The following is a 144179-nucleotide window of genomic DNA, read 5'->3' on the forward strand; positions in this document are numbered from 1 at the left end:
CAGGCAACCTCTGCCCCTTCCCTTGTCTCGTTTCTGCGTTACAGACACCCATAGCTGTTGTTCCAAGCCATGAGCAAACAGTGTGGGCCTCTGTTATAGCAAACTGTGCAGAAGGCTAGAGTTTTTCCTTAGGTCCGTGGAATACTCTTTTCCTATATCTGAATACACCCCAAGAGGGAATCCATTCTGTTGTACCTTATTTCCTTGCTACATTTGCCTACTCTTCGTTCTCTTTACTTTCAGCTGTGTGTGTACTTATCTGTCCACCTTACATCGGCACAACCACCCAAACCCTTCCTGGGTGTCCTGTGCCACTCTTAACAGAGTGCCATCCTTGACACGATCTCTGCCTGAATGCCACTAAGACAGAGATTGTCCTCATTGGGCTCCTGCTCCCACTTTCTCACTGGCCTGCCTCCCTTGGCCCTGCACCCTCACCTACCAATGAGGCAAAACATATTGGGGTCATCTTCAATTCCACTCTCTCCTTCTCTTCTCACATCTCAGAAATCTCCAAAAAGTCCAACTACCAACTGCAACTCCTCGTAGTTATTCTACCTTTCTCAATCTCCCCCAGAAGCTCATCACCTCGAGAGCCCTGGTTCTCTCTAGGCTGGACTATTGCAACAGCCTCTTTCTCAATCTTCCTACTTCTACTCTCCGTCCACTACAACTCATCCAGAACAGAACCGCAAGACACATCCCTGGCCTCAAACCCTAGGATGGCATCTATCTGGCGCTGAAATCCCTCCACTGGGTCCCCGTGGCTGCAAGGATCAAGTTCAAGACAATCTGCATAATCCAGAAGGCTTTCTGGGGCCAGGCCCGCATTATCTACAACTCTCTCTTCCTAAATACTCTCCCTCTAGAGTCCTCAGTTCGTCTTCCTCCAACTCTCTACGGGTGAGCCGCTTTCTCAAACAGAGATTTGAGGGTAGAGCTTTATCCTCTGCAGGTGCTTCCCTCTGTAACAGCCTCCCTGCTTCTCTCTGTCTTGAACCAGAGCACCTTAAATTCCGGAAACTCCTCAAGACCTTCCTTTTCTCTTCCTTCTTCTCTCTCCCTCCCTCTCCCCTGCTAATGTCCTTTCTTTTCTCCCCACCCTCCTTCTCCTCCCTAACTCTGTTCAGTTTTTTCTGACTGGTTCACCTCCAGAGCATACAGGTCCCAGGGTCTCCCGCCAGTCTTTTGCAATTTCCTCAGGGCCGCTGCACTTTATTCTACATTACTGCACTTTCAGCTACGCTCTTTAAGCAGGGCAACCTCTCCGCACTTAACCTAGATGTACTAAGACCATTTAGTTTGTCTGTCCCCCCCACGTTTTCTGTCCCCCCTCCCGAGCTTGGTCTGAACTGTACCACTTCATGCACTTGCACTAGTGGAAATGTAGTCAGACCTAGTATGCTAGTTTTTCTGTTTAGATCATTCGGAATCTTTGATGCCTAAGAATGATTACTGTATTCCCTTGTTACCTTCCTGCCTTGAAGCACTTTGAAGTACTTGACCTGTTTATAAGCGCTATATAAATAAACAATCAATCAATCAATAGGCCTGCACCTTGACAGCTTGATGTTTGAGAGATTTATCTTGCATTTGCTGACCATACCGGGAAAATCTGTCATGATCTGGCATAAGATTAATATACCGTGGCATTTGTGGCTGCACTTGGCATATGATGGCAACACCTTGACATGCAAGGCTTTACCTTGCATATAAAGATTAAAATATGCATATGAGGCCTGTAATGGTAGTACTTGGACATGTGAAGTTGTGTCTTACATATGGAGACTATAACGTGCATATGAGGCATTAACTGGCATACGGTGTCAGTACTTGTGCATTTGAGCTGCATTTGGCATACATTAGAAGAACATGGGCATGCCAGGATGCACATTACATACTGTGACTACAACAAGTATATGAGAGATTGACTGCCATAAGATCACAGTATTGTGGCATTTGAGACTAAACTTGCAATACAATTGCAGCAACTGAACATGTGAGGCAGTACCTTCCATATGATGTTTAAACCTTGTATCCGAGTCTTCAATGAGCATATGGTGGCATTAATTAGCCATATGAGGCTGTATTGGCATATTATGACATTGGGTGTGCCACTGGTATATCAAGGGAGCATCCTTGTTATAACTGCTGAACCCATATGCATGCATTAGTAATCGCCGAACCCCAAACCCTCACCCATAATGATAGGCTCACAAATTGTTTCAAGTGTTGGCAATAAAAAGGCCGTAGGATTTTATTGTACAGATATGGGTTATGACAATAACAATATCACATATCATGATGGTATCATACTTTTGGGCACCGGGTCCTGAGGTTACCCCCTCGGACCCGTGCCGCCTTCTTTTGTCCCACGACTTGTTGTGGGCACCGTACAGTGCCTTGTACTTCTTTTTGTTCTTCTCCCCTTTTGTAGGGTGGGTGGGTTCTGTGGTAAAGAAGCAAGAAGATTTGGAAGACACTGAGTAAACAGTGAACCTCCTGTTTGCTTGGGTCCCCGTTCAGGGTCCACAAACAGATTGTGTTTACTCTGAGCATGCTGCTCTCATTTATAGGACCCAGGGAGGCTCTAGGTCTTTGTTGTGTATTTGATGGGGGCCACTGTTGTCGCAGCCCCCGGCCGGATAGCCGACTATCTGACCCCCTGGTGGGGGCAGATCTTTGAACCTGGGCCCTGCCTGATCGTTGTTTCCTTGTGGCGCTTTAGCACCTTGCTGTTTGGAGGAAGGGTGCGATGACTGTTCGCACCTCACCCTTCCGTGGCTTTTGTGCTGCCGAGACTGTGTGTCTCCGTAGCTGGGAGAAAGGAGAGGAGCAGGCGCGGGGGGTTGGGGCTGCCCCTCTCCCAGCTGCCGATGGTAACAGCACTTACCCTGCCTCGCTTGTGGGATGCCCATGCAGCATTGCCCAATATATGGTTGACAACTAAAATATCTCTTTTGTTTAATTTAGTAGTTTTTTAAACTTTAATGATTTACAGTTGTGTTTTGTTCATCAGTGATGACACTTCCCGTGAAGGCCAGAGGCAGCAAAGATCATTTGGCATGAATTTCTGCAATATCATTCAGGTCAAAGCACTTGTCATGCCGCTATACGTGACATCGTTGGGTGACTGCTGCCCCTTTCTATACTCTTAGAAATAATGATAAGTTGACATCCCTGGTGTTAGTAAAAAGTATTAGTACTGAAATTAAATTTAATACAACAAGGTAGCAAATTGTCATGAAGCTACATAAAAAACCTTCTTCTTTTCTCCATTCTCTTTAAGTGCCATGAATATAGTCACCACGCTTACACTTCGCAACGCTGGTTCCTGTATTAGAAGTAGACTCCAGATTCTTGCACTGTTTTAGTTTACTAAAAATCTTTATTTGTTAGTGGACTCTCATAGAAAGACATTGATAATGTTTTAGCACAGTTATGTCTAAACCCATCCATCCTGAGAGGCTAACAGTACATATTGTTCACTTGGGCACTGACTTGATTAAAGGGCAAGAGAGGGAGTGTTTCAGATTGGCAGGCTTATACATTTTTACCATTGAAGTGTATCTTTAAAAATGTCACTCTGTGCATGCATTTAAATGTATTGTGTTGAAAGGAGGAATGCTACCATATAATGTGATTATGTATTTTATATTTCTATACTTAATTGTTTTGTAATAAGCCAACATTTCGCATTGTAGTCGGTCTATTGTGTGTGTGTGATTCTGTTCATTATTTGTTTTAATTAATGTATTATTCTGGTTACAAAATAAATCTTTTTGTAAGATTGCATCATTTCGTTAATAACTCTTCGTTAAGGCTTTTACTTTTGTAAAAAGTCAATTATATTACATTCATCACGAAACTCTAATTCAATTCATCATAAAACTCTCAATTTGAATTAGCATATTATTAGTATGAATAATGGTTATTACAATATCAATGTTAGGTTCAGTATAGCGTGACCCGTACCAATTTGCTAATTTAATTATATGAAACTGTGTGTTGTAACTCAGAATGTATGAATGATCTGCATCAGATGTAGCCAAACATAATGTACTCTGAAGTTCAAAACCAGATTTACTCCGGAGTAAATATTGGCCCAAGTCTGATCATTCTGCAAGTTATCTGTGTTAAAATAGTCAATGTAACATTGATAATGTTTCAGCACAGTTATGCCTCTTCTTAAACATTACACCCATCCATCATGAGAGGCTAATAGTTCACATTGTTAACTTCGGCACTGACTTGATTAAAGGGCAAGAGAGGGAGTGATTTAAATTCCCAGAGTAGCTGGTTTATGAACTTGTACCATTGAAGTGTATCATTAAAAGTGTCACACTGTGCATGCATTCAAATGAATAGTGTTGAAAGGAGGAATGCTACCATATAATGTGATTACACATTTTTATATTTCTGTATTTAATTGTTTTGTAATATGCCAACATTTCACATTCTAGTCAGCCGCTAGTGTGTGTGATTCTGTACATTGTAGATCAGGTAGGCGACCTCCAGTTCGGGAAGAAGTCTCCACTGTGGTGGCTTCGTTGCTTCCTGTTTGAAATGTATGCTCCCCTTTTGAGAGGGGCAGGGGGATTCCGGATGATATCAGGGTGAATTGAACAGGTGCTTCTTCAGAGATCTCTTGAAAGTCGGAAGGCCGGGTGAATCCTCAGGGGTGGATCGAAGGCATCCTGAGGTGGCCACCCGGCACTTTGATGATTTTGCCCTAATGATTCTTGCAGCTGCAACTGGATAGAAAAACGCGTTTAGCACTGTGCGACCAACTGTGGACAGACATAATAGGAAACCAACTTCCAAAGGCATTCCAGTCCTTTTTCCAGTTAATGATTTGTAGACAGTGAATAGTATCTAGAGTTCCATTCTTTGCCCCACTAGAACGGAAAACAATTGTTTATCCTCCATTGCACAGAAAGTTAGCAAACATGACATTGTGCTATATTTCTCATCACTCTATTGACGAATGTAATATTATAATTGGGCTTCATTGTTCACCGTCCAGATTCATAACAGTTGTTATATTTCCAACGCAGGTGGCTGATTTCAAATCACTTACAATTATATTTGAAAGAGGCAAGAAGTTATGTATCGTACCCTCATATATATGTTAACTGAAATCTTCTCCCAGATCACCATGCCACATTAACTTGGATATTAAATGGATGCAATAGTCCTGAGATCTCGTGTTCTGGCAACACATGGACCATTTTGCACAGTATGACTAAGGCAATAGATTATGATTACTCTTTTTGAGCCTCAAGACTACAACCTGTGGCAATAAACAGAAAGCCGCCAGAGTAACACAAATGGAATCACTGACACCTGATGAGTATCCACATCTGATTGAATGATGAAACACTTGGCTGGGTCGTTTTCAATTACCAAGATCGTAAAACAAGTGCGTACAAAACATGCATGAAAGTGCAAAAGTTTTTTGTGATGAGTTTATTTTCTGTGTTTTATAGGGTAGACTGGGAGCACAGATCGGAATGACCAATTCTGCCACTCCCATGTGCCCTCCCATACAAACCTGAGTGTTTTTCCGCCAGTATTTCTTTTTGAACCTGGTGGAAAAACATTTGATTCCTATTGAAATTGACAGCTTTCAACACCGCCTCAAAGCTTGCAAAATCTATAAGGATCCACGCAAATGAGCACCGCCATGCACAATCCATGCACAAATATGCTAGTTTACAAATAGTCTGTAAAAAAGGGTGTGAAGTGACACGTAAATCAGAGTCCAACCAGATTGACCTGTTAATTGTGCACCCTAATCCGAAACAATTCAAAAGTGCTCAGAGGAGACAGCATCCAAGGAAAGGTAACAAACAGGAAGCAAACTCTTCTGTGCGATTACTGGGTTACTGGAAAATTAGCCCCTGGTGCTGGGAAAGTGGTCACTAGAAAATTAGTTTTGAACCCTCTTTCTCCTAGTTTTAATGAGAGCTAATTAGTTCCAGATTGGTACCTGACAGTTCCTCATGCAGATCACCTATCAAAACCAACGGCTTTCCGGGATAGTAACACTCGTACCATATAGAATAGCCTTCAGCACCCTATGCATAGACATTTGAGTATAACAACAAACCTGTCACTGGAAAGATATGAATAACCTTCTGAATATCTTTAATTAAGTACAGAAAATCTCTTCCACTTTCTAAAACCAAGTCTATAGCTCCTGCCAGTGATTCCTTAGAAATGTGTCACTTTAACCTAATATTTCAAACAATCCAACTGAGTGAAAAATAGTGTTCTGCTAACCAGCCACAAACTTTCCTGTTCTTTTCAAAGCACCATGGAAGTTCTGTTAATCAGCATTTGATTTGCTACGGCTGCCAATTGTCTGGTCTTGTAGTGTTGTTGGCCATTTCAGAGATTGCACCAAGAGCCTGGGTTCATGGAAAGAAGGGTGCATGTTAACAGTTTCTCAGGTCCGGGCACAGACAGCCTTGTGCCCCCACCCCTGAAACCCATGCCCCACGCTCCCCCCATGAAAGACATGTCTCCCCACCCCACCCCCGAAACCCATGCCCCCTTCCAATCTGCAGAATGATGGAATCACATACCTAACATCAAATTCAACAGAAACTCGCCTTTAAATTGATTATCTAGTGGTTAATAGAATATAAACATTACACATCTCTGGGACCTGTTTCCCCAAGAGAATGCTATATTGAAGAAATGTTCACTTTGTTTTCGAATAATATATTAATTTTGAAAAAAAATAAAGGAACATTATTTTTTTATGCAAGTATTTATTTAATAAAATGATAACCTAACAGTTGAACCGGACAATATTTTCTGTATGAATGTTGTCCAAAACACATGCTAATAGAAAAGCATTAAATCACTAGGCAGCAGAGAAAACAAAAAGGCATGGAACACACATCAACATTCACTTAGCATTGCATTTCATGGCCACAAAGCAGACAAACATTCAAGTTATCGCAGAAAGAATGAAATGAGAAGCACCCAGTGAGTATATGCTTTCTACTGCCCAAGGCTGACATGCCTGAAACACTGCCAAGATAAAACTATATATTTCCTTCTAAATTATGTCAGAACATTCTATCTCTTCAACCATTCCAGACTCAACACTTAACATTGACAAAAAATGTAATCTGGCTTCAGTCATAAAGGTAAAACAGGGACAGTTCATTTGTGGTAACGCTGGCCGAGGGAAGACTATGCTCTTAAGACTGATATGAAGGTGAACAAGTAGTGACCCAAACACAGGATCACAGTCAAAAATAAAGGGAATGTCGAATCAAGGTTCTATCAAAATATATACTTTAATTAAACACACCACCTGCAATATAAACAATAGACAATACTGTACATACAAACCACCCCAAAAGAAGAACAGAGAAGATGTAAGAGGAAACTAGCAATCTGAGCATGGTTCCGGGGTTGGAAGGTGAATTACTAGCCACAAAAAGGATATGTTAATGTTGAAAACAGGTGCGACCATGACCTAACTAGTCTCTATGGCCCAAGTGGGCTGAAGGGGCAGCTCTGGGTCAACAGTACCTAGATTCAGTTCTTAGTGGGTGCAAAGTAGGGGTGAATGCGGTCACTCTGTGCAGCAGAAGGGGTGCTCTCTATGGCGCAGGTCAGGGCAGTCCCAGGATTGCTTAGTAGTTGAGCCAGGACAAGTCAGGCTTTAGCCGCTGTTAGGGGTCGATGAGTGACCCTCCTGCTGTTCACGTCGGCGGGTAATGGTTGTCAAAGTGGTGATTTTGGGGGCATTGATGTGCAGGTCGATGAGGCAGCCATTTAAGGGTTTGCTGGGCTGAACCATGGTTCTTACCCCTGGTCGGAGTCGGATTGTGACTCACCAATGATTCGGATCAGGTCACAGCATTGAGCAGTCAATTCTGGGCTAGCAGGTGATGAGCTTAGCTAGGGCACGAGGCAGCATCTAGCAGGTTTGAAGTGCAAGCAATGGTTCGACTTGGTGGAGGAGTGTAAAAGCCAGCACTGGCACCTTCTCTCTCATTCTTGGTGTGATAAACAGGGAGCGGACTGTTCAGTAGAACAGAGAGCATCGGCTGGCCTGGCCCTACTTCTGCTGTGAAGCCTGCTTGGGGGACTTCAGGACAGGATGGTTCCATTCACAGTCTGCTCTCCCAGTTTAAGGAGTTTCTGGTGCAGAGTGGTAGGTCCTGGTCCACAGCAAAATTCACTCCCGAAGTGCCCTGGGAGTGGGTAAGGAGCAGACCTTCCTTCCATCTTGGATGGCTCCTTCTTTATCTCAGATTGAGGACTTTAGAAAGCAAAACTTTCCCAATGGAAGACCAGTGAGTTCTTCTCAGGTGAATTCTCGTGTCTTGAGATGATCTTAGAGAATCTAAAGAAAGAGTTGGATACCCCTTCTTTGAAAGGCAAAAGTCCCTAGGTGATTGGACTAAAGCTAGACTGATTTAGGCGTTCAATCCCTATTCTTGAAGTGCTTCGTTCCAGAGGAAGTGGAGGGGACAGGAAAGAGAAAGAGAGAGACAGAAAGAAACAAGACGATGGAAGTCTTCTTCCCTTGACCAGGGCATCCTGCCTTCAATAAACACACTAAGCACAAAGGCCCTTAGAGATGCAGCACCCTGGTGTTAGGCTACACCTTTTGAATGGGTGTGCTCCTTTGATGCCCAGGCCAAGGACATCTGCCTCTGGCAGAGGATATTACTTGCCCTCACAAAGAGATCAAAGAATAGACCCGGTACTCCAGGTTTCTATCCTGCCATTTGGCAGTCTCCACCCGGGCTGGCCAGAATACACATCACCTTACACAGTAGAGCAGACTTACAGGATCTGACACATGTGCGATATTAATTTGGCAGCCATGATCATAAATTGTACCAGGCAACATGCCTAAACTCAGGCATACCTTTATGTAACATTTACGCTGCACTAGCATAGGTTATTCATGATCATCATAGTTTTGGTACAGGGGGGGCATATCCCAAATGCTGCTCCTGTCCAGCAGAAACTTGTCTGTCGCTGTGCTGTCGAGTGGGCATCTTGTGACCACTGAATCTGCTGTACGTCACGGTCAGCGCACGTCCTGCGGATCAGGCTACTGAAAAGGGGAATCTGCATTGGCAGATTACCTTTTTGGAGATGGAATTACCCACATAAGTGTATGTATTAATACAAATCACAAAAGCCAGGGCTTTACACACTTGCCAGATAGCAATTCTTCAGACTGTGTGCATTCTAAAATGTGACATAGATCATGCTCAAGAATTGATTTAAAAAACAGGGCATTGATCAAAGATGACCCATAATATGAAAAATAACTCTCAAAGAAAGCGCACATTTAAGTAAAGTGAAGAAGAGATGAAGGGGGCAATTATAAGGGGGTTTTGAGAAACGCTCAGATAACTTCCCATTGTGCAATTCTGCATAAACCAGTAGATGGGTGACACTGAGAAATGTAGCAGCTATTCTTTACCTTGGAATGATGTTCTTGCTATAAGAAATACTGGTTTGAGGAAAGACACTCACCACCACTAACTAGACCAGCACCCTAATTACGCTATTTTAGTTGACGTAACTAGTTCTTTTTATTACAGATATGTTCTTTAGTAGCAGAGCAAGTGCTCTTAGCATCAGCATGTATATACACAAATATGAACCCCAGCATACAAACCCATATCTCTGCAACAAGTGCATAACTCACTGAGCTATCTTCTTCACCATGGTGGAACTCAAATTTATCAATATTAATTTCAGGTTTGATTATTGAACTTCATTAATATGTTCCCCAAAGAAAGATGGATCTGCTAATGGTTGTGCTGTAGTGAATTCACAAACTGGGCATTTAGAAGTTCAGTTAATCTGATCTGAACCTGGTTGCAATACCTCATCAGCACACTATGCATTGTCATGATGTGTTTAATTCTTTAAAAAACGTGTAACAACTTCTTTGCCGGGTAGCCAGGAGGGGGCCTCTTGCAGACAAATTGATCACACCCGTCATGCCTGTTATCCCTCTCCTTTTGTTGTCAGTCATCACTTTAGCTAAGCACTGTTTGAGATTAACAAGTTGACAATGACTCGTGTGTGGATGCCTGCCCTGCACCAACATCCGTGCTGCACAGCACACACTGGCAGAGAAGTAAGCATGTCAGTTTTTCTTTTTCAAAATGATTGCCAACATTGAACAGCAGGGACTAAGGCAAGATTGCAACCTATGTCTGCTTATTCTAATGTGTACAGTTCCTCCTACACCAGTTTGACACACACATTAAACAAATACATAATGCAACAGCTACATGAAAAATGCAACTGAGAGCATGTCACTCGCATAATGTAAGTTTGCAGATATGACCCGATAAAAACAAAAGTCCCACTACTACAATGGGAGACCACTGCCTTACCTGTGAGTAACTCTAAAGGTCGTGACAATGCACGCCTTTTTCTTGGCCTATGAGTGGCTTCTTTCTGCTCTGCCCCTTGGTAGAAACTCGTTAGTAGGATGGCAGGAAAGGTGCAACCACAGACTGGAACTACGAGTCACAACTGACGCCATCCATGGCAACAGAGAATGCGTCTACTTCTGTGTGGAATTTCAAATGGCGCCTAATAAGCAGGCTCTGAAAATCAGGTGATCATGGTGGGAATCGGTCAACACACTACCCAAAATAAAATGAAATACCCACCACACCCATCTAGAATAGGACATACCCTACTTCAGAAAACAAACTGCATACCTAGAAGCACACCTAGAAGCGAAGAGCCTCCATGTGTCTCCCTTGGAAGACCCAATGCAATTTGTTGGAATCGAACATGACATGAAGAAACCTACATGCCACCATCTACACCACCTTTCACATGTGTGATCCCACATCTCGTGCCAACACAAAAGCAGCACCATGACATAACAGGAGGCAACAATCAAATGAAGATGGTATACTGCAAAAACAGGATAACCGAATTGCTACAAAATCATACTCAATTATCACTGGCAACACGAGTGCTACATAAAAGGATGACTCTCACACATATGTTGTGAGAAAGACCCATTCAAAGACATAACAAGTTATATACAGACCCAGCGCGATAATTCCCCACATTAACATACCGCATTTATAACCGTGTAGCAAACACAAGTGGCTTAATATTAAACCTATTCCACGAAGATAAAAAAGCGCAACTCAAAAACAAACCTTCCAAAACATGGTAACAGCTATGGAATGAAATTCGCCTTGACAAGTCACATATCACAAAACACTTACAGCAGCAGAACAACACCAATTTACGCTCATGCACTGCTGGGCGTCTGACATGTGAGGGCCTGAAAATGTCAGCTGACACCGGCACATCCAAGTAAGAGGTAATTTGGAGGCCTGCTGCATGACAATGGGCTGGACTGCGAGTTGTGTTTGTTTCATTGGCTGTCACAGCGCAGCACATTCAGTCATGCGCTGCTACAGCCAATCAGTTTCAAATAATTATTTGAGCACCTCGGCTCCTGATTGTGTATTCTGAAGAGTCTGTTCTACATGCAGAGTAATACCTAATCCCCCGCACTATCGTGAGTGGGGGTTTAGATTCTATTAAAGACAAGGAGGTGAGTATTATGCCAACAATCTTTACTACTGACATAAATAGCAGCAAGAAATTGTTTTTGTTTAAACAGTAACTTTTTCATTAATAAAAGAGAAAAACACAAAGTTCATAAGAACACAGTGAAAGAACCCAGTCCAAGATGGGGGCTAGGAAGCAGCCCATCAACCAATCAGGATGAGCCCACACCCATAAATGTCCTTTACTCTAACAGCAACTCCTCTTCTGAAGCTGCAATGACGCCTTAAACAGCAAAACATAAAAGGTCCAAGTCCAACAAAAGAAAAATCCAGGCAACATCCAGGCGTAGGCTCCAAGGACCTTCCGCTGATGAAATCTCCCAAGGTGATCAACCCGAAGCTGAAAAAAGGAGACAGATGTTAGCACTGGGTGGGTGGGCGGGATAATACTCGCCTCCTTGTCTTTAATAGAATCTAAACCTCCACTCACGATAGTGCGGGGGATTAGGTATTCTATGGCATGACAAGGAGGTTCATATTATGCAAGTTTAAAGCCCTTGCATCACATTGAAAACCACATGATCAATCTGTTTATGATAAAAAACGTCTTAAAAGTAGATTCCCTGGACCAGTCAGTTGCTTTAAGGATCTGCTCCAGCCCTCACCCAAGGAGAGCGGCCTTAGACGCCATGGCACCCCTAACCAAGTGAGCTCCAAATTAAGAGATGTCAATACCAGACTCTTTCATCACCCATTTAACCCACCTAGCCAGGGTAGCTGATGACACTGCTTTATAAGGTTCACGGTATGAAATAAGCAGCTGAGAGGTGCCTGGGGGACGAAAATCCACAGTTCTAGCTTCAAAACATTTCAAACAATGAACCACACACAATTTATTATTTTCAGGAAATGCCGGATATGAAACAGAAGAAATCATACATTTAGTTCTCTTAGTTACAAAAAAGGTCACTCCCTGCGGAGAGAAGATCTTATTGTCCACATCAAGAGCTCTAATATCAGATACTCTCTTAATGGAGACAAGGCATAAGAGCATTGTTAACTTTGAAAAAAGTTGTTGAAGGGATCATTCTTGATTATGAGGCCACTCTATAAACAAATTCAGAACCTTATTAGCATCCCACAAAAGTGAATACCTGGGTTTAGGGGGAACCTTAACCCTAATTGATTTAAGATCCTTCCTGACCAGGAAATGTTTACCCACTGGTTCTCCTTTAACCAGAACGTGGCCAGCCGATATCGCCGACCTAAACCCATTAATTGTTCGATAGGCTTTATCTCACTTAAACAATTCCACCAACAAGTTTACTATGTCTACTGGAGGAGCAAAAATGGGATTGAGGTGTCTAAACAAACACCAGCTAACCCAGCGGTTCCATGCTGATGAATACCCTGTCCTGGTGGAGGCTGCCCAGGAATCTTTGATGACACTAATAGAGTCCTGCGAAAGGCCTCTGAAGCACCAGGAAAGGCTGAAATCCTCCAAACCATAAGGGAAAGATGTTCTTGAAGGACCAGGCTGTGAGGGCGACCCGACGGGTCCGTCAAGAGCTGGGGATGAGATGGCAAAAGGCGAGGAAAGTCCACCGCCAATTCTAGGAGAGCGGGAAACCAAACCTGAGAAGGCCAGAACGGAGTCACTATTATCAAGGAAGTGCGCTGCATGCGTAGCTGTACCAGAGCCCTGGCTATCATGGCAAAAGGAGGGAAACCATAGGGAAGAGGGCCTGCCCAGTCTTGGAGGAACGCATCGGTCGCCAGAGCCCGAGGGTCCGGTCTCCAACTGTAAAACTAAGGAACTTGACAATTTAGACGGGAGGCAAAAAGGTCCATGTGAATGGGACCCCAAAGAGACTGAATCAATGCGAATATACTCCTGTCCAGCTGTCCACTTCAGGACAGTCGCTGCTGTCCTGAAGGTAACGGGAATTCCAGTCTGCCACAGAATTGTTTATCCCCGGAAGATACTCTGCCTGAAGCAGAATGTTTCTGTCTAGGCAAAAAAGCCAGAACTCCGTTGTCAAGTCCGCTTGTGCCTTCGAGCGGGTCCCCCCCAGGTGGTTGATTTATCGAACCGCTGACACATTGTCCATCTGAAGGAGGACACAGCAATTCCCCTGATCCTTGACAAGGCTCTTGACGGCAAAGGAACCTGCAAGCAATTCTAGGCAGTTTATGTGAAGCAGACTCTCTTGTTTCGACCATTTCCCCCCAGTGGAAATCTGACCTATCCTGGCCCCCCAACCGGCTCTGCTGGCGTCTGACTTTAGAACCACATCCGGAGAGGGCCCAAAAATTGCTCTGCCATTCCAGGCATTCATATGTTTGAGCAACCAAATTAGCTCCAATCGGGCTTCCGGATCCAGCTTCACCTTTTGAGCATAAGACAGGCTCTTGCGCAGATGTCTTCCCTTGAGACGTTGAAGAGCCCTGTAATGCAGAAGTGCTGGTAAAATAGCCTGAATAGCGGCGGACAACATCCCCACTACCCTTGCTAACTGTCGAACGGACACCATCCCCAGCCTGAGGATGAGGCACTTTTCTTTCCGAATCCGCAAGAGTTTGGGAGAAGAAGGATGCATTGTTTTGAATCGATATCGAAGCCCAGAAATTGGATACATTGAGTAGGACAAAAAATTGACTTTTTGGCATTAAGAACAAACCCTGGATCCTGCAACAGGGAGATTGTCGGATCCAATTGACCTTGCAGAATCCGGAGATCCTGGTCTAAGAGAAGAATGTCGTCCAGATAAATTATACTCCTGATCCCCTTCGACCTGAGGAAAGCCATCACTGGTTTCATTAGCTTGGTGAACCACCACGGGGCTGATGACAGGCCGAACGGGAGAGAGGCGAATTGCCAAAGGCGACCCCCCCAATGGAACTGAAGGAACTCCTGGTGAGGGTGAAACACAGGGACTACCAGATAAGCATCTTTGAGATCTAATTTGACCATCCAATCCCCAGGAAGCAGTGTATCCCTCAGAAGATGAATGCCCTCCATTTTGAAATGATGGTAAACCACAAATGAGTTGAGGGCTCTGAGCTTTATCACGGGGCGGAACCCTTTCTCGGGCTTCGGGACCAGAAAGATTGTGCTGAGGAATTGAGAAGCCCAGAATGTGGCCGGGACTACCGCACCCTTGAAAACAAGATCTTGGATCTCTGCATCCACCAGCTTATGCTTCTCTTGACTGAACACAAGAGGTGGAGGAGGAAAGAGCTGACAATCCCCGAACTGTCTGTAACACCCAAGGATCTGATGTGAGACTTTCCCTATGATGAAGAAATCACACCAACCTGCCCCCCAAACCTTTGTGGGAAGAAACCTTTACGAGACGAGACAATACCTGGAGCGGATCTCGCTCTACTTGAACCTCTGCCACTCCGACCTCTCCACTGATTTCCTCTCTGGGGATAGAAGGTCGTCTGCGCTCCTCGATCAGTGGAAGATTGATGGGCCTCTCTAGAGGCATGTTGCTGAGGCCTGGCAGAGCCCCTGAAAGAGGAACGGCCAGAGGAGCGCTGCACCCAGCCCCTGAGTGCTTCAACATCAATTTGAGACTCATGCATAGCCGCCTCCTCTGCCAATTCAAATATTTGGGACAAGGGCCCCAACATGTCCAAAAGCTTGGCCTGACAAATCTTAAGTGCTCCATCCACACCCTTCTTAGGATCTTTACCCCTCTGGGACAAAAAGGCCACCATGGACTGATTAATAATGGGAGTCACAGCCACCTTGTCCGGGATAGCAGGACGGGGGCATTCTGAATGAAGCTTACTCCTATCCTCATTAGGGAGAGCCCTCCTAACCCAATGGTGAAGGAAAGAGGATACTGCCTCAGAGGGATGCCATTCCGCTGACCTAGGGTGCTGAATGAGGGAAGGGTAAAATAACGGGACCCCACTGTCATCTAACAGTTGCTCTCCAACAGATATCCTCCGAGGACTCATGGGAGGATAAAGGGGTAGAACCCAGTCCAAGATGGGGCTAGGAAGCAGCCCATCAACCAATCAGGATGAACCCACACCCATAAATGTCCTTTACTCTAACAACAACTCCTCTTCTGAAGCTTCAATGACGCCTTAAACAGCAAAACATAAAAGGTCCAAGTCCAACAAAAGAACAATCCAGGCAACATCCAGGCATAGACTCCAAAGACCTTCCGCTGATGAAATCTCCCAAGATCATCAACCCGAAGCTGAAAAAAGGAGACAGATGTTAGCACTGGGTGGGTGGGCGTTCTAATACTCGCCTCCTTGTCTTTAATAGAATCTAAACCCCCACTCACGATAATGCGGGGGATTAGGTATTCTATGGCACAACAAGGAGGCTCATATTATGCAAGTTTAAAGCCCTTGCATCACATTGAAAACCACATGATCAATCCGTTTCCGTGGTCCAGTGAGCCGAATCTGGCAGCGCACAGCTGCGTCCACGTGCTTTCACGAGGAAGTGGAGCAGAGGCCGGCACTTCTGCTCTACGCAGCTCCAGGCACCGTCTCCACTTCAGTCGTGATCAGCGCATCGGCTGCAGCAAGCTTACCGTGCTAGGCATTTCTAATTCAAAGCTGCTATTTTTAGCTCGCCGTCAGGATGACATTCAGCAAGAGAACAGCACCCCACCTGCTGGTGCCTCTCGGTCTACTCATCAGTGTTTCTTCACTGCGCAGTTGATCAGCTGCACTTGAACGGGCCCAGGTCCGAAGCAAACCTGAGGAGCATAAAGTGGGCAGACTGCCTCTATTTAGTTGCATAACATTGTGCTGAACCTCAGTTAATGGGAAGAGATGTGGAGTTCTCAAAAGAGACCTCTTGACACAGCGATTCCCTCAGACCAGAGTCTTCTAACAGGATAAGACACCCTGCCAGGAATCGCGCCTTGAAGCACTTGTGCATAGGCGCGTTATAAATGCCATATCAAATGCATATCAATTGGCGCAGAGAGCAGTGCTTGCTGGGTGGGGACCTTGTTGCAGAAATTAGATTTAATTAATGACGGGATCTCTTTTTCACAAGGCCATAAGCCACTGCAGCCACACAAAGATAGGGGCCATTCTAAAAGGGAAGAAAGTGTCAGCAGGCATGACACCGGCAACGCCAAAAAAGCAGGGTCGGACTGGGACAAGAAATAGGCCCGGACACCCAAAGAAAAGTGGCCCACCCCTCGCCTCAGAAAAGTGGCCCACCCCTCACTTCAAAAAGTGGCCCACCCCTCACCTCAAAAAAGTGGCCCTCAAACCATCATCCATGAATCGCGTCAATTCACGACTTAACAGAAAATGCTACTTATGGAGGGTTCATGTGTCTGTTGCATGTTGTTATGTTTTGTGTAAACGCTTGAGAAAGTGATAACATTCCTTTTGTTCTTTTAAAAAAAAAACATCATCATCACATAGTAAAATACTTATTTTGCAGAACCAGACTCAAAGCATGTCTACTCGTTGACACCAGTAATGAAAATAAAGTTGCATTTAATAAGCAGTACAGCCAAATGATGACACAATAACAACACAACTCATAAAATAACATAACTTTGCATACAGTTCTGTGACAGGGTCCACAGCTCCTGGAAATCCTGCTTCCAGCTTCATGAAAATCCTGGAAATCACTCAATCAAGAGTTCCTGCAACAATGCACTTTTATGTGCAACCAGGTCGATTATGTCCGGATTTTGCAATTGGACAAGCACATTACGCTCCACAGACATGAGCATAAAGGCTTCGAGGTTGTCCTGGCAGAGGTGGTTTCTTAGGCTGGTTTTAATATTCTTCAATTTTGAAAAACTTCTTTCACATGCTACCTGTGTGCAAGATAAGGTCAAGATGAACTTGTATGCCAAATACTATTGCCGGTAAGCACTACTAAAAAGTTCATACCTTTTTAGAATTGCATAGCAACATATTGCACAGTTACGGCATGTATTACATTTCTGTACTAAAGGTAGCTCTCCAAAATCTTCTAGTGCTGGATTTTCACTATGTAGGGCTTCAAAAGCATACTCTTCTGGTAGTGTCCTCCTCAGTTTAGTCCACTTGCTTGCAAAGTCTGAGAGTTCTTCCCTTAACCCCTGTAGCGTTATGGAGTCATCCAGGCTTTCAAGCAAGGAGCAAATATTTGTAAGAGCATTGTCAGGTAGACTTTCATTGACATTTTTGGGATCCAGGCATGCTATATCTGTTGCAAGAGATGAGTGGGTTTTAAAACGACTAGTTAGGCTTTGAAGAACGCTGTCCATAATGGAATTATGTACAGTAACTCTAAACCGGTCTTTAGCCAAGGTGATTGGCTCATCCCTTGCATTAATTCCAGGCATCCTCTTTTTGTGGGACACTCTCCCCTCTGGAAGTGCAGTTTCCACTCCTTTATCACAGCCTCTCTCTTCCAAGCCCACGTTGGCCCATTCTGCAAATTGTTCAGCTGCAGAATACACAGAATCAAAATTTCTTGACTGTGCAGCAAGCATTTTTGTGGTGTCCGAGACCATTCTTTGTGCCTGTAGGATGTCCATTCCACTTGTCTGGAGGTACTTAGATAATGGGGTTGTCGAATTAAATACTCTGAGATATAACTGGGCTGTGAGCACTGTTTGGAATTTGCACAGAGCCTGATACTCTATCATTCCTTATATCATCATACTCGCTATCATTCCTGCTGTACAAGATTACATCAAAGTGACTGGTTTACTATGCAGACAGACCTTCATAAATACCTTGTGTGAGGAAACCTATTTAGAGGACACAGAGGCGGTGTGCTTTGATTCAGCGCACAGTGGTGCTACACAAGTAACCCGCTCGCTTGGAGCAGTTTCGGGCACGCACCCCACTGCTCGGTGAGACATTGGACCCCACAGATGCGGGGACCAAGGTGCAGTGTGAAGTCCATGGCCTGCATTGCTCGGCCCTTGAAACTCTTCTAATTGGGCTCAGAACTAGCACATTGCTGCTGGTAGCATACGTGTTTGTTTATCACTCACATTGCATAATGCGTGTGCAATGACGCATCTGCTTAATAAGAAACCTTTTTTTGGACATAAGCTCACAGTTGTGGAACTAATATTTTCCTTGTTGAAGGGCATGGCAATGTGTTAAAAATGTGCTCGCCATGACATTTTATAAGCTTGTGCGTGAAATTTGAAAATGCATAAAAAGCAAAGACAGTCAGCTCTATTCCGCGTTACAAGCCTCATTTCGATCCTAATAGCTGTTGGCAAACACTAGTCTGACTAACATCTACACCCCTGTGGAACCGGGCTGACACTGACAAAGGTAAAATGCAAAAGCAGCATGGCCCAGTCTTCATGTTACAAGAACATGGGGCTGATAAACAGCCTTTTACAATGGCACAATCCAACATGCTTTGTAAACCAGGCCCCATAGAGAATGATTGCACCAGTGCAAGTGAAATAAGAAGTATGGCTAATAAATAAATAAATAAATTGTCAAAATTGCCCCAGTGCAAGAAACATATCCTTCCAATGCATTTCTGCACCAAGGCAATGTTTGCCATAGTCCCAGCACTGGTGCAGAATTGTCTTTTGCACATGGGTCATTTTTTGTCCAAGTGCAAGCGCTATACCATTGCACGATTCTGTAAAATGGCCCTATACGGAACAGAACTTGGGTGCCCCATTATACCAGTACAAAGAAAAACATCATACCTTGCACAGGCCCAGGCAACATTAATTATTCCACACAAAGACATTTAAAAGCGCAAGTTGTAAAATCAAGTCTGGCCACAACTTGTTACTTGTGCAAGAAAGTAAGTGGCCTCGTGAAAGAAGGTGAGGCGTTAACGTGCTGCACCCAAGCTCATCCGTTTCAGTGCACAGTCATTCATTCACAGATAGGAAACACTTCTAAGATGCACGTGCGTGTAGCTTAGTGGTCAAGGATGGCTGCCCTCAACAACACAAACAGAACACACTGCTCTCTAAAGCCCCCCTTTGCCCACCAGCAGCCCAACTAACGTTTCTACCAAATGACGTTTTTAGTGATATATATTTTGGGTCAACTTAAGTAAAGGCGGGAGGGCCTAAAATAACATGTGACTACGTGGGGATATGGCAAAAACAAACGCAGAACAAGAAAGACAAATAACAAATTACAAAACTTTTCACAAAAAATGTAAAGTAGCCAGCCATAATAAATAAGTGATCAGGCTGCAATAGATGGAGTCGTAACTTGCTGGGGGAGCCACAAATGCAGTGAAACTTGCGACTCAACAAACAGGAACACATTTGAAGGCAAGACGCGATTTGTCGAGGCTAGCAAGAGTGTATGGCCAGATTATAGAACACACACAACAGCACACACGGCTTGTCACAGCTTAGCAAATCTGTTAAACCCAGAAAACAAATTCCACGCCGTGTCTGGTTCTTTTCGTACAAATGCTGCACATCAATGGCCTTTAAGAACACCAGCTTAAAGTAAATTGCTGCTGTTTGAAAGAGCTGGAGCAGAGTGCCGCTGGTGTGCCCCGTCCATGGAAATCAATGCTTGTGTCAGAGAAAGCAATTAACAGTTGTGTATACAGAACGTGGATGTCTACATAACATTAACATATCCAGTGCTACGTTTACATTAGATGCCAACATCTGGACCGCAATGAAACGCAAAGTCTCTTGCAGTGGCTGTTTTAAGTGTGTTCATAATGAGACAGAAAGAGCAAAAGAGGGGACTAGTTAGGGGTGATGGGTGAGGCAACTTGGGCATTGGAAATGAGAGAGGGTGAATTGTTAAGTTTGATGGAGTGTCGGGAATGAGAGTTTAGGAAGATGGGGGCGAGCAAGACGATTGGGCAGTCAGAGTAAGTAAAGTGTGTAGGTTTGGGGGAGAGGACTGGAAAGGAGGGAGAAGCCGAACTCGACGAGGATGAGGTGGGGAAGGATGTATAGGGAAGGGAATTAAGGCAGGCATACAAGTGAAGGAGTAAGGCGTGAAATGAAAGACCTTGGAGACGAAATGATGGAGAGTAGAAAAAGAAGGAGGGGCAGAGTGTGGCATGCGGAAGAGGAATAGGCAGGAGAGCAAGTTGGAGGGCAGGAGTCAAGAAAAGGAAATGAGGAAAAAGGCGCAGAGGCGCATATGAGTGAGGGGGAGGGGGCGTGGGAAGGGCAGCATGAAAGGAGGGGAAGCTGCATTAATATAGCTTTAGAAATAAAATGGACCACTCTACAGACAGAAATGAACAGAGGCCAGGAAGCATGGCAAGGAATAGGGGGTGTCAGACAGAAACAGGTAGGGATCAGAAATGTGGTGGGGCGGTAGGGGTTAGAAACAGTTGGGGAGGGTGGGTTAGAAACATGTGTGGATTAGAAACAGGTGGTGGTCAGAAAAAGGGGAGGGCTTTAAAAACAAGGTCCGAGGAAGGAGCAGGTGGGGGAGAGGATGGTGGGCCAGACAAGAGGGGGCAAACTGTTGGAAGAGGGAGAAGGAACTAATCAGGGATGTGGCGGACGCAGGGTGATGGGGAAGAGGCGCCGATAGAAACGGGCAGATAAGGAACAGAGAGTAACGGGGTGAGAACAGGCGGGAGGAGGCAGACATTGTCTGGAGGAGGCAACTCTGGGGAGCAAGGTGTTAGTGGGGCCAATAGTGGATTGAGATGTGCTGGGGGAGGCGGTGGGAGGGGATGGGATGATGGTAAAGTGTCGAGAGTATGGAGTACTAGCAAGAGGGACTGAGGTGAAAGGGGATGGTATGGAAAATGGGGGAAATCGGGAGGGGTTGGTCAGAGAGAGAGTTGGGGCACCGTGTGTGGCAGGTGGGGCGGTGTGGTATATTCGAGGAGAGGCGGGGGCAGGTACAGGTAGGTCTCAGCTGGTGGGGTGTGTTGGGAACCTAGAGTGGAGCGTGAGAGGCAGAACAAAGTGTGGCAGAGTGGGGGGAAGTTAGGAGTAGAGATGGGATGCGATTGATGTGAGAGAGTAGGGAAGGTGAGGGGTGGGAGAGCGTCAGGTCCATGGGAGCCTAGGCAGGGTGGGGGAGTTTGAAGTACAGGGAGGGCAATGTCTCGTTGGAGTGAATTGGGAGTTCAGGCTGGGTGGGGTCATGGTCGGGGGAGTGGGGAGTAGGCGAGGGTTGGTGTACTATAGGGTGGTGGGGCGGGAAATTGGAAGAGAGGTGACAGTGCACATGGGGTGAAGTGATGGGCGAGTGATAAGGAGCTCAGGACATGCCGAAAGGTGAGTGCTGGGGTGGTGTATAGAGAGTAGACAGTACATTTTGTATGAGGCCTAGTCGTCATTTAGCAGAAAAAGTGCTAAATGTTTGCCTTAAAGCATAGGCCCTGTGTGGATCAATCAATCTTTCTTACCTCCCGGTCGAGAGAGTAATCGACTCTTCTGTATTTAAGTGAAGCCGCAGCGCCGGTCAACAACTGCTGCCTGCCTGTTGTTGTTGCTGCTGCTGGGCTCAGACTGGCTCACTCACTTCGGTCGACGGTCACTGTCTTCTCGGGCTGGAGCCCGGGTCTCTGGCTGCTGCCGCCTGCCTGCCGGGCTGGTGCTGCGGTGCGTGTGTGTCCTCCTCGTCGTCATCACGTCAAGTTGGCACTGGGCACTGGCTGCCTCGTCGTGGGGTCGGGTGGCCAAAAAATAATGCCCAGGGTGAGGAGGGGAGGCCCACTATATTCTCAGACTCAGAGAGAGAGAGTCACGTGTCCTGTCCACCCACTTAATTGTGGGGACACGGAGTCTGTATCGGCCCCCAGTCCCAGGCACAAGTTGTTTTCAACTTTGCAGGGCAACACGTTGTTGTTAGTTCCTGCAAAGTTGAAAGGAACTTGTTGTGTGAACTTACTTCAGCCCCGCCCCCAGCCCAGCCAGCCCTGCAGGCGAGCAGCCCAGCCAGCTCTGCTGCTGCAGAGACAGTAGCACTAGGCCGCCGCCTGGGCCCTGTGCGGTGTTCGTAATTGTATTAACTTGACTTGACTAGGACTTCATCAATCATCACAGGAGCACGCACGACCACCGGGCCACCACCCGCTGAGACGCCGCCCACCTGGTGGCGGCGGCCGGTCCTGATGCATGCAATTTGCAATTGCAAATCATCAAAGCAAGGTAACAACCTGTTATTACCTTGCTTTGATGAATAATTATGCTTCCAGCAGCGCACCAGGCAGCTCCACCAGTTTGCTCCATGCTCCAGCCCCTGGGAACATGGCTTGAATCCCCCCCCCCAGAGAGAGTCTCAGTTTCCTTTCTAATGCTGGCCTGGCCCCGAGCCTCAGGCGAGCTGCTCGGGCCGCGCTCAGGTGGCCGCCCACTGCACACACACTGTTATCTATCTTCAAAATTGATGAGAGTGAGACTGACATCAACAATTTAACAAACAAAAAAATAATGATGGCTCAGCAAACACTCTGTGTGTCGCAGACTCGCGCTGTATATGTTTTACCAAAATTACGAAACATTTTACCAGCAAAAAAAAATGGCCCTGGGGTGGCCTCATGAAAACTGGCCCCCCAGGTCCTCAAAGGTCATCGGCCACTGGCCGATGGGCCGATGCGGCCAGTCCAACCCTGCAAAAGAGCCAAAACCCTCCCTCCCCCGTATACTCTTCCCAAGCACAAGAGCAGGCATGCCTGCTCCAAGAGTTGGCGGTCTCGGTCCATAAGCTGGCATGGCGTGGGGACGTACCCTCCAGCCCAGAGGACAACCAACAGGGCAACAACGATGATAGCGAGACGCATGGCTACACTGGCAACAGACAAATGTTTTTACTGTTAGCTCTTTGACTTTGTCACACCCTAAAGGGGATCCCAGCAAGAAACACTGGAAAAGAGACAAAAGCCGAGAGCAAGCATTAGAGGACGGATTTGATACAGATCTATTAGTGCACCTGAGGTCCTCCAAATGGCAGCCACCTATCAAAGTGGCGGCCTACTTGGCTAAACAACTGAGAACCCTGCCCAGCAAGGAGGCACAAAATAAGTTTAAAGCAGAGTGCGCCAGAACGCTTCTCCTGGACAAAGTGGCGGACAACCTAGACATAGATTCCAGAATGTTGACCTTTATGGCCAAGTGCTCAAGGGACATCAGGAAGGGTATCAACAGGTCCTGGTGCACCTGGCAGGACAAGCCCTTTCATGTCGTGGGTCCGCTTGCAAAGATTTTGGAGTTTTAGTTATTTATGTGTTTGTTATAAAGACATGGATCCAGAGGCAACTGCCATGGATGCTATTCTACAAAACTGGGGGGGCCGGTATGCGGTACGCCTTTCCCCCCTTTGCAATGATCTCCAGGACATTGGCTTGTGCAAGGCGTCAGAGAGCCAGGTTAGTTCTAGTGGCCCCAGCTTGGAAGAGCCAGGCTTGTTTTCCCAACCTGCTGGATATGTCCTCAGAGATTCTGGTCTTCCTACCAGACCGGGCAGATATCCTACAAGACACGGCGGGTCTCCTGCACCCCCTGGTCATCCAAGGGACGCTAGAGCTGATAGCGTGGGGGATTTTAGGAGTGCTTGAAGAAATCCAGGCCTTTTTGGAGATGCTGACAGACTTATCTAGGAGTCATGGGCACCTAACACTGCCAGATCCTACAGAGCAGCCTGGGCTGAGTGGTCCAACTGGTGCATGGAAAGGGACGTGCATCCCACTTCTGCAGATGTGATTAACATTGTGAACGTCTTAGCGGCACTCAATGCGCAGGGTAAAGCATATAGGACAGTGAACTCCTACAGATCGACCATTTCTGCTGGCCGCGCACCTTTGATAGGTGCTTCGATGGATGAGCATGTTTTAGTAGTGAGATTTCTCACAGTAGTGAAGGCTATTCGTCCGCAGAAGCCAAGGTATTACCGTCTTTGGGACTTGGACATGGTCCTGTAGTTGTTTCTGAGCTGGCCAGACATCCCCAATCTATCTAGGAAAGCTCTCCCAGCAAAGCTGGTGATGCGTTTTTTGCCTTCTAGCATGCAAGAGAGTGTCCAACGTAGGAGCGTTAGAGTTGGACAGCAGGTCCTTTTCTCCAGAGCGAACGACCTTCCATGTTATGAGGAGGTAGAAAACACACATCAATGCAGTGTGATTTTTGCCTTTCCAGACCAATCAAACCTCTGCCCAGTTAGATGGACTATGAGCCCCTGGATTTGGATGGAAGGTCTCACTTTTTTTAGAACTTCCACACTGGTCTCCTTTTTTTCAATGCACCATAGATATGCAGCATCAGGCAAACATTCAGGGACCCAGTGATGTGGAGAGTTACGGGTGCTTGGTGAGGATTGAATTCATCCCTGTTGTGTACAGGACATACTGATTGCTCTCAAATTTCGTTCGAGCCGCACTCAAGCATGCCACAAGAGCAGCTGATGTCTGACGTCACATGTCATCCAATAAAAGAGTATAGGCCACTGCACTTGAGTATGATTCTTCTGGCTGGCAAGCATACAAGCAGTCACTGTTACTGTACTCCCATTGGCCTTCCAATCCACTATTCATCTGATATGACCATATAGGAACTGGCAAGAAGTGAATCCCACCCCCCATGGGATAATCCCTCCACCGCCTGTCCAGAGGGCATTTACGTGCATGTAAGGAGTACTTTGATAGCATGCGCCCTAGTGCCACTAATGGGCACAAGACACTTGTTGTCCTGCAGCCTATCCATACATGCCAACCCTCCCAATTTCGGCTGGAGACTCCCAATTTTAAATGAGAATTATTGCTATTTTTCACGCTCACAATTCCAGCCCCAATGCATTTCTATGGAACATTTATTTCTCCCGATTTCTCTGAAGAAATGTCTGCTCATTCCCACAGAGCAGTCGGTATCTCTTCCCCGTTTTCGATCCCCTCCTGTCTCCCTTGCATGCAGGGTTCCTCAAGGATCGGCACTTTCCCCGATCCTGTTTAGTGTCTATATCAGACTCCTTCTCCTTCTACTTCAAAGCCATGGTTTCCGTTATTACTCCTATGCGGACGACACCCAGATCTTAGTCCAGTTGGACCTGAGTCTGAGACTGCTGCGAGACTGAGGAAATGCTTGGAGGAATTGGGTAGTTGGATGTAATATAACTGGCTAAAGCTCAATGCTAGTAAAACAGAGGTCTTGGTTGTTGGGACTACTTCTCCCCAGCTGTATTGAACTGCTGACTCTGGCCTCCTTCACTTGGCCACATTCCTACGCCCGCGCTGTCGGTTAAAAACCTGGGGGTTAAACTCTCTGCCTCTTTTGCCATGGAAGAGCAGGTGACGGCAGTCTGTAAAACTGGCTACTTTAAAGTCCGGGTTTTACGGAAGGTTCTGCCTTTCAACCCCACAGCCTTTCAAGCCCCGTTGGTGGCTGCACTAGTATTAAGAGGCCTGGACTATTATAACTCGCTCTATCTGGGGCAGCCTCTTTACCTTATTAAGCAGCTACAACTTCTCCAAAATGCTGCGGCAAGATCCATTCTTCGCCCTTCTTTTGGTACTCACATGTCCCCCCTTCGGAGGCAATTACATTGGCTCCCCGTTGAGGCCCGTGTTATGTTCTAATCTATGTATATGGTTCATCAGGCCTTCTACGGCATTGGAGCAGCGTATTTGCAAGCCAAATGTGTGCATCATTCCCCCATTCGGCCTCTATGTTCTCAATCAGCCCTCCTCATAGCTATTATACGGTTCAGGTTGGACAGGTCAGGTGGGTGTACTTTCTCTATTGTGGCCGCTATAGCCTGGAACCAACTTATTCTCAAGCTGCAGAGTACTGTTGATCATATCGGATTCCGGCGTAAACTAAAAACGTTACTATTTTAAAAACTCAGCTTTCTGTTTCTCTCCATCTTCTGCCTCCAGCGCCATGATGCCATTGGCGAACGTGCACTTAACAAGTTCTTATAAGATAACATAACATGTCGGTCATGCTGCGATCAGTGCGTGATGCCTCGCCTTCCTCCACTCGCCACCCATTGGAGAAGCAGTCAATAAACCCTCTGAACACATACACCCAAGCCAGTGTCTCTAAATGTGATTCATAAATCGCCTGAGTAAAATGCTAGCTTCATTCCTGGTTGTAAAGACATGACCTGCCAACAGCAGCCTTCTGCTTCTCTACCCTCTTTCCCCCTGGCAGATGACGCCACATCATAAGGGCCTAAATGCACTAGATAGCTGAATCACCTGAGTAATTACTTTCGGGCCGTGAAGCAAACTGATCAGGGTGTAAAGTGATCCATATTCCTTCAACTCATTGGCGATGATATCAGGGTCGACCAGTTGCATAACACAAAATTTGGGGCCCTCCCTGCGAACCATGCTGATGATGTCCCCCCAACCCGGCAAGAAATCATGGGTCGCGCCACACTCTGGGCCGGCCTAGATCACGACGCTTGCGCAATACACACAAACGTGCTGCTGCAGGGGTAAGCCACACACTGCACTAGGAGAAAAATACAAATATGTGTTTTAATGCATTATACAGCACACTTTCTGAGTAAAAATGGTTAAAAGGCCAGCGCGCTTGCAATTGTTTTGTAGGGTAACACCAATCCAAAATTCCAATGCATGCAAGTCACCAACAGTGCACAGGAACATTAATGCTTTAAATAATATAATGCTTTGCTATTAAAAATGCCATGCAACTAATCAAAACTTGTCCAACTGGCTGCACAATGTAGACCAGTCTAGACACTTATTAAAATATTACAGTAAAGCATGCCAGGCCACATTTAGAAATACCTAGAGTGGTTTCACCAAAATGCAAGTCGAAGCAATAACACTTATCATGGCTATTTTATCACATATGGCGAGAAAAATATACAATGCTGCAGTAAGAAATGGCTAGACTGGCAGCACCCAAATGCCAGTCTAGCCAGGTAATTACACTTAGCAGAACTGCTTTTACAGAGATGCCCAGTTAAGAAAAAGCCAAGCCAAACTAAGAAATGACTAGACTGGCTGCACCAAAATGCCTCTCTAGCCACTAATACCACATATCACGCCTACTTAGCCTGGACATGGATGACCATTACGATTTATCGCACAATCCCTGTCCTACCCTGCCCCCCCACACATCCCCTCTCCCTCCCACCCCAGCCCCATTCCCCAAAATCAGCTTCTCTGCCCAGAATTACCTCCACGTCCCTTTAACTTGTCCCAGTGCTTAGGTATGAGGCTCCTTGCCTCATAGGTAAATACTGGAATGAGGAAGAGTGGGACTATGAGTAATGAAGATTGCAGGTAAGTAAGACAGGCATTACCCCCATGTCCCTCTACCTCATCCCAGCACTTGTGTATGAGTCAAAGTGCCTCATACATAAGTACTGGGAAGAAGAAGAATAGGGCTATGAGTAATGAATATTACCAATAAGTAACCATGGGATTAAACACAAGTAGTGGTGCAACACAATTGAGCTGACTGGGCTTCAGTCCTCCCCTCAACCCCCATTGAAATGTTGGGCTATGTTGACTCGACCTGGTTGACCTAGAGAGCCGTTGCCGGAAAGAACTGGGCACAGATTTTAAATGGCACCTGGGTTTTGCTGTTAACAAAGGCCCAGCAATTACTAATGTAAAGAAGTTTACTGTTAGTACCTGCATTCAAATGCATAATTATTTAGGCAATTTTAATCTTGATGTGGATGTTGTACTTGCATGCAGGGAAGTGATTCGAAGGGTAGAGAGGGGACAGGAGACCGGTTATTCTCACAGCAGTCCATAGTAAGTGCTTTCTGACTTAAAGGAGAGAGTTAACTGCTTGTGACATTGAAGCTGCACTAGAATATTCTCATTAGAATGCATAAAGAAGTTAGATGCCCCACACAAATATGTGTGCCCCTCGCCCACCAGCCGTTAAGTTAGCACCTCTACCAACATTTGAAGGGTTAGCACCCCCCCAAAATGTAGGTTTCGTTGCACCCCTGAACACAAGCACACACACCATTCACCACACACACAGCCACCCATACATTTATGTTTGTACCCTTTCATCATACAAGCACACTCAGGCAGCCACCCAGACCTTTAAATATCTGATTCATGGAATTCTTTGCACGTCTCAAAGTGACTTTGCACTGCTGAAAAGTGACTTTTCACTGCCGACACAAACCCTGATTCATGGAACTGTGCAAAGTGTATTTTTGCAGTGCAAAGTCCGTGCATAGTCATTTTTGCAGTACAAAATGACTTTGCACGGACTTTGCACTGCAAAAATACACTTTGCACAGTTCCATGAATCACAGTTTGTGTCGGCAGTGCAAAGTCACCTTTCAGCAGTGCAAAGTCACGTTGAACCGTGCAAAAAATTCCATGATTCGGTCCCTTAGTGTGCACCCTTTCACCATACAGGCACACCCAGACAGCCACCCATACATTTAAGTGTGCACCCTTTCACCATGCACTCAACATGCACACCCAGCCACCCATGCATTTAATTGTGCACCCTTTCACCATACACTCATACAGGCAGATACCTATACATTTAAGTGTGTACCCTTTCACCACACACACACACACATGTCATGGAGTTGAGGGAAGTCCTATTATTTAAAAAAGAAATTGTTTCTTCTTGAAGTCCCTCCAACTTCATAAAATAAATACATTATTTACGTTAAGGACCGAAACATAATGGAAATAATTTCTTTATGAAGGCAGAGTTGCTAATAAAAAACATTTTTTTTGTCCAAGCCGGCCCCCCTCCCAGGACATGTGGTAGCAGGCCCCCACCCCACCACAGGGGCTACGGGGCCCCTGTTACGCCAGTGGATCGGTGGAGTTTTATGATAAAATGTGATGCAAATTCTGTATTATAAAGAATATTTATTCAGCAACACTGGTCAAAAGTAGAAGCCGCATAGTGAAATAACTCAACAAACTTGGCCACATTGGCCAAAAAAGTGGCGCACTTTGACCCAAAAAACGCCCCCACACCAGCATTTTGCGTTTTTGGTTCGGTCATGGGCCTATTGCCCTATAGGCCAGTCCCAGCCTGGGTGATATCCATAACCTGTTCAACTCCCTTCTGAACACTGAGATGACAATGATTATGCATCTCTAACGACGGCCCTATTTGCACACTTCCTCATTGTTCAAATTAACAGAGCCACCCAGAGAACTGTTGAGTCCCGTGATGCTTTGCATACTAGGGTACCCCAGCAGCAAGTCACGCAAACTAGTTGGTGAAAATGACGTGATCTGCGCAGAACTGATCCAAAGCTGCACTTCAGTGAAGCTTTGCCGCAACATACTCCATGAGCTCTGCATCTTGCTACCGAGGATTCTCAAGATGGCGTGAAACCATGATCTGGCTGACAATGTATGAACACACCATAGACCATTCGCAGACCATCAGGCAAAATGAATCACCATTCTCACCCAAACCACGCTTCCACAGTTCATGCTTTCTGAAAAGGGAGCGGACACACCATAGTCAGGTGGCATGTGTTGGGACTGTAGTGCTGAGGCAGCTTATAAAGCTTCTGCCTGCTGGAACTGGAACAAGCTCGACCATTTCTCCAAAGTAAGCAGGTTCGGCCCTCCACACAAGGAAAAGTACCAGTGGAGGCAACACGAGTATGGTGGAACCCTCTACGGCTGTAGGAACAGCAGCCAACTGACAGGACTCCATCAACAATGAAGTCTTCTTTGTGTAAGAAATACACAAAGAGTCAGGAAGAAAGAAGGCAAAGCAGCCAGGATGCAAGGCGCACATCAACCAACTTTGGTTATCGGCAATGATTGATGCAGGGGCGTCTGGAATCGGCCTGCCAGTTTTTAAGTACAACTTCATCAACCCTCGACCCTGCCAGCCACAAACGGATCAAACTAAGGTATGCATCTTCGCACATGGCAATAAAACACCATCAACACTGAAAGGGGTGTTCCCGCCTGACAGAGTCTTTACCGCTGGAGTCGCCACTGGGATGCTCCTCAGCTGTGAGGCTGCCGAGTGGTAAGGCCTAATTCACGTCACATTCCTTTTGCAAGAGTCCCACCTAAAAGGGCTGCTCAGAGAGTTTAAGGCCTTATTGTCTGTTATAGGGTGCCTAAAAGGAAAGTCTGCCAAGCTACATATGGACTCCTCAGTGGAACCAGTCTGACATTGGCACAGATATGTCCGCTTCCACATGATAGCCGAAGTACAGGCAGAACATCACAAGTTGGAGAAGGCCAAGATCATCGAGAAAGTTTCCAACAGACAAAAGTGACATCACCCATGATCGATGATGTCATTACCAACTTTTTTGGTGCTCAATATGTCTCGAAACGCAACTTAAACATAAAGTTTGTATACCACCAGCTAAAGCTTTTCCACACTTGTAGGTGTCAGGACGTACAAAAGACTAGGCTTTGGTATTTCATCTGATATATTTTAGAGTGTGAAACGGATCAGGCTTACTGGTCTCACCATTTTGGTGTACTCCATCACAGAGGGTGATTGCCTCCACCACTTGAGAGCCGTTTTACAACGTCTCCACAAACACGGGCCTACTCTTCACTGCATGAAGTGCAGATATTTTAAGCCCATGCTGGTATTATTCTCATGCATTTTCAACTTCCAAGGCATGTGGCCTGACCCAAGAAAGTCAATGAAATGAAGTCTGTCTCAGATCTACGCAGCTTTTTCAATATGGGGAATTACTGCTGGTTCTTCATTCATCATTTCGCCACCATCACCAAACTGCTTCGAAATGTAAAGAAATTGAAAGAAGAATGGTCAGCAACATAGGTGCAGGAGAAGTACAAACAACCCTGGCACAATGTCGCAAAACAAAATAGAAATGATGTCCTAACGATTGGGACTCCCATCCCCTACACTTATATGCTGTAATGACAGCCAACAATGTCTAATATAATGTCAATTGTATATCTTTATGGTCAAAAAATTCAAATAGCGAAATAATTATCATACGCAGACTTAAAGATGCTCATCCATAAATTCTTTATGAATTGAAGTTCTCAGCCCGTTTCGGGGTGACAACCCCTTCTTCAGGAGCAGAAAAAATAGCTGTAGATACAAATAGAGAATGTATTACTCAAACGACCAATAATACAACATTTCTCTTAATTGATAGTGTACATTGTTACACAACAACCATAATAATAGATCAAAGACTATTTCTTTGAGAGTCCCTTTCATACAAACCAAGAACAGTTATAATTATAACACCAAATGTGTGCCAAAAGAAGACACCTTGTGAGCATAAATTTCCAAATTAATAGAAAGACACCCTGTGAGCATACATTTCCAAATTAATAGAAAGGTGTCTCCAAATGTGTGTCAATAAACACATACATATTCGGATTAGATGAGTCAAGAAAGTGTGTCTATCCACTGTGAGTCTCCTAAAAAAGGGTACAAAATGAGATATGTGTATCCTAAGATCAGACCCACTTATTTGAACTTGTATAGTAAGAATATCTTACTTACGTCACAGGGGACGTAAGTTGTACAGAACAAGGGCTCACAGTCCCTCCAAGTCAGTCAAATACACAGGTTACGGACAGCCAATTGGGAGTGTCCTAGCGTTAACAATGCACTGCAAGGTAAAGGGGAAAAGTAGATATTCTAGTCAATGGCACTAAACCACGTCTCACGAATAAAGTAACCCGAAGGTCATTTGCATACAGACTCACCTAGGTAAGAGGTACAAAGTATTTCCAGCAGGTCTGTGATGCACTGTCTCAGAAAAACATCGGTTCGGAATCAAGCCGGAAGTCCCAAACTAAATGGGAACTAAACTGCCTCCCGATTCATCGAAATATAGAACTGACTATTACTATAGAACTGACTATTACTATAGATCATGACGATCATGTGACTGAAAGACAAAGTGAAACTAGAGGACGGACAGTTTCGAAAAGACATGGAGCTTATGTTAAACGGGCAGTCATGAACTGTGGATAGCCTGCATATAAATACTACAAAATAATCAGGACAACAGGGGTGAATATTAAGATGTGTAATGTAAAAAAGTGAAATAGATTAGAGAAGTGTGCAATGTGAGAGGAGGGCTGCTATTACAAATCTTATCAATTGCATTTCGTATATTATGTACATATCAGTATAGACATAAATATCTACCGATTGAACAGGGATAGATGTACATGATTGAATAGCGCCATTCATATTGATCCAAAACATTAGTATTGTCCAATATACATGTTCCAAACAAATGGGCATTGAGCTGCTGAAGATCTGGTGATATATGAAACATACTGTATGTAACAAAGTAAATTCAGAAAGGAATTTTTTATAAACAAAGAATTAGAACCAAATAAAATGGAAATCAAATGCAAATAGAACGACATGTCCACCCTCAATCAAGGTAGGGATAATATTCTTGACTTCTATTAAATGACTCATGTGATCATTGATGTTCAAATGTTCATCATTGGAATTTATCAGTAAAACAACCACATAGCCTTTATTCAGATATGCCAATACGGATCACAAATTTACAGGAAACATTGTAAACTAAATTCCTCATTGAGCCCTTTAAAGAATAATGTGTCAAGGCGTTCGATCTATTACTGTCCCTAACAAGCCCTCTGCTCATCTACCTCCAAGCCTCTTTGAGTGAGCTGGTTCTCCAAGCAGAGATTTGGAGGGAGATCTTTATCCTCAGCAGGGGCCTCCCTCTGGAATAGCCTTCCCGCCGCCCTCTGTCTTGTGCCTTATCTCCTTAAGTTCTGCAAACTCCTCAAGACTTTCCTCTTCTCCTCTTCCTTCTCTCTCCTTCTACCGTGCTAACCTATCCCTCTGCTCTATCCCTCTCGCCATCCTTTTTTCCGTACAGCTTGCTGACTGGCCGCCTGGGGTACCTCAGAGTCTCTCAGGTCCCTGGCACCCCCGCCAGACTTTCTCACACTTGTCTCCGGGCCCTGCCCTCGCCTCATCATCACTGCACTTGGTCAATGACTCAAGAGAGTGGCATTTCTCTACACTTACTCCAGCCTCCACCGACTGGGTGCACTTGGATACCCCCTGAACTTCTTCCCCCCACTCCCATGTAACCGTCTGTGCACTTGCTCAATCTGATTGTACCATGCCTGTAGATCGTCTGTCTGTTCCCCCCTGTGTTCACTCCCTGCATGGTGGCGCCTTAATGCACTTGGAAAAACTGTAGAATCGTCGTCAGACCTATTTACTGGTACCGCCACTGTTAATTGTATAATATGCACTTACTCTGCCTGTAAAGATTATTATCGTTCCAGAATCTCAAGGGCTCGGAACAAATGTTCCTTTCCCCTTGTTCCCTCCCTCCTTGAGCGCTTTGAAACACTTGCCTTGTGTATAGGCGCTTTACAAATACACATTACCATTACCAGTACATCTCTCTTTGTAATAGTCGTTTAGTAATATTCTCACCCCTATGGTTTTGTAACTACTTCAAGAATTCAGGAATCTCATTTGGGAGATGTTATAATGTTGGATGTTAAAATGTCTTGCAACAAATGATTTGCTGTTATTGGTGCGAATATTTGATGTATACTCCAACCAATTTTCCCTTGCTGTTCGCGAGGTTTGTCCTATATATAGAAGTCCTCAGGGGCATTTGATGCAATAGATTACACAGGCTGTTGCACAGGTGGCAAAACATCTCAGTGCTATCTTTTCTCCTGTGTGAGGATGTGAAATCATGCTGCTCTATATTACGTTATTACAATTGCTACAGTAGGGAAAGTGCCCTTCTTTCGAGTGTGAATCGATCTTTGAGTCTCTGTGGGAGGTCTTTCTGCCCTCACCAATTTGGCCCTCAAATTACCCCTTCTTTGATATGCCATCATAGGTGGTTTAGGAAATAATCTTAGAAGTTCGGGATCTATATGTAGATATTTCCAATGCCTTTTGATAATCCTTGAAATGTGGGCACTTTGTCTTGAAAATTTAGAGACATATAACAAAGGAATGTCATCAGAGTGTCTTCGTTGATGTAGAAGGGATTCTCTGTCGAAACCTGACCATGCCAGATACACCATGGGAACGGACTGAACACCACCAGGCTGTGTCCCGCATGTGCTGTCTCAGGCAACCTCCACGGCATACTTTGATACTAAGAGAAAAATGGAACTGAAAGTGGATGATAACCCATGGGGACTTGGAGCTCTGCTAATCCAGTTCGACGGCTTGGGCCACCTTGTGACAGTTGCCTATGACAGCTGTGCCCTTGCACCAATCAAGCAGCGGTACTCCCAGATTGAAAAGGAAGCCATTGCCATCCTCTGGGATATATCCAGTGCTTCGACCTCTGCACATATGGACACTTCTTCAAGGTGCTCATTGACGACAAGCCATTATTAGCTATTCTTAAGGGCTCGACTCCTCAAACGCTATCACTCCCAGATCAAGAAATGGTTACTGCTGCTACAAAGTTATAACTTCACTAGCAAATATATAAACCCCTAACATCTCTGCTGACCGTCTCTCACAGTACCCTTGTGAAGCCACCACGAGAGAAGCTAGACATGCAGAATGCGATGAAGAACATGTACAAATGATCATCGAAGCAACCATTCCCAAGGTCATATGGCCGAGCAAGATAGTGGAAGAAACACTGAAGATGCTTACTGGCTACACTCAAGGCCACTGAATCAGTAAACGGAAGAGCATACTCCAACATCACGCTCATATGAACCTGCATTCAAAACACGCCTGTCAGAAATCATAACTTTTGGTTAAAAGCTTTCCAAATCCACTCAAGGACTCCTCCTGCAAGGTACTCACATAGTGGTACCTGATGCCCTTGCTGACCAGGTTATAGAACTAGCCCATGGAGGCCAACAAAGTATTGTTAAAACCAAGGCCAGGCTGAGTGTGGTTTGCCAAGATCGACAAGCAGGTGGATATGATGATATCAACAGGCCTCATGTGTCAGGCCTCGGTTACAGGAAATCCTCCACAGGTCAGGGCGAAGGAGTGGGGCACCCAGTCCTCGAGCAACGTGAGTGCAGATTTCTGTTCTCTAGCAGGCAGCAGATATCTACTAGTGCAGTAGCACCTGGAGCGTTCCAAGTGCCGAATGGGATTACCAAACAAATGATCTCAGGCCCAAATAACCAGACAGATTCAAAGAATATGGAAAAATACAACTTTATTATCAGTTCAATAACGTAGGGAAACCTGGCGAACAAAAAGAGTATAGCTCACACACTCTCAACACATTTCAGTTACCCAAACGGTTTTATACCTCATGATACGTCAGCTGTGATGTCATCCTACGTGGCAAACAGTAAAAATTCCCTCCTCCGGAGGCGGGATTGATTAAGGGAACATATATACCTAAAGTTCATATAAGTGTTAGTATCATCATTGGATGCCCGTTATCTGGTAGGCACGCCTTAAGCACCCTCTAACTATGTAAAATACTGATAACAGCATAGCAACATCAGCGGATAGGCTTCTGCAACAATGTATGGTCCACCATTACTTAGGCCCGCATGAATGGTTGGCATTCTCTTCCAGCCATGGACATTCAGCTTGTTAGCTGCACGCAAGCAATGAAACCCAGGTGCAAGTGAACAACACCTTTCTTAGCTAATTAGCCTACCATCCCTCATCAGGTAGGCCCTAAGGCAAGGCTTCCTCTTTCTAGTTGACCTTGCTGGCTGTTTTCTTCCTCAGAACTTTAAAGGGAGTGAAGGTACATTGCTATCTTTGTCTGGAACATTATGGTTGTGTCTTCTGGTCTTACATCACGTGTGAAGAGACCTTGATTTTGTCCATTCTGTCCTTAAATTTAGTGCTATTTGATTCATTTATATTGGGTGCTATTACTCCTCTTGGCCTATGGAGACTGTGCAAATGGATCTTTGAGTTTCTCCGTCTTGCATATGCTTTCTGCATCTTTGATTGTTCAGTACTTGGCACTCATAATTATTCACTACTTTAGTTAATCTGAGAGAATATGTCTTACGTACATGGCTTATCCTTTCGTTCTTTACAATTGCTTCTTGCTGTGGCATCCTTGATCCTAAGGCAAGCAAATTACCTTTTTTCTTGCAAGAATCTGAATTCCAGTGCCGGTCAGCTCTGCCGCCTTGGTCTACCTCCTCGATATTTCTTGTTTACTATTATACGATGCCGAAGTCCATTTTCTCAACATGCCTGCTATACTCGCGTTATATATTCTGAATTAGCAAGTTTCTACGTCGTCTTATTTACCTTGCATTTCTGTGTATATACATCTGCTGCATCTCTTGTCATTTATCTTCTACGTATATATGGTTTTCTTCATATTCACATGTATGTTTATTTTGTTGTTTCAGTTATATCGTCATTCTTTTGGGCAACCATACATCAGGTTTAGTGTGCCCACGTGTGACCTCTCTTTTTGTGGCGTCACTTCTCTTCGGTCAGACTTTACTTATTAATCTTCTATATCCAGTGCTGTCTGCAAGCTCATGTCTACTGCATCAGTTTGAGGAGTCTACCGGTATGGTTGTCTGAGTCCATAATGTCTCTCATACCTTCGATGTGGTATTGGGATGATACCAGGTATCAAACACAGTGCTTTCTTGCTGTGCTTCCAAATTGACAGAGGTGAGGGGTGGGTTCTATAGATGACATGTACATCTGCCTCTCTACATTCCCCACTCTGGTCGAGTCCTCGACCACCTCCTCAATTGTCTTCACCTTTTCTTCACACTGTGGTTTCTTTGGAATCCATATCTTTGTCACTTCCCTCAGGTCACCTACATTCTTTATGTGTTCATTCACACTCCAGGTCATATGGCAACACTCCACAGTCAGTTGACAGAACACCCAACATCCCACATAGTTCTTATTAACCTTTGGATAATAAAACTTTGTTCCTGGGGGTGACAAGGTACTTCCTTTCAAGTGCTCATGGGTGGTGCTTTCAGTCTGCGTGAGCATTCACATTGATCATTATCTTCATCCCAATAGCTTTCTTTGCTGTCTTCTTGCATTGTTCTATGATTATTCTTATAAGACGGAATCGCAGCAACCCTAACACTAGTATTGCTCCTAACATTTTGAAGGCATTTTCCATCCAGGTTGGAACCCACGAGACTAGAGATGAAAAACAATCATCATCTTTGGTATCATCTATTTCTTCCACCATTTTCATATGCAGTTATTGCTTCTGTCAGGGTTCCATTTTCTTCATCATGGGCCGTTATGACAGTTATGTATGTACAGCAAGAAGGCCCAGTCTTGTCACACATGGCTCTTCCTTTGCTGTAATTAAGTCCAGGACATACCTGTTCTGGAGGGTCATGAGTCTGATGGCCCTCAATTCTTCTTTAATCACATTAAATCCTTTTATTCTCGTGTTAATTGTTTGTAGCAGTTCCCATGTGGTGATTTGTAACCACTTGCCACTCACTGCAGTTTGAATTCCTGGCATAAATATAGCTGTAAATATCACTGACGTCCCACTGAACAATTTGTGCTCATCTGGAATGTTGTGATAATGTTGTGATAAGCTTCTATTGATTTTGCCGAAAAAAATAGTTCTTTCTCTTTTGTCGGGTGAGGTTGAGTGATCTCTCCTTCCTTTTTCGGAAAGTCAGTGATCTGGAGATTACCTTGGGGGATCACTAGCGCAGGAACATGTATTATCACTATGGAACATATTCCTCCCCAATTCTAAGGTAGCTTCATATAAGCTTTGGATCCACAAGCCCAATAGTGGTCCATTAGCACAGCACTTCCTCCATTCATTTCTGGGACATCAATTATTAGCTTGCATTCTTTATTTTCTCCACCTTTGGCCAGACCCCTGTTTCTGAAACACAGTAACTTATTCTTCATCTGCAGTATGAATACAGGTCCTGCTTCATTTTCAACCCATGTTAATAATTTGGAATACTTTGCCCATTCCTTAAGGCATTCATCATTAACTATTTGCACACTCTGTACTAGTGCTGTCATCAATAAGTGTGCACTGTATCCCATTATTTCTTCTTTCCATCCTGTAGTGGTGGCTACTTGTCCATATACCAGTAGCTGAGGTCTCTCCCAGCATCCTGGCCATCCTGGTGTTTCCCACGTGTCTGCACAATCCAGTCTCTTCTGTTCAACAATCCTCATCTGTCCTCCAGTCAGACCACTGAATAAGTACAGGAGCATTCTGCGTTTCCATCCTGGCTCTTTTATCATCTGTGTTTTTATGTAAGCATTTTCATATGGGAACGTTCTCTTTGACATCCATCGTAGGGTTTCCCATTTTCCTTTAAATTGTCCTCTTGTCATGCATGCTGCTAGATGGCCGAGATATTTAACATCATGTGTGGGTATTTCTCTTGCTGTAAATGTTCTGGTTGTGCTCATGGCATAAGGGATGAGAGAACATACATAGCTCTCAGCTGACGTTCTTCTCCCCACCTCACTCATGTGCGTATACCACATGTTATTTTTTAAATGGGCTGAATTATCAAGGTATATATTTACATCCCTGTGATCTTCTCCAGCATCCCTCTTAATTTGCTTGGAAATATTAGGGAAAATGTCACTCGTGCTTTTTTTTAGGGATAAAAATAGATGTCTCATTGTTGGACACTTTATCTATATTGTAAAATATTACTTATTGAAATGCTATAATAATAAGGAAGAAAACACAACACATTGTACAAAACATAGTTAAAAGAAACATTGCAAAATAATTCATCGATCATCTTGCTGGCGATGTGTTTCTTATAAACTGGAAAATTCCCATTCTCTTTTATCAACGTTTAGTTCTTGTTATTCTTTATAATAACCACAGTTTTTTATAACAGAATTTGTAATACTATTGCGATGATGATCCTGTAAATAATAGTGGCTGTGTTAGGATTTCCAAAAAAGGCGAAAATATTAATTTCGTCTCACTAGAGCTGGAAGTGTTGTGTGCGCTTCTTCTTTTTCTGTTTTCAAAGCATTGTCTCTTTAGCCTAATAGGAATAGTTATGTGAACACTGAAAAGTTTGTTAGTTTCCGTTTAAACTTAGAAATAATCAAAAATTTGAATTAGTTTAATTTCATCTCTTCTTGTTGGCTCTTGGTAGCCGATCTAGTCTGCATTCACAGAACCTCTTCTCTTTCTTCACTTTCAACGAGTGCCAGAGGGGTAAAGGTCTCTCCTTTGTAAGACTTTGGGCCTCATTACGACCCAAGCGCTGGACCATGGTGCTATTAGCATCATGGTCCATGCCGGTCTCCGGCATGGTGGATGGCGGAATTACCGCCCCCATCACAAGGTTGGCGGGGCGGTAATTCCCCATTCACCATTTGCCCTTCCCCATTCCCATTTTGCCCCATAGGGCATAATGGGGATGGGGAAGGCGCTAATTACGGCACCGTAAATTACGGTTGCCGTAATTAGCTCCAAGGTCCCTTAGCGGGTTGGATTTTAACGCCTGCAAAAAGCAGGCGTTAAAGCCTCCAACCCGCTAAGGGACTTGTAATCAGGCGCTAATAGTTTAACGGCGCCGACGCTCTTTACGGCGCCGTTAAACCATTAGCGCCTAGGGTCGTAATGAGGCCCACTACATCATTCAGATGCTTCTCTTCCTTGGATCTTTGCGGCAGTGGGGGTGACCCCCCTCTATTATGTACGGTCCTTCTAAATGGAGCTTATTCCAATAGAGAACAAAACTCTTAACAAACACTTGGTCCCCTGGATACAAACTAGGTGGCTTTTACAGTTCTATAGGATTGATCATTTGGCTGTCTTCTTCAATCTTTTTGGACCCTTCCCTCCAATTTTTGATCTGTTGGGGAATAAAAGAAACACTAGCGGTCATATTTGTCAAATAATCATGCATCTCCTCCCCTTATGTTTTTGCTACACTATGGGCATCAGTTTCTATTGTAGTGGGAGGAGCAAGGGGCACTCTCATGCAGTGTCCAGTCACCAACTCATAAGGAGTCAGGCGGTGATCTGAGCCAGGCTGGTTTCTCAATACGAATAGAGCAAGAGGTAGGCAATGTAGCCATCCCTGCTTCAAGTCATCTCTATCTTATCTATCCTTTGTTTAAGGAGTTTGTTTAAATGCTCACAAATACCATTAGCTTCTGGGTGATAAGCAGATGAAAATGCATGCTTTATGCCTAATAGAAGAGTAATTTGTTCAAACATCGCATTTGCAAAATGCGACCCATTATCAGCCTGCAGGACTTCGCATACACCCCATCTAGGAAACACCTCACATTCGAGAAACTTGGCAGCAGATGTGGCATCGGGGTGCATGCATGGACCTGCCTCAATCCATCAGGAAAAAGGACACAGCATATATCTGCAGCCATTGCATGTTTGCAACATATCCACATAATCTACATGTAGATGCAGAAAAGCACCATTGGGGCAGGATATTGCTCCTCTCACTGTGCGTAAGGTATGCCCTGCTGTGAATTTCTGACATACAATGCAACATGGTCTAATAAATCTGCCAAAAACCATCAACGATCATGGCAGCAAGATTTACTCTGGTTGTATGCACAGGATAGTGAAGCTAATGGCCTTATTGGCTTTCCAGTACTAGCTTGTCTCCATATAGCCTCTGTGGGGGATGAAGAAGACCCCGTCTTTTCCATGAATCCTGTTCTTCTTGCCTAGCTTGACTCTGCAGCTCAATTAACTGTACAATGGATAACATATTAAAGCCTTCCTTCATCATCATGCAACATGCTGATATTTGTTTAACACTTTCTACTTCAAGATTAGAACTGTTAGGAAAATATGCTGCTCTTTTTGCTTCAATGTCTGCGGTTCGTTACCACAAGAAATCATGTCTGCCCTCTTAGAATGGGCTGCACACTTCACTACGGTGATAGACAATGGGAGCTTTAGTACTTTAATAAGCTTGTCCAATAGCGGCGCATGTTGCACTGTGTACCATGGGCGCAGAGGAAACCCCTCCTTTTCCAGCGTGACAATACTGTGTTTACAGTTGATATCTGTGAAGGGGTTCATATACAGGAGCAGGACCAGGGGAAAAGCCTGGGCAGCACAGAGCATCATGGCAGTGAAAGGGTACAGGGATAGCCGTGTGGGAGGGACTTTGGGGAATTGACAGACAGGTAATCCAGCAAGTGTACAGTGTAATCACAAATCTCAAGGGGCTTTCCTCTAAGCTAACTGTAGGTTGTGTTCTGTTGACAGGGAACTGGTCTGTTGGAGGAGGAGTGCTACGAGTGGGCGTATTAGCCTGAATGAATACTTCTTCTACGTTCTAATAGGATGCCAAATTTGGCAATGAGAAGGTTAATGTTACGAGATTGACTGAAGGAACGTTGTTTTACTTTTGGCCCTGCTGTTCAGAGAATTCCTGTCACGGGAGACCGGGTTCAGGGACTCGTACTCGTGACCCTAACCAGAGTGAAGCTCAGCGTGAGAAGAGCTAGAATCGGGTTCTGAACGACGCGGTCTGAAGACCAACGCCGCACTTGTAAAGTGAGAGAAAGAGGGAGACGCGACGTGCTGCAGCAGCTGACTAAAGATCTGTCACAGGAGACCCGGGAGAAACGAAGATGCGCTAGCAAGGCGCGAGAAGAGTCAAGAATGGAACGTGACAGACGCGAACAGAGAATCAACGCGTTACGAGACCGGCGAGAGAAGGAGAGAGAGAGAAGAGTCTGATGTGTGTCGTTCCAGTCAGAAGGTGAGCGGAAGCTGATGCGCGGACCATGGGGGCCTGGGCAGAACCACCGAAGCTACGTTCAGAACGGACGTTATCCCATTGTATCCTTTTCAAGTAACGTGAGGAAACTGACATCCCCTCTTGACACGAAGTGTGTCGGTAACCAAATAAGAAATTCCCCGCTCAGACATGAGTGAACGGAGGGCTGGGGTGTCAAATTGGAAAGCATAAACTGGACATTTGGAGATCATACAGGAGAGTAAATCCCTAAGTACGAACTTGAGGAGGGAGAAGGGCCATAAAAGACTTAATTACTGCCTAAAAAAATAACAGCAATTAGAGAACACCAGTGCCTTATTAATAGCCAATAAACCCTCAGAGTTAACCAGTTACACCTGCATGAGACTGGGACGCTAAGGGGAGTTGAACTGTCAATATAACGCACCATTGTACTACCAGAGACATCTTAAGAGTGCAACACAAAAAGACATTCCTATTAATACATTCCTGAGGTGGGAAAATATTACCACCATAAGAACCCTGAGTATTACCTAGAAGGCTTTTATCCACCCTAAAGAGTTTCCTTCTGATCAGTTAAAAAATAAAGAGTTTTATGTGAAAAGTACAGCCCAGTGTTGTTATTAGTTCATCCCACGACAAAAATGTGACATTTGGTGGCAGCAGTGGGATATAGAGGAATCCATGGTGGCCTTAATTAGGACATTGAGCGAAGGTCAACATCAACTGCAACAAGCTTTACAGCTACAAAATCAGCAAGGGCAGGCAGGCCTTTCTACAGGCATTACAAGTGCAGCAAGCTCAACTAATTGAAGCTACTAATTTAAGGAGACACTCACAGGTACCAGATAGAGTCCTACAGAAGTTCACCCCCGGCGAAGACCCGGAACTTTTTTTGTAAACTTCGAGAGGGTTGCAAGGAATGCACAAAGGCCGGCAGAGAGATGGTGTCACTATATCGCCCGCCTGATGACCGGAGAGATGCAGAGTGCATACCGGCGGCAAACCCTACCGGAGATACAACGTATGTTGATATGAAAAGAGAAAGAGTGGTATTAGAAAGACTGGGTCACGATGAAGAGGCGTACAGAATAGAATTCAGGGAAACAAAGCTACTGCACGATGAAACACCTCGACAACTCTTTTATAGGGTAAAATAATTGGGGGATAAATGGCTACAGACAGTAACTACCACAACCCAGGAGATGGCAGAAAAGATTGTTCTTGAGGAGTTTGTGGAAGCACTACCCATCCCCATACAACGATGGGTAAAACAACATCATCGACCCAGCTTAATGGAGGCAGTTAACATCGCCTCTGCCTATCAGAAGGCGGGACAAGGCTGGCTAGTGATCTACTCTACCCAACCCAGAACAAGTTTAGGTCCAGTTTCCAACGTCACCAAAAAAACAGTCACTCTGAGATGGCCTAACTCCATGATCAAACGGCCAGAGTGGGAGGGTTAGAGACCCAGTGGAGAAGGAAATACAGTGAGTAGAACTACCAGATTTGTTTCTCTGGGACCACAATGTTTTGAATGTGGGGAATGGGGGTATCTAGCTCACCTATGTCCAAAAAGATCCAAGACAGAGCCTATGGATGTCGGAACCCTTGGGGTACCAAGAGAAGGAGAAGTGGTGGAACCAGACCAGACCACGAAGTCTCCCTATGTATATACATGTGACACAGAAGTGGAGGGACGCCAGACGAGAGCAATTATTGACTCCGGAAGTCTGCAAACGGCTGTCAGCACTGAACTGGTAGGTGACCACCCTATGACTCGTAGTGTCATCCAATCAGTTGTGTGCATGGGGATGTGAAAAGATATCCAACTAAAGAGATCCAAATAAAGTTGGCGGGGGAACAAGTAGATGTAAGGTCTGCCGTGATGCTTGTGTTAACAGAGCCCCTCTTGATTGGCTCGGTGGTCCCCAATTTACCCCACATTATACAGAATATAGAGAAAAGCTGGCTAAAGAGGGCCCCCTTCCATGACCAAGATATTGTGGCACCCCCCACTAAGGAAAAGAGGAGCCGAGCAGAGAAAAGGAGGGTACACAAAGAGTGGTGCGAACAAAACATGTTCCCTCTGGCAGTAGATTGGAAATTGGATGAAGAAGGGGACAGTTTTCGAATGGCCCAAGAGTTGGATCCGGTGCTGAGTCATGCCCGAGCTTCTGCCGTAAGAAACCAGGGCAGGGAAGGTCCATAAAGAACAAAAGGTTTATACTACAGGATATCAAAGGGCCATGGGGAAGAATCAATAAAACAGCTTTTGGTTCCGAGGAAGTATCAACGGGCTGTATTGGAAGTGGCACACTTACAAGTGGGGAAGGGACATCTGGGGGCTGAGAAAACTACACAGAATATACTCGGAAGATTCTATTGGCCAGGTGTATATGGTCAAGTGGTTAGATTCTGCCAGCAATGTCAGAGTGTCAGAAAAAGAATAGAGCCAACGTCGCCAAAGCACCCCTACAGCCTATGCCTGTAACGCTCACCTGGTATCCACGGGGACGTCACTCAGCCTGTTCTGACCTCTTACGACCTCGAACCCTTCCCTGGAGTCTACTCGACTGGAGACTGGGCCTGAAACACAGGATTGGTAGAGTTTACCTCCCTATTGTCTCTGTGTGCTTGAACACCTTCTTCCCCGGGGTCCAACCCTTCCCTTTGATCCACAGCTCACCTTGTTTTCTTGGAAAGTGTGCTCTCCGTCCTGCTTTCAGCGCAGGCGCGCGTTGATTGATGCGGGCTCGTTGCTGCCTAGTTACTTCCCTGGCAAGAGTCCGACAGGTAAGTATAATGAGTCTTTTGAACAGTTCTCTAACTTCGTTCCTTTCTTCCTTAGAGGATGGTCGGCGTCCGGGGATGGGGACATGCTGCTGAGATGAGTAGCGATGAAGGTGAGTGAGAGCATGATGCGACCCTTTCGTATATGTATTGAACTGAGTTCTTTTTCTGTGTCTTTTAGGTGCCGCAACGTTTTCAGCTTGGATGCCGGTTATGAAGAAGAAATGCGGTGAGTAAGCGCGGTATGCGGCGCCTCTAGATGTGTCCACGCTAACCTGGAGTGTCTTTTCCCTCTTGCAGATGGATGAGAAGTTCTGGAGACAGAGTTCCCCCAGAGCGGCTGGGATTCAGGTAAGCGTTTGAAGCTCGTACAGTCTTTAAAAATAAGCGAAGATTTGCTGAATGCACTAATGCCTTTTTTCTGTTGTTTTCCCTTTTCCTTAGGAAGCGGTGTGCCGGGATGTGAATGACACACCGCCGAAGATGCCCGCAGAACAGAAGAAGCAATGAATGATGGGCAGAAGCGCTGCAAGGTAAGGCTGTTCCTAACGGTGTTCTTATTCTTGCAGTAGCTGAGCGCAGAAGAAAGACGCAGGCGTACTGGAGACCGATCCGAACGCGGTGAGTGTCACGCTGCAGGTGCAGAACACACAAAGCATGTTTCTCAGCCTGGGCGTGGCTTAAATAGTCTCTGGGTATCCCAGGTGTCTCTGGGCTGAACCACACCCCAAAGACTAGACTGCACATGCAGTTCTGGGAACCAAAATATGCGGGGGCATCCATCTTATTCTCAACGCACTACAAGTCCAATCCCCAATGTTATCCTGTGGGAGTGAGTGAGTCTGGTGCCACAAGCGCCAAGTCTGACTCCAAGTGGGTCTTTGGAGGGATGGAGAGGCCCTTGAGGGCCATGTAGGTGATCGTGGCCTGACTCCAGCCTGACATCTTGGAAGGCTGGGGACATGAGGGGCAGGAATCATGACAGCACTCCCCCCAAGGCCCCACTCAAGGTGGCTCTTCTGTCTGGTCCTGGTTTGTTTGGATGGTTTTGATGAAATCGTCTAAGCAAGCGAGGTGCATGGATGTACTCACAAGGCTCCCATGTCCTGTATTGTGGACCATACCCCTTCCAGTCTACTAAGTAGTATAATTTGGATCTGACGTACTTTGAATCCAGGATGTCCTTGACTTCAAATTCTGGCTCACCGGTGACTACTACTGGCTGCGGTGGCGTTGCTACCCGGGTCCCAGGTTGAACAGGTTTAAAGAGAGACACGTGGAACACAGGATGAATCTGCATGTTTGACGGCAAAGCTAGTCTGACCGCCACAGGATTTATCACGGAGGTGACGGTGAATGGACCCAGGTATCTTGGACGGAAAGTTTGGGTTCCTTTAATGGACACCTGTTTAGACGCCAGCCAGACTTTGTCTCCCACTTGGTAGTTGTTGGCCTTTGCTTGGTGTTGATCAGCAAACTTCTTTTGGCGATTCTTAGCTTGAAGTAGGTATTCAGCTGCCCTTTTAAAGGTTTGAGAAATGGTCGTGTGCAAGGTTTTGACTGCTGGCATTTCCAGGGTTGTAGGAACGTCCAACTCAGAAGTACGTGGGTGCCTGCCATACATGGTATGAAAGAGTGTCTGCCCAGTGCTGGTGTGTAGGGAATTATTATAAGCATATTCAGCTATCCGTAATAGGTCGAACCAGCTTCCTTCAGCTTGGTGTAACATGCAACGCAGATACTGCTCGAGCGTCTGATTTGTCCTCTCACTTTGACCATCCATTTGGGGATGGTGACTGGTGGATGTCGATCTGGGCCATAGAGCAGCATTTTCTCCAGAAGTTAGATACAAATTGAGTACCTCGGTCTGAGACTAAAACTGAAGGAAACCCAAGGAGCCGTACAATGCCTTCAAGAAATACCTTTGCCAGAGTGGAAGCATTTGGGAGCCCTTTAAGAGGAATTAAATGTGACATTTTTGAAAATAGGTCCACGACCACAAGAATAGTGTTAAACCCTTGATTGGGTGGTAAGTCAGTAATAAAATCGAGGGACAACGTGTGCCAGGGTGCTGGTGGGATTTCCAATGGTTGTAATAGCCCAGCCGGTTTCTGCTTGGATGACTTGTTTTGAGCACACACTCCACAAGATAGGATGAATTGGATAATGTCTTTACGCTACGTGGTCCACCAATCATTTTGTTTTACCTTGGCTAGGGTTTTAGCGATTCCGGGGTGGCCCTCGATCAAGGAATCATGCTAACCGGACATGACTTGTTCTCGTAGTTCTTGGTTTGGTAAGAATAAACTATTCCTGAGGTAGGGCAACTGATCTTTTATCATGTAATGTTCTCCATGTGCACTCCACGCTTGTAATTGCTCCAGACTCATCAGGTTTTGGATTTCTTCATGTAATTCTTTCTGACTTATGGTTGCTGTGATTCCTAGGAGCTTGTCACTCGGGATCATTGCTAATGGGTCAGGGGTCTGATACCCTTGCTCTTTCACCCCCATACGGGAAAGGGCATCGGCCTTCCCGTTTTTCATCCCTGGTTGAAATGTAAGCACGTAGTCATATACAGCAAAAAAAAGAGCCCAACGTAGTTGTCGTGAGGATTGGGCCTTTGCCATTATTAGGTACTGGAGGTTCCGGTGGTCAGTTATTACGGTGATTGTGGGTCTGGCGCCCAAGAGGTAGTGCCGCCATGCCTTAAAGGCTGACTTAATGGCCAGGAGGTCTTTGTCTGTGATAGTGTAATTGAGTTCAGGGGGTGTGAATTTACGCAACCAGAAGGCAACAGGGTGTAACTGGTCCGTTTCGGGGTCCTTTTGTGAGGGGACGGCTCCCATAGCCATGCTTGAGGCATCCGTTTCCACCAGGTATGGGAGATCATGGTGAGGGTGGCATAAGATTCGGGCAGATGTGAATCTTGCTTTGAGTTCCTGGAAAGCTTCCTCGGCTTCTGTTGTCCACTGGAACTTTTTGTTGCTTTTCCTTAGCAATGACGTGATGGGATACATGATTTGTGAAAATCCTGGGATGAACCGGCGGTAGAAGTTTGAAAAACCCAGCATAATTTGAACCCCCTTGAATGAATTTGGGGATGGCCAGTTCAGGATAGCATCTACCTTGTGTACATCCATTCGGATTCCATTCAGGCTGAGAATAAAGCCCAGGAATTCCAACTCGGAGACGTGGAATGAGCACTTTTTGAGCTTGGCGTAGGGCTGGTGTTGACGGAGTTTCTCCAATACGATCAGACGTGTTTAACGTGGTCCTGCTTTGATGCGGAATATACTAGAATATCGTCGATGTACACTAGAGCACAGACATCAATCAATTCCCGTAGGACATCGTTCATTAAGTATTGAAATGCTGCAGGCGCGTTGTGAAGGCCAAAGGGCATTACTTGATATTCGTACAAGCCGTATTTGGTGCGAAAAGCAGTTTTCCATTCATCCCCCTGTTTTATGCGAAAAGGTCTAGTTTTGTGTAGATTTGGGCATCTTTGACTTGATGAAGCAATTCAGGGATCAGTGGCAGGGGGTAGCGTTTTTTTTACGGTAATCTGGTTCAGTGCGCGATAGTCGATGCATGTTCTGAAGTCCCCCTCCTTTTTCGGTACGAAGAATAGAGGACTGGCTGCTGGAGACTTCGAGGGACGGATGAACCCGTTGGCCAGGTATTGGTCAAGATAGGCCTTCAGGTGCTGGTTTTCTGGTTCCGTGAGTACGTAAATTCGCCCACAAGGGATTTGTGCGCCGGGTATCAGGTCGATTTGGCATTCGTATGGTCTATGCGGTGGCAGGGTATTAGCCTGGTCTTTCTGAAAGACATCTTGAAAGTCCTGGTATTCACTTGGTAGGGTGCCGATTGCCACAGTCGCAAGCATGGAGGTTCTCGTGCTTATTGGTTGTTTCTCTTGGCGATAACATGTGTGGACGCAAGTCTCGGGAAAGTCCAATTCTTTTGCTAGCCAATCGATTAGAGGATTTTGAGCTACCAACCATGGCATTCCCAGAATCAACCAGAACTGTGGTGCCTTAATGAGGTCGAAAACAATTGATTCTTGGTGTCCATCCTGGCACAGAAGGGTTAAAGCTGCAATGCATTGGGATAATGGACTAGAAGCTATTTCCGTGCCGTCGACAGTGGTAACAGTGTCAGTGGTTGATTTAGGGTGTAACGGAAGCCCCATCTTTGCCGCAAGATCCTGGTCGATGTAATTCCCAACGGCTCCACTGTCAATGTACGCTCTTTGTTACGCTCACCTGGCTCCCAAATGGGCGTCGGTCGGACCCGGACTGCTGCGGCCTCCACCCACGTGATGTCATGAGCACTGTTTCCAAGGAGTCAGGACAAGCCCAACATCCCCGGAAGCAGGCTCACAACCCCCGCCCCTGGTCCCAACCGACCCCTATCGGGGCCCTCTGGACCATGTCCTGGCGCCGTTGGCGCCAGGCTCATAAGAATCACCGGTCCCAGCGCCAGAGGTGCCGGGCTCATACTTTGGGTAAAGGTGCTTGGGTGGACTTACCTGTAGCAGACCATGCTGCATACTCACCTTCACAAGTCCTGGCAAGATGAAGCCCCAGCCTTCTGCTGGGTGGGACTATTTTCCGAATCTGGAACTACTTTCTTACCTGGGTGGGGCTAGCATCACTCCTTGACTCTGGAACACAGGAACTCTTTTTCTCTTGGGCGAGGCTGAGGAGGAAGACACCTAATCACCTCAACACTATTTAAACCACACCCCATTGGAAGAATGTGCTTCGCGTTATTCTGCATCTGCAGCAGGACGCTCACCGAGTCAGCTCCAGTCTTCCAGTGATATCTTCTGCTCCAGCCTGTGGAAACAAGTCAGATCTTCACTTACCATCCAGGGATCCAGTCTCCGGCCGCACCTGTCAGCAAAGGAACATCAGGTTAGCAAAAGGCAACGCTTGAGCAGCCGCGCTTACTTACCCGAATCCCGCGGCCTCTTCCTGCAAGACAAAGAACCCCGGTTAGTTCAGAAAAGAGGAATTGGACGCAATCATATTTTCACTTACCGGAGTTGTGCGCTCCTCGCCATCTCCTCTTCTGCTGCATCTCCGCACCTGCAAATCAAGAAAAAGACATTAAAGAGGTGTGAATAAACCTGTCAGCAAGCATATTACTTACGTGCTCCTCCACGTGCACGGACCTTCATACTTACGTGCATCCGTATGCTCAGCATACTCTGTGGCCACGCCTTCAGCATTTCGGCACCTAAGAAACAAAGGCAAAGACTTCATTAAAAGGTGCTCTCGAACTTTACAAATTGACCAGCATCCGCTCGTGCAGAAAACGACGGCATCGCTTATTCAGCAGCTTTAAACCCTCTGAGGCTACAAGAGACTTAAAGCAGTCCCAGTGAAGTAACTGGAACCCAGCACCCCTGCATCAGTCGCAGGATGGAGAGCCCAGCATTTACATATCTAAGGTGAGAGCTCATTCAGACTTTGGGCCTCAGGGAAAAGGCGAATAAGGAGGAGAAACCCAACCAACAACCAGCCATTAATCCCTTTTTCTTCCGCCTGCAGACACCTTACTCTACAAGTCAGACATTCCGTAAGAGGAGGTCCGGTCCAGAGAACCATCCGAGTCCTGCGCTTCTCAATTGAAGACACGGTAACTGTCCAGCCAGGATCTGCGCCTCCGTGGGAACCAGGTGAGCGTTACAGAACGCAAAGCCGTCCAATAACCTCCTACCCAGGCGCAATGGAAACCTCGGACACTGACCAACTAGCCCAGCTACTATGGGAATTAAGAGCAGAGGTACATGCAGCCCGCCAGGAAACGAATGCCCTGAGGAGGGAATTGATTGTGTCAAAAGAACGAACTGATGACCTTGCCAGACAGTTGTTACAATCACAAGCGGGGCAAACCCCTTTGCCTACGGGAGGGAGCTACATTCCAGCGGCCTCGGCCAGTCCGGTACAAATCAACCTACCCGGAAACGTGCCTTTGGCTCCGCCCGAACGCTTCTCCGGTGATCCTAAAAGGTTTGCGGTTTTCATCAACCAGTGCCGATTGCACTTTCTGTGTAGACCAGCTGCTTTTCCAACGGACCAGACTAAGGTAGCCTTTGTACTTTCGTATCTTAGCGGCAGTGCTGCTGATTGGTCGGTCCCTCTAGTTGCACAGGATGATCCGATTCTTCACGATTTCCAAGCCTTCCAGACCAGCATGGAAAGACTGTTTGCAAGACATTCCCAGGGCCAGGCATTGGATAACGAACTCCTTTCCCTACGGCAAGGCAATTAGGATCTCCTGGCTTATATTGCGTCATTTAATAGGCTAGTAGTTGAAACCAGATGGCCCGAGGACAAGAGGATCACGCTGTTCCACAGAGGTCTGCGGGGAGAACTCAAAGATGTTCTAGCCCAGGTAGTGAATCCTCCTCAGGATTGTTCTGAATACATCGATTTAGTGGTCCAATTGGATCACAGATTGCAAAACAGGAAGGCAGACCACTCCAGGCTCGAAGCTCGAGTGTTCTCCAAACCACAGATTTCCACCAAGGGAGCTGAAGCCGTAGAACCTATGCAAATAGGGGTCATGAAGGGCCCTTTAACCCAGAAAGAACGCGACAGAAGAAGACAGTTGCAGTTATGCCTCTATTGTGGAAATTCAGGACATTTCCTTCGAGAATGCCCAGTGAAACCTTCAAGGAAGACAGTGGGAGCTTCTGATAAAAATACCGAAAGGCCCGAGCCGGGAAACGACCTCGCCCGACAAGTGTAGAGGTCCGCTTGCCGAGCGTTAAAACCAGTTCTTTGACCTCGCATTTCATAGTTTCAATGGTCCTCATGAATCCAGAGCAACCGGATCGTTTGCATGCTATTAAAGCATACATTGATAGCGGAGCAATCGGTAATTATGTAGACCACGAAATGGCTTCCAGGATGAATCTACCCCTCTGTCCTAAGGCAATTAAAGACGTTATTACCACAGTAGATGGTACGGAAATAGCTTCTGGACCAGTGACCCATACCACCACGGAAGTGACGTTATTAAGTCAAGATGGACATTGTGAGGTGATCGTGTTCGATGTGATCAAGGCTCCTCAATTCCAAGTAATATTGGGGATCCCCTGGTTGGAGAAACACAATCCTCAAATTGATTGGCGAGCAAAGACAATACGGTTTCCATAGTGTGCCCCCACTTGTTATCCTCGACCCAGTATTGGACTAGCAGCGACAACATCCGAAGGTCCGCAACTGCCTAGAGAGTATCAGGAATTCCAAGACGTCTTTCAGAAGGAGCAGGCTAATACTCTACCTCCCCACAGGTCGTACGACTGTCAGATAGACCTGATACCCGGATCCATTCCCCCCTGTAGTAGAATTTATGCCCTTACCGAGCCTGAGAATCTTCATTTGCGACAGTATCTGGACCAGTACCTGGCCAACGGATTCATCCGTCCTTCAAAGTCTCCAGTATCCTCAGCTCTGTTCTTCGTGCCGAAAAAAGAAGGTGACCTTAGAACCTGTATAGATTATCGTGCCCTGAACCAAATCACGGTAAAGAATAGATATCCCTTACCTTTAATTCCAGAACTCCTTGACCAAGTTAAAAGCGCCTGTATATACACAAAGCTAGATCTTCGGGGAGCGTACCACTTGATACGGATCAAAGAAGGCGACGAATGGAAGACGGCCTTTCGCACCAAGTATGGACTATTTGAATAACAAGTGATGCCCTTTGGTCTTTGCAATGCTCCGGCCGCCTTCCAGTACTTCATGAATGACGTTATTAGAGAACTTATAGACGTTTGTGTAGTCGTCTACATTGATGACATCCTTGTGTACTCATCTTCTGAAGCAGACCATCAGAAACACGTCAGAGCCGTTCTTGAAAGGCTTCGCCAACATAAACTTTTTGCCAAGCTTGAAAAGTGTGTTTTTCATGTCACCGAGGTCGAATTTTTAGGTTTCATTTTGACACCCAACGGGGTCCACATGGACTCAAGGAAAGTTGACACTATCATCAAGTGGCCATTACCAACTTCTGTGAAGGGAGTCCAAAGCATGTTAGGTTTCGCCAACTTTTATCGCAGGTTTATCCCGGAATTTTCACGAATAGTTCAGCCCATTACGACTCTTTTAAGAAAGAATAAACGTTTCGAGTGGACAGCAGAGGCAGAACAGGCCTTTCAGGAGTTAAAAGCCAAATTTATCTCAGCACCTATATTAAAACACCCGCGCCCGGACCGTCCTTATATCGTTGAAACCGACGCCTCCAGCTTGGCAATGGGGGCGGTTTTATCGCAGAGGGATCCAGAAACTAACCAATTACACCCTGTGGCATTCTGGTCCCGCAAGTTCTCGGCGCCCGAAATCAACTACACCATCACTGATAAGGAACTTCTAGCTATTAAGTCCGCCTTCAAGGCCTGGTGGCACAACCTCCTTGGAGCCAAACACACAGTCACAGTAATCACCGATCATCGCAACTTACAGTATTTGAAGACCGCTAAAGCTCAATCCTCCAGACAACTTCGCTGGGCTCTGTTTTTTGCCGAATTTGACTTTGTAATCACTTATCGTCCAGGCAACAAGAATGGCAAAGCAGATGCCCTTTCCCGGATTGGAATGGAGGAACACATGGTCAATCCTGAACCCGTACCTTTAATTCCCGAACAAAGAATCCTGGGCCTGGTCTCCTCACAATCTATCGAAGATATCGAAGCAAAGGCCAAACAACTTGTGACTCCTCAGATCTACAGAATTGGCAACAGAAATGAAAGGACTTCACCGTGACTAGGGATTTGCTTTATTTTCAAGGACGACTATACTTACCTAGTACTGATTTACCAAGACAGGTAATCTCTTGCTACCATGATTCTTTAATGGAGGGACATCCTGGCATTGCCAAAACCTCAGAAAAGATCAAGAGACACTTCTGGTGGCCGTCATGGAGAAAAGACATCAAGGACTTTGTAATGTCTTGTGGGGTGTGCGCCCAAAACAAAAGTCAAAAGGAAAAACCAGCAGGCCTCTTACACCCACTACTAGACATCCCGCCACACCCCTGGCATACCCTTTCCATGGACTTCATTACTGATTTACCTTCATGCTCCGGATACAACACCATTTTAGTAATCGTGGATTTGTTTTCTAAAATGGCCCACTTCATCCCACTGAAGGGCTTACCCTCAGCTTCAGTCCTGGCCCGAGAATTCCTCGAAAACATTGTTCGGTTACATGGTTTCCCTTCAATTTTGATCTCAGATAGGGAAAGCCAGTTTATCCCGCACTTTTGGCGAAATTGCTGTCATCTAGCTCAAATCGATGTGAGACTTTCAACCAGCCATCACCCCCAGACCGACGGGCAAACCGAGAGGACAAATCAAACTCTGGAACAATATTTACGTTGCATGCTGCAACAGTCGGAAAGTAATTGGAAAGACATCCTTTGGATCGCCGAATATGCCTACAACAATTCGATCCATTCAGGAACCGGAAAAAGTCCCTTCTACCTCTTATACGGGATTCACCCTCGAACCTCCAATCTTGATCCACCTCAGGATCTCGGAACACCTGCCATAGATCATCTACACACTGCTATCACTCAAGCTTTCAAGGAAGCCACAACTCATCTTCAACTAGCTAAAGAACAGTATAAAAAGGGAGCAGACCGACATCGAAGGGAGGCCCCCCAATACCTGGTTGGAGACCTAGTTTGGTTATCCACTAAACATTTAACTCTTAAAGGACCTCGCACCTTCAATCCAAAATATCTGGGACCCTATCCTGTCACCGCCATAATAAATCCAGTGGCTGTCAAATTGGGCTTGCCGTCCCACATGAAAATACATCCAGTTTTCCACGTATCTCTACTAAAACCAATGCAGCCTGGAACCCGATTGACTAAAGCTCCAGAACCTATTCAAGTTAATGGAGAACTCGAATTTGAGGTTAAAAACATCCTGGACTCCAAGATCATCAAGTCCAAGCTATACTATCTGATTGACTGGAAGGGCTACGGGCCTCAAGAACGATCATGGGAACCCTCTGAATACGTCCACGCACCTCGCCTAATCAAAAAATTCCACCGAACGTTTCCCGACAAACCAAAACCCCGGGGGAGACAATCTTGGGAGGGGCCTTGAGGGGGGGTGCTGTCATGAGCACTGTTTCCAAGGAGTCAGGACAAGCCCAACATCCCCGGAAGCAGGCTCACAACCCCCGCACCTGGTCCCAACCGACCCCTATCGGGGCCCTCTGGACCATGTCCTGGCGCCGTTGGCGCCAGGCTCATAAGAATCACCGGTCCCGGCGCCAGAGGTGCCGGGCTCATACTTTGGGTAAAGGTGCTTGGGTGGACTTACCTGTAGCAGACCATGCTGCATACTCACCTTCACAAGTCCTGGCAAGATGAAGCCCCAGCCTTCTGCTGGGTGGGACTATTTTCCGAATCTGGAACTACTTTCTTACCTGGGTGGGGCTGGCATCACTCCTTGACTCTGGAACACAGGAACTCTTTTTCTCTTGGGCGAGGCTGAGGAGGAAGACACCTAATCACCTCAACACTATTTAAACCACACCCGATTGGAAGAATGTGCTTCGCGTTATTCTGCATCTGCAGCAGGACGCTCACCGAGTCAGCTCCAGTCTTCCAGTGATATCTTCTGCTCCAGCCTGTGGAAACAAGTCAGATCTTCACTTACCATCCAGGGATCCAGTCTCCGGCCGCACCTGTCAGCAAAGGAACATCAGGTTAGCAAAAGGCAACGCTTGAGCAGCCGCGCTTACTTACCCGAATCCCGCGGCCTCTTCCTGCAAGACAAAGAACCCCGGTTAGTTCAGAAAAGAGGAATTGGACGCAATCATATTTTCACTTACCGGAGTTGTGCGCTCCTCGCCATCTCCTCTTCTGCTGCATCTCCGCACCTGCAAATCAAGAAAAACATTAAAGAGGTGCGAATAAACCTGTCAGCAAGCATATTACTTACGTGCTCCTCCACGTGCACGGACCTTCATACTTACGTGCATCCGTATGCTCAGCATACTCTGTGGCCACGCCTTCAGCATTTCGGCACCTAAGAAACAAAGGCAAAGACTTCTTTAAAAGGTGCTCTCGAACTTTACAAATTGACCAGCATCCGCTCGTGCAGAAAACGACGGCATCGCTTCTTCAGCAGCTTTAAACCCTCTGAGGCTACAAGAGACTTAAAGCAGTCCCAGTGAAGTAACTGGAACCCAGCACCCCTGCATCAGTCGCAGGATGGAGAGCCCAGCATTTACATATCTAAGGTGAGAGCTCATTCAGACTTTGGGCCTCAGGGAAAAGGCGAATAAGGAGGAGAAACCCAACCAACAACCAGCCATTAATCCCTTTTTCTTCCGCCTGCAGACACCTTACTCTACAAGTCAGACATTCCGTAAGAGGAGGTCCGGTCCAGAGAACCATCCGAGTCCTGAGATTCTCAATTGAAGACACGGTAACTGTCCAGCCAGGATCTGCGCCTCCGTGGGAACCAGGTGAGCGTTACACGTGATGCGTAGTGCAGCGATGACTGACTGGATCTGCCCTCCTAATCTTGTCTGCTTGACCCGTAGAAATGTTCTCCTGCAAGTGGAGAGATGGATTTAGCCACTTGTGGATTCAAGTGATAGCACCCCCACTGTCCTCCCCACTAATCACCTTGGTGCCCTCTCAGCAATCTCACCTTATATTCTTGAAGGATGAGCCCTCCATCCTGCGAAGCACGCAGGGGCGCGTTGATGACCAGTTACTTCACTGGCCTGAAGATATTGGAAGAGTTGTAGACGAATCCTGACTCCAAAAGGTCCTGGTGAAGAGCCGTAAGTATATAGTTCGTAAGAATTCAAAATGTCTGGAATTCACTCTGCCCAATTCCTCTTTTATCTTGCAACTTTGACCCAATAAGAAGATTGACTGCTGAAAACGCTCCAGTAAAAGTCTGTATTACCCAACACTGTCCAGTAAATAATGCCAAGGGTTAAACTTGCTGCTTTCTTCTTTTCTTACAGGTGCGGCATAAGAAGATGTGGCGTGCTGGTGAATAATACCTCTGGCGGTAAAATCAGGTAAGCATATAGCGGCTAAAGAGATTGTCTCTGTCTGTTCTCTCTGCTCACCTTGTTGTTTCTTGTCCCCCTTAGATGCCGGGATTCGGCGATGTAAAGATGGAGACAGCGCCGGATCGAAGAAATGCTGCGTGGAACGGTGAGTATGGCGCGGCATTGCTGCTGCGATGCAACGAGTTTAAAACAAAGTCTTTGCTCTGGTTTGAAGATGCGATGAATCCGGAATCAGGTAAGAAATCTGGTAATACTCTTGTTCTAACCTTTGCTTCTTTCCTTCTTTCTAGGTGCTCCAGGTTCGAGGCGGGCATGGCAGAAGGCTGGATGCTGCTGCTGGCACGGTGAACGTTACGCTGCTGGATGCAGAATAACGCGAAGCGTGTGCTGCTCTTCGGGCGCGATTTAAATAGCCTCCAAAGTAGTCCCAGGTAGGTATTCCTCCCCGACCACACCCGAGTAACAAAATAGTCCCTAAGGCAAAGTAGTCCCTTCCAGGCCTCACATGGGTTTGGATATTCTTGAAGCATGGTCTGCATCAGGTAAGTTTGCACCTATGAGCCTGTGAGCGCCATAGGTGCCAGGACTGATGTCCCATATGAGCCTGGCACCATAGGCACCAGTACTGAACCCAGACAGCCCCTAACAGGGGTTGCTGGGTTTTCTCAAGGCAACATGATGCCTGCTCCTGGGGCTGATGGACGTGGTCTGGATGCCCGGGGGTATGCATCATGACAGCATTCCCCCTCAAGGCCCCTCCTAAAGTCGTTCCTCCCCTTGGTCCTGGTTTGTCTGGGAAGTCCCGGTGGAATCTCTTCACTAATCGTGGTGCATGAATGTGGTCACTAGGCTCCCATGACCTTTCCTGTGGCCCGTAACCTTTCCAATCGATTAAGTAAAAAAGTTTTGATTTAACCACCTTGGAGTCCAGGATGTTTTTCACCTCGAATTCAGGTTCTTCATCTATCAAGATGGGATCTGGTGGTTTGGTTAATCTTGTTCCTGGTTGAACTGGTTTTAAAAGTGAAACATGAAAGACAGGATGAATTCGCATATTGGAGGGTAATTCCAGTTTGACGGCCACCGGGTTGATGATGGCCTTAATGATGTAAGGTCCCAAATATCTAGGATTAAAAGTCTGAGTTCCTTTCAGAGGTATGTGTTTTGTAGCTAGCCAAACCTGATCTCCAATTTGGTACTGTGGAGTTTCACTTCTATGTAGATCAGCATTTTTCTTGTATTTCTCTTTTGCTTGCTTTAAATGTTCTGTTGCTTTCTTGAAGGCTTGTGTAATCGTAGAATGTAAATGACTAACTGCAGGCATTTCTAAGTGCGAATCGAGTTCTGAGGTTCGAGGGTGGTGTCCATATATGGTGTAAAAGGGGCTTTGTCCGGTTCCTGAATTTACAGAGTTATTGTATGCATATTCGGAAATCCATAAAATATCTTTCCAATTACTTTCGGTCTGGTGAAGCATGCAACGTAGGTACTGTTCAAGGGTCTGGTTGGTCCTTTCCGCCTGACCATCGGTCTGGGGATGGTGACTGGCTGATAACCTTGCGTCGATTTGCGCCAATTAGCAACATTTTTTCCAAAAATGTGAAATGAACTGACTCCCTCGGTCAGAGACCAATACGGAAGGAAACCCGTGTATTCGAACGATGTTTTCGAGGAATTCCTTGGCCAGAATTGAAGCAGAAGGTAATCCCTTCAAAGGATTAAAGTTGGCCATCAGAATTGTCTTTTAATTTTAGCTTCGGTTTTTGTGATACCTGGGTGACCTTCCATCAGGGTATCATGATAATTGGAGATGACAAGTTCCTGTAATTCCTTGTGTGGTAGAAATAGTCGTCCTTGATAGTAGGGTAGATCATTGATGACTGAGTAATCCGGGCCTTTCTTTACCCAGTCCTGCAGGGCTGCTGGATTGAAGAGTTGTTGGATTTTTAAATGAATTTCTTCTAGTGTCTGTAAAGTAGTTATGCCAAGAATTCTTTGTTCAGAAATAATAGGCACCGGCTCTGGGTTCGCATATGCTTCTTCCATTCCTATTCGGGATAAGGCATCTGCCTTGCCATTTTTACAGCCTGGTCGATAAGTAATCACAAAATCGAATTCGGCAAAGAACAATGCCCATCGAAGTTGGCGCGATGACTGGGCTTTGGCTGTTTTTAGATACTGCACGTTCCGGTGATCGGTGATTACAGTAATGGTATGCCTGGCACCGAGAAGATAGTGTCGCCATGCCTTAAAGGCGGATTTGATGGCTAATAACTCTTTATCGGTAACTGCATAGTTTAACTCGGGTGCCGAGAACTTTCTGGACCAAAATGCCACTGGGTGAAGTTGACCAGTTTCAGGATCCTTCTGGGACAGGACAGCTCCCATGGCTAAACTGGATGCATCAGTTTCCACTATGTATGGAAGCTCTGGGCGTGGATGCTTTAAGACAGGCGCAGACGTGAATTTCACTTTCAGCCCTTGGAAGGCCTTTTCAGCCTCTTCGGTCCACAAGAAACGTTTGTTCTTTCGCAAAAGTGCTGTGATGGGATGTACAACGTGTGAGAAGTCCGGAATAAATCTACGGTAGAAATTGGCAAATCCAAGCATGCTTTGTACCCCTTTAACTGAACTAGGTGATGGCCACTTGAGAATTGCGTCCACCTTTCGTGAGTCCATTCGGACTCCTTTTGGAGTCAAGATAAATCCAAGGAATTCAACTTCCGTAACATGAAAAACACATTTTTCCAATTTTGCATATAACTTATGCTGGCGTAGTTTCTCAAGGACTCCACATACGTGCTTAACATGGTCTGATTCTGAGGAGGAGTACACAAGGATATCGTCTATGTATACGACAACACAGACGTCAATGAGTTCACAAAAGACATCGTTCATAAAATACTGGAAGGCTGCCGGTGCATTGCACAACCCGAAGGGCATCACCTGATACTCGAATAATCCATACTTAGTGCGAAAGGCCGTCTTCCATTCGTCGCCTTTCTTTACACGTACCAGATGATATGCCCCTCAGAGATCTAACTTAGTGTAGATACTGTTATGCTCACCTGACTCCCACAGGGGTGTCGGTCGGACCCGGACAGCTGCGGTCTCCACCCACGTGATGCTTAGTGCAGCGATGACTGACTGGATCTGCCCTCCTAATCTTGTCTGCTTAACCCGTAGAAATATTCTCCTGCAAGTGGAGAGATGGATTTAGCCACTTGTGGATTCAAGTGATGGCACCCCCATAGTCCTCCCCAACTAATCACCTCCGAAATGCCCTCACATCAATCTCACCTTATATTCTTGAAAGATGAGCTCTCCATCCTGCGTGGATTTGTAGGGGCACGTCGATTCCAGTGACTTCACTGGTTTGAAGGCTCGGGAGAGTTCCGGAGAGTTTTGACTCTGAGGTTCCTGGTGAGGACCAGTAAGTATTAAGTTCATAGAGTTCAATATGTCTGATCTTCACTCTTGTTCCCCCCTTCCTTTCTTGTCTTGCTGCTGGCTCGTGAAAAGATGCTCTTGTGGCAGCTGGTGGCGCTCAGGTAAGAGTCTGTATTACCCGGCGCTGTCCGGTAAATGTTGCACGTGGAAAACGTGTTGTTTTGTCTCTCTTTACAGATGCGGCAAGTGAAAATATGGAGAGTCACAAAAGGATGCCTCCGATGGTAAATCAGGTAAGTCTATGGTGGTAAAAATTATATTTGTTGGTTCCCTCGGCTCACCTTGTGGTTTTCTTTTGTCTCCTAGGTGCCGAAGTTCGGCGAAGAAATGATGGAGGCAGCGCCGACCCGAAGGATGCTGTGAAGACTGGTGAGTATGGTGCGGCGCTGCAGCTGGAGGTGTGGCGCGTGCAGAAATGATGTTCTTTACAGGACCGGAGACGAGATGGATCCAGAATCAGGTGTGGAATAGAAATAAGTTCGTTTTCTAACCTTGTCCCTTTCTTTCCTCTTTGTTTTAGGAGCTCCGGATTCGAAGGTTGGTGTGGCAGAAGACTGGATGCAGGCTGCAGGCACGGTGAGCGTTACGCTGCTGGATGCAGAATAACCCGAAGCGTGTGTTGCTGGTTGGGCGTGGTTTAAATAGCCTCAAAACTAGTCCCAGGTAAGAAGTCCCTAGAACCACACCCGAGTAAAAAATAGTCCCTGTAGAAAAATAGTCCCTTTCAGGCTTCATGTTGGATTGGAGTAATTTGCAGCAGGGTCTGCCTGAGGTAAGTAATGACTATGAGCCTGGCACCTTAGGCGCCAGGACTGATTTCTACTATGAGCCTGGCGCCTAAGGCACCAGGACTGAACCCAGATAGCCCCTAGCCGGGGCTGCTGAGGTTTTACTAAATGTCTAGATGCCTGCTCCCAGGGCTGATGGGCTTGGTCCGGATGCCTGGGGGTAGGCATCATGACAAATACAAGCATCCTTTACTTGGTCTAGTAATTCGGGGATCAGAGGCAATGGGTACCGTTTTTTTACCGTAATCTTATTTAGTGCGCGGTAGTCTATGCACGTTCTAAGGTCACCTTCCTTTTTTTGCACGAAGAACAAAGCTGAGGAAACAGGGGACTTGGATGGACGAATGAAACCATTAGCAAGGTATTGGTCTAAATATTGTCGTAGGTGCAGGTTTTCGGGTTCCGTGAGGGCGTAGATTCTGCTGCATGGGGGTTGTGCACCGGGGATGACGTCGATTTGACAATCGTATGATCTGTGTGGCGGTAAGGTATTTGCCTGTTCTTTTTGGAAAACGTCCTGGAATTCTTGGTATTCCTGAGGTAACTGCACGACTGGAGTAGTAGGCCTTTGTTCAAGGGTTTTTCCGGGTAGCAGGTGTGTGCACAATGCGGGAAGGTTATTCTCTTCTCTCACCAATCAATACAAGGATTATGTGTTTCTAACCAAGGTATCCCCAGTATTATTTGGAACTGTGGGGCTTTGATTAAGTCAAACACAATAGTCTCTCGATGCCCGTCCTGACCCAGAAATGTCATCTCTGTAGTGGAATGAGTTACAGGCCCTGAGGCAATTTCAGTTCCATCGACTGTGGTGATGACATCCGGAGTGGTCTTTTTGCAGAGAGATAGATTCATCCTAGAAGCCAACTTATGGTCCATATAGTTTCCTACGGCCCCGCTATCGATATATATGCCCTTGCTGCGTGCATACGTGATGGAAGTCTTGGATCAATGAGGACCATTGGTATGATTAGATGCGAGGTCTGAGTGTCCTTTTTCAAGCTCGGCAAGCGGACCTCTACGCTTGTCGGGCATGGTCGTTTCCCGATTCAGGCTCAGTTTGATTTCTAACAGCTACTCCGGCTACTTTCTTGGATGGTTTAATAGGGCAATCCCTTAGAAAATGTCCTGAAGCCCCACAATAAAGGCACAATTGCATTTGTCGTCTTCTTTCTCTCTCTTTTTGCGTTAAGGGTCCCTTAACCCCCATGATCTGCATGGGTTCTGATGTGTCAGTTCCTTTGGAGGTAACATGTGGTTTGACCAGTACTCGATTCTCAAATTTAGCTCGATCAGCCTTTCGATTCTGGAGTCGGTGGTCTAACTGGACTACTAAGTCTATATATTCTGTGCAATCCTGGGGTGGGTTCACCACTTGGGCCAAAACATCTTTGAGTTCACCCCGAAGCCCACGATGAAATAAAGTAATTCTTTTCTCCTCTGGCCAGCCGGTTTACACCACTAACCTGTTGAAGGTTGCAATATAGGTTAGCAGATCCTGAGTGCCTTGTCGCAGGTATAAAAGTTTGTTATCCAGGGCCTGACCCTGCAAATGTCTGGCAAATAGTTTTTCCATGCCTTAAAAATCCCGAAGAAGAGGGTCATCTTGGTTGACCAGCGGGATTGACCAATCTGCTGAGCTGCCACTAAGGTACGATAGTACAAAGGCTACTTTGGCTTGGTTGTTTGGGAAAGCTCCTGGTCTGCATAGAAAGTGCAAGCGGCACTGGTTCATGAACATGGCGAACCTTTTCGGGTCCCCAGTAAAACGTTCGGGTGGAGCTAAAGGAATGCTCCCTGGTAGAACCACTTGCACAGGATTGCTCGAAGAGACAGGAGTTGGATTCCCTCCGAGTCCAGGTAGTGGTGTTTGGCCGGCTTGGCTTTGCAGCAGTTGTCTAACAAGATCATCAGTGCGTTCCTTTGACAAAATAAGTTCTCTCCTGAGGGCATTAGTCTCTTGGCGTGCAGAGTGCACCTCTGCCCTAAGTTCCCCTAACAGTTGGGCTAGTTGATCGGTTTCAGAGGTCTCCATAACGCCTGTGTGGGTTTTTTTTAGGTAGGCTTCGCGTTCTGTTACGCTCACCTGGCTCCCACAGGGGCGTCGGTCGGACCCGGACTGCTGCGGCCTCCGCCCACGTGATGCGTAGTGCAGCGAGGACTGACTGGAACTGCCCTCCTAATATTGTCTGCTTGACCTGTAGAAATATTCTCCTACAAGTGGAGAGATGGAATTAGCCACTTGTGGATTCAAGTGATAGCACCCCCACTGTCCTCCCCACTAATCACCTCGGTGCCCTCTCAGCAATCTCACCTTATATTCTTGAAGGATGAGCCCTCCATCCTGCGAAGCACGCAGGGGCGCGTTGATGACCAGTTACTTCACTGGCCTGAAGATATTGGAAGAGTTGTAGACGAATCCTGACTCCAAAAGGTCCTGGCAAAGAGCTGTAAATATATAGTTCATAAGAGTACAAAATGTCTGGAATTCACACCTGCCCAATTCCTCTTTTATCTTGCAACTTTGACCCAATAGGAAGATTGACTGCTGAAAGCGCTCCGGTAAAAGTCTGTTTTACCCAACACTGTCCGGTAAATAATGTCAAGGGTTAAACTTGCTGCTTTCTCCTTTTCTTACAGGTGCGGCATAAGAAGATGTGGTGTGCTGGTGAATAATACCTCCAGAGGTAAAATCAGGTAAGCATATGGCGGCTAAAGAGATTGTCTCCGTCTGTTCTCTCTGCTCACCTTGTTGTTTCTTGTCCCCCTTAGGTGCCGGGATTCGGCGATGTAAAGATGGAGACAGCGCCGGATCGAAGAAATGCTGCGTGGAACGGTGAGTATGGCGCGGCGCTGCTGCTGCGATGCGACGCGTTTAAAACAAAGTCTTTCCTCTGGTTTGAAGATGCGATGAATCCAGAATCAGGTAGGAAATCTGGTAATACCCTTGTTCTAACCTTTGCTTCTTTCCTTCTTTCTAGGTGCTCCAGGTTCGAGGCGGACGTGGCAGAAGGCTGCATGCTGCTGCTGGCACGGTGAACGCTACGCTACTGGATGCAGAATAACGCGAAGCGTGTGCTGCTCTTCGGGCGTGGTTTAAATAGCCGCCAAAGTAGTCCCAGGTAGGTATTCCTCCCCGACCACACCCGAGTAACAAAATAGTCCCTAAGGTAAAGTAGTCCCTTCCAGGCCTCACATGGGTTTGGATCTTCTTGCAGCATTGTCTGCATCAGATAAGTGTGCACCTATGAGCATGGCGCCTATTGCGCCAGGACTGATGTCCCATATGAGCCTGGCGCCATAGGCGCCAGGACTGAACCCAGACAGCCCCTAACAGGGGTTGCTGGGTTTTCTCAAGGCAACATGATGCCTGCTCCCGAGGCTGCTGGACGTGGTCTGGATGCCCGGGGGTATGCATCATGACACTCTTACTGCGTGCATCCGAGATGGTTCTTAGTGATTGATCAAGACCACAGATGCAAAATGGGAGGTCTGTAGTTCACTTTCTTCGCTTGACAAGTGGACCCCTACACTTGCCGGGATGGGGAGTTTTCCGATTCCTTGATGGTATCTTCCTTGTCCGTGGCCCCTACCGTCCTCCTCGGTGGCTTCACAGGGCACTCTTTAAGGAAATGACCTGACCTTCCACAGTAAAGACATAACTGCTGCTGTCTCCTTTTATCCCTTTCTGCTTTAGTCAAGGGGGATCTGACCCCCCGATTTACATTGGTTCTCCTGAACCTTCTGTTGTGCGGACAATATTGTCCTTTGAAAGCACATACATAGGGCGAGAGTCCGGTCTGGTTCGATCTGCTCTTTGGTTCTGCAACCTATGATCCAGTTGAACAACAAGGTCAATGAATTCTGAGCAGTCTTTCGGGGGGTTCACTACATGTGCGAGAACATCCTTGAGCTCCCCCCGCAGCCCCGATGAAATAACGTGGTTCTCTTCTCCACTGGCCATTCTGCTTCAACTACGAGTCTATTGAACGTGGCTATGTATGTTAATAGGTCTTGATTCCCTTGGCGTAGGGAAAGAAGTTGGTTGTTTAATGCCTACCCATGAGTACGAAGGGCAAACAGCTTTTCCATCTCCTGCTGAAAGCCCCTGAAGTCATGCAGCAAAGGATCGTCTTGGGCCACAAAGGGTACAGACCAGTCCGCGGCACTACCACTCAGGTAGGATAGCACAAAAGCGACCCGGGATTGGTCATTTGGAAAGGCCCCTGGTCTACAAAGGAAGTGCAGGCGGCACTAGTTCATGAACGTTGCAAAACTCTTGGGATCCCCGTAAATCGTTCGGGCGGGGCCAAGGGAACTGCCCCAGGAAGGGTTATCTGAAAGGGATTGGCTGATGGTGCTGGCATCGAGGGCACGCTTCCCGGCAATGGTGCATGCCCTGCTTGTGATTGGAGAAGTTGCTGGCTTAAATCATCAGTGCGTTCTTTGGCCACTATCAGCTCCTCAGGGTGTTGGTCTCCTGCCTGGCTGCATGTACTTCGGAACGTAGCTGCCCCAACATGTGGGCTAACTGGTCGGTTTCTGACGTTTCCATGACGCCCAGGTGGATTTTGATGTGAGGCTTTGTGTTCTGTAACGCTCACCTGGTATCCACGGGGATGTCACTCAGCCTGTTCTGACCTCTTACGACCTCGAACCCTTCCCTGGAGTCTACTCGACTGGAGACTGGGCCTGAAACACAGGATTGGTAGAGTTTAACTCCCTATTGTCTCTGTGTGCTTGAACCCCTTCTTCCCCGGGGTGCAACCATTCCCTTTGATCCACAGCTCACCTTGTTTTCTTGGAAAGTGTGCTCTCCATCCTGCTTTCAGCGCAGGCACACGTTGATTGATGCAGGCTCGTTGCTGCCCAGTTACTTCACTGGCAAGAGTCCGACAGCTAAGTATACTGAGTCTTTTGAACAGTTCTCTAACTTCGTTCCTTTCCTTCCTTAGAGGATGGCCGGCGTCCGGGCATGGCGACATGCTGCTGAGATGAGTAGTGCTGAAGGTGTGTGAGAGCGCGATGCGACCCTTTCGTATTTGTGTTGAATTGAGTTCTTTTTCTGTCTATTAGGTGCCGCGACGTTTTCAGCGTGGATGCCGGTTATGAAGAAGAAATGCGGTGAGTAAGGGCGGTATGCGGCACCTCTAGATGTTTCCAGGCTAACCTGGAGTGTCTTTTCCCTCTTGCAGATGGATGAGAAGTTCCGGAGACAGAGTTCCCCCAGAGCGGCTGGGATTCAGATAAGCGTTTGAAGCTCGTACAGTCTTTAAAAATAAGCGAAGATTTGCTGAATGCTTACTAATGCCTTTTTTCTGTTCTTTTCCCTTTTCCTTAGGAAGCGTCGTGCCGGGATGGGAATGACACCGGCGAAGATGCCCGCAGAACAGAAGAAGCGATGAATGATGGGCAGAAGCGCCGCAAGGTAAGGCTGTTCCTAACGGTGTTCTTCTTCTTGCAGGAGCTGAGCACAGAAGAAAGATGCAGGCCTACTGGAGAATGATCCGAACACGGTTAGTGTCACACTGTAGGTGCAGAAAACACAAAGCATGTTTCTCAGCCTGGGCGTGGCTTAAATAGTCTCTGGGTATCCCAGGAGTCTCTGGGCTGAACCACACCCAAAAGACTAGACTGCACATGCAGTTCTGGGAACCAAAATATGTGGGGGCATCCATCTTGTCTCCATCAATGCACTACAAGTCCAATCCCCAATGTTATCCTATGTGAGTGAGTGAGTCTGGTGCCACAAGCGCCAAGTCTGACTCCAAGTGGGTCTTTGGAGGGATGGAGAGGCCCTTGAGGGCCATGTAGGTGATTGTGGCCTGGCTCCAGCCTGACATCTTGGAGGGCTGGGGACATGAGGGGCAGGAATCATGACAATACCTCTGATACTAAAGCCCTTTCACCGCATTGGAATGGATATCGTAGGACGTCTGGACCCCACTAGCCGAGGCCATTAGTACCTGCTGGTGATTGTGGACGATGCCACAGGGTATGCGGAAGCTTTTCCTCTGAGATCTATCAATGCTCAACAAATCTGTGACGCACTGGTTCCTTGCATAGCTCGCGTGGGCATTCCCCGAGAAATTGTCACAGACCAAGGTACGAACTTCATGTCTTCAGTTCTCAAGCAAGTATGTGCGACCCTACACATTGAGCAATTAAGGACAGCGGTATATCATCCACAAACAGATGGATTAGTGGAGAGATACAACCAAACCATCAGGCAAATGTTGAGGAAATCATCAAATCCGGAAGACAGAAACTGGGATAGGCTAATACCATGGACATTGATGACCTTACGCAATACCCCACAGTCTTCAACGGGGTTCGCAGCATTCGAACCTCTGTTTGGCAGACCAGTGCAATCTCTACTTGACATCTTAAAAGAAGGGTGGGAAGAACAACCTAACCCAGAGCTCACACTTACTGAGTATGTTTCCCAGCTAAAAGAGATGGTGGAGAAACTGCAGGCTGTGGCCCAAACAATCTACAGCAAGCTCAAGGAAGGTAAGAACAATACTATAATCAAAATACGCAGATGCGATCTTTCCAGGTAGGAGAGCAAGTTCTAGTGCTACTACCAACCACGAAAAACAAGATGTTGGCTGCATGGAGAGGACCCTACCCCATAGAAAAAGTCCTGGGGCCAGTCACCTATCAAATACGTCAATCAGACCGTTGAGAAGCGCTGCAAACCTATCACATTAATTTGCTAACAAAATGGGCTGCTCTCACTGCTACAGTCGCTATGATCAATGAGAAGGCAGCCACAGAATACCTCCCGCAAAGTTGGGAAAATGTGGGAAAGGAAGCCTTGAATATAAACTCTCAACTAAGCTCTACCCAAAGAACAGAACTCCTACAGCTGGTGAATTAGTAAACGTCAGTGTTTTCATCCTGCCCCGGACAATCTGCACAGGCTTATCACCACATCGAGACCACTCCGGGTACTATTGTCCGATTGATCGAACCCTCCCACAGTAATTGGTGCTCTCCCATGGTGCTGGTGCCTAAAACGGACGGAAGTTCTAGATTTTGCATGGATTTCCGGAAGACTTATGAATACTCTGTTGAAGGGACATGAGCATACCTCGATGACATAATTATTTATAGTCAGTTGTGGAGTAAACACCTGAAACACTTGGAAGCCATTCTAGAGACTTTACAAAAAGCTGGATTACATATCAACCCAAAGAAGACCCACCTGGCCAACTTTCACTCCAAATATCTAGGATGCTATGTTGGCCAAGGATCTATCAGGCCGCAGAAAGAAAAGATGGAGGCGATTCAAAGACTAAAGTTTCCAGCTAATTCACAACAAGTCCGGGCCTTTCTGGGGTTCGTTGGATACTATTGCCGGTTCATTCCACACTTCTCAACCATAGCGACTCCAATAAAGCACAGCACTGTCCAAACGGGAATGGCGAAATGAAGCAACTGAGGCTGCCTTTAATGCATTGAAGACTGCTCTTACCGAACAAGCGGTTCTGCAATGCTCCGATTATGAAGCAGCGTTCTACCTTCACTCTGATGCATCAGGAACAGGATTGGGGACAGTCTTATACCAAAACAAAGGCGAAAAAGAAAGGCCCATACTTTTCATCAGCAAGAAACTTACACATGAGATGGATTATGCTACAATAGAGAAGGAATGTCTGGTGGTCAAATGGGCTGTAGAATCTCTTCGTTATTACCTCCTAGAACGTCATTTTACCCTAGTGACAGACCATGCCCCATTAGTTTGGGTAGCCAGGAACAAAGACACCAGCCCGAGGATCCTGAGATGGTTCCTATCCCTTCAGACCTTTTCTTTCCAAACCACTCATCAGCCGGGACGAATGTTGGCCCAAGCAGACTTTCTGTCTCACGCACATGCCCTTCCCGAGTGTAAGGGCTTAGAGGGGGAGGTATGTGAAGGGGTTAATATACAGGAGCGGGACCAGGAGAAAAGCCTAGGCAGCACAGAGGATCATGGCAGTGAAAGGGTGCAGGGATAGCCATGTGGGAGGGACCTTCGGAAATTGACAGCCAGGTAATCCTGCAAGTGACCAGTGTAACCACAAATCTCAAGGGGCTTTCCTCTAAGATAACTGTAGGTCGTGTTCTGTTGACAAGGAACTGGGCTGTTGGAGGAGGAGTGCTACGAGTGGGCGTATTAGTCTGAACGAATACTTCTTCTACGTTGTAATTGGATGCCATATTTGGCAATGAGAAGGTTAATGTTATGAGATTGACTGAAGGAATGTTGTTTTACTTTTGGCCCAGCTGTTCGGAGAATTCCTGTCACGGGAGACCTGGGTCAGGGACTCGTACTCGTGACCCTAACCAGAGTGAAGCTCAGCGTGAGAAGAGCTAGAATCGGGTCCTGAACGACGCGGTCTGAAAACCAACACTGCACTTGTAAAGGGAAAGAGAGAGGGAGACGCGACGTGCGGCGGCACATGACTGTAGATCTGTCACATTAGACCGGGGGAAACGAAGACGCGCTGGCAAGGCACGAGACGAGTCGAGAACGGAACATGGCAGACGCGAACGGAGAATCAACGCGATACAAGACCGGCGAGAGAGGGAGAGAGAGAAGAGTCCGATGTGTGTCCTTTCAGTCAGAAGGTATTTTGTATTTGTATTTTGTTTATTTATATTGCGAACCTGCCCAGGGGCATCAGGGCGCATGTTTGGAAAGGTAGTTACAAGAAAGTGTTACATAAGAGGATACAAGATACAGTTATATAAATATATACATATATATACATACAGTTTACAAAGAACGTGAAGCGTGAGGTGGGACCCTCCACAAGGTGTCCGAGCAGCAGGCAGATACAGTGTATACATTTGAGTAGCCGGTTAGCAGAATAGGAACAGCAAGAGATTACAGAGGGGAGGCCAGTGCATCATCCTTTTCGTATAGCCACCGTTTGGTTCTGTCTTTGAAGGAATGGAGGGATGGAGTATTCCTGAGATCATTGGGTAAGGAGTTCCAGAGCTTTGCTGCAAGAACTGGGAAGCTTGTACCTTTAGCTGTCTGAAGCTTGAAGCTGGGAATGGTTAGTGTGTGCGCCTGTACAGATCTCAAGAGTCTGGATGCTGTGTGTTGAGTGAAGCGCGCAGACAAGTAGGCCGGTGCAGCATTGTGCTGTGCTTTGTGGCATAGAACAAGTGCTTTGAGGGCGATGCGCAGTGTAATGGGAAGCCAATGAAGGTTGTGCCTGGTTGCTGAGATGTGGGCGCGTCTGGGTATGTTAAGAGCCGCTCTAATGGCGTTATTCTGGGTGACCTGGAGTTTATCGAGGTTTCTTTGAATCGTCCCAAGGTAGAGGGCATTGCAATAGTCGATTTTCGACAAGATGAGGGTTCTGGCAAGGATCAGGCAGTTGTCTGATGTCAGGAAGGGGCGGCAGGCAGTGATGAGTTTACATGTATACGAGGATGCTGACACAACTGAGTTAGTTTGTCTGTTGAGAGAGAGGGTGGAGTCTAAGTAAATTCCAAGCGTTTTTGGGACGTTGGTGACCTTGATAACATTGCCATCAATGTTGAAGGAAGCGTATTTAGGGTCAAGTTTAGGGAGTTTGGCCTGGGAACCTAAGATGAGTAACTCAGTTTTCTCATCGTTGAGGCAGAGCCTGTGGTGAGCCATCCAAGCCTGGATGACAGTGTATACTGCATTGAGTGCTTTAACATCAGTTACATAATCGCCAGTGATAGGGATGAGTATCTGGGTGTCGTCCGCATAATTCGTGTAGGTGACACCCAGATGTCAAAGAGCGATTTAGTAAATACATTGTAAAGCGTGGGCGATAAACAAGAGCCTTGTGGAACTCCGCAGGGCACATGAGCTGGGTCAGCTGCAGCTAAGGGGGAGAAGACCCTCATGGATCTGTTTGCCAGGAAGGAGCTGATCCATGTGGCAGCTGCATCCGAGAAGTGGGCGGCGATCTTGAGGTGCTGGCAAAGGATTTGGTGATCGACCAAATCGAAGGCCGCAGATAGGTCGAGTAGGAGTATTAGGTGAGCGGAAGCTAATGCGCGGACCGTGGGGGTCTGGGGAGAACCACCGAAGCTACGTTCAGAACGGACGTTATCCCACTGTATCCTTTTCAAGTAACGTGAGGAAACTGACAACCCTTCCTGACACAAAGTGTGTCGGTAACCAAATAAGAAATTCCCCGCTCAGACATAAGTGAACGGAGGGCTGGGGTTTCAAATTGCAAAGCATAAACTGGAAATTTGGAGATCATACAGGAGAGTAAATCCCTAAGTATGAACTTGAGGAGGGGGAAGGTGGAAGGGGGAAGGGCTGTAAAAGACTTAAGTACTGCTTAAAAAAATAACAGCAATTAGAGAACACCAGTGAATTATTAATACCCAATAAACCCTTAAAGAGGAGAGAGGGGCTGCTCCCCCCCTTAACCATTTACACCTGCATGAGACTGGGACGCTAAGGGGAGCTGAACTGTCAATACTACGCACCCTTGAACCATTGTACTACCAGAGACATCTTAAGAGTGCAACGCAAAAAGACATTCCTATTAATACATTCCCGAGGTGGGGAAATACCCTGACTATTACCAAGAAGCCTTTTATCGACCCCAAAGAGTTTCCTTCTAATCAGTTAAAAAATAAAGAGTTTTGTGTGAAAAGTACAGCCCAGTGTTGTTATTAGTTCATCCCATGACAAAAGTGTGACAATATCACATAGGCGGAGTCAGAGTACACTGTCACTTCCTCATCCTTATATCTCGGAAGTGCAGCAATAAGCGCCACTAATTCTGCAGCCTGCACTGAACAATGTGAAGGCAATCTTGCACTCGTCACTACTTCAAATTCATAATTGTTTTTTAACTTCACTACTGCCGATCCCGTATGCGTTTCTCCTGTCATTTGATACATTTTTAAAGAACCGTCAATAAATAGAACTTCTTCCTCTCCTAGAAAATTTTCTTTAACTTGGGGAATAAATTCATATACGTTGGACAATCATGTACATAATCTTCCTTCTCTACTGGTTCTGCTATGAATGCCGCTGGATTCACTTCAGACGCTTTTTGTGTAGTCAACGTACTCTTGGGTTTCACCAAAATGGCAAAAAGACAATGCTTGACGAATAACGTCAGTGTGTCAGGAAACGTAAAGGGATCCGCTATTCAAACCGCTCCGGTGTCTGGTGTAAAACACCGGGCCATGTTACATCTTCTGTTTCCACACATATCCGCCCTAACCATCAAGTTAATAAAGCATCTTCCTACGGTAGGCGTACACATATTCATAAGGTACGCTTTCAGTCATTCCGAAAGCGCTGGGGATTGCCATGGCAACACGGATGCTCTGCGTTGCTGGGATCACGTGTCTTTTCACGTTGAACCCAGTTCTGGCAAATCACGTGACGGGTCTTTGGACTATTAATGGCCCGTTCGAACTTGGGGCTTTGCTTCTGAATTTGTATTCTATTGCCTTGTTTTCGCGTTCTGGATTTCTTGTTATTCTTGTGACCTCGGCTCGTTTACTGGATTCCTTTGGATTGCGCTCTTGTTTTATAGCTTTGTACCTGTTTTGACCTCGGACCGTTTATCGACCTGCTTGCCTTGTGATTCTTTCTTCTGTTTCTCTACTGGCTTTGACCTCGGACTGCTCACCGACCTGCTACTGCCTCTCCTTGGTTATTCCTTACCTGTACTGTGCTTACCGCGGACTTCAGTCCTTCCGGAGTGCTGGACTAGAGACGCTTTGTTTGCTTATTAGGTGTCCTCGTGCAGGCGGTGGGTAGGTGGATCAACGAACTCTTCACTCAGACTCTGGGAGTGTGTAATACAGACGTCCTCGTGCCGGCGGGTGTTAGGGTTTTCTGGACTTACCTTGGATCTTCAAGTTTTTCTTTCCTTTATGACTCTGCAAGAAAACACACAGATGGTAAGAGCGTTCCATGTATTCACATTCAGTACCTTAGCAAGATTCATGATTAGTTTCTAATTGCTGGTGTTCTTCTAGGTTAGACGTCTCGCGGTTCCGCGACAAGGTATTACCTTGTCTTGTTTTCATAGATTGGGTTATTCTGTCACCTGCTGTTGTTAATTGTTAATTCCTTTAAAGGTTGGCGGTTCCTGTGGCGTCCATCCATCTTTTGGTTAATAGATCCTTCAGAGGGTATTTCTGAGTCCCTCTGAAGGGTATATTGGCACAAAGAACTCGTCGGCTATACGACGGGTTCAACTGCCAAGAGTTACCTCTGCTTCATTGGCACGAATATCAAGCCTGTGCTGACATATTCAGAAGCCATACTATGGACGCCGCTAGTGACTCCATCGCCGTACTCGCCCAACTGGTGTCTGATTTAAGGCCGATGTTACGGCAGCCCACGAGGCCACTCAACGAAATATCTTTGAGATACGAGCTGGCATGCAGCCTGCTGGGGCAAGTGCTTCGGGTAGCACTCCTGCTCCTACAGCTTCGTCTGGGGTTTCTGCCAGGCAGGAGAATGCTCCTGTGGTACTCACGGCTCAATTCCCATTGGCTCCACCGGAGCGTTTTCATGGAGACCCTAAGACATACAGGACATTTATCAACCAATGTCGGTTGCATTTCTTGTGCCGTCCTTCTTCATTTCCGGATTCCACAACAAAGGCGGCTTTTGTATTGTTTTATCTGGGTGGAACTGCAGCCGTTTGGGCTAACCCATTATTAGAGCAAGGAAGTAACCTTCTTCATGACAGTGATGCATTGATCGAGTCCATGTCCCGAGTATTTGATACCAGGTACAAGACACAGGCCACTGACTTGGAATTATTGTCCCTGCAGCAAGGGGATGCCTCCTTGCTGAGTTATTTAGCCAAGTTCAACCAGCTGGTTGCTGAGACAGGATGGCCTGATGAAAAGAAGGCTGCTCTGTTCTATAAAGGTCTGTCTGACACTGTGAAAGATGTGCTGGCCAACGTACCTGTGGTTCCCACCACGTTCCCCGAACTACTGGACCTAATATTGCAAATTGATGCTCGAAGAGCCGAAAGAAAGGGGGAGAAACGAGGTCCTGTACCGGTCACAGCATTACATCATGTGCCGGTTCCAGGTGGGGAAGAACCCATGCAAATAGGGGCAGTATGGGGTCCCTTGTCCTCTGAGGAAAGGGAGCTCTGTAGAAAAAACAACCTGTGTTTTTATTGCAGGTCATCGGAGCATTTTTTAAGGCAATGCCCCAAGATACCTCAGAAGGCGGGAAAAGCCAGAACTCGGCAATAGAGGGAGCCCCGTTGCCGAGCAGTTCTATTCAGGGTTCCTGTTGTCCTGTTCCTTCTGTCTTGCAAACATCATTGGCCTAACATTCCAGGGAACCATGGCTTGTTCATGCAGTATTGGATTCAGGTGCCACCGGTAACTACATCGACACTCAATATCTGCACAAGTGGAAAATCCCTGTTATTCCGAAAACACATCCTGAGGTGGTCAATACAGTTGATGGTACCACCTTAATGTCAGGTTTGGTCACTGAACGCACCATTGACCTGACCATGACTATGAGTTCTGGGGATACTGAAGGCATACATTTTGATGTTATTGCAGCACCCCAGTTCAAGCTCATTTTGGGTTTACTATGGTTGGTGAAACACAATCCACATGTGGATTGGCAAGCTGGTTCAGTTACGTTTCCCTCAGATTATTGTGCATTCCATTGCCAATCTATACTTGAAGAGCCCTCAAGTCCTTGTTTCCCTTTATTGGACACTGCTGCAGTAATCGGGGCTATCACCTCACCCTTACCCCAGGAGTATGAGTCTTTCTGAGATGTATTTGACAAAGTAGGAGCCGAGACGCTCCCACCGCACCGGCCATACGATTGTCCTATTGACTTGGTAGAAGGTGCTAGAATGCCCTCGGGTCGTCTTTACTCTCTTACCCCAAGACAAAACATTGTTCTGCAGGATTACATCAACAAGGGTTTAGAGAACAGGTTTATTTGACCGTCTCGCTCCCCAGCCGCTTTGCCACTTTTCTTTGTGCTTAAGAAGGAGCGGGATCTGCGACCTTGCATCGATTACTGCGAATTAAACGCGGTCACCATACGTAATCAATATCCGATTCCGCTCATCTCTGTGCTTTTGGATCAATTGGGTTCTTCTGAGTACTTTACCAAGCTTGACCTACGTGGGGCGTATAATCTGGTGAGGATGAGGAAGGGCGACGAGTGGAAAACGGCCTTCAAAACCAAATACGGCCTTTTTGAATACCTCATTATGCCTTTCGGGTTGTGTATCGCTCCCGCCACGTTCCAACGATTCATCAATGATGTTTTGAGTGACATGTTAGATCACTATGTTGTCGTTTATTTGAACGATTTACTGGTGTACTCCTCGTCTTATGAAGAACAGGGTACCAGATTGCCTGCTCATCCTCCACCCCTCTTGGTCCAGGGTTCTGAGGAATACGAAGTGAATGCTATTCTTGATAGCAAGACTGTGAGGGGTGTTAGACATTTTCTGGTGGACTGGAAAGGTTATGGTCCAATGGATCGAACTTGGGAGCCTGCAGCGAATATACATGTTCCACTGCTCATGCCTCATTTCCTGGCTTCCAGGAGGTGGGTTCTTTCATTAGGGGAGGATACTGTCAGGAAACGTAAAGGGATCCGGTATTCAAACCGCTCCGGAGTCTGGTGTAAAACACTGAGCCATGTTACATCTTCTGTTTCCACACATATCCGCCCTAACCATCAAGTTAATAAAGCATCTTCCTACAGTAGGCGTACTCATATTCATAAGGTACGTTTTCAGTCATTACGAAAGCGCTGGGGATTGCCATGGCAACGCGGAGGCTCTGCGTTGTTGGGATCACGTGTCTTTTCACGTTGAACCCAGTTCTGGCAAATCACGTGAAAGGTCTTTGGACTATTAATGCCCGTTCGAACTTGGCGATTCGCTTCTGAATTTGTATTCTATTGCCTTGTTTTCGCGTTCTGGATTTCTTGTTATTCTTGTGACCTCGGCTCATTTACTGGATTCCTTTGGATTGCCCTCTTGTCTTGTAGCTTCGTACCTGTTTTGACCTCGGACCGTTTATCGACCTGCTTGCCTTGTGATTCTGTCTTCTGTTTCTCTACTGGCTTTGACCTTGGACTGCTCACCGACCTGCTGCTGCCTCTCCTTAGTTCTTCCTTACCTGTACTGTGCTTACCGCGGACTTCAGTCCTTTCCGGAGTGCTGGACTAGAGACGCTTCGCTTGCTGATTAGACGTCCTCGTGCCGGCGGTGGGTAGGTGGATCAAGGAACTCTTCACTCGGACTCTGGGAGTGTGTAATACAGGTGTCCTCGTGCCGGCGGGTGTTAGGGTTTTCTGGACTTACCTTGGATCTTCAAGTTTTTCTTTCCTTCATGACTTTGCAAGAAAACACACAGATGGTAAGAGTGTTCCATGTATTCACATTCAGTACCTTAGCGAGATTCATGATTAGTTTCTAATTGTTGGTGTTCTTCTAGGTTAGATGTTTCGCGGTTCCTCTTACTGACTCTTGCTAACCTTTGCAGGTATTACCTTGTCTTGTTTTCATAGATTGGGTTATTCTGTCACCTGCTGTTGCTAATTGTTACTTCCTTTACAGGTTGGAGGTTCCTGTGGCGTCCATCCATCTTTTGGTTAATAGATCCTTCAGGGGGTATTTCTGAGTACCTCTGATGGGTATATTGGCAGAAAGAACTCGTCGGCTACACGACGGATTCAACTGCCAAGAGTTACCTCTGCTTCATTGGCACGAATATCAAGCCTGTGCTGACACAGTGAACACCCCATTGCAATACTTAATGGCCTCTAATTACGATGTCTAAAATCCCACTGTAATAAGCTAATGGTTTATATCCATGTCCTAATGTTGTCTTCTGCGTAAGGACTGCTGTCATTACCACTCCATTTGAATGTGAGAATAAGTAAAACTCCTCTTTATAGTCTGGAATCCCTAACAAAAGGGCTGTACAAATCGCTTTTTTCAACTCTTCAAATCCTTCTGTCATCTCATCTGTCCATATTATGTCATTTTTACATATCGGTGCTTCTTTAAGTCCTTTCAAGAGTGGTCTGATATATGTACTATAATCAACACGGGCCCTACAATAATTACATAGGCCTAGACATTGCGCATTTCCCTCACTGTCTTAGGTCTTAGAGTTTTCATGATCACCTCTGTTCTCTCAGGTGTCACTTTTCTCCCTTCTTGAGAGATTGGCTGCCCTATATACATGACCTATTCCTGTCAATACTGTAGTTTCTCTTTGTCCAATTTGTATCTTTTTTCTGCCAATACTATCATTAGCTGGACTGAATCGTTGCTGCATTTTTCCTGTGACTCGCTGCACACTATGTCCTCTACGTACTTCATTATTGTGCTCTCGAGTTGTACGTTACCTAGGGCCATCTGGAGAACCCTATTAAAGATCAATGGGGACTCACAATACTCCTGTGGCAATCTTGGATGTTTCCACTGCTGATTTGTTTATGAAAATGAGGTCACATCTTAGGAGTCCTCAAGAAGGGGAATTGAAAAGAAAGCATTCTTTAAATTTACTACTATAAAATATTTAGCGTAGCTGGGATGTTACATAATATTGTACCTGGATTCGGAAACCAGAGGAAACTCTGCTTCAAAAATATTGTTTAGGGGCGTAGATCCTGAATAAATCTCTGCGACCCCCCCCCGTTGATTTCTTGACTGGGTACACAGCTGTGTAAAATGTGGAGTCTAATGGTACTAATATTCCCTGCTGTACTAAAGCAGAAATGGTTTTAAATATACCTTCATCTGTTTTTCTGGATTTGGGGTACTGTTTTGGTCATGGTCAAATTGCTCCTGGCTTAGGTTTTATTTTAACTGCTCCTGCTCCACTCAATAGACCCACGTCATATGGACTGTTGGTCCATAATATGCTTGGCACTATTTCTAAATCTTCTAGTAAAAAAACGGTTTCTTTATTACTAATAACATTATCTGTGGTATTTCCCTATTCTCAACGTTTATCCAATACGTAAGGCTTATAAAAAATACAAATTCATCATCTGAATACTCATCTCTGAACAACTCTTCATCTGCCAAAGAAGTCTATACCCTTCGTCAAGAGTTATTACTGTCCTCCATGCTCTTCCTTCATCATCTGTCCTATGAACAATCACCATTCCTCTCTTACTACTTCTGCTTCTAGTTCTATGGGAATAACCTATCTGCCCTTGTCATCCATAGGTATTTCTGGCCTAAACAGAAATGTGTCCGGTATCCACGGTAATGAAGCCATGTTAACGAAATATTTACTCCATACAAACATACTTCTGGGTCTAAAGGGACAACTCGTAATGTTTTTTGGCCTGTAAATGCTATTATAAATTCTCTTTCATTCATGTAATGTATCCCTGGAGTGGAACATATTATCCCGTTGTCAGTAAAAGATATTCGGGGCCATCACAAGTTTTGCGGTAACCCTTAAATGCGGCAGTAACGCTATTACCGCTGCATTTAAGGGTCCACCAAATCACAGGTTTGGCAGGATTTACCCCCAGTTCTGTGCTGGGGGTAAATCGGCCACCGATTTTCGACACAATTACAGCGCGGTAATACCGCCGACTGTAGTCGCACCGAAAATTCCCCATTGGGCCCAATGGGGAAGGGGGAATTCCCGAATGGGCCAAATGGGGAATGGGGAATTCCTCTTCCGGCAAACCCGGGATCCAGCGCTAATAGCGCCAGACCCATCGGCGGTAGCTCTATTAGTGTGGGCGGTATCCCGCCAGGAATACTGCCGGATACCGCCTAACTCGTGATGAGGCCCATTGTCATATTAAGGTTTGTTTTCAAGTCACGTACTAATATGTTAACTGGTGTCTGTCGGGAATACAATAGTGGCATAGACAATGCGTCAGTAAAAGGAACTAAATTCAATCCCTGCACATTCATGGCAATACCAGACATTGGGTACTTTCCCTCTCATACACAGGAATGAGGCGCTCCTGTGTCTACAAGAAACAAAAATGTCTTGCCTCCTATCATTTCCCTGACTCTTGGTTTCTGTTGGGAGTACCAGCGCCTTCAGACCATACCAATGGTATATAAGGCGCTATATAAGTGCAAAATAACATAACATAACATAACATCCGATTACTCTGTGGGCTTTCCTATTGTGGATATAATTTTCTCCCTGTACCCGTAAAAGGATTTCCTGCCACCACTGTCCCACTCCCTATCCTGGGTGTAGATGTTTGTGTGGCTCCTGTATTCGCATTCTATTGTGGCATCATCACCTGTTGTGTCTGTACTTATTTTCGTTGCATAGGTGCTTGCTGTGGTTGCCCTTATGGCAACTGTAATTGCAGTGGAATCTGCTGTGTTTACTGCATTAGTGGCGCACAGGCCTGATACTGCTTGTGATCTTGGTCATAATATTCCAGTGGTTTTGTACTGTATTGTGGAAGATAGCCTGTCCCCCCTTTGAGCTTGCCAGTTCCACTGCATTACCCAACTACTTGTGCGGGCCATATGTCCCATTCTCCCCAACGTTGTTGCGGTGGTCCTTCATTAAATCTGCCTCCCCATGGAGGGTTTTGAAATCTGCCTCCTCATCCTCTAGGTCCATTCCCTCTACCACGTGACCAAAAATTGTACCCACCCTGATCTGCTGGGTACCTGTCAGGGTCACACCTCACTGGTAGCTACAGCACATTGTGCTGCAACATTGGCGGCTTCTGTGGAAGCCTGCCCAGTTTACGGCTTGCAGGACCCTTAAAAGACTACACTTCCCAGCTTCCAGACGAGTGCCGTTCTCATCACGTGATGGCGCTTTGCCTCGCTCCACATCGCCAATCTAAACCCGCTCGAACGACATGCGTCCGGTAGTCTGGCAACTCCGGTGTTTCTAGATTGCCTTGCAGTACGTGGTGCTTAGGTTCTATTTTTGCCTCTTGGGATCTGTCTCCTGGTTTTTTGGATTTTGACTCATGCTTCTTGGATCTTGCTTGTTTCTTCACCCTGGTTGGCTTGTTGTACTGGAACTAGACTAAGTGAACTGGTATTTTGTGATACATATCTGTCTATTGGATTTCTACCTCTCTCAACCCCTTTGCTATGTTGTTTTGGAATTATACTGAACTACTGGTTTTTTGATCGCCCACTCCTACTGGCGTTTTGGCCCATCATTGTTCTCCTTGGATTTGCTGTCTTGGCAACTGCTTCCTTTGAGCTGTCGGAATGTGGAAAAGAGAAACTCTTCAATTCCCTTAGAGCGTCCTTGTGCCATTCGTGCCCTTGCATTTCCCAGGACTCTGGTTAGGGATTGCGCCGTCGTGACACCCGGGTTAGCCGTGTTTTGAATCTTGGGGCTTCCTGGACTTTGCTACAACTTCGGCAACGAGCGTTGGTCAGTTTTCTGGTCTCTGAACAAGAACAACTGGCAAGCGGTATCATCTATCTCTAGGTTCACCGCTGAACATACTCTTATCTGTTTGTTTCTTTCCTAGGGTCTGTTTGTGTTGCCTCTTGCCTTTTCTCCCGGTCCTGTGGTGCTGTCAAGTCCACGGACTGTGTTTTCAGACAGAAAGTCTCCCCGTGATACAAGACCCTTGCTTCCACAAGACACGTGGCAGGGTTTGCAACAGTACCCTACATTGATTGGCTGTGTAGGCTGTAACTCTTGTGTAACCACCCCTTCACCGCTTGTCAGTACTACTCCTTCTATGGCAAATTTCAACCATTTTTTCAGAACAAACTTTGCTTCCTCAAGCTTCCTATTCTCAGCTTTCTCTCATTCTTCTCTTGTAATAATCGACAATGAAGTACAATAGTCAACTGAATTTCTGGCCATGGCTTCGCTTCCAGCCCTACCTGTGTTTTCATCTGCCTTTGCACTGGCTTGGACAGTCCTTGACATAAAATATGATAAAATATTGCTACTGATTTATCCCATGGTTCACTCGTCTCACAACACCATTGTTCTTGAATCTCCTTAATATAAGCAACAGGATCTTAGTTCTCTCCCATTTTTCTTGTCTTTATCGCGCCCATTTCTGATGTATCAGGATACTGTACTCTACTCTATGTGCCCTCCATTCATCAACTCTGCAAATATTAAATGGCGTTCCATTGTGTGTCGTGTTTTGTGCTGTCACACTCGCATATCTCGCTCGTCTTCAAATGTTATCAGCTCTCTTCCCTAGGATAGCTGCTTGTAAGCCTTTTACGTCACCCACTGCTAATGTCATTCTTGCGGACATTCTTTCTAACTCATAAATCCACTCCTGCAGTCAAAATAGGTAATTTATAATCTCAAATTATCTTTATCCATCTGTGGCCACAGTACATATTGTGGTTGTCCTCCTCCTTTCTCTAATAACGGACATTGTGTAAATCCTGTGCCACAAACATGCCCACCTACCTAGAGCTAGTTTCACCTGCTTGTCTTCGTCCTGGCAATTATCTCAATCTATTTACATAAGGCAGGGACATTTATCCAAAAACAAAGAGGTGATGGCTGGAAGGTTTAGAATGAATCTTAACCTCTGGCATTGCTCTGGGCAACCCTCCAGACCATCGTTCTTCACCTGCCAAGCCATTACAGAAGGGGAAAGACCATATGCAAATCAGGCTTAGCCCCACCCCAAAAGGGGCAGTCCAGCCCGAACTGCTAGGTCACATCCCTTCTGCACGAGACCACAAACATCCCCAAACATGTTTCGGCCTTGTTGGGCCTCATCAGTGAGGAGTAGCTTGGGTCTCTAGGCCCAGCAGGCACGGGACCCACATCTGGGCATACCCGTCCCACTCGGGGTGACATAGCAAAAACAAAGAGGTGATGGCTGGAAGGTTTAGAATGAATCTTAACCTCTGGCATTGCTCTGGGCAACCCTCCAGACCATCGTTCTTCAACTGCCAAGCCATTACAGAAGGGGAAAGACCATATGCAAATCAGGCTTAGCCCCACCCCAAAAGGGGCAGTCCAGCCCGAACTGCTAGGTCACATCCCTTCTGCACGAGACCACAAACATCCCCAAACATGTTTCGGCCTTGTTGGGCCTCATCAGTGAGGAGTAGCTTGGGTCTCTAGGCCCAGCAGGCACGGGACCCACGTCTGGGCATACCCGTCCCACTCGGGGTGACATAGCAAAAACAAAGAGGTGATGGCTGGAAGGTTTAGAATGAATCTTAACCTCTGGCATTGCTCTGGGCAACCCTCCAGACCATCGTTCTTCACCTGCCAAGCCATTACAGAAGGGGAAAGACCATATGCAAATCAGGCTTAGCCCCACCCCAAAAGGGGCAGTCCAGCCCGAACTGCTAGGTCACATCCCTTCTGCACGAGACCACAAACATCCCCAAACATGTTTCGGCCTTGTTGGGCCTCATCAGTGAGGAGTAGCTTGGGTCTCTAGGCCCAGCAGGCACGGGACCCACGTCTGGGCATACCCGTCCCACTCGGGGTGACATAGCAAAAACAAAGAGGTGATGGCTGGAAGGTTTAGAATGAATCTTAACCTCTGGCATTGCTCTGGGCAACCCTCCAGACCATCGTTCTTCACCTGCCAAGCCATTACAGAAGGGGAAAGACCATATGCAAATCAGGCTTAGCCCCACCCCAAAAGGGGCAGTCCAGCCCGAACTGCTAGGTCACACCCCTTCTGCACGAGACCACAAACATCCCCAAACATGTTTCGGCCTTGTTGGGCCTCATCAGTGAGGAGTAGCTTGGGTTTCTAGGCCCAGCAGGCACGGGACCCAGGTCTGGGCATACCCGTCCCACTCGGGGTGACATAGCAAAAACAAAGAGGTGATGGCTGGAAGGTTTAGAATGAATCTTAACCTCTGGCATTGCTCTGGGCAACCCTCCAGACCATCGTTCTTCACCTGCCAAGCCATTACAGAAGGGGAAAGACCATATGCAAATCAGGCTTAGCCCCACCCCAAAAGGGGCAGTCCAGCCCGAACTGCTAGGTCACACCCCTTCTGCACGAGACCACAAACATCCCCAAACATGTTTCGGCCTTGTTGGGCCTCATCAGTGAGGAGTAGCTTGGACGTGGGTCCCGTGCCTGCTGGGCCTAGAGACCCAAGCTACTCCTCACTGATGAGCCCCAACAAGGGCGAAACATGTTTGGGGATGCTTGTGGTCTCGTGCAGAAGGGATGTGGCCTAGCAGTTCGGGCTGGACTGCCCCTTTTGGGGTGGGGCCAAGCCTGATTTGCATATGGTCTTTCCCCTTCTGTAATGGCTTGGCAGGCGAAGAACGGTGGTCTGGAAGGTTGCCCAGAGCCTTGCCAGTGGTTAAGATTCATTCTAAACCTTCCAGCCATCACCTCTTTGTTTTTGCTTTGTCACCCCGAGTGGGACGGGTATGCCCAGACGTGGGTCCCGTGCCTGCTGGGCCTAGAGACCCAAGCTACTCCTCACTGATGAGCCCCAACAAGGGCGAAACATGTTTGGGGATGCTTGTGGTCTCGTGCAGAAGGGATGTGGCCTAGCAGTTCGGGCTGGACTGCCCCTTTTGGGGTGGGGCCAAGCCTGATTTGCATATGGTCTTTCCCCTTCTGTAATGGCTTGGCAGGCGAAGAACGGTGGTCTGGAGGGTTGCCCAGAGCATTGCCAGTGGTTAAGATTCATTCTAAACCTTCCAGCCATCACCTCTTTGTTTTTGCAGGGACATTTATCCTACACTATGAGATCATCCATGTGGTCGTTCAGGATATGATATAGGTTCTGGTGTTTTTCTTTCTGGTTCTAATTCTGACCATTTTACCCCTTTTCCTATGTCTGGCTCTATCGAAGAACCACACATGCCCTCTCATTGTGCTCTCTCACTTTCTTCCCTTTCCTCGTCTTACATCATTATAACCCAACTGGTGTGGCTGTTATCCCTTTCCTCGTCATCAAGATCTAGTCTGCTTAAGGACAGAGTTCTATGCTTGTTCATATTTCCTCATCTGTCTATATAATTCCCTGATCCTTTTCCCTATGCCTTCTGCCTCATGGTCATCAGCCCATGTTGGGGCTCTAGGTTCACATGTAGCTCCCTGCAAGTCTGTTGTGACCTTCACTCTTCCTCTCATTGTTCTTGATCTTCAACTGGTATTACACATCTATTAACAAGGTGATCTATTTCATCCTCCCTTTGTTCTCTGCTTCTTCTCATTTCCTTTTGCTCTTCCCTTCTTATCTCCCTCTTCTCTTCTTCCTCTCACCATTCTGTGCAACCTTCTTTCTTTCAATCTCTGACTTTCTATTTCCTCACGTTTCTTCTTCTTCCAATCTTTTCTCTCTCTCTCTTTTATCTGCTCTTCATACCTTCTTCGTTCTTCCTTCCACTTACTTTCTTTTTCCTTCTCATCTTTGTAAACACCCATAGGGGACAGGAAAAGCAGGATCCCACTGGGGGCAACCCCCCGCCCATTGGAGGACAGGCAATCCCTAGAGAGTGATATGTATTATCCTGCCTTGTCTTCAGAATCTCATAGGTTTGTTGGCTGCATACGGATTGACAAGTGTAATTCGTTTTAAGGCATAAATCCAAGGGTGGTGTGGTTTTTTACCCTCTGCAGACCCTGTATGCAAGTCAACTCACAGAACCAGTCTTAAGCACTCCCTCCATTACAGTAAAGAGGTAGGACCTACCACGTTAGGCCCAAGAGAGGCCGTAGAGCCACAGGGAAGAGCCTTACTGGGAGGCTTGGCCGAGCGCAGAGAGAATGCACCAAACATGGTATTTGGGATCACGGTCAAACCTGCGGAAGCCTCATCCGAGGAGCCGCAACAGGGAGAAAGTAAGTCCTGCACAGGCAGTCTAGCAGAGATCTCGAGAGTCTCTAGAGCGAAAGGAGATGCAGAGCTACCACCGGGAAGAGCCAGGCGCTGGCGAGGAGAGAGCAGAGGTTCACACAACACCATCAGAAAATGACGAGAAGAACCGCTGCCTCCTCAGCAGACCCAAGAGGAGGAGCACCTAGGAGTACCTAGCCATAGGTATGCAGTTTCTCGGGGTAGTTGGGGGTGAGCGATATGAGTGAAGCAGACCCCAGTGGTGAGGACACGACCCAAACAAGGGGTGAAAACAAAAGGTCCCTGAAGCAGACCAAGAAACCGACCCCATGAGAGGGTAAAACAGAGACGACCCCGAGAAGGGGTGGACATGAAAGATCCCCAAAGACGAGAAACCGACCCTGAGAGGTGGTGAAACAGAGATGATCCCAAGAATGGTTGGGAATTAAAGGCCCCAAGGCAGATTGGGAAATCAACCCTGAAAGAGGGTGAAACAGAGAGGACCCCAAAAAGGGGTGAAAACTGAAAGATTCCCGAAGCAGACTGGGAAACTGACCCCAAGAGGAGATGAGACAAAGGTGACCCCAGGTAGGGGTGAAAATGAACTGGCAACCTTCAAAATACACAAACCCGGAGACGACTAGGAATCGGATTTATGTATGGGGATTTTGCACTGATTATTTTACTTCGAGTTCAAATATATGATTTTAAGCTGTTGGCTGCCTTAAAAAACCCTTGCCTCTGATGCCCATGTTTATCGCTGCAACCCGCAAAAATACTGCTTTGTACACTGGGATCCGGCATTTTAAATGTAGTTAACCTTTTTTAGGCCTTTGCACCTTAGATTCTTAATTAACTAATAATATATATTTTGTTCACCCTAGCATTACATGTATATTTGATGATTGAAGTAATGTAATGATCATTTGTTCTGTTAAAGAATTAACATCACAGACTATAAAGATGTGCTAACAAAAGCAACTCCAGTATGGCAGAGCTTTTTGCATACTTGTGTGAGAAAGATCCGTGGTCATATGACTAGTTGGAAAACAGGAAGTGAACAACTGTAAACCTTATTTATTGAAGCAGCCTGTTACACTGTTGAAACTAGCCTGAGAAAGTCTGAGTTAGGGACGGAACACGTGGCTGAATCTCTTTTCACATTGGGGATTTTGTGGAACATTCACCATGGCTGATAGGTTTTTCAAGCAGCTATATTTGTTTTTACTTTAATTTTTTAAATAAATGAAGCACTTGAAGCCCGCCCCTGGCCCTGATTGGTAGGATTGGCGTTGTGTCTGGCCTACTGGCCGCGTCGCACCACGCTCTCCCAGTGCAGCTGGAGAGGCAGGTGAGTGCGCCCCCACCACCACGACCCTCGTGGACCCTGGTTCCAAGCCTTTTGTTATAATATGTGAGCCCCCGGCCCCGCTCGCAGTCCTCTCCTTCCCCGACCCTTCCTGCTTCCTCATCCCGCCTCCCTTCCCGCCCCCCCAGCCCTGATTGGTAGGATTGGCCGTTGTATGTGGCTTACTGGCCAGCGTCGCACCACGCTCTCCCAGTGCAGCTGGAGAGGCAGGTGAGTGCGCCCCCAGGACCCTTGTGGGCCCTGGTTCGCAGCCTGTTATAATATTTGAGCCCTCGGCCCCGCTCGCAGTCCTCTCCTTCCCCGACCCTTCCTGCTTCATCATCCCACCTCCCTTCCCACTACCCCGGCCCTGATTGGTAGGATTGGCCGTTGTGTGTGGCTTACTGGCCCGCGTCGCACCACGCTCTCCCAGTGCAGCTGGAGAGGCAGGTGAGTGCGCCCCCAGGACCCTCGTGGGCCCTGGTTCGGAGCCTTTTGTTAAAATATGTGAGCCCCGGCCCCGCTCGCAGTCCTCTCCTTCCCCGACCCTTCCTGCTTCCTCATCCCACCTCCCTTCCCACTACCCCGGCCCTGATTGGTAGGATTGGCCGTTGTGTGTGGCCTACTGGCCCACGTCGCACCACGCTCTCCCAGTGCAGTTGGAGAGGCAGGTGGGTGCGCCCCCAGGACCCTCGTGGGCCCTGGTTCAGAGCCTGTTATAATATTTGAGCCCCCGGCCCCGCTCGTAGTCCTCTCCTTCCCCGACCCTTCCTGCTTCCTCATCCCACCTCCCTTCCCGCCCCCCCGGCCCTGATTGGTAGGATTGGCCGTTGTGTGTGGCCTCCTGGCCCACGTCGCACCACGCTCACCCAGTGCAGCTGGAGAGGCAGGTGAGTGTGTGCCCCCACCCCCAGGACCCTCATGAGCCCTGGTTCGGAGCCTTTTGTTGTAATATGTGAGCCCCCGGCCGCGCTCGCAGTCCTCTCCTTCCCCGACCCTTCCTGCTTCTTCATCCCGCCTCCCTTCCCGCCCCCCGGCCCTGATTGGTCCCTCATCGACTCTTAATTCGCCCTCCCAGGGTAGCCCTCTGTCTGGCAGCCCCTTCGGCTAAGGGCCGAGGCAGAGGGCGGGCTCCTACATTGGCGGCTCCAGAAAGGGTCTGCAGGTATCCGCTGGGGAAGCCAATGAAGCAAGAAGTTAACAGACATCAACAAAAACTGTTAGTGTGGCATGGGTGGGGCAATTACTCTACACCAGAAAGCCCCTGCCACTCTATCTTACCTTCTCATAACATAGACTGCCATAGAATTAGCCCATGCATACTTAGAAAGTTTGTGACCACCAGCCGGATTTCATCCATCACAGTATTTGAAATGTTAGCTTGCACTCCATCCTAACATACTAGTAAATGTTAACAAGTGTCACACCTAGAGGGAATTGTGGACGCTAGCTTGCGTCACATCTAGACAGATTTGTGAATATCGGCATCTGCCTACCTGGATGGAATTCGGAAGGTTTAGCATACACTACACTTGATAGAACTCTGATTGAAATGTTAGAAATGTGAATCTTGGCATGCGCCGCACTTAGTTAGAATTCCGAGCTTTGGCCTGCCTCACATCTAGATGGGATTATGAATGTTAGCAAGCACCATACTTAGATGAAACTGTAAATGTTAGCATGTGCAACACTTAGACTGAATCCCTAGCTTTGGTCTGCGTTGCATCTAGATAATATTGTGAAGGTTAGCGAGTGCCACACGTAGATGGAATTATGAAGATTACCAAGTACAACACTTAAAAGGAATAGAGAATGTTAGCATGTCCTACACTTAGATTGAATTGTGAACATTAGCCTGTGCCGTATCTAGATAGGACTGTTGGTTTGTTTGTTTGTTTATTATTTGTATAGTGCATCAAGTGTATTCGGGCGCATTGCAAAGATTCCTCAAGACTTAGTTAGACATACAAAAAGAAAATATATATGTTGCATAGGATCACTCAAAGCTTAGTTACTCATAAGAAGGAGAAAGTACATTCAATATATTTACACTGTGAATGTTAGCATATGCCACACCTAGATGGAACTTGAATGTTAGCATGTCTCACACCTAGAATTGTGAACATCAGCGTGCGCGGTATCTAGATAATATTGTGAAGACTAGCGAGTGCCACACTTAGACTGAACTGTGAATGCTTGCATGTTAAATGTCATATAACCCACTAACCAATATAAACTCAAACTCTCTGCATACTTATCTCAAAAAACTCACACAACCATTTCTCGCACAACAAGCTGCACGCACTTCACCACACTGCAACAACACATAAGCTGCACCAATAGCACACGCGGACTGACACCGATCCAATACTCGCACCAAAGCTCAGCACTCGGTGTCTAGGGGGGGGGTCGGGGGGGTGGTGGTGGTGGTGGTGTGTGTGTGTGTGTGTGTGTGTGTGTGTGTGTGTGTGTGTGTGTGTGTGTGTGTGTGTGTGTGTGTGTGTGTGTGTGTGTGTGTGTGTGTGTGTGTGTGTGTGTGTGTGTGTGTGTGTGTGTGTGTGTGTGTGTGTGTGTGTGTGTGTGTGTGTGTGTGTGCGTGCGTGCGTGCGTGCGTGCGTGCGTGCGTGCGTGCGTGCGTGCGTGCGTGCGTGCGTGCGTGCGTGCGTGCGTGCGTGATCAAATTGAGTAGACTTTAAAAATGAGTCTGTGTAAAAGTGCGGAAGCCAATTGCTAGCGCCTGGCTTTGCAGTTTCTGTCTGGCCTCACTCCGTGGAGAGAGTGGAGAGGTAGTGTTAGTTTCCATTTAGGTCTATCAGCCTAGTGAACAAACAAATAAGCTTTTAAGAGTTGTGAGTATAAGAGAATAAGAGTTTATTTGTGGAGGCAAATGGTCTCTTACCGGGGCAAGGTCAATGAGAAGTATGTAACATTTATAGCTATTCCCCCCCCCTACCCTTCTCCCGCAAAAAATCAATGCTTTGATGGGAGACTGTATTGTGTACAGTATTGGAGAAAAATCCAAAATTGGCTGGGGATGCCAGACAGTTCAAAACAAGTCAGCCAACACCTGGAAGCAGCATGTGCAGCGGCGAAACTCTTTCCCAACTTCTGACCTGCAGATGAGTCTGCAGCGTCAGGGATCCTCCGAGGGAGCCGATTAATCAGAGAGGAGCCCTATTACCATTCAATGGCTGATTTACGGCACCCGGCGTGTCCATGAGGTCACTTGTGAGGCATTCAGCAACTGTACTTTGTACGTTTACATAACATCCAGAGCAGCAGGTGCCTGCAACGGCTGACTCGACTCTTCCTGCCTCCGTCCCTTTCACGTGGAGTTACGGAGCCGGAAGACTCACGTGACAGTTCGATGTCGTGGATGCACATGTGTATGGCTAATTCACATACAGTGCATTGCATTACATCATATGCTTACAAACAACATATGGTGGATTAGATATAGATAGTCACGCGTGGGATATATTTCTAAAAGCAAAGGGATCACTTAAAAAAATGACGCATTTGGCAGCCAGAACGACTGTGAGAGGTCTGTAGGGGGGACCCAAACAAATCCATATTGAGAGAACGAGCAGGATAACAGAAAGCTGATAAAGAGAGGGAGAGATAACGAGAGAGATCTAATTAAACCACCATCAGCTTGTTAAAAAAAATATTTCGTATTGATAATTGAACTACATGTCATCAATGTTTTGTAACAGTCGCATGAATGTAGATTGCACGGCACACTCATCTTTCACCTCTTCCCCCAGCCCTTCCCTCACCACATGCAGTAATACATTTAAATACATGTAATAATGTAGATAGATAGCTCTGCGAGTTGAGCATCTGTTGCAAATATGTGTGCCACTTTCGCATCAAAGGTTTGTATCCCTACAGGGTCTACTGAGCATTTAATTCCTCATGGTGGTCAACAGGATTAGAATTGAGTAGGGGTTGTAAATAGCACCCGTTACTGAAATCACAAGAGGCAATGCTGTTGTAGAGTGCAATAACGGTTGATAGATCAGTTTCAGCAGGGTAATAACAGGTGCTTATGCTATCCGACTGAGTGGTACAGTGATACCATTAGGACATCCAATTCCTGAAAATATGTCTGGGATGAAGTATGAAACAGATCATCGAGCTTGTAGTGATTTTCAGTTGCGCAAAAAATACAAGTTTTCTGTTTTTTCAAATTTGCTGAAAAGTTTCTTAAATACCACGAAAACGTGGAATATGTGTTATCTTACCCAACTAGTAGTCTATTTTAACTAGCCTAGAGGACAAATCAATGGCAATTTCAGATCCTTGTCCATACCGCCAATGTGCCCAATCTCCTTTTATCAGCAACCCCTATGTAAAAGATTATTTTGAATCAGAAGACATAATAATGACTTCATCAAGTATAGCCTATACATGTATTAGTAGTTACATGTCAATATTTTAATTTACTATACATTCTGCTAACTCTACAGATTGTTGCTGCAATACAATATTTATTTTTCCTTACCACAATATCTGGAAATTCATGCCACTCTGCCCTGTTAGGCTGTGATTGAAGAATATGACAAGTTGAAGGTTATCGTTGAAACACTTCCCAATGTCAGAATTACAGACAAACATTATAGAAAGTAAAATAAAGAACATAGGTAGAAGTTGCAATTGACACCATGGCAGCAAAATAATCATGTGCATCTTTAGACACGCCAAATCAAGATAATTATTTCTGTGCTTTGCATACACATCAAAGTTAGATGCCTCTGACAGATTTCCCTCTTCAGGTATGATATGATATGATAGGTTATTTATAACGCGCTTAATACCGAGAGGTTTCTAAGCGCGGAACCGAGGATCGAACTTGTGTTGCTTTGTGTCATCTTGCTTCCAAGGGGAGCACGTTGCCGCTGAGCTATCCTTCCGAGACAAGTGGGAAAGCTCCCAGGCTTTTTCAAGATTTCAGGAGCTCAAGTAAATACATTCTGCATGAAAGTTAGGTCTGCAACCACATGCTAACATGGAATCATAAGCTGTAGATGAAAATAAGCACACACGTGCTTAAAGCAACCTCCATGGAATTATCCCTTAAAGGGCCTACTGGCTTCAGGATTAGAGACACAAATAATATAAAGTTGCCAATTGTCAACCACTCAAAAATCAACCAAAACGGCCGTTAATGTAGAGTATTTTGACTTTAAATGACTGCTATGCCGCTAACCTTGCTTCCTCAGAATTAGGGTTGTTTTAAAAATGCAGCCATTTTGATTAGCTTAGAGGTGGCATCCTATTTTTGAGCCTACATCCTAGAACAGTTCCAATATCTTACCATTCAATGATACATTCCTGACAGAATCAGGATGCCTGCCTCCAAATAATCAGTTTATAACATGTCTTGATACTTTTTTGTCAATATTGCATTGGAATTTTTGAAAGAAAACAGAAATTATTTTTATGATACACTTTATATTTACTGCAATGCATCCATGCAGATTCCAGGAGGATAGCTCAGGGGCAAACGTGTTTGTCTTGGAAGCAAGACAGTGCATAGCAATACAAGTTCGAATTCCGGGCTTGTGCTTAGAAACTGGTCCCCGGTATTAAGCGTATTATAAAAGAACAATTATAATCTGGTGGCAGGGATGCTGCCTGTTATAAAGTGGAGGCTGGGCTCGAGCACAGAAAAAGTCATATGCTATTAAAAGCTGAGTATAGTGGTACATGGTGATATGAAGTAATTTGCCAAAACCGTATTTGCTGCTGCTGCTGCTAAAACATAACTGTCTACCTAATTTGGCTTTCACTTTTGGCTGAACAGGTGAGACTGCGCCCACAGTCGGTTGTTGCACCTCCTGCAGAAATCTGCGTGCAAGCAACATCACCTGTCATTTATTGTTTGATATAGTTAATTATTTTATTAAGCATGATGTGAAAAAACGTGATATTATCCCAAAAAATAAACTTACTTTAAATTACAGAAATCAAGTTGGTGATTTTAAGTTTGAGAAAATAATTGTAGGCAGCCTTCTTGAGTCACTTAGAGCTGTGAATGGCCCTTCATCTCCCTGGTAATTTTTGGTTTCATGTCTGTGGGGCATAGACCATTGTCCAGGGCAAGCAGACAAAGCCTGGCCAGAAGGCTAATCTCTCTGAGGTTGCTGCCGCACATTTAGAGTGAAACACCCCCTCCACACCCCCAACGTCCCCAGTCCCTCAGGTCCCAGTGGTGTTTAACACTACTGGCAAGGCCTCCTTTCTAGGGGGGCCAGAGGGTGGCCTTGGGGGAGCCTGACCCCCTGCTAGAGCCGGCCTGTTAGAGAGACATCTGTTGCAGGCCTCGTACCTTTCGAACTGCACTGACAACAAAAGGGGCAGCTACTCTTATGAAATTATTTGTGCCTCCAGTGAGGACTTTGACACTTGTCCCAAGCAGGGGAAACTGTTTTTCTCGGGTGGAATCTGGAAAAGTCCACTTCAAATAGGCCCAGAAAGACAAGGGGGGGATTAGCTTAAAGGGGATACTTACCAGACTGTCGGATCTGTAATAGACAGGGATGAGGGGAAGTCCAGAGTAAGCAAGAGGTGCAAAGAAAAAGTGTCTCACTAGCTTGGAAAATACTTTACAGCACTTCCTTTCTAAACACCTCCTGCTCACCGACTTCCTGCAAACTTAAGACTCTGGATATGATACAGCAATCCAGAGGCATTTGTTAAAATGACAGTGATAGGCTCTTGGCACAAGGCTTGTAAATGGACCAATCGGCTGTCATGATGATTTCACTACTTGAGAAATGGTAATCCCTCATTCTGTTGATCAATCATGTATATCTTTTGGAAAGAACATTAAAAGCAGTTCAAAATCGCTTCCATATTGTGAAAATAAGTATTGCAGAATGGTGTAAGAGTCTTCCCTTAGCAACCACTAAGGTATAATTTAAGAAGAGGGGACCCCATGGAAGATCAAGGCCTGTCTGCTGCTGCTGGTACCCAGGAATCTCACGGCCCTGTTTTGTGTCACACGCCTACCCCAAGTAACTCTGGCATACTCCCTGACCAGAGTTCCAGAGGTAGGCCCTAGCAGAAGACAGAGATCTGCCCCAAGCTCGTTTCTTTGAAAAACGAGCGACCTTGAGGGAGGTAGAGGAGCTAAGCGCTCGATAGGGGAGGTATTTACAGAGGGACCGCTGAAGGTATTTTTGACTCAGGCCCCAGAAAGCCTTGTGGACAATGCAAAGGGTTTTGAATTTTAACCTTGCATCCACTGGGAGCCAATGGAGAGATTTCAGGGCTGGAGAGATACGATCCCAGGGCTTGAGGCCAAGGACAAGTCTCACTGTCCTGTTCTGGATGAGTTGCAAAGGGCGGAGAGTAGAGGCAGGTAGATTTAGAAAGAGGCTGTTACAATAGTCCAACCTAGAGAGACCCAGGGCTCTGGAGACAGTGAGCTTCTGGGGGAATGAGAGGAAAGGCAGAGTACCTCTGAGGAGGGGCAGTAGGAATTTTGACTTTTTAGAGACATCAGAGATGTGGGCAGAGAAGGAAAGCGTTGAATCAAAGATCACCCGAGGTTCTTAGCCTCGCAGGTGGGGGTAGGAGGAGGGGCAAGGGAGGCCGGCTAGAGAGTGACAGGCATCAGCGTAATTATAGGGTGGGACAGGGGGACAAGTCCCCCCAACTTTTGTGGCATGCCAAATTGTCACCCCCATCTTTTGGCAGGGGCAGGGCAGGGCCGTGGGGCCACATTGCAGCTGCTGCATAAATTATGTAATTGGGCAGTGCAAGCCTGGCTGTCCATTACATAAAGCGGGCAGGAAAGGATACCACGCTCATCTCAGTTCCACTCCCTGGCTGGTGGCTGACTCAAAGTCAGCAGCCACTGCCAGGGTGCTGGACTGGGTGGAATTTATAGTATTCATTGATAGCATTCATATGTTCGCATTTAGTGTGTTAAATAACATTTTCTTTTAGTTGGGAGAATGCCTTTGTCAAAAGATGCAAAAGGTTACCATTTCACATTATCTTTTGTTATGATTCAGTCTTGAAAGACAGCCTACAAGCCACTCTTTATAATTTTGTGGAATTTCATTCTGGTATTCGTAGTCTTTAAGATGGGATGAAAATAACACATTTGTACTCTTATTTTTTGACATATTTCAATAAGGATTCCTATACTGCTGGAGTACTTTAATTAGGATGTGTGTACTATATTAAACAGATTATTGCTGAAAGCCAAACGTCATGGTGAGGAGGGGAAAGGATCAGAGGGCACATTGGTTGTGATGAATTACCAGGTCCATGGATGTGGGAAGAGAGGTTGCTGGACTGATGATGTTCTCCCTGGTCCTGTGTTGATTTTCAGGGTTCAAGTTGAGAATACATGTGGGTTGACTGCGTCCGCTCACTTTTTGCACAGTGCCGACTCCATCCCCCTTGGGTGTTTTTGAGGCCAGCATGCAGAAATGCTTGTTTGCTAAAGTTTTCACACACGAGAATTTGAACCCACAAAACCACATGAAACCCCAAAGCACAAATCTTGTATTGGTATTTTGCTTTCCATAGAATATTTCAATATAGATTTTTGGGTTAAAAGGTGCGCACCTTTTTACACTCTGCCAGCAGTGTTCTATGAAAATCTCCTCTAGCTGTTTTTTTCTCTGGGTATTGATGATTAATTTTGTAAAAGACAATGTTCATTTCTATTTAGAATTTTCTTGCATTAGGAAAGGCCAGTTGAATTAAATGCGCGTATTTCACTGTAGGACAGTGGTCTTCAAACCTTTTTGGCCTGGGCCCCCCTGAGCAAAATTTGGGCAGGCCGGGCCCCCCCAAAAGTGCCAGATGGACAGTATGTAGAAATGGCTATGAACGTTTGCGCGTCGTCACCGCACCCAACTCCCAGTACAGACCGTGGGCTCTCCCCACCCTGCTCCCACCACTGTCCCAGTGCTCCCGCCCATTCTACTCCCACCACAGTCCTATAACACAAGCGTACACTTCTGCAGGGGCTTGCGCGTGGCTGCTAAAATGCCCCGCTCTTGGTTGGTCTGCCCGTATGTGCGAGGAGGCGCAGGAGCACCCTCTCGCACATACATACATGCAGTGCCCCAGCCAGCATTTCCAATGAGCTATGCAAGGCTGGCGAAGCAAAACGCCCCCAGCATTGCATGGCTCAGTGACCATGTGCGGCTGGGGAACTGAACTGTCAAAGGCAAACAGTGTTTCCCTTTGACAGTTCAGCCAGCCCAGGAGCACTCCCTCAGTTGGAAAAAGCAGTTGAGGCAGTGTTCAGTGTTTCACTGGGCTGGCTCCTCTGCCCCTCCATAATGGGTGAAGGGGCCAGAGGGTGAACGCCCCTTCACCCATTATGGATGAGCCGCCAGGCTTGGACTGGCCTATAGGACAATAGGGCGATGACCGTACACAAAAATGCGAAATGCTAGTGTAGGCCAGTAAAAATGGGCCACTTTTATGGCCAATGTGGGCCCATTTTAGGAGTTACTTCACTATGCAGCTAGTAGTTTTGACCATTGTTGCTGAATAAATATTCTTTAAATATCACAATTTGTTTACATTTGAACAGAAAACACCCCCTTGGGTACTATTCAAACAGTCTGTGACTAAATGACTGAATATCCATTTGGAACTGCTGGCCACTTTTTCGTTGGTGCCTAGGGACGTTTTATGGTCCAGTCTGACCATGTGAGCTGCCCCTGCCCATTTCCTCCAACCTACATCACATTTTGAAGACCTCTGCTGTAAGATATGTTCAGTCCCTGTGCGTATGTTAATGAACCCCCACACTTTTTTCTGGACTTGACACGTATTGATGACATTTGAAGACCTGCGTAATTGCTTACTCCAACTGCCTTAGTACCTTTCGGGTATATAGGATTTGTTAAGATTGCACTGTCCTGCAGCAAAAGCACTTTGCCCTGTCTGGCCCAGGACCAATCCCTGCCCTTGCATCCTTGGAATGTGCAGTCGCCTTAGGTATGTTTGGATTACTTAACAGTGATCTTAATTACTCTTTGCCTTGCTCTTCCTCGTCACAGTATTTTCTTTTGAGATCCCCATCTCTACAAATGATTCAGCTCACTCGGTCGGCTACTCCAAAATAAGCCCCACTCCTGATATTGCTACAACCATAATATTAACAGTTACAATTCAAATATTGAACATCAGTTTATCTTATCCCTACGGATATTAATGATGAATGTTTTTACATCATTTTCTACGAGGGGACCCACACATCTTTTGCCAACGAGGGCCCCGCAAATCCTAGGACTGGCCCTGACTGCGGCTGACCTGCTAGTGAGGGGCTACATTTTTGAGACTGCGGGAGTCGCCAGGAGAGGGGCAAACTTTGTGGTGCATCTGCATATTCTAATGAGACTATTCTAGTCAGCTTAAATGTTAAACGCTGTTGACTCTCTGTGTCAGAAACACACACTTACTTAAGAATTGTGAGAATGAGCTGCCTTCCGTCTCCCATGTCCTGCTCAGTACGACGTCCTTTCATCACAGGATGTTTTTTCACAGGGTTTTTTACCACAGATTTCTTTTAAAAAAAAATCATCAAAGTTTTTGGGGGGGTTAAAAAAATTATATAAATTGGATGTGGGTGTACGGGAATATTAAAAAAATTAAAGGGGATGGGGTGTTTGGGGGGTAACCCCCCCAAAAATAAAAAATAAATTCGATGAGTTTAAAAAAAAAAAATCTGTGGTCAAAAATCCTGCGAAAAAACATCCCGCGATGAAATGACATGGAACCGTCCTGCTCACTCCCCTGACATGCAAGTACCGAGTCGCTCATCATGATTTCAATTGCTTAAAAATGTATGTATACAAATTCAGGTGCTAACAATGAAATGTGCTAAATTATTACTAATTGCCTGGCCTTTGTTAAAAGTGCACCCCTCCCCCCAAGCACTGTTTGTCAGGTCCTGTCCTGCTATGGCATTGTAGTTCAGCCAGGTCAAGTCAACGTAGCCCAACATTTCGGGTGTCAGGGCCAGGGGGGATAAAGCATAGTCTGCTCAATGGCTGTTGCGCCACTGTTTGCATGTGTTATTGTGTATGTAATGTACAAATGAATGTTGGGGGCACACACTGCATTGCAATGGAGGTGCTGGGTGCATGTGTGTGTGAGTAGGTGAGTGTGTACAAGCCTATCTTTATTGACTTTTGTGTCTGAATGAATGATAAATAATGCACGGTTTGTTTGTTCTGGGTGGAATGAAGTTTGTGAATGTTATGCTGTTGGGTCACTAGGTGGGTGGCAGGCTTGAATGAAGATGTGTGGAGGCCCATTTTCAACATCATGGTTCGGGGCCCCCTGATTAGAGCAAAAACAGACTGAGGCACCCGTGGGGTGCATACATTACAAGGGGAGTTTTTGGCGCTGCACACGGCCAGCGAGTGGCCGTGGGGGGCAGAGCGCCTCCCGGGGGTATTTAAGGGCTCAGGGAAGGTTCGGGAGGCAGGTGACGGTTAGGACTTGGTGATTGTCAGTCCGGGTCACCTGCTCCCGAGCCTTCCCTGAGATAGCCAGGCCTAGTGTGTGGGCGAGTATAGTGCAGGTGAGGCAGGGTAGGGTTTAGTGGGATTAGGAGGTTAGGTTTTTAGGTATAAAAAAAAAAAAAAGATATAAAAGAGGAATCATTTTATTTACATTCAAGGGTGCCGTAAATAAGACACCCCTAGTTTCTTACCTGCGTGTTGGGGCGGGTCGCGGTCGGGAGCGTTTTCTGTGTGTTTCGGGGGCCGGGCGGGCGTCTCTGCACGGCTTGGGGGTGGGTGGAGGAGTTTGTATTTTTCTTTTTCTTTGCGTTTGGGGGGGAGCGGGATTTGTCGCGGGCTTGTCTGGTCTCCGGGACCCCGCGTGCGGCTGTGGTGCGGGCCGTCGGCTTCTTCGCCTGGAGCGGCGCGCGTTGGCGTTCCACTGAGCGAGAGGCACGGTCTTTCTTAAAGGGACCGTGTCTTATTTTTATTGCGGGTGCGTTAAGGTTATGCATCAGGCAGGGGGCAGTGTGATAATTTTTGTATCTAAGTAGATTTTATCTGGGGGTTTTATTTTTGGTTTAAATTTTATACGGTGGTTCTTTTTGCTAGGGGGTGCTGTTTAAGGAAATTGTTATTAGGGGTTTATAAAAAAAAATTAAAAAATAATTTTCATTTTTTTTAGGGTAATAATTATTTATTATCCTTATATAGTATTATAAGGTATTTTTTACTTCTTTATTAGTTCTTTATAGCAATTTATTTTATTGGGGTTGCCAGCTTACAAGTACATTCCAAGGGTAGGTTCTGGCTCGGGGGCTTAGCTAGTTAGCTTCATAGGGCGGAGTATTAGTGCACTCTAAGAGGAGTAGTGCACTATGGTGGGACAGGGAGCTAGTGAGAAGGGTATGGTTGATGCTAGGGCGTTGAGCGAGGCCCTTGAAATTATTAGCCGGGCGTCTAAGGCCCAGCTGGAGGGGGCGGTGGAGGAGGTCACAGGTGAGAGGGAGGTAGGTGGGGCAGGCTGCAGCGTAGAGCCGCGGCTGTTGGGGCTCTCGCGGCAGTGGTGGCTTGCACCCCCGCGGCGGGGAGAGGGGAGGTATGGGAATCCAGGGGAAGGAGGTTGAGAAGGGAGATAGATAGGAGGGCGTCTGAGGGAGAGATGATTTCGGGTGGGGAGCCAGTGAGGGAGGGAGTGATTAATAGCCCTAGGGAAGATAGGAGTGCGCAGATGGAGAGGGCTCTTGGGAACCCGAGCGGGGCGAGTGAGGGGGTACAGAGGGGGATGGCAGGGCAGAGGGGAGGAGGGGGAAAATACTTGCAGAAGAGTACAGGAGGGAGAAGGAGGGAGAGGTCCCCATCAATTGAGGAGGTTAGAGTGGGGCGCGGAACGGCCCCCATGGGTGGGAGGATTGAGGGTGGAGGGCGCTGCGCAGCCCCCGCTGGTCAGAGGGAGGTTGAGGGTTTTAGTACGGCCCCGCCTCGATCAGCACAAGGAGAGCCTAGAGGGTGCAGCACAGCCCCTAGCAATGAGGATTACAGGGTGGAGGACGGAATGCCTCGCCCGAGAGAAGAGGACCAGGCAGGGGTCCCCCCGGCCCCGTCGAGAAGACGTCAAAGGAGTGATGGGGCGTACGCCCCGGGCTCGCAAGAAGAAGATCATCTCAACTCGGGCATGAGCTCGCATCAGCAGTGGTATTTAAGGGATGATGAAGTTGGATTGGAGGAATATGTGGGGCAATGGGAGGTAGAAGGTTATAAATCGGCAAGGGTACGGGGGGAGGAGAAAAGAAGCTTGAGGTGGGATATGGAAAGGCAGGTGCAGGGGGGTAGAGGGGTAGGGGGTCGGGGAAACTATTGGCTGGGTGAGTCTGTTGACATGTTTTGTCCCCGCAGTAGGAGCCCTCTAAGAAAGGAGATGAGGAGCATCGGGGTGGACGCCAGACCACAGACGGCAGGCGTGGAAAGAGGTGAGCAGGAACGGGAATGGTCATCTGCATGGCAGAGAGGGGTCACAAGAAGGGGGACAGGGGATGAAGGGTCTGGACTGCAAGGTGTAAGGAAAGAAGTTGGTGTGCAGGCCATTGGAGCCGCAGGGGCTGGGAAGAGCATTTGCTCAGTGGAGGTCCAAACGGACAAGGTGGTGGAGCCATTGGTGCTCGAAGTGCAAGCTGGGAAAGATAAGGAGGTGGAAGTGAAAGGAAAAGAGAAAAAATTGCCATACATGGGGATAACAAAACCATTAGGGGCGCACTTGATGGCAGCGACCAGGGAGAAGATTCAGGCGGGGGAATTTGTGGATGTCTTTAAATTGCTCCATAGGGAAGTGAGAGCAAAGGAGGGGTCTAAGGAGGAAGAGAGGGAACTGGCTTCACGCCCAAGGGTCCCGGTGACTATTGAGAATTGGACGTCGGCGTTTATCATTTATGCCAGTGTGTATTGTGAAAAATTCCCAGAGCGTTGCGTGGCCCTGCTTAAATATATGGATGTAATAAGGAAGGCTTTCACGAGTTTTGGGGGCTTTGCCTGGGTAAGGTATGATGAGGAATTCAGAGCGAGAATGGCAGAGGACAGTCAGGCGGTCTGGTGGGAGATAGACATGGATCTCTGGCTGCAATGGATGGCCCCAACGAGGCCTGCCCCGACATTGCACACAGCAAGTGGGCTGCCCGTGCCTTTCCGGCCCTTTCTTGGTCGCCCCGCCCATGAGGGAGCGGGGGGAGGAGGTAGAGGGAAGCCCTCGACAGCATGTTGGGCGTTCAATAAAGAAGGCTGCACGAGATGGGTGTGCAAATTTAAACACGAGTGCAGCAGGTGTGCGGGTCGGCATCCGGTTACAGATTGTTTTCAGGCAGGGGACAGTGGGTCAGGGCGAGGAGCGGGGCAAGTAGGTGGGGGGGGAAGGACTGCATGCCAGGTAAATTGGGGTGTGCTGGTAGGTCGGGCTCAGTTTATCGTAAAAGGAGGGGGGGCGCAAGGTTTGATGAAAGGTTTTTGGGGGGCAACTTAAAGGGGGTAGGAGAAGGGTGAGGAGGAAGACGCGTAGGTAGGGGAGGGCCGCAGGGGGGATGTAACGGTGGAAATTGTTAAGGGGTGGTAGCTGTCGTTTGGAGGGCATGGACGACGGTGATGAAGCCCTCACGCTTGCCGCACGACAAGGTGAGTAGGTTTCAGGCTGCATGGACGGAGGTACGGGAGCGCCTCTGGTGCAGCAAGGGGAAGTGATGAGATGGGTCTGCATGGACGGGGGGTGCACTAGGGCCCCTGGTGCAGCTGGGGGGAAAAAGTGGAGCAGCGAAGCAAGGTGCTGGAAGAGGAATTTATGTGGAATGGACTGCATGGACGGGGGCGCAGGTTTGGCCCCTGGTGCAGCGGTGGAGAGGAGTAAGGCAGAAAAGGGGCCTGCATGGACGGAGGTGCACTAGGGCCCCTGGTGCAGGTGGGAAACAGGTGGTAATGGATGCAAGGAGCTTGAGGATTAGTTATATGGAAGGGACTGCATGGACGGGGGTTCAGGTTTGGCCCCTGGTGCAGTGGCGAGAGGAGTAATAAACTAAAGGGCCTGCATGGACGGGGGTGCACTAGGCCCCCTGGTGCAGGTGGGAAACAGGTGGTAATGGACGCAAATAGCTTGAAGATGGTGATAGGGAAGGATCTGCATGGACGGGGGCGCAGGTTTGGCCCCTGGTGCAGCGGTGGAGTGGAGTAAGGAAGAAAAGGGGCCTGCATGGACGGGGGTGCACTAGGGCCCCTGGTGCAGGGGGGAAACAGGTGGTAATGGACGCAAGGAGCTTGAACATTGTGATATGGAAGGGACTGCATGGACGGGGGCGCAGGTTTGGCCCCTGGTGCAGTGGCGAGAGGAGTGATAAAGTAAAGGGCCTGCATGGACGGGGGTGCACGTGGGCCCCCGGTGCAGGGGGGGACAACGCAGGACTGTAAAGCAATAAACTGGGCACAACAAGTGGAACAAATGGTTTTTGCTTGTAGGGGAGCTGTTTGCGACTTGTTTTACGCGGTTATTGTTTGGGGGCTTTTAGGGTTTTTGAGTTGGTCGGGGGAAAAGGGGGGGTAGGGGGACTGCAACGGGAAGATGTTCAAATTACAGAAGAAGGTTTAGACATCAAGATTAAAAGGTCTAAGACGGATCAGAGGGGAAGGGGCTCTTGGGTTCGGCTGGGTCGAGGGAGCAAGGTCTTATGCCCAGTTCCAGGTGCTAAGGGTATTGCGGAAGGCGCTGGTGGCAGTGGGAGAAAAGGCAGAGGATTTTGGGACTCATTCCTTTAGGATGGGCGCAGCATCTGAGGGTAACAGGTGGGTTTTTTCAGAAGACAAGGTGAAAAGATTGGGGCGTTGGAGGTCTGGGAAATACAAGGGGTACGGCAGGGAGTTTGATAATGGGGAATGTTGAAAAGGTGGAGTAGGACTTTGTGGGCCAACTGTTGTTGTTGAAATATTTATGACTTGTCAGTGATTTTATAATTTCTTTTTCAGATGCTGCGCGAAAGAAGGGGGAGTTGGCGCAAGTTTTGATTTGTTGGCCATTCAATGGTTAAGTGGGCTGGGAAAGAGGTGGAGAAAAGGGTGTTTGGAAGGTAACGGGGGTGCAGTTACAAGGAAGTGGTGGTGAGATGGCACGGGTTGGGGGGCCTGCGGTGGGATCAGCTGCTTCCTATATTGGCAGGGAGGAGGGAACGCTTGGGGTTCCAGAGGTGGTGATTATGCATGCAGGGGAGAATGACCTGGTGAGAGATACCGGGTTGGCTCTGCTAAGGAAAACGAAGAGGGACTTAGTGTGGGTGCGGGAAATGTGGCCTCAAGCAGTGGTGGTATGGACTAAGTTGTTGCCGCGATGAGTGTGGAGGGGAGTGAGAAGTGGGGGAGCAATAAGGCGGGCCAGGAAGGGGATAATCAGAGAAATGGTAACATTTTGTGCCTCGGTGGCAGTGCAGGTCATGGACCATAAGGAAATAGCATATGAGGGTCTCCTTATCGTTAGAGAGGAGGGGGTACACTTGTCCGGTATGGGAATAATAACTACCTGGCGGACTTGGGTTCTTGGCGGGGAGACTGGGTAAAAAGTTGGAGATAAAAAGTTGGGGGGGGGGCAGGGTTTTTCTGGTGCCGGGGGCATGGCCCCTTTTGATGTGGGGGGAGGGAAGCACAATGGGGGAATGACACGGGAAAGGATGGGGTGGCGCTGTTTGCACAAGCAGGTCACCCCGGGGGAACAGGTATTGAGCTTGGAGGGGGATGGCCCCTGGGAGAAAGCGGGACGCCTGGAAAAGGGGCAAGGAGACGGTAGGGTCCAAGGGATAATTAGGGAGGAAATGGGTTATTTAATTATTTAATTGTTGGGGGAAAATGAAAATGAAAATGTGTTAATTTATTTAATTGGTTGTTAAAATGTTTCTTTAGTTTGTTAGGCCATGGAGCCAGTTAAGCGTTTTGATTGTAAGCTTTGGCCTGTCACATTAAAGCGACCTTTTCCACTTTTAAATGAGTCTGGTTTTTTGTGCAGTAAGCCAAAAGGGGGGCCCCGCGGGGAACGCGAAGCGTTTCCCCCCGGGGTGTTTTTGGCGCTGCACACGGCCAGCGAGTGGCCGTGGGGGGCAGAGCGCCTCCCGGGGGTATTTAAGGGCTCAGGGAAGGTTCGGGAGGCAGGCGACGGTTAGGACTTGGTGATTGTCCCGCCCTCCCACCCCGTCATTTTGGTTTTAGGCTGGTGTCTGGTTATGGAATATGGGGGGGTCCATTGTTCATGGGATTGTGCGGGGGGTTTTAGATGACATGGCGAGTTTTTTATGAGTTTTGGGGTCTGTTAGGATGGTAGGGGTTGGTAGTTTTGTGTGACAGGTCAGGGCATTGTGAAAGTTTGTGTGTAATATATGTTGCTGATGTGGCAGGTCAGGCTGGCTGCAGGTCATAGGAAGGGGGAGTTTGGTGTAGAGGGGAGTTTGAAGGGTGTTGAAGTGGGTCGGGGCGCCGGGGGCATGGCCCCTTTTGATGTGGGGGGAGGGAAGCACAATGGGGGAATGACACGGGAAAGGATGGGGTGGTGCTGTTTGCACAAGCAGGTCACCCCGGGGGAACAGGTATTGAGCCTGGAGGGGCATGGCCCCTGGGAGAAAGCGGGACGCCTGGAAAAGGGGCAAGGAGACGGTAGGGTCCAAGGGATAATTAGGGAGGAAATGGGTTATTTAATTATTTAATTGTTGGGGGAAAATGAAAATGAAAATGTTTAATTTATTTAATTGGTTGTTAAAATATTTCTTTAGTTTGTTAGGCCATGGAGCCAGTTAAGCGTTTTGATTGTAAGCTTTGGCCTGTCACATTAAAGCAACCTTTTCCACTTTTAAATGAGTCTGGGTTTTTGTGCAGTAAGCCAAAATGGTGACAAAGATAAGGTTAATCGCTGTCAATTATCTCGATGCGGCCAGGCAGCTAAATGCCCACTGAAGAGCTCTAAACCCTTCTTTGACAGCATGTGGCTGATGTGGAGGAACTAGTGTTTGAAGCCAAAGAGGCGATAACACTTCGGTGTATCCCGTGGGAAGAGAAAATGCAGTTTGTAATGCGAGCATTGCAAAGTGCACATTTTAAGCCCCAGAACTAAAATAGAGAGAAATGAATATAATGTTGTGTTACAAGGCTGAGGACTCACTGGCAATATGGGGACAGGTGCTGGGGGGCCACCCCTGAGGCTCGAGGCCTCTTTAATTTGAAAAGGTTGAAAGGCCCTGATGCCGTCCATGGTGAATGAGTATGAATTTTTAGTGTGTGCGTATGTATGTAGATGTGTGCGCAAGAGGTGCTTGGCAGGTGCAGCACTTGTTTATGTGCATCGAGAAGGCTAGATTCAGACTGGGATTTTGGGGCTGCCAGTCTAGCCCTTTCTTTCTGTGGCATTACTTTATTCTGGACATCTTGATAAAGCAAGCATGGTATGTGTTATTAATTGGCTAGAGAGGCATTTTTTACTGTTGTCAATGCAGTGAATTCTTGTCTTTAAAATGTAATTTTAAAGATACGGCACCAGTCTTATGCAAGTTATAACAGAGCGTCAGTCCGGGATTCTTGTGGTGTCGTAGTTTAGCGTTATCCCTCAGAGCCACCATCCACCCTTCCTGCACCCCACCCCATTCTTTCAGTTGTCATGTCCCCCCCAAAATTTTCAGTAAAGTTACTCCACTGGTGACAGGAAATGAGGGAGAAGGTGTGCCGATAAAGAGGATCTCCGTCTTGCTGGTGTTCAGGCAGAGATTGTTGGCGGCACACCAATCCTGTATGGCAGATAGGCAATCAGAGATGAGAGAAGGAGAAGAAGTGGCCGAGAGAAGCCTGAAAATGAGTTGAGTGTCATCAGTGTATAGAGGTATCCTTTACAAATTGAAATTGAAAAAAGTGCAAACTCAAAAAGTGATGCGTTGATCAAAAGAGTTTCAAGAAATTCCAAGCTTTACACGTTTTGGTCCAACGGACAAATTGGTGAACTTTGTTATTCCTTTTATATGAGAATATAGGCCGGTTAGGAAATAAATGGCTTTAAGTTAGTTTCTTGAATTACAGTTTGTAAACCGGTGTCGACGTACTGAGTTATTGCTTTCAATATGCCTCCAGTACCTGCCACAATAGGGCTAAGAGGGGGTTTTAGTGGATCCCTCGGTACAAGTTAGATTGGGGATACGCACGAAGTGGGAATCACATGGGGTAGCCACGATTGGAAATCTGCTGCAAGGCACCTAGTTTGTACCCTTCTCAGAGCCTTCTGAGCACACAGGTTTACATGGTGGCCAATATCTACTGCACTGTACTATTAGAAATTAGATTATCCGCAGATGGCCTGCGTACAGGGAGCTGAAAGAAAAACATTGTGTAGTGGACACTCTATATGACATATCGGAGGGTGGCCACACTATATCTCGGCTATATGATTTCTTACTCCTTAATAGACCCTCCACCCCCTCGGGTACAAGGAGTAAATGGGAAGCAGATTTAGGAGCCCCTCTTACTGATGCACGCTGGGCTGCGATGCTGGGGTATCATAAAAGGGTGCCGTGGTACTCTAGATTGCAATAGATATAATTGTTGATAACACATAAGGCATACATGACACCCCAGAGGATTTCGAAGGTCCTGGGTGTGGCACCACAAGTATGTCCTAGGTGTAAAGATGCAGATGCCGGGATATTGCATATGTTTTGGGCATGCCCGGTGGTGGGACAATACTGGTGGGAAGTGGCGAGCAGGAAGCACTGGACTGCTTTCCACACCCCAAAAAGGCTAAGCATAGGAACAAATTGTGGGACCTGGCATATATACTGGCCAGACTCACCATGGCATGGAAGTCCATGAAGGGTCCTGATATAGAGGAATGGTGGAGGAACCTAAGGAAATGGGCCAAACAATGGCATGGAAAGGGGCAGCACCGGTTAATCATGAGGACACCAATGCGGGAATCATGAAGTGGGAGGCCTTTCTGGAGGCATTGTTTACCGCTGGGGATGAGGAGGACACTTTGAATGCATTCCACAGTATGGTGGGAGAGGTCTAGATAAAAGGATACGTATTGTATTGATTGAACACTAGAGTTTGGGCAAAGCGGGTTGCAGGGTTTTAGTTGAGGGGAGAGGGGTTGTTGGTGACTGTGCATATCTTGTGTTAAGTGTGCTCAAAAAGTTGGCCAAGACTTGCCTAATCGATTGGTAAATACAGCTTCATCTAAATCTAAATTTCATTTACCTAATTCAGGGATCACCTCAGATCCCTTGGTTTTATGTACGTGCTGTGTTCCTAAACTATTACCAACGAAATACGAAGTCTCAAGATTCTTGTATAATAAAGTTATACATTGGATACGACATGTAAGAGGTTCTGGCTCAGTTAACAGATCTGATATAAAAGAAGGACTGACTTTTAGTTGAAGAATTATTGTCTATTGAATTTAGAACGTTGCATCCGAATGGTTCCTTAAGTTAACTTAGACAACAGTTGAGTATCTTTTCTGATTTACGTGGCTCACCAGGTGGTGATGTCAATCTGCACATAGTTGAGAACCTTATAGTTCTAGACAGACAAAATTTGAATCCTCCATGAATGAATGAATGAATGAGGTTCATATGGTGATTATGGACATATCCATAATTGATTTTGAAGGTCTAACTGCAATGATGCATGAAACACGAGTTGGAGATCCAAATGGAGATGTTTTTAATGAGACATTGGCAACACATATTATTCAAGATGTTGTTACTCACTTTATAACTGATGGCTTTGTTATGCGTTCATGGAAATAGCAGGCTTAAGACTAAAGTGCTGGATCACAAATGGAAACAGTTTGGGGAAGATTCTAGTAAATTCTTCTTCAAGAAATATGGCTAACTGATACAGTCTTTTTGAATGGGAATTTTACTTATTTTGTACCGGCAACTCCAGAAATCAGAGGTGGTACCTTGGGTAGTTAATCATCTTTGTAGCAAACCTCTTTAAAGGTTACTGTTGATGTATTGCTCCAGTCAACAGATAAGCTTCAACTATTGTGTTGTACATTTGTTAATGGCGGTCAAGCACACATTTTTAATTTTTAACTTTTATATTAATATTTCTAAATCGGCATCATCAATTGATGTATTGAAGGATATGTATATGGTAATTAAATCTGATAAACATGTTCAAATATGGGATGTGGTGATAATAGTAGGAGACTTTAATGCTTGTATAGGAACCTCATCAAATGATTTGGACTGTGACGAGTTTGAGACTTGGGGTATACCTAAGTTTGGAACAAATTCTTCCTTTATAACAATCAGGGTAAACAGAATTAGCTTTTTTATTGTAAACTAATACAAGTGTTCTGAATGGTCGTTTTCCATCTATTACCTCTGCTAAAGTTACATTTATAAAGACCACCGTTGGCACCAATCGATTGTGATATTTGTAGATTGAAAGACTGGTGTAAAGTCAAAGTTATCAGATCAGAAAGAGACAATGGGCCTCAATACGACCCTGGCGGACAGCCGTGCCTGCAATACAGGCACGGCTGCTGCTGGAGTCGTTTTTTTCCTGGCGCCCTGGAATGGGCAATTACCAGGGTATTACAACCCCGGCGGACCCGGTAATTGCCCTTTCCAGGGCACCAGATAAAATTCTTCCCCATTCTCATTTGAGCCCCATAGGGCCCAATGGGAATGGGGAAGACGCATGCGGCATGCTGTGCTTGTGGGTGCTGCTCTGCCCGTCAGGTCAGACCTGGCTGGCAGAAAGTCACCCGCAAGCACAACTTGTAGTTTGCCGGTTCGGGAACTATGGTATCGGCAAGCTTACCGGTACCGTAGTTCCCGGACCGGCAAACTTGTAATGAGGCTCAATGTTCCTCTTTCTGTTAGGTTGCTTTCCAAATCCAAATCTAATGACATAAATTCCTTGCAACCGTCGGCTATATCTGTATAAATAAAAGAAACAATAAATGGTCTGAAAAAACGCCAATCTGTTTTCATACATAAAATATATAACAAAGCTAGAAATGGTATTTCCTCATGTCTTTCCGCAGGCCTATTGCCTAATAAAATAATAGGAGCCTTCTGTTTTCTAAATGAGACAATTAGAGGTGTTTTCACTGGCCCATACATGTCGATTTGTGCAAATAGTACACGCAAGACCTGGTTTAAAGAGAAGTGTAAGCTAGCTACGGCTAATCTTTAAGAATTCCAGAAGGTTAAAAACTCATCTAGAACTTAGATCACCACTGTAAGAGCAGATTATCGAGCAAATTTAGACAGGCCCAAGACGTGCTGAAAAGACTCTATGGGACGAGTTACACTGTTACGCCATGTGGTTGCGGCACATACAGGCTCTTAACAGGGTACGGGGGTCCAGCTGAACCGTGTCCAGGAAACAATTAATAGAGCGAGAAATGAAGCCAGTATCTCCTGTATCAGATTTAGTCAGGCAAACGCTGGGGTGACTCCCCACGCTAGGGGATGCCCTTCCCTAATTTGCGTGGCGGGAGGACAGTGCAAGCACTGGCAGGGAAGGCCACTTCAGGAATCCAGGTCCAACAGATGATTTATGGTAGAAGTGAAGATTCTGCAGATAGGTGTAGACAGGGCCAGGGGTACCGGGCAATACCCTACTGGAGATTGTAGCTAGGAAACTCAGGAAGGCCACACGTAAATAGATACTTGGTGACAGGCAGATGAACAGACCAGGAGTGGAGGGCAAGAGGGTTGGAGACAGCAGGACTGGTGAGTAACAGGACTAGAGACAGCAGGGCTGGGAAGTAGCAGGACTGGAGAAGGACAGAGAAAGGCAAGACAGGAGGTAAACAGGAGTAGAGACAACAGAATAGAAAAGGACAATGACGCAGGGCTAGTAACAAAACACTGTGACACTAGTGAGTGAGGCCTGGAGTGTATGCTGTGGTTGCCGTAGCAACCCTCAGCTCCTCCCACACAGCGCATGTGCAGAATGCTGGGATCGGGCATCTGCACATGCGCAGGAAAGCCAAGATGCAGCGGTGTCCACGCACAAAGCGCGCCATCGGTGCGTCCCGGCAGCCACCGCCACTAGGGCTATAGACACAAAGCCAGACCCCCTTGCCCCGGTAAGTGTCTGTGTTCACCACGTCCAATCAGCGTAACACACTGCACTTAAGGCCAAAGACACAAGATTGTTTTGGTGGTTGTTGCAACAGGTTCATCCTTGTAAACTTACATTATATGCACTGCAGGATAACATTCGAAGTCAAAGCTGATCATTTTTGATAGGTTTATGGTAAGCATCCCCTGGACTCTTCGGATAATATAAATATCTCTTGTCTAATGATGATTGGCTAAGGAGCTAACTATAAAGAATTTGGCTACTTGTGTTAGTCACTTAGGTTCTTTAAAAGCTCCTGGTCCTGACAGCTTCCCAGTGACCTATGCAAAAGAAATATAGGCTTTTGTTCCCCTTTATATTGTAGCATTTTATGTACAAGGGTATTTATTACCTGTAGCATAGCTTACTTCAATTATAATTCCTATTTTTTTTAAAAAGTAGCAATGATTCCTTGAAACGCTACAGACCTATTTCGTTGTCAGATATATCATTTACATTATCAGGGACATTTCCTCTAACAAAATTAGTGATCTGGGTCGAAGATAACAAAATACTGTCAGATTTAAAGTTTGGGTTTCACGACTCTTTGGGAACCATGCACCACTGTCTAAATTTGGCCCTGATGGGCATTTATAGACTTGTACTTAGATAGACCTCTCCCCTGGAATAGCCTTAGGAAAATAAGGCACTGCTGATGAAATATTGAGTCTAATGATGCAACTACACACGAAAACAGAGACTTTTGTCTCCTATGGAAAACATAGTGAAAGAACCAGCACATGTTCAGTAGTTCAAGATGTGAAGCAAGGATGTGTTCTTGCACCAACCATCTTTAATCTTTACTTAGTTGTTCTGGAAGATTGCCTGTCAGCGATTAGACGTACCTGTTCCAGGTGTTGACAGTCTTTTGAGAGAAATGGTCTGTGTCTACTGGAACAAACAGAGAAGAGAGTGGGCACCACCATGTATTCAAAAATGTTCAGAATATTCAAGTAAAAATCAAATGTTTCAAAAAAGAATATACATCCAATTGAAAATGAGCTGGCTGTGACAAGTCTGGAGACACCCGGACTTATAATTGCAACACACGCTGGAGACCAAGTAATAATACTGGGTCACACAACCGCTCTCATTTGGGGCCCAAGATGGGCACGTATTTATATCTGATTCACGACAATATGTTCAAGTATCCATAATATACCATACTTCTTAGAAAAAGGAAGATGAGTCTTTCTGATTCATATCAAAAATGGTTTATCCATAGTAGTTCAAACAAAAAGCTATCACTAATAATCCTTAGTGAGGAAGCAGTTGCCACAATCCACATGTATTAGACTAAAAAAGCCAATGCATTTCGGAAATTATTTCCTTCATCAGGGCGAGTCTAATTATATAAATCCAGCAAGCAAGTATATAACATAACAAATGCAAGTATGTAACATAAATTCATATAATGGTGACAATTCAAACGAAACCTACATTGAAAAAAATGAAAGGAAACATACCAATCAGTAGATGTTTCATCATGGGTAAATATCAATAGCAAAAAAGAAAAAAGAAAAAGAAAAATGCCGTAAGTGGTTTATAAGGTAAATAAATGAAACCAAAGAATATTAGGTGTGGGTTTACCTCATTGGTGTGGTCAGTGGTGAAAAACAGAACGTCCTGCGTTCATGCCCACTCAGCAGTGGGTTGTAAATGACATTATGCACAAAGGCATGGAGAAAATCCACTCGTGCTTACAAGGAAACCAATCTGTGGATCATAAAAGATCCAATTAGATACTGTGTTTTACACTCATACTTGGTCAAAGAGAAGGATTGTAATCAGATTCTTACCTTGTAATACACAGAGAGAAACGATCCTCCACTGTGCAGCTGCAGGGCAGTGACTCAGACTGCAGTGTGAAGCCGTTGTCTAGGCAACGGTTCTTTTGTTTAGCATGTGACCACCTCGTTTCTGTGAGATGCAGGTGGTCACAATTAATGATGTAAAATCGGCCAGGGCCCACAAAAATGACAAACCAAATATTTATGGGGCATCATCAATAGGTGCCCATAATTGTGATGATAAAATCTGAAAATAATTAAACATTAGAATAATGAAGATAGAAAAAATACTATCACAGGTCCTGTGGCTGTCTGGTCACAAATACTGCTGTAAAGTCGGCCAGGGCCCCCAAAAATAAAAATGAGGTATTTATAGGGCATCACAAATGGGTGCCCATAATTGTAATAACAAAATCCCAAATTAAATTTTTTTTATGAAAAAAACAAAGTAGTAGTGATAGATTTGTGCAGGTGGTCACAAATAATGATGTAAAATAGGCCAGGGCCCACAAAGATGTCAAACCAAGTATTTATGGGGCATCATAAATAGGTGCCCGTAATTGTGATGATAAAATCCGAAAAAAATTAAACATTAGAATAATGAAGATAGAAAAAATACTGTCACAGGTCCTATGGCTATCTGGTCACGAATACTGTTGTAAAGTCGGCCAGGGCCCACAAAAATTAAAAATGAAGTATTTATGGGGCATCACCAATGGGTGCCCATAATTGTAATGGCAAAATTCCAAATAAATATATGAAATAACAAAGTAGTAAAGATAGAAAAAATACTGTCACAGGTCTTTAAGCTGTATGGACAGCAAGACATAACGAAATTAAGCTAAGGTAATAGTAAGACCATTCAAACGTAGATGAGCAGTTGAAGTACAGTCACAGTGCGTAAGGTGTCGCCCAGGGGCGGCACCTTGGGTCCCAGACGACCGTCCGGGACATGCACTAGGGCTGTTACTAGAATGCTCCAAACATGATTAGACAAAAGGCAACATATGCCAGACAATAATTAAGAAAATAAAGGAAAATAGGCTACATGAGGTAGAGTGATTCGAACAAGTTAAGCTCAACGGCTGTCAACATGTGGAAATGTAAAAAGAACAGTATCCAAATGTTCAGAACATCTTTCACAAATTACTCTGAGCATCATATAGAGTAGCCAATGCAATCAAAAAGTAATAATTAGAGCACAGGGCAAAGAGACCCCTATGTATGAAAACATGTTAAAGTATAAAACTCAAGCACAGAAATAACAGTAGAAACAGTAAAGTCACAAGAGGAACAGTAGAGACCCTTATGTGTGAAAACATGGCAAAGCATACACCTTTAACACAGGCAAAACAGTAGTATCACAATCAAATATAACAGTGGTAATTGATCTCCTCATTCAGACCGCTCGGGACCAAACTACAGAGTTTATCAATCCAAAATGTCTCTCTGCGATTGAGGCGCAGACCTAAATCTTCATGAGGATTATTTCTTGTGAGTACCTCCAGAATCAGAAACTTAATCTGTGAAAGATTGTGATTGTTCAAAGCCCAGTGGCGAGCTACAGCCGAATTAGGGTTGGAATTACGGATACATGACCGGTGTTCGTTCCATCTGATTTTGGCTGCTCTAGTTGACTGGCCGACATAGTATTTTCCGCAAGGACATTTAATGCCATATATGATGTTGGCAGTGTCGCATGTGCCAAATGTCTTCAGGATGATCTTCTTACCTGTGCGTGGATGGAAGATTACATTGCCTTTAATGACGGAATTGCAATTAATGCAGTGTAGGCAGGGAAACGTACCAGTGCGTTGTGTGATAATTTTTTTCAATGGAGGTCTTGTATGTACAAGTTCGTCCCTGAGATTCCTACTCCTCTGGTATGCAAACACAGGTAATTCAGAAAACAAGTTTTGTACTCTTATGTCGTTTTTGAAAATGTTCCAGTGTTTCTTAATTGTTTGTTTGATTTTATTGCTCTGGGTAGAGAATTTTGATACATATACTGGTGATTTAAGGTCCCTTGTTGGTTTCTTAGGAGTGGATAGTAAGGTTTTACGGTCAAGACTGTTGACCCTTTCAACTGCAGAATCCAGTTCTTCTTGATGGTAACCTCTTGCAAGAAATTTCTCTTTCATAGCCAGTTGCTGTGAAATACAATCCTCGGGGTCACTTACAATCTTTTTGACTCGAAGAAGTTGACTAAATGGCAGGTTCCTTAGTAAGCTAGGCTGATGGAAGCTAAGGCGGTGTAGCAGATTACTGCGATCAGTTGGCTTCCGGAAAAGGGTGACTTTACTGTTTCTACTGTTCTTTCTGTGCTTGAGTTGTATACTTTAACATGTTTTCATACATAGGGGTCTCTTTCCCCTGTGCTCTAATTATTACTTTTTGATTGCATTGGCTACTCTATATGATGCTCAGAGTAATTTGTGAAAGATGTTCTGAACATTTGGATACTGTTCTTTTTACATTTCCACATGTTGACAGCCGTTGAGCTTAACTTGTTCGAATCACTCTACCTCATGTAGCCTATTTTGCTTTATTTTCTTAATTATTGTCTGGCATATGTTGCCTTTTGTCTAATCATGTTTGGGGCATTCTAGTAACAGCCCTAGTGCATGTCCCGGACGGTCGTCTGGGACCCAAGGTGCCGCCCCTGGGCGACACCTTACGCACTGTGACTGTACTTCAACTGCTCATCTACGTTTGAATGGTCTTACTATTACCTTAGCTTAATTTCGTTATGTCTTGCTGTCCATACAGCTTAAAGACCTGTGACAGTATTTTTTCTATCTTTACTACTTTGTTATTTCATATATTTATTTGGAATTTTGTCATTACAATTATGGGCACCGATTGGTGATGCCCCATAAATACTTCATTTTTAATTTTTGTGGGCCCTGGCCGACTTTACAACAGTATTCGTGACCAGATAGCCATAGGACCTGTGACAGTATTTTTTCTATCTTCATTATTCTAATGTTTAATTTTTTTCGGATTTTATCATCACAATTACGGGCACCTATTTATGATGCCCCATAAATACTTGGTTTGACATCTTTGTGGGCCCTGGCCTATTTTACATCATTATTTGTGACCACCTGCACAAATCTATCACTACTACTTTGTTTTTTCATAAAAAAATATTTAATTTGGGATTTTGTTATTACAATTATGGGCACCCATTTGTGATGCCCTATAAATACCTCATTTTTATTTTTGGGGGCCCTGGCCGACTTTACAGCAGTATTTGTGACTAGACAGCCACAGGACCTGTGATAGTATTTTTTCTATCTTCATTATTCTAATGTTTAATTATTTTCAGATTTTATCATCACAATTATGGGCACCTATTGATGATGCCCCATAAATATTTGGTTTGTCATGTTTGTGGGCCCTGGCCGATTTTACATCATTAATTGTGACCACCTGCATCTCACAGAAACAAGGTGGTCACATGCTAAACAAAAGAACCGTTGCCTAGACAACGGCTTCACACTGCAGTCTGAGTCACTGCCCTGCAGCTGCACAGTGGAGGATCGTTTCTCTCTGTGTATTACAAGGTAAGAATCTGATTACAATCCTTCTCTTTGACCAAGTATGAGTGTAAAACACAGTATCTAATTGGATCTTTTATGATCCACAGATTGGTTTCCTTGAGTGGCATGAACGCAGGACGTTCTGTTTTTCACCACTGACCACACCAATGAGGTAAATCCACACCTAATATTCTTTGGTTTCATTTATTTACCCTATAAACCACTTACGGCATTTTTCTTTTTCTTTTTTCTTTTTTGCTATTGATATTTACCCATGATGTAACATCTACTGATTGGTATGTTGACTTTCATTTTTTTCAATGTATGTTTCGTTTGAATTGTCACCATTATATCAATTTATGTTACATACTTGCATTTGTTATGTTATATACTTGCTTGCTGGACTTATATAATTAGACTCGCCCTGATGAAGGAAATAATTTCCGAAATGCATTGGCTTTTTTAGTCTAATACATGTGGATTGTGGCAACTGCTTCCTCACTAAGGATTATTAGTGATAGCTTTTTGTTTGAACTACTATGGATAAATCATTTTTGATATGAATCAGAAAGACTCATCTTCCTTTTTCTAAGAAGTATGGTATATTATGGATACTTGAACATATTGTCGTGAATCAGATATAAATACGTGCCCATCTTTGGCCCCATATGAGAGCGGTTGTGTGACCCAGTATTATTACTTGGTCTCCAGCGTGTGTTGCTGTGTCTACTGGAAGCCATTATGCTCACAGAGATTTACAAATGGGAGAACATGTGACCGCCAGACAGTCAGCCAAAGGAAAACCCTTACGGGGTCGAAAAACCTCTGGCAGTTCGGAAGCAGGTTGTAGGATGAATCAGGACTGGATGCCCAGATGTGTGTGGGAGGGTGGAGGGCTCGACAGGCCCTGAAATGGATGCAGGCGAGAAGACAGCACCTTGTTGGTAGAATGCTGAGGATGAAGGCGTGGCCGGACTAGAATGAGAAGCTGGGAGGAAGGCTCAAGGAAGGAACACAAGGATGAAGGAGAGAGGAATAGGGCTTGGAGGTAGTGAATAGGCTGGAAATTAGCAGAAGTCAGGGAAGGAAGCGTCCACAAGGAAGCATTGAGATGCGCCGAGCTAGGAAGCTTGCCTGCTTATAACTGGCTGAGATGTAGAGCGTGCCTGGACAACAGGGTATCGCCATCTTGTGTTGTGCGCATGACGTCACGACGCAACCTACATGACATCCAGCGATCAGCATCTTGGAATGGGCAAGGTACAGCCGAGTCCCGCAGTACGATGCAGTGTCAGGAGTAATCTGTCCCAGTGGGACCAGCGCCGCTCCAGCAGACGTCCGGGTGCATTACACCTACCTGTACACACACACTCGATGTCCCATGAACTAAGTTCATGTGCCCTTGTGGCAGTAAATCATAACACCCGCCCCTCAAGCTGACATCATTAGATGCTTATGCCCCTAGTCACAAAGCCAGTGCACATCTTATTCGAACGTCATCGGTGCCCAATCTATTAACATGTCTCCATGGAACTTCCAAGATGTCTCTTTACTCGATAAGTATCAACAAACCCTTTCTGATAAAACAACATTAGAGTTTCGGCTGCCTTTGTGTCCATCTAGTTCATTCGGTGCCTCCACGGATTCTTTTTGCTCTGTTCAGCTGCGAACAACTACGAGGAATAGAACTGAAAAAAGTATTTACACTAGCTCTAATGGCTTTTCTCTATAAGCGCTTTCAATTTCAATAACGATCACATAATTGACACATGTCTTTGCTAAATCAGATTTACATGGTATATTTACATCAGTTCTTTTTTTCATGGTCCAATGTGAACTTTCCAACTTTGGGCCAATTCCTGTTGTTTTTGTACTATGGTTTTTTATAACATGTCTGTTTCTTCTCATAATTTTCTTACACATGACATTTTCAAATGAAACATCAATTCATTATTTTTCCAAAATTACTAATAATTTTTTTTCTCCCAAAGTTGATTTTCTACTTCAATCCTCAATAATTATGGCTTCCATTGAATCGTACATTTACAAGCCAGACTATACCGAAGAGGAAATGGTTGAGAGAGAAAGTAGCCGAAAACATGGTGAATCGAGTGAAAGTCGTGATGATCGCTCTACGAATCCTGTAGCCTTGTTGCATGGAAGACATTTCCACTTGGTGTACCTGGTGTACCTGCCTTCAGTGTGAGGTCACGCCAACTTTGGTGGACAACAGTTATTGCCTAGAAAACTCTGGCTGCTTGGCCTACATAGCCGAAGAAGAGACTCCACCACTACGCGTTACCCATCTGCATAACTTCAGGGCATCCTGCCTTACAACATCCGTGTTGAGAATGCTGATGGTGCAGATGCACAAACCTACTGCAACTGTTCTCCCTCGTGCTCCTAGTAATGAGTAAGCATGTGTCTATACATTTTTTCTGTGACAAACTTGCACTATGGTCTTTTATGTTGTTTTCCTAGTCCATAATGATATCATGGGTTCACTCACAATATATATATTGGAAAATGTATTGTTCTTTGTTCATGCCAAATGATTCCATCTTCTATTTTGCGAGTGAACAATAAGATTTTAGTTACTTTCAAGCTAATAAAAACATCTTCCTACCTATCTTTTCTTTTTCAAAAGCGCAATTACATTATTATATTATCCTTATTTCAAAAGTATTGTACGTTGACTACTTCCAAGTATGTTTTTGAATTCCTACTAATGCCTTGTATTTTACAAGATAGACCAAACAAGATCAATTCAATCATTGGATTCATTCAACAAAACTATCTTTTAAACAGATGGTACAGGTGTGACTCCATCGAGTGTTTAACTGGTAGATTCATGGAAGACTGTGATTCCGCGTTCGAAGTGTCATACCTGCCTGTGTGATTTGAGCCATCCATTAAAAATGTCCTGGTGCCTCCAGACAATAAAAGGGATTTATAATTTGTAGTGTGTATAAACCATCAACCTTATGTACATTTTTTTTACATTTTATTAAAATATTTTACTTTGCAAAATTAGATACATCCATTTTTTTATTGTTTATTTTCGAATTATTTCCACTTAGTGTGTTTCATTTCAAGTTTTTAGTTTTCCTTGTGATTTCCAAGTGTTCTCATATTTTCCCCAAAAATATTCAACAAGGCACAAATCCTAAAGTCAAAATAGATAATACTTAGAACATGCATATAAGAGCGATTGCATTTCTTATTATTTCTTCACATGTTACTTCTTGTCTTCAGCTACTCTGGATTTCATTTGATTATATTTAGGAATACACATCTCTTTTATTGAATGTTAACAATCATCACACTTTGACAATCACACTCATTGGTGAGGGGGGATAGCTCAGGGGCAATGCATTTGTCATGGAAGCAAGAAAGAGCAGCACAACACAGGTTTGAATCCTGATCCTGCACTTGGAAACCGATCTCTGGTGAATTATAAAAGAACAATTGTAATAATTATAATAATAATAGAAACTAAAAGCAATAAAGTAATATGATAACTAAATAAAATTGACTGCCCAAGTCACCAACACCACCAAGTATAATAATAAAAACAGTATGCTATACCATCAAGAGCTACATTGATTAATATTACTGCCATCGATACATTTTCAATATCGTTCTCACTCGATCATAATGTATCCAAACAATTCTCCCTTATCAATACACAGTTATGATTTTTTCAATGCCTTTTTGTTTGGTTTGTGTTTTGGGCCTGAAGGTTCAACAGAGTGTAAGTGAATGTACAACTCAATAGGCCTCATCACAAGTCCGGCGGTAACCGTGTGTTACTCACCACCCAGGCCGGGGCGTTGATAGGAACCCCTGGAGTGTTGAGTCCGACTATCGACCACCATCCTGTTGACATTGAAGCTTAGGTCTAGCCCGGGACCTTAGCCTCCTCAACTTGAGGGAGTCTCTTTATTATGACTTGCCCCTCTGCTGGAGGCAAACAGACAGAGGAGCCGATCAAACGAAAGAGGGGGGAAACACACACCGCCAACCCAATGCTTTAAAGGAAAACAGGGCAGGTTACTGCCGGGTATAGAAATGTTGAGTAAGTACAAGAGAAACTGTAGAGAGGTACCTTATGCTAAGCTGTCGCCACTAGGAAATTTGGAGCCCCCTAATCAAACACAGAAGGAATATTTTAACTAGAGGAACTGTATACTTATAACTAATTGGACAGTAGAAAGGAGTTAATTCTCAACCTGAGCGGATAGGATATCTCCAATAAGGTCCAGAAGCCACAACAGCAAAAAAACAATCAACAGGGAGTTCGTTGGGAAGGTAAATCCCGGGCGGAACGAGGGTCGCACTAGAGACGGGAGGGTGCACACAGCACTGCGTCTTTAAATGCACTTGTTATCCAATAGGGATTCGGCCCAGAACAGGATCAGATATGTAGCAGTGGAATTGATGATCAGGCAACAGTACAAGAAAAGTAACACAGAGCAATTGGAGTTTACCAAGGTGGAGCTTAATAGTACAGATGCGAATATGTGGTTGACTCAGGAACAGTGCTTGAATGAATTGGTACACTGTTATTTAAGCGTTTCCCCAAACCGAATATAAGGAAGAGAAAAAAGGCTTACTGGTACGTTGTAGCAGGCTATTTATGACTGGGTGAGTGGTAACCCAGCAACAGGCGAAAGAACGCCAGGAAACAACACAGGAGTGCGTTGCAAGTAAGCACACGGAAGACAATCCAAGGAAAACAAACAAGTTCGGCAACAGGCTGGCAGCGTAGGATCCGTGGGTAAGCAAAAAGGAGTCCAATGTACGGTCCGGGTAGCTGGAGATTCTCGTCAAGGCCAGAAACACGTAAGCTGAGGAAGTCCAAAGAGCGGTCCAGGTCAAAATTGTAGGAATATGAATCAAGAATAGATATTAGATAGTAACGCTAAACAGAAGCGGTGACTCCCACGCCGAGGCTCGCTTTTAACTTCCTGGAGGCGGGATTACGGGAACGATCAGCTGATCGAACGCGTGAACTGCAGAGCGTCACTGGGTGACGTGACGACGCACAAAAAGGTCACCTTGACAACCGCCAACGCCACCACAAAGGCTGATACTTTCTGTGAGTCCTTCTAGACAAGGCATCATTGTAATTCCCAATGCCTTTAGAGCGGCCACGAACATGGCTGGATGTAACACCGTGCCAGTAAAACCGGCAGGTTGCCGGCAGACTTGCAAATTTTACCGGTGCCTGACTTCCCGGTAACACGCAGTATTCCGATCCCGTCAGCCAGAAAGTCAGGCACCAGTAATTCTGTAAATCCCCATTCCCAATGAGTCTGATAGGACTCCATGGGAATGGGGACCACGGAAGCACCAGCACCGTTTATAATGGTGCCAGTGCTACTGTGAAACTATGCGGGCGAGGGCCGTTCTGCCCGCCAGGTCTGACCCTGTCAGGCGGGACGGCACCCGTCCGCAGAGTTGTAGTGTGCTGGTCCGAAAACAACGGTGCCAGTAGGCTTACCGGCACAGTTGTTTCCGGAACGGCACACTCATAATGAGGCCCATTGTGTTCTTGCATCTATCAGCAATTGCCCACCTAACACCTGGTGTCTCCATACTCCCCTTTAAAGACCCCGTCCTTGCAATCAACATATCTCTGTGTCCTTTGACAAGGTGCCGGGTCTATTGCACTCGCTTCAGCCTTATACATCCCCTCCTGCATCCAAGGCAGTTCTCACCTGGGCCCATGCGCTCGCAATGGGGCTGGGTAGATGGAAAGGCACAAGGTGCCAAATACCATGTACAACTGAAAGGGGTCTGACTTCAAGGGACCATTGGTGACATGGCCACCTCAGCCCGGTGTCTCCATGCTCCCCTTTGAAGACCCTTTCCCTGCAATTGACATATCTCTGTGTCCTTTGACAAATTGCTGGGCTTATGGCGCTCACTCATCCTTAGCCATCCCCCTCCCGTATCAAAGGTAGTTCTGACTTGGGCCATGCATGCATGGGGGCTGGGTGGATGGGGAAGCACAAGGTGCCGAATACAATATACAACTCATGGCCCCCCAGACCTGGTGTCTCCATGCTCCCCTTTGAAGCCCTCTTCCCTGCAATCAAGATATGTATGTGACCATTGAATAGGCCCTGTTCTCGTCTCTTCTGCTTGCTTCATCCTTATTCACCCCCTCCCGTATCAAAAGCAGTTCTCACTTGGGCCATGAGCTCACAATGGGGTTGTTTGGATGGGAAGGCACAAGCTGCCGAATACCATGTGCAACTCAAAGGGGTCTGTCCTCCATGGACCATTGCCCACATGACCACCACAGACCAGGTGTCTCCATGCTCCCCTTTGAAGAACACTTCCCTGCAATCAACATATCTCTGCGTCCTTTGACAAGGTGACCAGCCTGTTGCGCTCACTTCATCGTTATCCATACCCCTCCCGTATCAAAGGCAGTTCTCACCTAGGCCCATGCACTTGCAAGGTGCTATATACCATTCACAACTCGAAGGGTTCTGGCCTCTAGGTACCATTGGCCACATGGTCACCCCAGACCCGGTGTCACCATGCTCCCTTTTGAAGACCCCTTCCTGCAATCAAGATATGTGTGTGACCATTCACGAGGCCGTGGGCTCTTCCACTTGTCTCATCCTTATCCACCCCCGCCCTTATTAAAGCCACTTCTCACTTGGCCCATGCTCTCGCAATGGTTGTTGGAATGTGCCCACGTTCCTTTCCGTAATTTGACGTAATTTGACGTCATCGATCATTGACCAACCTCCATGTTCACACATACACCAAATATGGCTATGTCCCGATAATATCACGCCCATAAAAAAAAAAACATTCAAGGGCAGAAGTAAGAGTCTGACACAGTAGTGGTATGTTTGTTGGCAAATACTTTTATTTATAAAATTCAAAGAAAAATACAAGCCTAGCTTACTATTTTACTTTGAGGGGTTGCCCTACCTCAACAGAGATACTAAGGACTCTGTCTGGATGTCTGTAAAGTCAAATGTCCACTGTCCTGTGTCTAAACGTATTTCCGTTCCTCACACTCTAAACTAATTAAAGAAAAGTGGGTGGGCCTCATTACACGTTATGCGGTAAAATCCGGCCATTACCTGCATGGCGCTATTAACATATCCGGCTTTGCATGATGCCGCTAGTAGCGTGGCATTACGAGTACGCAGACACGAGCACAGCACCATGCCGGTAATGACCCTACCGCCATGCTGCAAAAGACCCTAAAAAGTCCCTTACCGGCTTCGTCGAGAGCGCTGATAGCACTTCCGACCTCCCGCTACATGCAAATAGCGATCACCGCTAATAAACAGATGGAGGTTAGTGTACACATTAAACAATGAACTGTTAAGGGTGAGGGGCCCCCCAAATCTGAGTCCAGAACCAGCCCATGGATCCAGCCACAAACATACATGCACACAACCCTGCCAATGTGAGTGTCACACCCCAACACACACACATGCACGCATCACCACATACACGTGCAACACAGACCCATTCATGCATGACCCTCCCGACATCCCCATTACCGGATTCCCAACTAAAGAGGCCCCAACGCATAGAGCGGCATGACGTAATCATTCTGCATGAGGCACGTAGAACCATCACTGATGATATTCCCTATTTTTGTCCCCCACAGGATCACAGACAGACAGTGATGAACAGGGCACTGTGACACATGCTCCCCCAGCCAAGAAAAAGGCCAGGACACAGGAGACAGGGGACACCGCCACCACCTCAAGGGGCACAGGGAGGAGTGAGCACCAGCAGAGGGGTAAAGGCAGCAAGAGCGCCAGTTCAACACGGCCTGAAGCCACGGATGCTACAATTGCTGCACCCACGGAGGTGTTCCCCCCTCATTGGAAACAAGCACGGAGGGCCCGCTCTCTGCTGCCCCCAGTTCCACTGGTGAGGCAGCAGCCACCGCGCCGCTGTCGGACGTTGAGGAGACCATTGACATTGAAACGCAAAGGCAGACCCCCAGCCCCCCTCAATCCATTGAGCCAAGCCCACGGCCACCATCGCAATCAAGTAGCCATGGACAATCTGGCAACGACACCGTGGAAGGGCGCTGGAGCCCTCAGGTGTCCTCACCTGATGGCCGAGGCATGGACCAGGGCGCAGCCGCCACCCCAAGAGCTGGACGCAGTCACCATGACCTGTCAGCCATCAGCCAGAGGCAGGTGGAAATAACAGCGCTGGTTGGCCAGCATGTGGAAGAGGCAGCCCGTCGGAGGGAGGAGGTTAGGTCGAATGCAAGCCAGTCAAGAGAGAGCATGGAGGCCTGCACAAACAGGCTATGCGAGGAGATGGCCCAACTGAGGCAGGTCCTCACACGCACAGCGGACGCTATGGAGCGACAATATCCCCTCCCACCACAGGATCAACCGGACACCTCCTCCTCTGCGAGTTCACGTCTGACAAGCCCCCGCGGTGGAGGCCATGAGAAGTAGGGCCAGCAAGAACTAGCTGGCACATGTGCAGCAGGACACCTACACACTACACATGGGGGTGTTGTGGGGGAAGGGAGAAAGGGTGTTTTTGGGAGTGTTGTGGGGGGAGGGGGGAAAGGGTGTTTTTGGGAGTGTTGTGGGGGGGAGGGGGGAAACAGTGTTTGCACAGTTGGGGCCATGCACATTTTGTTCACGAATTAATCATAATACACTGTTGACAAGTTGAGACACAGGCTTGGTCTTCATCATTGTGTATGTGTACTTTATTAGGGACAGGGTCCATTGTGCGCCTCACCACATACAGCAGGGCAACAATACCTATCTCCATCCAAAAGAGTTGACCCTTGTCTCTCAGAATATTTGATAAATCAGATGCTGACGCACATCGTGTCCCTCCTGGCCATCGCCACTTGCATGTCCTGTTGACCCATTTCCCCCATCCTCATCCCCATCAACATCATCTTCATAAGGTGGTTGCATGTCAATGTCAGGGGGCATAGACACATTCCGTCTGATACACATATTGTGCTGCATGACACATGCCATGGTTGTCTTCGGCACTTTGTCGTGGCTGTACAGGAGAGCCTCACCCGGCCAGCTTAGGCACCGGAGCCGTGTCTTCAGAAGGCTAAATGCCTGCTCAATCACGACGCGGGTACGGTTCTGTGCAAGGTTCTATCCCTCTTTGTGCCTGTTCTGTGGGTTCCGTATAGGGGTAAGGAGCCAACACTTCAGGGGATAGCCAGCATCACCTGCATGGCTGGAACAATGGGGCCTTGTTACTGGTCACCTCAATTGCAACCTGGACATTTCACACTAATTCTGTTAGCATTCTGATTAGCATCCACGATTCCCAGCATGCATGGAGACGATCAGTGTAACTGCAATGTGAGAAGGTAAGCTAGTCCCTGCAAGCGGACGTGCACCATGCATGCCTCCGGCAGTATTTCCAATGTCCTGGGTGTGGATAGGTCCTAAGTGTTCCTGGGCCCAGGCAACATTTGTACGACACTGCTAGTGTACTGGCATTATGATTCCAATGTCCCCATGCTGTGAAGCAGCACATCAGTAGTGGTGTACGGGTGTGGTTCTGTACAATGGCTACAGGTGATCCCTTTGCATGCTTTTCAATGCACATTTACATTACGCATATTGGCTGCATGTAGCAGCTTTGTGTCATGTAGGGTATGGTATGATGTGCAATGTGCATGTGGATAGATGTGTCATGTATTGCGTTATGGATTGATGTCTTTGTTGTGCAGTTTACTACTTGCATGTGGTTTCGTGTCCTCTCCATTGTGTGCTGCGTTGGTGGACATTGGCGTACATCTGTATGTTCCTTTATTGTACGGACGACAGTCCACAACCAGTTGGAGTATGCATCTCTCCCCCCCAAACACACCCCACATCACACTGCCATGTGCCGGCCCTGCTACTCACCAAGTAGCCACAAACTTTGTCCAGCATGGCACTCCATGTTGCATGGTATCATTGAGTTCCGCAGGACCATTGATTCATGGGTTGATCAGGGGTATCGGTCACGACAATGTGTCGTTCTCTTTTTTGAGTCACCTACCATTTGGACATTGATGGAGTGGTAATGCTTTCTGTTTCGGTAGATGGCCTCATTGTGATGTGGGGGCACCATTTCCACATGGGTACAGTCGTTTGCCCCGATGCTACTTGAGATGCATGCCAGTGAATAGATGCCAACTTTGTCGTTGCAGATCCCCTGGGCTGTCGTGGCAGGGATATGTGTTCACTGGTGTGCTTCAGGGGGGCATCCAGCACCTGGGTCAGCGTGCGTGTGAATACTGGTTGTGAAATGCCATGCATCTGCCCTACCGTATGCTGGTAGGTGCCTGTGGCCAGGTAGTGGAGCACAGTTACCACCTTCAGTAGAGGGGGGATGGCAGTACGGATGTGTATGTGGCTCACTATGTCGTTGTGATTCATGTCCACCATGGTGGTGATGGTATCCCACTCCAGGCGGCACAGGGTGTGTATCTGCTCAGGGGTTAGGTTGAATGGAATGGCTAGAATACTGGGGATTGCTGGCTGCCTCTGTGGTATGACTGGGTGCACTGGTGTGGCTTGCTGGGCCAGTATCGCCATACTCCTCCCCCTGCGTCTCCTCTGTGCTGCCTGTTGTTGTTGGTGCTGCAATGCAATCATGTCCTCCAGCCAATGTAATGCTGCAAGTATTGGAACCATCTTGGTGTGGGAAGGGATGTGGGAAGGGGTGTGGTGTGCTCCTTTTGTGCTGCCCCAGTCTCCATTGCCTCCACCTGTGCTGTTGTGGCCACCTGTGGCAGGTGGGGACACTACTCAGCTCTCTTAACGTGTGGTTCGCGATGCCGGTATTTTCCTCCCTGCCGGTATGGGCTTCTTCGGCCAATACCATGTCGCTATTAGCTTGTCTGCATGCCTTGTAATGGCGTGCTATTAGGAACATGTCGCTATTTCCGACCTGAGGGGTCGCGCGCCCACGGACTGGCCGCTATTAGTGGCACCGTTCTTAGTGGTGGCGCTAATAGCGGCCAGTCCGGGTCGTGATTAGCTAGGGAATTTAGCGATATTGGTAATCCCTTAGCGGTACCGTTATTCCCTTACCGCCTAACGTGTAATGAGGCCCGGTGTCTTCTTAATCCAGAAGGAGGCCACTCTCATTCTGGACATAGACTCCAAAGTTCAATTTTGTAACAGAATATTTAACTTTGAAGTTCACTTCTTGAATGTTCATTCCAACATATACAAAGCACAGTTTCCAGGCCTTTGGAGGTAACCTCTTCCTCTGTCAACACTTCAGCTCACAAATGTTCTATCAGGTCTTGTTCACTATCCTGCCAGACCTGACCTCAGACTTTACTCCTTACAAAAGAAACTCACTGTCGAACATAATTTCAGGTCACTGATGTGGTATCAAATCTTGTTCAACATCTTGCCAGGTCTGACTGTGGCATTTCTATTCACAAAAGACAATCTCGAAGTGTCTCCAGGCCACAAATATGGTATCAAGTCTGGTTCTCTATCCTGACAGACTTGGCTGTGGTCTTCCTTTTTCCAAAACACAATTTCTAAGTATCATCAGGTCAGAAATATGGAATCGTGGCTGGTTCACTATCCTGCAACACTTTCTGTGACCTTCCTTTTCCCATAAGACAATTTCCAAGTCTCTCCAGATCACCAAAGGGTTATCAAGTCTGGCTCACTATCCTGCCAGACTAGAGTTCCATAATCTATTTTGCTCTTTGGCAAAGGGTCCCCGACCCCTTGCTTTTGACTTAAGCGTCTCTTTTCCTTCTCGACCTTGACCGCAAATCTCTCTGGACTGTTTCTGGGTCTTGCTGATTTGTTTTGCCACCTGTTTCTCTTTTATCTTTGTTTGAGATCCTTTTATACATTCTCGGGGTCTCCCCGATTTACTCTGAGCTCCAGCCCCCTGCTTATCTGAGTCTTTGTACTGATGTGGGTCATCAACCCTTATATACTTCTCTGGCGAGCTTCACCCATTTCTATATGGTGTATGCACTGGAGGAACTTGCCTCTTTTCATATGGGTCCTATCCCTGATCTTCTGTTTTTGTGGGACCCCTGTTTCACCAGATGCCCACTTGAACAGACCTGGTGTACTCTCCTGCCAGGTACTGTTCAACATAGGCCTTTTCACAAAGTTTGCATCAAATTGTATACTTCCTCTTTTTTCCCCTTTCCTCGGGATGTATTTATGTGGTTCCCAAAGTTTGTAATTCCTCTGTTATCCCCTTTTGTTTCTCTGGATGTATTTATGTGATTCACAAAGTTTGTTTAAAATTGCAAATTCCTCTGCTATCCCCTATTCCCTGGATGCACATGTGTACCTATTTAATCCATTTAACTACCTTCATGCCACAACAGCCAGTCTGACCCTTTCTATACCTTCGGGAAGTCTTGGTACGGTTTCCGGTCTCTCCTGGCGGCACAGCTGGGCTTCTGTGTCGCTGACGCTCTCTGGTGGCTCTGCAGCATTAGACTCTCCCTCACATTCTTGGCTGTGTGCGCTTTTGTTCTCGGTTTGCTTTCGCCTGTTGCTTGGACCTCTTGGAGAGTTGCTTCTCTTCCTGACAGCGTCTCCGCTAACAGCTTTTGGATCCCTCACCACGGAATTGGCGTCACATTCCTCACTCCTCCAGGGCTGGCTTGACACTCTATCAAGTCCTTCTTCCCTTTTTATAATTGAGGCTGCCTCTTAAAAGCTTCACCGTGTGTGTTGGTTCCATGGTGGGCTTTTGTCTCCTTTTCCATTTTTCTCATCTCAGTGGTGATTTGAATTTTTATCCTAGGTAAACCTCACTCTTCCTTGTCCCAGTATGTGTAATGAAACTCTCTACTCTACTGAAAAGCATAGATGTATGGGGGACCAGAGGGGATTGAGTGGGTGTAAGGACAATGGGGACAGCAATGGAGGGGGTAAATACTGCGTTCTCCCAAGGCTATGATCACTGGTCCCATGGAGGGTTCCCCTGCCCATGAGACCCACACTCGGAGTACCACCCTCAGGGGGGCTATCTGATAGCGGCCTCTCCTCCCTGCCTTCATGGACAGGGCTTCCCCAATGGAAGGAGTGACAATACCCTGGGATTTATTGCAGTTATTACAGTGTTATAATTTTCAAATTGGTACCTTTATAGTGCTTTTTACTGAATTTACATCCACATTTTCTTTACAGGTATCTGTAGTACTTCTCCATAATAAACCTTTCTATGTATTATTGAATCGTGAATTCCCACATGACATGATAGGATATATTTTTTTTTAAATATGTAAAGTTTTCTCTTCACTCTTATCTTTTTATGGCAAAACTGATGGTCAAAGTACCAGTAATACGTTTGTTTAACAACGCCTGATTTACATATGGTCCTCCCTTCCTGTGATGTCGTGGCAGGAGTAGAATAATGGTCTGGAGGGTTGCCCAGAGAAATTGTCAGAGGTTTAAGATTCATTCTAAACCATCCAGCCATCACCTCTTTGTTTTGCATTGTCACCCTGACTGGGAAAGGTATGGCCAGACATGGGTCCAATGTCTGCTGATATGATATTTTATTTGTATCGCCTATAATTTTATTTGGGCCTAACGACCGAAGCTACTCCTCATTGATGACACCCAATGAAGATGAAACATGTCTGGGGATGCTGGCATCTTTAGCAGAATTATTGGCATCGGTCCAGCTTTGTTTTATACCCATGTCAGCAAATTAGCACTTGTATCCCATTCCTTCAGACACTTGTTGTTTTCTTCCTGCACCTTGTTCACTGCTAATTGTGCCAGAGTCAGTGCTTTGCTGCCACTCCATCTTCTCAGCCGTCATTAGTGTATACTTGCACATACACTAATACATGTGGTCTTTCTCAGCACCCTGGTTCTCCTCCTAGCTCTTTTACTCTTGTACAGGGACATGGCAATTCCTTCAGTGTTATAGTTTTCGTGTCTCCTTTCTCAGGGCCATCAGTTATGTCCTTCATGTAACTGCCAGTAGTTGTTCATCATGTCTGGTGTCTTTATGTAATTATTTTCATACGGGAACGTTGCTTTAGACATCCATCTCAATGTTGCTGTCTTCCCTTGAAATCTTCCTCATGTTTGTACCGTTGCGAGATACATCAGGCACTGTGCTCTTGCTGCAGGGATTTCAGTTGCAATGAACGTTCGAGAAGCACTCTTGGAGTAGGGGATTAAAGAGCAAATTAACAAGGGGGGTCCTGGGAGTCCCTCTGCCAGACATTAGTCCTGGTTATGAGTTCTACCCAGATTCTTTAGTTCACTATCTTTCACAGAGGAGAAATATCCAAAACGTATCAGTCTTTGTCCTGCCCTGGGGCAGTCCAGAACCGAAATGCTAGGCAATTCTCCTCTGAACAAGAGTACCACCAGCAACCCCAGACAAGTGTTTCAGTCTGGTTGGACCTCATCCGTAGGGTGGAGCTGTGCCTCTCCAAGAATAGTGAGCAAGGGGTCCACGTCTGGATTCCCCTAGTAATTTAGGGTGAGACTCAAAGTTACATACATTATGCAAATTAACAAGGGGGTCCTGGGAGTCCCTCTGCCAAACATTAATCCTGGTTATGAGATTCTACCCAGATTCTTTAGCTCACTATCTTTTACAGAGGAGAAATATCCAAAACATATCAGTCTTTGGGCCTCATTACGACCCAGGCGGTCCGGAAATAACGGTGGCGGTAAACCCGCCGCCACCGTTGTTTCCGGACTGCCTGAGTCCGACCCCTGCAGGCGGGAGGTGATGTTCCCGCCAGGTCTGACCTGGCGGGTTTAACACCTCCCGCATGCAGGCGGACGAGGAAACACCGGCAGCATTACGAGATGCTGCCGGTGTTTCCATGATCCCCATTTCCATCGAGTCCCATAGGACTCAATGGGAATGGGGATTTACACCATTCCGCCTCCGTGATTCCCGGAATACCGGGGTTGTAATGCCCCGGTAATTCCGGGAATCACGGAGGCGGAATGGTAATACGAGTCCGGCGTTAACCAGGCGGTTTTACCGCCTCGGTTAACGCCGGACTCGTAATGAGGCCCTTTGTCTTTCCCTGGGGCAGTCCAGCACGAAATGCTAGGCAATTCTCCTCTGAACACGAGTACCAACAGCGACCCCAGACACGTGTTTCGATCTGGTTGGACCTCATCAGTAGGGTGGAGCTGTGCCTCTCTAAGAATAGTGTGCAAGGGCTCCACGTCTGGATTCCCTAGGAACTTAGGGTGAGACCCAAAGTTACATAGATTATGCAAATAAACAAGGGGGGTCCTGGGAGTCCCTCTGCCAGACATTAGTCCTGGTTACTCGAGTTCTACCCAGATTCTTTAGCTCACTAGCTTTCACAGAGGAGAAATATCCAAAACGTATCAGTCTTTGTCCTGCCCTGGGACAGTCCAGCACCGAAATACTAGGCAATTCTCCTCTAAACAAGAGTACCAACAGCAACCCCAGACATGTGTTTCGGTCTGGTTGGACCTCATCAGTAGAGTGGAGCTGTGCCCCTCCCCTTGCTCACTATTCTTAGAGAGGGATGGAAAAAAATGCTCCCCATTCCCATTGAGCCCTATAGCGCTATAGGGCTCAATGGGAATGGGGAGGTCGGATGCACCGGCACCATTCGTGAATGGTGCCGGTGCATCCGACATGCTCTGCTCGCGGGTGCTTGTACGCCCGCCAGGTCAGACCTGGCGGGCGGGAAGGCACCCGCGAGCAGAACTCATAGTTTGCCGATCCAGTAACAACGGTACGGCAAGCTTACCAGTAGCGTTGTTACCAGACCAGCAAACTTATAATGAGGCCCAATGACTGTGAAACAGGTGGCTTCTGTTGGAATGCCACACAAAAATGTCACTGGGTTTGCTGCTACTGGATACTCTGCTTCTACAATATGGTTAAGATGTCTTAGGTCCTGGATAAAATGCTATGACCCCTGATGGCCTTGCGCACTGTGTTGCATGGATATTCTAATGGTACCAGAATGCCTCTCTCAATGAGGGCGTTGATTGTCTCATAGATGCCCTCATCTGCCTCCTTATTTAGGGGATACTGCTTTACTCTTGGCAAAATTGCTCCTTATTTCAGTTTAATCTTCACTCCCCCTATGCTCTTTATTCACCCCACGTCAAAAGGACTAGTGGTCCATAAACTGTCTGGTACCTTGGCCATGTACTCCTCCCAGAATGGGGGCGGCGCCTCCAGCGCCATGGCCATTCTCTGTGGTACCTCTCTGTAGTGGATTTGCAACCAAAATGTTAAACTCATTTCGAGCACCATCTCCACTTCCAGTCTCTCCTCTCTGGATAGCTCCTCAACTGTCACTGTTGTGAGCCTGCACCCTTCTGCAACTGCAATTATTGCTCTCCAGGCCCTTCCTGTGTCATCCACTGCATGTACTGCAATCCATTCCTCCCATGCCAACACTGCCTCAATCTCAATGGGCACTATTGTTCCCTCTGGCTCGTCCAATCGTGTCTCTGGCCTGAACAAGTACTAGTTTGGAACTCGCCACACCTTCCCTGCAATGCCTGGCATCCAGGCAATGGCAGTGTCTGTCTCATACGGGAACATTTCGGGGTCCACTGGCACCTCCCTCTGTACTATGCGTCCACAATATGCTTGCATGATCTGTCTTACATTCAACATGTGTATGCCTGCTGTTGAGCATATTATGCCTTTGTCTGTGAATTAAATGGTCATGTTTAGTCTGCTCATGATGTCTAGTCCCAATATGTTTACAGGTGTCTGTTGACACCTTCCTGAGCCCCAGAGAATCCTTGAGTGTTCATGGCATCACCTGACGACCTAAATACTCCTTCCCTGATGCAAGACCTAGTCGCCTCAGTGTCAACAAGAAAGGAAAACTGCGTGGTTCCTCCGCAGAGTAGGGTATGATCGACAGGATGGGACACAACAAGTTTGTCTGTGGGCTGTCCTATTGGGGTTATATAGATAGTCTGTTTCCTGTGAAGGGGTTGTTGTCTACCATGATAACCCCTCCCACTTGTCGTACTGGTACTGTGGCCATTGTGTCCCTGGGTGTTGAAGTATCATCATCTTGTAGTTGTGTTAGCTGTTGTGTGCCTCCCCTGATCTGTAGTGACTGTAAATATTGTGGTAGTGCTGCTGCCATCTGTAGTGCTTGTGTCTGCACCTGTGGTTGTGCTTGTGGTTGTGCTCGTGGTTGGGCTTGCTGATATGTACCTTGCATTGGTCCTTGCGGTTGTTGATCTGACCTATAATAATCTTCTTGGCCCCCTTGATATGTCTGCTGGCTTTGGTCTCCCCTGTTCTGTTGTATCCCTCTGAACCGGCATGCTCTTGAAATGTGTCCTAGCGGTCCACATGTCCAGCATTGTGGTGGCTCCCTCTACTGCCCTGGGAAACCTCCTGACATAGCCCCTGGGCCTTGCTGCATCTGTTGCCCATAACCCCGAAATCCCCCTTGGTTGTGGTGCATCTGTTGCCCAAAGCCAAGCCCCCTAGGTAAACCTCCCCTTCCCCAAAATCCATGCTGTGGATTGCCCTGACCCATGTACCCATCTCCCATGGGCGGTGCAAACTGTGGTGGCTGTTATTGTTACTATGTCTGCACTGGTGGGGTGGAGCTGATTATCACAACCCCCTCCATTGCATATTTCGATAGCTTCCTTGTCATGATGCCTACCCCCGGAGCACCAGGCCAGGCCCAGCACCCCCGGGAGCAGGCATCACCTCCCCGGGTAAAAGCCCAGCGGCCCTTTATAGGGGCTCTTTGGACTCTGTCCTGGCGCCGTTGGCGCCAGGCTCATGTTGGACATCAGTCCTGGCGCCATAGACGCCAGGCTCATAAGGGGAAGTGTTTGATGCACTTACCTGAAGCAGACCATGCTGCACACTCACCTGATGCAGACCATGCTGCATGAAGAACCAAGCCAAATGAGGCTTAGGAGGGACTATTTTTCTGAAGGAACTATTTTGTTACTTGGGTGGGGCTGTGGAAGAATACTCACCTGGAACTTCTTCCAAGGCTATTTAAGCCACGCCCGGACAGCCACACGTGCTTCGCGTTGTTCTGCATCCCAGCAGCTGAACGCTCACCGTGTCTGCTCCTGCACCTGGACTCCAGCCACGCCCGCCTCGAACCTGGAACACCTGTAAGGGAATAAGAGAATAGAAAGGTGAAAACCAAGAACTATTTCAACCTTCTTACCTGCATCCGGAATCTTCACGCCAGCATTCCTGAAGGAAGACGTCCATTTAAAAGCACCGCGTTGCTCGCTGCAGCGCCGCGCTTCACTTACCTGTTCCCGAGACGCCGCCCGGCTCCATCGCGGCTCTCAGTGCCGGTCGCCACATCTCTGCACCGCACCTAAGGGAGAGAAGAAGAGACAAAAGGTGAGCAAGGGAACACAAGAGGAAAGCCGAATTTTCAGCCATATTACTTACCGGCTATTCTTGGTGAACCATTCCACATCTTGGATCGGCGCCACATCTCTGGCAGGTACCGCACCCCGGCCCCTAAGGGGAAAGGACAAAAAACATTACTGGGGAATTATAAAGACATTTAGAGGGGTCGCCCTCATCACTAACTCACCTGATTTTGCACCGGCAATTTAACCCCTCAACGCATCGCCTTTGTTCTGCACCTGAAATAAAGGACAGAAAAAGACAAAATAAAAGGAGGCTAACACTTGAACTTTTGCATCTTCATACTTACGGCGTATCGCTCAGTAAAGTCAAGTGGATTTGCCAGCGCCATTCTGAAAACCAGTGAAGTAACTGGACGAACGCGCGCCCCTGCACCAGAAGCAGGATGGAGAGTTCATCCTTCCAAACCATAAGGTGAGCTTAAACCGGGGCTTTTGGAGGAAGTCAGAGGAGAACGAAGGGGGAAAGGGGGGAGCAAGCCCATTATTCAGTAGACAGTTAATCCCCTTTCTCATCTGCAGAAGGATATTCCTACGGGCCAGACAAGCAAGATTTGGGGGTCCTGTTCAATCGGTGGTCCGAATCCTGTGCATCACGCTTGAAGAGGCCACAGCAACCCAGACCAGACCAGCGCCTCCGTGGGAGCCAGGTGAGCGTTACAGAACGCGAAGCCTTCCTACAAATTCCCACCCAGGCGCTATGGAAACTTCCGAGACTGACCAGTTGGCCCAACTACTGGGGGAACTACGGGCCGAAGTACACGCCGCTCATCAAGAGACTAATGCTCTCAGGAGGGAAGTGATTGTAACAAAGGAAAGAGCTGATGACCTGGCTGGACAGCTTTTGCAAGGTCAAGCTGGACAAACTCCTTTACCCGGTTCCGGAGGGAACCCCGCTCCTGTGCTTTCCAGTAACCCGGTGCAGATTAATCTACCTGGAAATATGCCGCTGGCCCCACCCGAACGTTTTGCTGGGGACCCCAAACAATTCGCCGTATTCATGAATCAATGTCGTTTGCATTTCCTGTGCAGACCTGGGGCCTTCCCTAATGATCAGACCAAGGTAGCCTTTGCATTGTCATATCTCAGCGGCAGTGCTGCCGATTGGTCAGTTCCACTGGTAACTCAAGATGACCCGATTCTTCGTGATTTTCAAAGATTTCAAGCAAGCATGCAAAGGTTATTTGCTCGTCACTCCCAGGGGCAGGCTCTAGATGACGAACTTCTATCTCTGCGACAGGGCAATCAAGACCTCCTTTCCTATATTGCAACCTTTAATAGACTAATTGTGGAAACTGGGTGGCCAGAGGATAAAAGAATCACGTTATTTTATCAAGGTCTACGCAGAGAACTTAAAGATGTCCTGGCCCAAGTTGTAAATCCGCCCCAAGAGTGCTCAGAATATATAGACTTAGTGGTCCAATTGGATCACAGACTGCAAAACAGAAAAGCAGATCGGTCCAAGTTTGAGACCCGGGTGTTAGTCAAGACCCACGCTAACCTCAAGGGGGCTGAAGCCTCTGAGCCAATGCAAATCGGAGGGGTTAAAGGACCTTTAACGCAAAAGGAACGTGAAAGAAGACGGCAGATGCACTTATGTCTTTATTGTGGATCCTCTGGACACTTTCTACGAGATTGCCCGGCAAGGCCGCCCAGGAAGGTGGTAGGAGCCGCTGAAAAAATCCATGAAACCTCTGTATCGGGAAACGACCCCGCCCGACAAGCGTAGGGGTCCGCTTGCCGAGCTTGAAAACGAACTCTCAGACCTCGCATTTCACTGTGCCAATGGTCCTCGTAGATCCGGAACAGCCTAAGCGGTTGCATGCAATAAAGGCATACATCGATAGTGGGGCTATAGGAAACTACGTGGATCGTGAATTGGTCTCCAGGATTAACCTCCCCCTGCGTCCTAAAACCAGCAAAGATGTCATCACCACAGTCGATGGAACCGAAATTGCCTCGGGACCGGTAACACATTCCACAGCTGAGGTAACACTTGTAGGTCCGGACGGCCATCGGGAGGCAGTTGTGTTTGATGTAATCAAGGCTCCACAGTTTCAGGTTATACTCGGAATCCCTTGGTTAGAGACACATAATCCTCGAATTGATTGGCGAGCGAAGAGAATAACCTTTCCAGAGTGTGCACGAACCTGCTACCCAGAAAATCTGAATGTCAGTCTAGCATCAGTAACCTCTGTCTCCATGCAACTACCTCCGGAAGACTTTCAGGACATCTTCCAAAAGGAACAGGCCAACACGCTACCTCCTCACAGATCGTACGATTGCCAAATCGATCTGGTGCCCGGTGCACAACCCCCTAGTAGCAGGATTTATGCCCTTACTGAGCCGGAGAATCTGCATTTGAGACAATATTTAGATCAATGGTTTCATTCGCCCGTCAAAGTCCCCGGCATCCTCGGCTTTGTTCTTCGTGCCAAAAAAAGACGGCGACCTTAGAACTTGTATCGATTACGGCGCATTGAACCAGATAGCTGTTAAAAATCGTTACCCTCTGCCTTTGATCCCTGAACTCCTTGACCAGGTGAAGGACGCTTGCATATACACCAAGTTAGATCTCCGGGGGGCTTATCTTCTGGTACGAGTTAAAGAAGGCGACGAATGGAAAACGGCCTTTCGTACAAAATATGGACTATTCGAATACCAGGTGATGCCTTTCGGGTTGTGCAACGCGCCTGCTGCCTTCCAATTCTTCATGAACGATGTCCTTCGGGAACTCATCGATGTCTGTGTTGTCGTGTATATCGATGACATTCTGGTGTACTCCTCTTCGGAATCTGATCACAGAAAACATGTCAGGGCCGTCCTTGAGAAATTGCGCCAGCACAAACTGTTTGCAAGCTGGAAAAATGCGTTTTCCATACCACCGAGGTTGAATTTCTTGGATTCATCCTGACACCTAAAGGGGTCCGAATGGACTCACGGAAAGTGGATGTCATCCTTAAATGGCCATCACCTAGTTCGGTGAAAGGTGTCCAAAGCATGCTTGGTTTTGCCAATTTTTATCGCAGGTTTATCCCAGATTTTTCACGGGTGGTGCAACCCATCACTGCACTCTTGCGGAAGAATAAACGTTTTGAATGGACCTAGGAAGCTGAACAGGCCTTTCAGGAATTAAAAGCTAAATTTACGTCTGCACCTATTTTGAAACATCCGCGTCCTGATCTCCCATATATAGTCGAAACCGATGCATCCAGTTTAGCCATGGGAGCTGTCCTGTCTCAGAGAGACCCGAAACCAACCAACTGCACCCCTTAGCATTTTCGTCCAGAAAGTTCTCGCCGCCGGAGATAAATTATGCAATCACCGATAAGGAATTATTAGCCATTAAGTCCGCCTTCAAGGCTTGGCGGCATTATCTTCTTGGCGCCAGGCATACCATCACCGTGATCACTGATCACCGAAATTTACAATATTTAAAAACTGCCAAGGCTCAATCTTCACGACAGCTCCGATGGGCTTTATTCTTTGCTGAGTTCGATTTTGTAATCACCTACCGTCCTGGCTGTAAGAATGGCAAAGCGGACGCGCTATCTCGAATTGGAATGGGAGAAATGGACACAAACTCAGAACCTGTGCCGATAATTCCCGAACAAAGAATCTTGGGGATAACCACTTTACAAACCCTTGAAGACATTCAAGCACGGGTAAAACTATTCCTGGCTCTTCAGCCTTGCAGGATTGGATCAAAAGGGGGTCTGCCTTTTCAATCAACGATGGCTTACCTTACTTCCAAGGATGTTTATTTTTGCCAGAAAAAGAATTGCAAGAACTGGTTATTTCCCGTCATCACGATGTTCTGATGGAAGGACATCCTGGCATTGCCAAAACAGAGGAAAAAATTAAACGACAATTCTGGTGGCCGTCCTGGCGAAAAGATATTAAATCTTTCGTGATATCCTGTGGAGTTTGCGCCCAAAACAAAGGTCAAAAAACAAAACCCGCCGGTCTTCTTCAACCCTTAGACATTCCACCAGCACCTTGGCACACCTTGTCACTAGATTTTATCACGGACCTGCCCTCTTGTAATGGATACAATACTATTCTGGTTGTGGTGGATTTATTTTCCAAGATGGCCCATTTTATTCCGTTGAAAGGATTACCTTCAGCATTTGTTCTTGCCAAGGAATTCCTCGAAAATGTCATCCGTCTGCATGGATTCCCGTCCATACTAATCTCCGATCGGGGAAGCCAGTTCATTTCTCGTTTTTGGAAAAAGTGTTGTCAGCTGGCACAAATCGACGTAAGACCCTCAACCAGCCACCACCCACAGACCGATGGTCAGACAGAGAGAACGAACCAGACCCTTGAACAATATCTACGATGTATGTTACACCAATCGGAGGGTAATTGGAAGGACATTTTATGGGTGGCTGAATATTCATACAATAACTCGATACACTCTGGAACTGGTCAGAGCCCCTTTTATACCCTATATGGACATCACCCTCGTACTTCAGACCTGAACTCACCTTTGAGCCTCGAAATGCCCGCAGTGGACCATTTGCATTCTACGATTACTCAAGCCTTCAAGGATGCTACTGCACACTTACAACATGCGAAAGGGAAATACAAAAAGAATGCGGATCTGCATCGGAAGGAGGCGCCTCCATACCAAATAGGGGATCAAGTATGGTTGGCTACCAAACACTTATCGCTCAAGGGACCTCTTTTAATCCAAGGTATTTAGGCCCTTACTCGATCAAAGCTATAATTAACCCAGTGGCAGTCAAGCTAGATCTACCAGCTAACATGCGGATTCATCCCGTCTTTCATGTGTCGCTTTTGAAACCAGTGCAACCAGGAACCAGATTAATAAAGCCACCAGAACCAATCCAGATAGATGGGGAGCCTGAATTCGAGGTGAAGAACATTTTGGACTCTATGATCTCAAAATCAAAAATGTTCTATCTAATTGATTGGAAGGGGTACGGGCCTCAGGAAAGATCTTGGGAACCCAGCGACCACGTACATGCACCTCGGCTAGTAAAAAGGTTCCATCGGAATTTCCCGAACAAACCAAAACCTCCTGGGGAAAAGGCCTTGGGTGGGGCTTGCGGGGGAGTGCTGTCATGATGCCTACCCCCGGAGCACCAGGCCAGGCCCAGCACCCCCGGGAGCAGGCATCACGTCCCCGGGTGAAAGCCCAGCGGCCCTTTATAGGGGCTCTTTGGACTCTGTCCTGGCGCCGTTGGCGCCAGGCTCATGTTGGACATCAGTCCTGGCGCCATAGGCGCCAGGCTCATAAGGGGAAGTGTTTGGTGCACTTACCTGAAGCAGACCATGCTGCACACTCACCTGATGCAGACCATGCTGCATGAAGAACCAAGCCAAATGAGGCTTAGGAGGGACTAATTTTCTGAAGGAACTATTTTGTTACTTGGGTGGGGCTGTGGAAGAATACTCACCTGGAACTTCTTCCAAGGCTATTTAAGCCACGCCCGGACAGCCACACGTGCTTCGCGTTGTTCTGCATCCCAGCAGCTGAACGCTCACCGTGTCTGCTCCTGCACCTGGACTCCAGCCACGCCCGCCTCAAACCTGGAACACCTGAAAGGGAATAAGAGAAGAGAAAGGTGAAAACCAAGAACTATTTCAAACTTCTTACCTGCATCCGGAATCTTCACGCCAGCATTCCTGAAGGAAGACTTCCATTTAAAAGCACCGCGTTGCTCGCTGCAGCGCCGCGCTTCACTCACCTGTTCCCGAGACGCCGCCCGGCTCCATCGCGGCTCTCAGTGCCGGTCGCCACATCTCTGCACTGCACTGCACCTAAGGGAGAGAAGAAGAGACAAAAGGTGAGCAAGGGAACACAAGAGGAAAGCCGAATTTTCAGCCATCTCGGGTCGGCGCCACATCTCTGGCAGGTACCGCACCGCGGCCCCTATGGGGAAAGGACAAAAGACATTACTGGGGAATTATGAAGACATTTAGAGGGGTCCCCCTCATCACTAACTCACCTGATTTTACCCCGGCAATTTAACCCCTCAACGCACCGCCTTTGTTCTGCACCTGAAATAAAGGACAGAAAAAGACAACATAAAAGGAGGCTCACACTTGAACTTTTGCATCTTCATACTTACGGCGTATCGCTCAGTAAAGTCAAGTGGATTTGCCAGCGCCATTCTGAAAACCAGTGAAGTAACTGGACGAATGCGCGCCCCTGCACCAGAAGCAGGATGGAGAGTTCATCCGTCCAAACCATAAGGTGAGCTTAAACCGGGGGTTTTGGAGGAAGTCAGAGGAGAACGAAGGGGGAAAGGGGGGAGCAAGCACATTATTCAGTAGACAGTTAATCCCCTTTCTCATCTGCAGAAGGATATTCCTACGGGCCAGACAAGCAAGATTTGGGGGTCCTGTTCAATCGGTGGTCCGAATTCTGCGCATCACGCTTGAAGAGGCCACAGCAACCCAGACCAGACCAGCGCCTCCGTGGGAGCCAGGTGAGCGTTACATTCCTCTGCACTAACTTGGCCTCATCTGCCTTCCTGTCTTTTGCCTTTTGTTTAACCTTCTCCTGCCAAACTCTGCAATGGTGCACTATTATGAGTTGTATTTCTGGTCATCCCTTCGCTTACATCCCTACCAATTTCTTCAAACTCTTCTGTACTGGTTCTGGTAGACCCTGCACTAAAATGTGATAAAATATAGCTATGGTTTTGTCCCAATGCTCTCGAGTTTCGAGGCGCCAAAGCTCTTGGATCTCCTGAATGTACTTCACAGGGTCTTCGTCATCCCTCATTTTGCGAGATGTAATCGCCCCAATGTCTGACCGGTCGTGGTATTGTGTTCGCAGTGCTTGCCAAAGCGCTGCCCTGCATGTTGCGAATGGTGCACCATAGTGCTCTGTGTTCTGTGTCATCACCCCAGAGAACCCCAGGGAACCCCGTGGAACCCCGTTCCACACGTCATCAGCTGCGTCTCTTTCAAGCTTCGAAGTGTCTTCCTCCCTCTTCTCCTCCGCACCTGGTTCTTCTGTGGAGCTGTCAGAGACGTCAGACTTCTTCTTTCTGCGGGTTTTCTTTGGCTCCTCTCCCTTGCGATCCTTCTTTCTCTCAAAGAGATGAGGACGTGCTCCCCCAGAGGCCACTGTGACCTGATGAGGGAACTCCAGTCAAGAAGGACCCCGGGGAGCACGCCCTCGTCAGGGAAAAAGCCTTGCAGCTGAAAAAACCCTGTTGCGGTCCAAGTTCTCCAGAATAGAAGGATTTGTATGAGGAAGGTAGTGGGTAATTCCACAGGAAGGATTTCCTTTAGTTATAGGAGCAGGAAGAAACGGCTCCGTGTACCAGTGACCCCTTCACTACAGATGGTAGGTTGAATATCAGGGAGAAAGGGCTCGCGGCACTGAGAGATGCCAGGGAGAGCAAGAAAATAAACAGAAGAGGAATCCCAAGCTACCCGAAGGTAAGCAGTGTAAGAGAATGGGAGAAGTGTCAGCGCGGCACAGGGAAGAAGCTGATGCTGCGAGAGGCCCCGTGACCGCCGAAGGAAGGGAGGCAGGAATGGAGCAGAAGCAAAGCAAAGCCAAAGGAAGGCGAGTAAACAGGAGGGATAGCGAAAACTGGTGTCTTAACCGGAAAGTGAAACAAAACCACAAGGGTTGCAACGCACCGATCTGCGCACCTGGTCTGAGTAAATAACAGGCGGCGGCCATTTTAGGAGAGCACTGGACCACGTCTGGTGTAATGTGAGAAACGTGATGACCGCTAGTGGAACCGCCATTGATTCCAGCACTTTCATGGACGGTGCGTGACAATCTCCTAGTATTGATACTAAGAGCCCCTTTACATCATCCACTGCTAGCCGGTGTCCCGCTGTCATCTTCTCCATCTCATAAATCCATTTCCCCGCTCCCACACTCAATGATTGTAACCTGCACTTCACATTCACCTTGTCAGTGTGCTTCCAAGGCACATGCTGAGGTCTTGACCCCCCTCTCTCTAATAAGAGCATCTGTGAATAAGCCACCCTCTCTTCCGGTGTCCTTCAGTACAGTCTAATTTGTTGAGGCCCTCTCTCGTCTTCAATGTGTGTGCATATATCTACTGGTTCTAATGTGGGTACCCTTTGCTGTCATCATAGGCCCTAGACAATCGTCCTTGTGGGCAGGCTGGTGCAGTCTCCCCCCTCATACATCCTGGGAGATCCCTTAGTCGATTAACATGTGTGTTGTGTGTGGTGCACATGTCATCCCTGTGCTGCGCCCGTTCTCCTGAGCCAACCCCCTCCTTCTCTTTGTCTGTCAGCCCGAGCTTCCCATGACGTCCATTTGTCTGTACCCGTGGGCTGTGACTCACCATGGTCCTCTTCCTCGTCCCTACTGTGCTTGTCGTCATTGTCAGATCCTCTGTCCATGTTGCTGCAAAAGTTGTCAGAAAAGCTTAATCTCCTCGATGTCAAGTCTGCGTTATGCCTTGTGCTGAGATCGATATCGAGTAAGTTATACCTGCTGCCCCCTGGCCAGCCCCCTAGGCTCGTCTCGCTTTCCTCTGCTGTGCTCGTGCCTCGTGAACATGTGCTGACTGGCTCCGCCCTTACATCCTCCCTGTTCCTAGTCTTTTCCTGCTCTAGCGCTACCCACGTCCTTACTGCCCTCATTGCTTGTTCATCTTCCTCCTTAAGTGCTCGTTCCCTTGCCAGTGTATCCAACTGCAACTTCCTCTGTTCCCTATATGCTAACTTGCATTTTTCTTTCTCTGCTATCTCTCTTCGCCTCTCTGCCTTCTCTAGTTTTCTCTTGCTTTTCTACCTCATCTCTCTTTCGACTCTCTTCCTTTCCTTGAGATCCTTTTCTATCCTTTCTTCTCGTTCCCTTTCCAGGTGCTCCTGCTCATCTTCCCTTCTCCGCTCCCCGTCTCCTCACTCATGCTTCTCCTCTCTCCTCCGTTCTCTGTCCTCCCGCTCTAGTCTTACCTCCCTGTCCCTCTCCTTTCTGTCTTCCTCTTCCATCAATTCTGCCAAGTGGGTCAGTCCGCTGTCCCTTTCCAGTTTCTGTATGGCCTCAGTCGCCACTTCTGCCTCCACATCTGTCTTCTCCTTAAGCTTTAAGAGCAGTTGCGCGGCTATCCATTCGCTCATGCTTAAGTTCCCAAACTCTTCCTTTGCGCGCTGCTCTGCCTCGCTGCTCTCCCCTTCGGTACTAACTGGCTGTCCCGCACCCTTCTGCTTATCCTCTTTAGTGTATGGTCGTGGCTTGTATGTTGGATTTGAATATCCCTCTGCTGCCCTCATTTCTTTCATCGGAAACATCCCCTGTTCATCATCTGTGTCATCAGATACTATGCTTGGAGGGGCCGCGGGAGGTGCGGAGGGATGGGTCTCTTCGCCCTTCACCTCCTGCTGGCTTAGCATCCACTGACGCCTTGCGGTATCCCCCTCTCCCTCCTGAAACATGCGCCACAATTGAAAAAAAAATGGCCATGTGCTTGCCAATTTCTTCCTCTTATAAGCACCCTGTATGTGTGTCATTAGCGATTGCTGCACTTCCTTGGAGAAACTCCCACATGGTGGACATGGCTTTGTTAATTTACCTTTTGTACTTTTGGACGATTCTATACTATACTTACAAAGCTTTTTTTATAAGGTGGTAATGTTTTACAGAAGCGCTGAAGGGGGGGGGGGGAGGGTCACTCCACTGCTAGTTTCCTGGTACATTTCAATACTGTTTACCTGACCTCAAGTTGAGAATTTTGATAATCCGCTGCTCAATAATAAAGGGGTCACAAGACACTAATAGTACTTTTCAATTTCTACGAGCCTCTCTGGCTCTGCACCTTATCAGGCATGCTCTGCGCAGTGCCCGCCTTTACAATCACTGCCTCCTCAGGCACACAACCACAATCCTGCACATGCGCCTTCCGCGCACCGTCACTGGTTCACCTCCTCTGCCAATCCCAAGTTCACAACACTAGCTCCTGTCCTATGCATCAACCTAAGGGACGTCACCAAGCTAAGTTCACAATACAGGTAGATGGACGATTGTACATGCACAACAATTAACTGTTACTCCAACCCCACACAAACCCCACAGCTGTCTTCCTGCTCTCCAGGAAGAGTATACCAATATTCTCTTGTGATTGAAATGCACCGGTTGCGTCGCCTAACGTATGAAAAGCCTCTCTCCAGGAGACTTAACCAGTCAATTCACCTTCCGAAGTCTAGGATAGCTCCAGCTAACCCTCACAGGAATATCATCATATATGACCCGAGCTAAAATGCCCAATTCACAGGAATACCTTTATTTACACAAATTCTGTCATCCACGCCTTTCGAGTTAGTAGCCTTATTCATCAATACTCTTTGCCCCGACTGCCGAATGTGCCCTAAACATAGAAAAAGGACTTCTACCTCTGCTCCTTGTCCCTACTCACTACAACTGTACTATAGAATACTTTGAAACTACTAGACCATGCTCTGTCAATGCTCGACACTGCTAAAGAACACCCCACAATACTCAATGCCTTCCCTCACACCCACAATTGCTGTTAGTCTGGACCAATACTTATGTTCTGTGTTACGCTGCCACTGCTTGGCTGCCGACTCCCCATCAAGGCACTTGCTTCCCCATCCTGGTCTGCCTGGACAACTCGCTGATCTAGGGCGGGATGATTTCTAAACGGCTCCGACAACCTTTAAACGGGCACGTGTATTTCCGTCTTCTCGAAATATGCGAGCGTCCCACAGCTTCTCAGGTTCGGCGACAAAGAAGTCAGCTTAGTGCCAGGGTGGTTCATGTAACCATCCTCTGGCTACCCGCTTGTTGGGACAAACTCCCCGGTAGGTTTGAAGGCTACTAGGAGTTTGCGGACTCAGAACTCATGGAAGGCCCAACACCTTTCCTTCCCAAAAGGAACGCAGGCCCAGACAGACAGAAAGTTGAACTGCGTTACAGTCAAAACCAACAGGGATCAGTACAAGGAAAGAAGAACATTACATGAACGTCTCGGTGTTCCCTGGATCGCAGGCCAGTTTTGAGGGCACATTTC

At 46.7% G+C, this 144179-nt stretch overlaps 1 long non-coding RNA gene across 2 annotated transcripts; it reads right to left on the reverse strand.

Moving 5' to 3' along the window:
- Positions 1-6781: 6781 nt before the first annotated feature.
- Positions 6782-111344, reverse strand: LOC138581167 (uncharacterized). 2 transcript variants are annotated; one of them, XR_011304460.1, is made up of 5 exons: positions 111237-111344; positions 111028-111153; positions 110283-110873; positions 90816-90854; positions 6782-11949 (listed from the first exon to the last, which is right to left on the reverse strand). It is a non-coding gene; the product is annotated as an uncharacterized lncRNA (long non-coding RNA). The 2 variants fall into 2 exon arrangements; XR_011304461.1 differs by lacking the exon at positions 90816-90854.
- Between the last annotated feature and the right edge of the window lie 32835 nt (positions 111345-144179).

The sequence above is a fragment of the Ambystoma mexicanum genome, chromosome 3p, assembly GCF_040938575.1.
Source record: "Ambystoma mexicanum isolate Mex_15411 chromosome 3p, UKY_AmexF1_1, whole genome shotgun sequence".
Lineage (NCBI taxonomy): Eukaryota > Metazoa > Chordata > Amphibia > Caudata > Ambystomatidae > Ambystoma > Ambystoma mexicanum.